Source organism: Rhopalosiphum padi, chromosome 2 (genome assembly GCF_020882245.1).
Source record: "Rhopalosiphum padi isolate XX-2018 chromosome 2, ASM2088224v1, whole genome shotgun sequence".
NCBI lineage: Eukaryota > Metazoa > Arthropoda > Insecta > Hemiptera > Aphididae > Rhopalosiphum > Rhopalosiphum padi.
The window spans coordinates 13917984-14062162 of NC_083598.1; the positions used below are offsets into that span (position 1 = coordinate 13917984).

Consider the following 144179-nt stretch of genomic DNA (forward strand, 5'->3'; position numbering starts at 1 on the left):
ACATAACAATAGGTATAGTATAAAAAAATAGTATAATTTATAAAATATATAGGTAACTTGTAAATTAATCATATACCCGTTTAGAGGATAGAAATCATCTTAATAATTAATTATAATTAAACACCATTATAAAAAAAAAATGGAACTAAACACACCGAGACCCATTGTTAATAACCAAATAAAATAGATTCGATGTGCATTCTCAATAGTCAATACAACTATCGAGAAGTACCTGTATTAAATTCGATTAAATTTGATTCATTCAGAAACGTATTCCGAATTTGATTATATTTATCATTGCTTTCGAATTAAAAAACACCGTCCCAAGTGTCCCACCCAACTTGTATACTTATTTTCACACCCGATTAACTCTCTGTGGATTTTACCTTTGATCAAATGTTTTGTTTATTTCAACATTTTTTTCACCTCCTTCCCATTCATTTTCTAACATTAGAATATTAAATCAATAGTTTGCGACCAAATTTCAAACAATATTGACTTCATACTTATAGTAGTATTTCAAAATTTTATAATTATATATTATACAGCAATAAACAACAAGTAGGTTTAATGGATTTTATCTAATTCAGTAATATAATATATTATAATGTGTTGCATAACATTTAGGTACATTTTATTATAGCAGCTGCTATAAACATTTTCTTTAGTCGACTGTATATTATTATAATGCTTTAAATGTTTTAATATTTTTTGTTTTTACAAAATATTTCGTTTATTTAAGAATATAATAAATAATATGACCAAAATACTCAAAACCGTATACCACACAGAGAACATAACATTACTCGTATTTGAATATTTCTTCATAAGCTGACAACGTTGTTGACTACATGGTATAGCATTTTATTATGTCTGTTGATAAGATTATCCAACAAAATGGTTACAAATCATAATTTGCTCTATTCGTTTCTTATCGTAAAATTGTATTTTAGAACATAAAATATAAAAATATGAGACTATTTGAGTATTTAACAGTGATAAACAATTCCAGACAAATTAGTTCAGAACTCTTGGTTGTAACCTGTAGTAAACTAGTAACCATAAAATGTTATTAATTTTACAAAAATTTAATATGTATTATGTATAATTTTATATATATTATATTATAATTATTAATCAGTGATGTATTCACCCTAGGACCTTCAAGCCACTAAGCTGACTCCGCATCCCCCAGGTACGTCCAAGTTAGGTAGCCTCAATATTTTTATCATACCATTAAAAAAATATTTTATATGAATAAACAAAGATTCAAAAAGTTAATTTAATGTATACAGTTGTATTGTTTTAAATTTTAAATATATTTATAAATGCATTACACGATATTATTATCATTATTATAATATTTTTTTATCAGCTCTAACATTAGATTCTTTCTAGCATCGCTATTTAATAATTTAATATCTGTGTTTAAAGGGACTCTGCAGCTTTTCTAGGACCACCAAATTTTACACTACGCCACTGTTATTCATATTTTTATTTTGTATATCTATGTTAGTTTTTTTATAACATTTTTCGTTCATCTTGATTCGTCAAACAGCTGTAAAATGGTCAAAAAAAGAAATAACGCTTTGCGGAACAGCTATGTAATGTTGATAAGTCAGAAATAAAATTACTACAACAAATCAAAAAACCAATAATATTTTTTATTTGCACACGTTACGCAGTTACGATAAATGTTTTTTTTTTTTTTTTTAATAATTGGCGTTTATTGATAATTTACAATCTGTACAATATATACAATAAGTAAATATGATAATTATAAAGTAATATAAAAATGACTTTGAAAAAAAATGTTTTTTAGTCATTTAACAGTTTTCGTTTGTCCGTGAGATGAGGACCCCGAGTAAGTTTTCTGTCGAGTGTGAGACCGAGATATTTGACTTGGGTGCAATGATAAATGTTAGCATTAGCCATTAAGAAACTAAATTTAACACTGATACATTTTATAAGGACAGGGATAACTATAATACTTTTTATACAAGAATAGAATAGAAACATTTATTTTAATCGTAATAATTAATATTTAATAATATAACTACCACACTATGTTTTATTGGTATAAAATAACATCAGTTTTATACTATAATAATATTTTTATTTTACAAGTAGTGTATAATAATATCTAATACTTATTATTTTATTTTTAAACTCGTTGCGTACTTGCGTTACTTTAGATGTTTTCAAATTTAAAAACCATTAGTTTGCAATTTTATTGTAAACATGTACACTGTACAGTGTACATTGTTCACTGATTAGTAAAGTTATTATTTAATAGTTAGGTATTAGTTTATTATTATAAAATTATTTTATTATGTAGAGTTTATTATTGAAGTCATAATATAATATGTACTGTACTTATATTTTAACTCTAATAAAATTATTTAAGTGTTTTTCAAAACGCTATAATAATATTAGTTAATTTAAATAAGTTTATAATGTTATAGATACCAATTTAATTCAAAGACTTTTTATTCTATAATTTTACTATTGATTATTTCTAATGAACATACAAACAAATATGTAATAAAGCCAATATCGATTATCAATTAAAAATAAATATATTGTTAATTTATAATTTATGTATTATTGTTCTAACTTATTTATAATATGTTGTAATGTTCTGTAATCATTATTGCATTTTATGCAAATTATATTTTTTATTATAGTTAGTATTCACTATTCATAATAATCTTCGTTTACTTACTCGATTTTTAATTTTTGTGTAGGTACAAGTCATGTTAATATTTAATATTATCACAATAATTGTTACAGATTTTAATATATGGATACTTATTTTACATGATTTCTGGTCTTCTGAAGTAGATAATAAAAAAAATTATAAATATTTTAATGTTCAGTTATAACTTATAAGTTATAATAAGTGTTATAACATACAACTGAATCAAATTATTTGTATCTATAAAGGCATTTATAATAATAATAAAATAAAGTATAGGTACAATACTTGACAATTATAAAGCATATTATATAGGTATACGGTATACTAATATATTTATAATCAATTTATCAATATTTCATGTTAATAAGATACGTATAAAAAACGCGTGAGTCGCTTTGAAACCCACTGTTTGTAGACTGTAAGTATTATAGTAGGTATAAAACAACAAATTGTTTTAATCTGATTATATTCTATTCCAATACACATAAAATACTAGCATTACCAGCAACTTTTCCTATGGTGACGTCATTGCGTCAATAGCCAATAGGATGACGTATATAATAGTATATCGTTAGGTAGTCAATAAATGTTTCCGTTAAAGCCAGTTTACTAACCTAATGACTGTGTAATATAAATATACATTCACTATATGCACAATGCACTAACATAACAGATGATTCAGACACAATTTAAAATGCATTACATTATTACTCATTAACGTATTGCATAATATATCTATATACCTATTGAAATTTCGGGTTTAGGATTTATTATCCTATTATAGTAATATAGTTGTAAAGGTAGGTAAACGCACGAAGCACGATGTGATTCGCATTCTACATAATATAGACAATCATTTGTGAACTGACCACGAATTCGAGAAACAATAGTTTAATGCACTTCGTGTTGAAACGAAACGATTCATTGTAAACACATAAATAAATATTTAGCCCACCCACAATATGCTGATAACTCACATTATAATTTATAATACACAATATAATATGTATCACTGTTATTTATATACTAAATATAAATTATGCAAATTTAATAATTCATTATGAATATACCTTTTCATTGACCATTCATGCATGTATCATAATAAATTCTTATAACAAATAGATACCTATAGGTTTAACTGTATAAGGTATAAACGACTGTAAATACATAATTAAAACAATGTTCATAAAATATAAATATATTTTTTTTTTAATGTACACTATTATCATATAATATGTATATCTTAAGATGGTATTTATATAACAAACAACAAATTTATATTCGGTAGTTTAAAAAACAGTAATAGGTATAACTAATTTATTTTTAAAAGTTTGCATGTTATGACTAAATTTAGATTAGAAGCTTACATATATTTTAATGGTGTATAATGTTGTTATTTATTTAAAAAAAGTTATTACCTTTTAACAAGTTGTTTAGTCGTATATAACTGGTAACGCCCTAATTTCCGTACATAACTTACTATGTTTTGTTATCTATATTATATATATTATGAATTTATGATAAACATAAATTGTACTATTCAAAATTAAGAAAAAATAGATTTATTTTATGCCAGTCGATAAGTTTTAAAATAACTTATGGGATATCTTATTTTCTTGGAAATATTTAAATACATTGGTTACTGTACCTAGGACATTTTCATGAAAAACTACTATTTTATTAACACTCGTTTAATTAAAATGTTTGTTAATTAATTATAAAATTGATTTGCTATTATAAATCTGAATGACATTAGTTTATAAATGTTATCATTTTTTATACAAAAATAAGTATTTACATCCCATAAAACATAATAGAAACATAGTCACTTGTTCCAAATAGATCTTGACATATTATACAAATAATTATTTATAAATATAATAATTGTTGACTGTTATAATAAACAAGACAGAGCCATTATGTAAAAAAAAATTAAGATTCTAAGTACAAGTCTAAAACAAAGAATATAATACTTATGCATAAAAAGTTTTGAAGTAAATACTTTGGGTTGATCAACAATTTTTAAAATATAAACTAATAAAAATATTTATGTACATTTTGCCAATAGTTATTTAAGATATTGAAAAAAAAACATCTGTGTTTAATATTTACCGAGAACCTAATATTGACATATCTTATATCTACAGACTATACTATAAAAGTATTGACATACATTATTATTATTTTTTGTTATTGATACATTTGTAATAACAAATATTATACCTATACTATACTATAGTATACTTACTAATCATAAACATTTAATATTATAACACTACCTAAAAAAAATGTATAAGCAAAAATTGTGTATTTTAAATAGTAAATTAAACGTTATATATGGTTAACTTAAATAATTTATTTACTAACTTAACAGTTTGAAGAATTTGTATTCAAATATCTTACATTAAAATTTTAATTATTCTAATAATATATTATTAATAATTCATGACAAAAAATAATATTATTTTATTATGGCGCTAATGAAAATCGTTCATAATTCTTTAACTTTATTTCAAATATTGTCGTATAAAGTTACAACGGTTGTCGTCACTCTTCAGATATATATTCACATTTACTACAAAAAAAAAAAAATAATAATAATAATAAACGGGACTTCCGTCAATTGAATGACTCAGAAAGTGACTGTGCGTTTATTCACAGATTTAGATGTTGTTTTTTACCTACTACCTAGAACAAAGTGTGCAAGTAACCTATTTTTTAAAAATTGGTAAAAATCAATTTTTATCATCGAATTGGATTATTAAAATTAAACGTAAATACTTTCTATTATTGTGTATAAACTACCTAATATATAAGTAAAATATATTAAGAACGGATGTAATTCTGAAACTGAAATTATCAAATCAAGTTATTGATACGCACGAATTGCATAAATAAAAAATATTCATACAATTAATATTATGATTCATTGATTCCCTTAATAAACATTAAACACTTGTATTATTTTGAACGTATTAAATATTTTTTTGTAAAATAATACAATTAAAAAAAAATACATTATAAAAATATATGCATACATATTATAACAACTTTATAAATTATTCGATAATATATTTTTATAAATTATAATGCATAAGTACATTTATTTTCTTTAGATACTAAAAGAAACGAAAATCATAGCATTAAACACTTGATAAAAATGTAATTTTTGTTTGATTACAATATAATACATAACATTACCTACACGGCTACACACTAAACATGTTAGTATATTTATAGTCAGGACTCAGGAATACAACTTTTTATGGAATTTCTATGTAAGAAGATAAATAATTCCTTTATTTTTTGAAAATACTGTAAATATTACGCATCATTTTTCAAATATGAAACGGTCGAACTGTACTTTGTACAGTCTATAAACAGTATAAAGTTTAATAGTAATATTATAAACGTCTGTGTATATTGTCAATGTATACTGTGACTGTCGATGTACTTATTACAATACAACATTTATAAATTTATAATTTTAAATTGATTTATTAAAACAAAATTCAATTCAAATTGCACTATAATACCTATAAACATACATCTATACATTATACAATATAATTCTGATAAGTTAAATCGAATGTCGCGTATTGTCGCACGCACGTATTTCGAGTTTTTTAATTGAGTAATCCGGAATACCATATTATTATAAAATAATATAATATTATGTAGATACAGTACTCATTATTCTACACGGGAAATTCGCGTCGGCTTACTAAAATAGTTGAGGGCATCAAAGAATTCTGTGCGTACATCGGCAAAAGTTTTATAATTAACGTTATGAAAGTTTGTGTTCGATGTTGAACGATCACGGAGTTTCGCACTGCCAGACCACACTGCACAGTGCACGGTGTTCTGGTTGTGCGATCGAACGGGGGTGTAATTTATTGTCATCGCCGAACCACGGGCGAGAAACATTTACCGGAATACTAACGGTTTTTGATAAGTCCACGGGATCCAACCGACAGCCGATCGAGATTCATTACGGTAGAAACACGTCACCGCTACACGGAAAGTATCAACACAAATTATTAATAATAGTATTTAATTATTGAATTATACAATGCCAATTCACAGATAAAACATACATATTATGTATGTTTAATCTATGACCAATTGTACACAATATGTTTTTAAATTATTTCAAATAATATGTATAGGCACATTTTTGTAATAGCCACAGCCAAATGTGGTTACACAACTAATATATATAGTATTATATACTACTACATCGTCTACATCATAAACGATAGATCATCCATGAGGACATGAGGTAGGTATATGGATGATATTATAAGTTCCGATATGTGATATGCCGTGTATGAGAGGATAGGGAGAAGAAGGCAGTTATTACAAGTAAAAATGTTTTGAAGGCAAAATAATAGAAACATTTTGAAATTTTCTAATTAACAATAATTTTTACTATTAGCTACTGATAAATATGCATAAGGTCTATATATTTTTTGCGTTGGAAATTTCATTGAGGCAATATTGGCTCCATGGCAATGGCAATAATATAATAAGTATACAGTTTTTATATCGTCAATCGTAATTTATGTAGTGGGTAAACGGAAAAAAATCAAATTAAAAATAATCCAAGAAAAATAGGTACGTTTATAGAGAAAAAATGAATTATTGAACTATTATTATTGAATTATACACAATATTACACAATAACTAAATGGTAGTGCAGTACTAAATTATATATTTGTATATTATACACATCGCAAACCATAATGATGATATTAATTTTATAAACTTAATTGTGGGTTTTTCTACTAATATCAGATATAGATCACAATAAATAAAAGTATTAGCATTGATTATAAATACTAGTATTTTTAATCATTGGTATTAGTCAGAAATTCAAAAAAAATTAAATGTTTAACATTATTTTGGTTTTATCCCTACAACTACATACCGATACCGCGACAGCGTGTAATTCTTGCAAAAGCCATAGCGCGCTTGGATAATATTATTGTACCTATTTATACTTTCGTTCCTAATATTATCGAATATGTATATGACATCTGTGTCTCATTATATATTGTAAATCGAATTAATGAAATTTCTAATTGACAAATTACATTTATTGGACAATGGTTATTAGTTATTATTTATTATTTATAGATTACCTAGAATATTATTTTAGTACACTTTTAGACGAGTTCATACCTAGAAAACAATAATTGCTGAGACAATGCTAAAGTAACCGTCATCCAAGACCGATTAACTAAAAAAAAAATGAAATGATGCCGATCCAGAACTGATGAAAAAAATAATTTTATAGAAGGGTAGGTAGTAAAGGGACGTCATTTTAACATCTGACTTCAGGCGGCATCATTGTAGATTGTATGAAAATTTAATATTTTTAGAATAATATCACAAAAACATAATTTTTAATTAATATGTAATAACAAAATACAGTATTGTCAAAACAAAAATTTTAAATTTAACTATAATACGTTGTGCAGGAGGAATACGTGGGTAATATTATTTATCGTTATACTTACCTTTTCTTTATTAAAACTAATACAAATAATATATATTCTCGTAGCGTTTATCTTATTATAGACACCGATAATATTAAAACTCCGAGATGGGTTTATTCGAACGATGGAGCCATGGAGATTGGAGATTTTTATTTTGTAGTGTGTTTTACAATACATTTATTATGACGTGTAATATTTTAATAATAGTCACTAAATTGTGAATAGTGTCTTAAGGACCGCGACTGTTTTAATATCTATACTAGAAATATTTTAGTTTCTCATCTAAATCAGTAATTATATAAAATATGTTCAACACGTTTTCAGAAAACTGAATAAACAATACATTTTATATATACAATCATACAAATGTCAGTCACGGGGGGGGCCCGGGGGGGTAAGAACTAAGAAGTATAAAAATACAGGTACTATACAATATACATATTATAGTTTATATAAGATAAAATAATTGACAGTTGACATTGTGTTATTATAACTACGTCCAAAATCAACAATTCAGAACGTTGTGAGATTGTAGTTCGGACTCGCGGGAACTCATTGAGCGACAAATATTTAGTCTGCGAACTTTGTAGACTTGTAGTGAATAACCACACCTTGATTATTTTTCAAAAGATAGACATTTTATTTATACAGAGTGTTTCTACAATGAATGTAACAATTTTAATTTTTACCATAGTCGGTGATTTGACTCAAAATAGAAATTTTTTAAATCAAGCAGGTATATACTTTTACTGTATTATTGTTGTATTTACTTTTCTAATATTGTTGCTATTTGTAATATCATAAATCATAATGGTGATTACTGATTAGTAACATTTGTTTTAAAAACACTCTGTACATTAAATTAAACAGACAGTCTTTAATTTGTTTTTAATATTTGACATTGTGGTATGTTATATACATAATAGTTGTCACTATATACATAAATATATACATGAGCTTCCTGCTTCGATATAACTAAAACTACAATAATTACTCAAAATCTTACTGAACCGAATATTTTAAAAGCAATCTATGCGTTCATTGGAACGACTTTAATTTCGCTTTACTTCATCTTTTTATGTCTAATATAGTAATATCGTTTTATGGATATTTTTCATAGATGCTGCATAGTACAGAGTAACATAAATGAGGAAAAACTCGTATAAAAAACTTAACTAAATATATTAAATAGATTTCAATATCTTTTTTACATTTAATTAAAATTTAATATTAGGTATGCATTTTGTTTAAACAAAACCTAGTTTCTAAAATAAATATCCTAAATATTATTTTTAATACAATTATTAAAAATATTCACTTGTAATTGTAAAGTATTTTATCATAATTAACTGGTAAGGTAAAATTCTCGTTTTAAAATTGAATGTGATGATGTAAAAACATCAGCTCAGTTCATATTTAGTTAACATAAACAAATAAAATTTTAATATTTTTTTTTCTTCGATTAAGTATTGGTTTAATATTTTTTTATATTGAATAATTCATACATAGTTATTATTTTGAGATATTTCTGGTATTGTCTGAAAAATGTAAATGAGATTTACAATTTAACGGGAATAAAATGTTTAAAATTTAATTTAGATGACAAATTGTTTATATGTCAAAGAAATGCAAATATTTTGAGTTTCTTAAATTATAAACAGTTTACAATTAAATTAATTAGCATATTTTATATTTGGTACTTGAGTGCAAATTGTATTATATTTACTGCGCATGATTACGTTTAATATGGTATATACACAATTGTTATAATTTGTATTTCATTATATGACTATAAACTATAAAATATCAATTTTATATACAGATACAAATACTGAAATACCTATAGAATAACTCACTAGTTATGGCTGAGTGACCTCGTTGAGTCATTCCCGGCTAATTGCATGTACCTACATGAGTGGTGTTCTCACGTGGATACCCCACATGCATAAATCTCATTAAAACATATTGAATTTGACATCAAATGACCAAGCTTAATGTAGTTAAATTTAAATCATTTAACCTCTTAAAATTTTAGTTTTGCGAACATCATATTATTATGTATACTGTATACACAATACGATATAATATTATATCGAAAAAATAATGGTGATTAAATTGTTTAATTAATTGAATAATAATTATTAAGCTTGATTATAAAATGTTAATCTTAGGTTTATTTACATTCATCACATCATTTTAATTTGTACGGTCAAATGTAACAATAGCTTATGATAAATAAAATTGTGTTGATTAACGACAAGAATTAGCATCGTTATTAAAATTAAAACAATTAGTTTTTATGAAATTTACTTGTGACCTTTGAAAACGTGCGCTCGAAACCAAATTAGTATTCTATGTGGATACTTACCAATAAGGCAATAAGTGTATAAATGTGTGTTATGTTCAAAATATAATTATTTTATTATTAAAGTAATGAACTAATAAACAATTATAAATTATGTGTATTATATAAATAAAAATGCTCGAGAGTTGAGGTAACAATTGTTATAACTAGGGCTCGGAACTTAATGCACTAAAAAAGTACTAAATATGCATGCACTTATGCACTTAAAAAAGTACAAATATGCTCTAAAAATATGCACTTATATTTAATTATTTTACACATTTTAATTTTCACAAATATTTTTTTTAAATTTATAAATAAAAAAAAAGCAAAGTTATATAAATAATATTTATTTTAATTTTTTTAATCATAATTGACCTTCACTTCACATAACTTACAGAATAAAATACTTCCGTCGGTTTTGAATATATCCGTACCATATTCCAAAACAAAACTATTCAAACGATTTGTCGCAGATTGTTTGGTTTTCGGCATAATGAATTAAAAATAATGTAAGTAGGTAATTAAAACAAGAACGACGCGTACAACTACAACAGATAAGACGGACGTATAAGCCGGAACTGACAAAAACATCTAAGCGGTTTAGCAGTAGATCTATTAATGCCATTAACAGTAATCAATGAGTTATTTTCCTAGAAAAGTATTTGTAGAAAATCGTCGTATTTCGATAGCTGTTGTTTCTATTTTTAAATTTGTATAATATTCTATTTTAGATGAAGATAGCTGTAGTTGTAATTTATAAATATATATACATTATATTTTTATATATTAATATTATATTATATTAATCAATAGGGGAAAAACATAGTTTTTAATATCAAATAGAAATTTGAAAAATACGATACAAGAATATCTAGTAAGGTCTCTCAATATGAATGTATTTATTTTTTTTATTTACAAATTTACAAATTTTCATATGGAATCTCCATAAATTATAAAATATGCTCTAAAAAATTGTAAAATTAAGAAATATGCTCTAAAATCTAAAAATCACCAAATATGCAAAAATATGCACTAAAAAATTTTGATATGTTTTTCGTGGTGTCTTGGAATGAATTTCTAGCTCACTTAGCAATAAATCTAACGGTTCAAAAAAATCATGCAAATGCAACAACTTCCGAGCCCTAGTTATAACTAATTAGTGATTTTATTTACAAGTTACAACCTATTCTAAAATAATTCGATGGAAAGTGCATAATGTTCAGCAGGGAAGAAAAAAAACGAACAGATAGGTACGATTTATTTCTTTTTCCCCTATTCAGCTGATATAATATAATAAAATATTATATGGTACCAGTGGCGTGGTGAATATGGTGAGATCATTTCGAGCCCTACAGGATAAAGTATTTCAAATAATATGAAAATATCCACCCTCTTGTAGACAGCCTATGCTTTGTATACACTATACAATATAATAATGTGTTAGCAGCTGCGTAATTCGAAGTGTCTGGGACACCGTGTTTTGGTCGAATTAAATAGTAAAAAAATAAAAATGGCATGAATATTTATCACGTCCGGTAACTGCGTATATGATAATATAGTGTTGCACAAATCCGTAAATAAACGACGAAAAAAAAAATTATACCCATTACAACGCACAAACACCAGCATAATATAATAATAAATACGGTGTCGGTACGTCACAGAGACGCGATAGTTGGCTTGTCGAGTCTTGTCATAGTCCCCGACGGCGGACGAACGAACGTATACCGGAAGATGACCGTCGTCCAGACTCGCGTCGTGACATTATTACTCACCACTCGCTGACGAGTAAAAACCCGCGTGAGGTGCAGCGGCAATTGTGGTGAATGACGAGTGTATGAAATTCTTGTAAATGATATAACGAGTAACGACGACAATATTATTATGTATCGGCACGGCCGTGCGAGCGATCGTCGTTCGACACCGGTCGCCGACCGTCGGTTTCTGTCGGTTTAACGGTTTTCGACGCGCACCGCCGCCGCATCACCGCGCACGGCACAAGGCACGTCGTCGTCCGTTCGCCCGCCCGTCAGTCGGCATTTCAGCTTCGTACGGTTGGTTCGTGTTGTTCGCGTTGCGTTTTCGCGTTTCCGTGCGCGTCTTCGCCTCGTTGTCTGCAAACCGAAAATAATCATAATCTGGCAAGTCTCGAGCCGGTGACTTTAGTTTCGGTTTGTTTTTATTTTTCAATTTTTTTTTTGCGGATTTTTGGTTCGCGTTTTCCGCCAAAGTGCGACTCTCGTGTCATGACAGCGTCGGCGGGATTTTCGTAGCCCGCGGACCGCGATCGTTTTCCGTTTTTCGTTAATTTGGTGTTCGCGGTTTTTGCCGTCGCCCGTCTCAACCGGCAATCGCAGACTTCGCTTGCCCAGCAATGCGGTGGAAGGCCCGCAGGTCGCAGTCGGCACCGGTCCTCATCGCCCTGCTTGTAGCCGCCCTGATAACTGCGGTTGTATCATTACCAGAGGGACCACAATCGCAGCAGCAACAGCAACAGCAACAGGAACAAGCATCAGGTAAGACCGCCGCCGCCGCACGACACATATCCCGAGGAGATTTTTTACTTTCTGCAACCTGCAACACTGTCTTACGCGCGCCGTGCGCGCAGCCGACTCGCGACGACGGCCACAACCGGTTTTCCGTGCGTGTGCGTCTACCTGCAGCTCTTTGTTCTGTCGGTACTCGGCGACCGGTGTAGAGAGGTGTTTCTTTTTTCGTTGCTCCCCCCTTCCCTCGCGACTCTTCACTCTTCATAGCCATCCACGCCATCGCTTGGTAATAATAATAATAATTATTATTATTATTATTCCCGCGCCCCCTCCACCCAAACATTTGCCGTCGCTGATGCAGCAGGTGTTCGCTCCCCCTCCCTCCTACCGCAACCCATGAAACCACCGGTGTGCTGCCGTAGCTCCGCGGTCGGATAGCTCCGACGACAATAGACTGACGCGCTGAACCGCTGTCGTTTTCTTATTTACAATGATATTGTGATTATTACTATTATTGTATTTCTTGATACACTTGCCCCAAGGGGGTGGGGTGGGGGCGATTGGGGCATAGATAATAATTCAAAAACGAGTGCTTGGGTTAGGTTGTGTAAGTTGGTGGGTGGAAAGAGAAAAGTAAATTTCAACGACCTATATTATTGTGTGCATTATAATACGTAGTTGCCTACTTATATTGTTTTGCGTTGTGTTGGTTGAATCCACGTTGTCCTCGTGTGGGACGCGATCGTACAAGACCCGACGCCGTTCGTCGTACTTAGGATTTTTTCTTTTACCCATAAAATAATAAAACCGTGTACAAGGCGGTGGTTTATCTTCGATGCCCCCCCCCCCTTTAATGATTTTTTTTATCAATACACTTCATTCGCGTATTGTGTACGACTTGCGACGCATACGATACGCTTACTGACCTAAAGTAAATAATTGCAATATTGTAATATACTATATAGGTACCCAGATAAAAATGTTGGAATGGTTTATCTAACCATCGTCTTCATTTGTCCAATACGTTCACTATGTCGTTCATCCATATTTTTTTTAAATTCTAAAATTCATCAAATTTGCCGATAAATTTGTTTTTATAGATGGACATTTTTTTAGAAAAATACCAAGGTGTTTTGTTATCATTTGAGTTTTTCTCCCATCAAGTTGGCTAAAGTATTATAAGATTCCTGATTTTCGAAATGTCGTATTATACAATATGTAGGTAGGTACTATGTACTTCGTCTAAACGTGTTCATAATAATAGTTAATAACATGTTTTTTTTTGTTTAAAAACCTAAATTTGAAAAATAATCCTTGGAATATTGCTAACGCATATTTTTTGAATAAGATAAATTATGATGTGAAAAAACGAGGAAAAAAGTAGTACCCTTTTAAGAACCCTCCTTCCTATGAATTTTTTTTCTGTGCATGCCCAATCGTGTATAATATAAATTATAGGTAGGAATATAATAGTAGCCCGTTTATTTTTCGACCGTCGCTGTGTAATATAAGCTGTATCGCGTAGTCTCTTCGACCGTAATACGACATATCGTGATTATTATTATGGAAAGGGCATGGCAATTCATCGTTTGTACTGTTCAAACGAACTCACTGTAAAGAATTTACCACGTGTATGGAAAAAACTATTCCTTGTTTTAAAACTGAGTATTTCTCTGTTATGTCAATGAGGTCGTCACACAGTTCTTAGAATTTGTGTGTTTAAGCTATGTTTGTCGTTTTGTAAGTCGGTCGATATTTTGAAAAAAAATAAAACCTTGGCAGTTTGTACGATAAAAAAATCTTATTTTTCATTTCCTCGTTATAATAGAATTTTGTGTATACTGTTAAATAACAAAACCTATTATACAACCAAGAAAAACTGTTAGTTTGCATATTGCTGAACCAAACTCATCATGTTTAATATTCTCAAAATAATGTCGATAATATCGTGTAAATTCAATGTTTCTGCCTAAATCGAAAATTTTAAGACTGATAATAAAAATGTTTCTATTTAAACGTAATTAATTTTTATAAAAGTTATTAATACATTTATCAAAATTATAACAATAATATAATATATATATTATTGAATTTCCGTTCGCTCATGACAATTTTGTTTAAGTATGATTTATTTGTCGGTTTTTAATATTCTTTGTATTGCTATCCAATATTTGTATGTCTTTCGGATTGTGAATTGAATATCTGTCGTGTTTCATATGAAATTTTTGATGTAAAAACTAAATGCGTCGTTTTTCGTCATTTGCATGGCTTAACTCATGTTTAAAATTTGGAGTCGTAGCTTAACTCAATTTAAATTTGGAATTACCGTTTTTATTATGTAAGAGTTTGTCCACCAAAACTACGGCTCGTCGGCGTTTTTCGCTGTATATGAAAACTCGGTGGATTACGTCCGTCGCGTTGTGTATTGTACAGCAACTTAAATGCAAAATAATAAAAATAAACACCGTGTATCACTTTAGTGACATTTATTAATAAATGTAATCTACTAACAATAAGTAGGCATATCTTGTGGAGTCATGTTTAATTATAAATATATATATCTACGTGTATTTTAATATAATATTATGTTATAGGTACCTAGTTAATAATAATATTATTATTAAATGTAAATTGGAGATATTGTTTATAATTATTGTCTAATAATTTATATTATTATTTAATAGTCCTTAAAAATGTACCACATTGTTTAAGATAATAACTTATCAGTAAACATGTAGGTATGTAAATGTGTAATCACGAAGTAAAAAGTATAAAATACATGGTATTAATAAAAACAATATAATACTTATTAAAGTTAAAAATATTAACTATTCCTGAATGAATTGCTATAAATGGTATGAGTTATGAGTGTTCATGACTACATAAGTCAGCAAACTGTTGTCGCCGTTGTTGTGTGTCAACAAGTGTCTTGGAGCGATAACGAATTCATATTGTGCATTGCATCATTGATAAAAAGAATTATATTGTTATTATCATGACTTCATGACTCATTTGTAATAGTAGGTAATCGTTAATAACTGAGTATTCTGGTTATACTATTCCTTTCACACTGTAAGATCAATTTTATATTTTGAATTAGTTTCAACAATAATATCATTTATATGTAAGATTAACACTTAGAGTAGAGTATTGGTTTTTAGGGAATCTATAATTTTATTTAATAAAGACTTGTTATTTTTATAGCTAAAATATCGATATAGGTTATAGGCAGTTTATTTTTTTCTGTATAAAGAAAATCTATAATGTGTTACTAAAATGATTTTTTGCATTCTTGCTGTACGGTGATGATCATATTTTGGCTTTTGGCGGTAGAGCAATAAAATATAAAATCAAATACTAAGGAAAATTATAGTGAAATCTTTCCATTAAGTATCATATTTTTTTTATAAAATATATAATTTGAAATGTTAGTTTAATTGTAATAATGGTGAGTATGAAGTACGTATTAACTAATTATATCTCGAATTATATTATATGGAGGCTAATTTCTCAATACTCAAGTTTAAAATAAAATCTTAAAACATTTACAGAACATTAAAGTCACAATAGTTTTTTAGTAAATGATTTAGTATAATATAGTAACAATATAAGGTATTCGAATGTATCTAATAATCTTTTAAATTAAACATTTGATTACTGTATTAGCATAAACTGATAAATTCCATTAAAAGATAATTTATTAGGTACCATTAACCTACCTTGGATAAGCGTTGAGCTCTCGGTAAGCTTTTCTCTTGGTATAACAGTAGTGGGCTCAGATGTAAGTATTTAGCTCGGCATTTAGTTTAAATATTCTAACTTACATTGGCATGGTAAAATGAAAATGAATGATAAATTGTACTTAATCAAGTACCCATGCATGTATTTTACATAGAAAAAAAAATCGTGAATATTTAAAGTAAATATTATAGTTATAATATTATATTAGCACATACTGATATGATACCTTAAATACGTTTGTGTGCAACTATTCTAAACTTATTCTATAGTTGATTTTATATAATACACAAGCTTATTATTGTCATCAGAGAATATTTCCCTCAAGCTAATGTGTGCGTTGTTTACTATTCTTTTTACTGTTTGAACAAATTTTTATTTGTTAATTTTCGCATTATTCTATTACTATTGAGGATATTCATCTGGATGCTATGTATGAATGATTCTTATGTTGTAAGTTTTTTTGTTTATCTTTAAAAGTTTGTTATATTTTATTTCTGCCGTACATTTCAGTAAATTTGTGTTTTATAAATAAAATAAATTAGTTATTTTTAATAATAGTTCTGCAAATAAAGTAAAATATTGTTCATATGGTAACGTTTTGTGGAAGTGGATAATTATTAATTGTGCAGGTATTTGTATACGAACAGTGTTTGTCGAACACATACTATTAAGGTATGTGTTCTGTATCTTGTTCAACGTCTTGTCCTGTGTAAATCAATTGAGTATTTTAAAATATCTAGAATATTTTATTTTATACTTTTATAGCATATTAAAATAACATAATAGTAATTGATAAATATGATTATTATTAATTGTTTTTTTTATTATTATTATTTATGTAATATTATGTTTTTACTATGCAATATATTATTTTTATTTTTCTCGTGCACACTATTAGCGTATAGCTTTGCATTGTTTTAAAACTGGATAAAAAACAAAATACAATTATTTTGCCAACTTATATCTGAATTCAAACGTGCGAGACGATTGGTACAAAAGTTTTTCATCTTGTTATTTCCTTTCTTGGTCTACAATAATGAATAGTGTAATTATCGTGTCTAATTAAACAAAACGAAAGTTATGAGAAATGTTTTCTAAACAAAATTCACACGTTTTCTTAAGCTGGACTATAATTTAAAATTAAAATAGTGTTACAATTTTGTTTTTTATTTGCTAAATTTGTTATGTTGATTATTTATGTAATTATAGAAGCGCCTTTAACTGTATTTTTAAATAAATGTATAACATTACTAGATTCCAATATTTATATTTACAAGGGGGATAAAAGGTTATATTTACACTTTTTGTTTTACTAACTGCGAAAAAAGAAAAGTTTATATTAAATCATGTGTATGTTACAAAGTAATTAGTAGTAATTAAATAGGTCCGTTATCTGTTTTACGCATGCATTTAGATAGGTTAAATGGCCTGTAAGATATTGATATATATATATATATATTAATGAATAATGATGAGTAATGACATATATAATAATTTTAATTATTTCGATGATTTTTGTAAGAAATTATAAAATGACCTATTTAATTTTGAAAAGTGGTGTCATTATAATTCGTTGGATATCAATGTTCACACAAATCTCGATACAAATGCTCACAAATTATATCTTTACTAAATGTAAAAATCCAGTAACTTTTAATTATTTTATTATGAACAAAAAAATAAAAATAAAGTCTCATATCAAAGACCTTAGCATAACTTTCCAGGACTAGCCAGTAACTTAACGTTCAATGATCGCATTATACTAATTTGCAACAAATGAGTACTTAAATATTTGGTTTCTTAAAACGTAACTGTCGAGAATTTAACAATACCTTAATTGTTTGAAAACGTTTTATTACTCTTTGATACGTTCTCTAGTTAAATATGGTTCTATATTATAGAATCTATAATATGGAGTCCTTATCAATCTGGCCATATTACACACATTGAAAAAATACAAAAACGTTTTCTTTGTATAATGGGTTACAAATTAGGGAAGTTGGACACTAAATCTAATACAATAGCTGAAGAACTAAACTTTCTATCTCTTTAAGAGGACGCCAGCGTAGTATTTTTTATCTATGTATAAACAATTTACAATTTTAAAATACTCATAACTCGCTTTAAAATAAAAATATAATAAAATGCTTATGAGATGCCTTAGATAATGTTCTTAACTTTACGTTTTGTAATAGGTAATTTCACTCTAATTTGAAAAATTAATATGGTTAGTCATTTTTGTGAACGTAAAATTTGCTATGTTGCGCGTGGGTTAGAAAAAGATAACAAATACTACGTTGGCATCCTCTTAAGTTAGATGATTTAATAATAATTAAAAAAAAATAATTTTCTAGTGTAAATTATAAAATAACTTAATTGAGTGTCTTGTGTTATTAGCCAGAATTCCACTTAATTCTTATTTCTGATTTGCTGACACATTTTATAAAAAAAACCTATTAAGCAAGTAGAAAAGTACTAATTTTGTATTTTTTTTATCATGCATGAAACAGTATAAGTTATTAATTATTATGTAATTAAATTATATTTAGCATCTATTGTTTTGTCTTGTTATTTCACATATTTCGATTGCTTGTAAATTATTATTTGTTTCTAATAATTACTGTACTATTTGCCCTTATGTAATTATTATTATTACTATATGGATAAAAACTATTTATTATGATACTTACTGCTTAACTAAATAACCTATCTATTATACTAACCCATTTCATGTTGGATTTGCGTTATTGTAATTATGTTTAATGTAGGTACCTATGCATATTAAATATTTTATAATTATTAACAATCGAATCTGAGTCGAAAATCGACCAAAACTCGTCTCCTTGATGAATGATATAATTCAGAAATGCTTCATAATATTTAAGTAAGCATTCCGTAATCCGGAATTTCCGGTATGCATATTTTATTTAGGTACACAGCTAAAACATAGTTGAGTATGAGCATGGCGGTGAGACCAATTTACCGGTAACCACTGTGGCCACGCTGTATCGTACCAGTGTCGGCGGCGGAGGGAAAGGAAACCGTTATATGGTCTCTTTATTTATTATTATTTTTGCATTGTGTCACGTACATTACGCACATGCAGGATTGCCCAAACTAAGTTGTTTAAATAATGAATAATATGTATACGCGACTTGATAAATATAAAATTATTGTTTTAAACCTTATTTCTTGTATCGAATTATCCGTAACAATTTATATTACAATATTGCTTAATTTGAAAAACTATATTAAATTTGTAAATACTTAAATATTGACATTTTCAATATATCTATAAGGTATATTTATTTCTAATTTTACCATGTTAGACAGTGGCATACATTCGATTTTCAATTTAAGAGGCTATAATAGGGATTAATTTCATAGTTCGATGCCGTTACAAAATTACACTCGTACACAAACATACCCACTGGCCACATCACAAAGACAATTTATCATAATGATAAATACTATTTATTAATATATTCACAAAAATAGTTTTTATGTCAATTAACTTCTATTCATCTTCTGTTCATCTCCTTTGGATGAAAATTTATATTTTCTCGATTCTTTCATAATTAACAAGTACTTTATTTTAAATATAAGTTGACATTTTGATTATTATATGTATATTTTTCATTTTAATCATTTCAAGACAGAGTTTTTTTTTTTTTTTCTTAATGGGGTTAAGTATAGTTAGTTAAAAAGTGGAAGAAACTTAAAAAATATTTCTAGTTTACTTGGGCTAACAGTGTTACTTTTTGTGTGATTTTTGTTTTAACATAATATTTAATAAAAAAAAAAAATTGATATAGGTAGTATTAAGATATGAAAATTAATGTAGGTACCTATTCATAAAATGGAAACTTATGAGTATGGTTAATTTTTAATTTTCTAATTTTATTGTTCTATATAAAATATTTATTAAAAAAAATATTTGATTGTAATTTATATTTTAATTTTCGTTTTTAAACATAAAATTCACTTATACTATTATTTTATTAATGTTTACTTATTTAATATGTTTTGGAATCTATTCGTAATTTTTTTTCATATAATAATATTATTCAATAACCGTTAATTAGGTAGGTATTAATGGTTAATGATTTTTAATGATTGGTTTATTTATTAAATGTTTATATTATAATTATACCTATTATTATAACTTTATAAATACTTAACTTTTTTAAATTTAAGATTGAAAATAACTTTTAATTTACAACAAATGTATTTGTTTTTGTAGGTATTAGGTATAATTAAATCAATTGTAGACCTTTGAGATGTCTGTTTTCCTAACTATCGTACGGACGCGTACTTGTGTCTAAAACTAAAATAATGTGTACTAATTTCCATCTATCGTCTTTTATTCTAATTTCGAATTGTTCTCGAGAGTGATAAATCAGTTATCCCTAAGTTAATATATTAATTATGTATAATTGTGTTTCTTAACGAATTTTAGTCATGATACTAAAAATCGATCTAAAAATAATATTTAAGTTATAATTAAACGAGAAAGTTTAAAGCAAAACATGCAATACAAAATAATATAGTTAAAATTTCGGTTGAAATCAATTATATTGTCGGTTATATTTTTATTAAAAATGCACCGATCGTCATAGATTATGTAATGAAAAATACACTATGATAATAAATGACTACAAATAATAATATACATTTTTTTCATGTTTTCTTAATCTCATATCGTATTTTATAATTGACCTCTCGTTAATTTCTGAATTTTTTTTATTTATCGACTTAAGTTACAATAAATCTTTTATATTAGATGAATAGGTACCTAATAGTTAATAAGTAATAACAATAATCTGTTATATTTATCATGAAATGTTATATTTTCAGTATTTTTTTTTAATCTATTTAACGTTTAAGTTCATATAATTACGCATATCTATTATAGGTTTTCTACTGGTTATAAAATCTTATGCTTGATTATTAATACCTGATTCATACATGGTGGTTTCCTCAATATAAATTATACACAGTGCTAGAATTAGTAAACAATTCTTTTATTTATTAGGATTTACTTAATTTGCAGAGTACACTAAAACATTTTGAAAAGAAGAAGAGAAGATGAGTCTATCCTCTTGTTCTCTTCAATTAAAGAATTGCTGAAATGAGACCTATCTTGTATTATAATATTAAGATATAATTTATAATTGTTTACCATTTATTTGAAGACACATGTATAAATTATATAATAATACTGTCTATGCTAACATTGCATATAAGTTTGTAATGACTCATTACATACTCATATGCATAGTTTTTAATAAGTGTAATGATCATATACACATTTCGACCGATACATTCAACGTTTTTATTTATTGCCTATTAATAAGACGAGTTATCTGTTTTCAACGAATTATTCATGTACCTACCTATAGTATTCATTTTATTAATATTTAATGTCTATCTGGTTAGGTACTGAAATCTATACAGTATACGTATATTTATATTATATTATTTTCGAGATTATTTTGTTTTCTTTTTTTTTAAGAGTGAACATGTAAATGGATACACATTTTTATTAATACAATTTTTTACGGTGTAATTTTAATATTTTATTTTATATGATAAAAATAATAAATTGAAACATAAGAAAAATTTTGTTGAATATATTTTATAATTAATTTGGAAATTTACTCTATTAATGGGTATTATTGGTCATTATTAGTAGTACATTAATGCCCATCATCAAGAATTTATTTTAATACCATAAAGTATAAAGTAAATATGGATAACTACCGGGCATTTTATATATGTGTGTGTATTATAAATAATTGAAATCTGACGATTTTGTTTTAAAAAATGTTTCATGGGAAATTAGCCCGTAGTCATAAATTCTGTTTTTCTTTTGTACCTGCTTCTTTGCTGCTACTATCGTCGTCGTTGTCATCATTATTATAATAATATTATAAATTAATGTCGACCCTCTAGTCATTTTAAAACAAGTCGTTTTGTGTACTTAGTATGCGAAGATAATAGGCATATGGGGCGTTTGTGGGAATAGGTAAGAGCGGAAAATAACGAACGTATTGAATTTTGTCTAGTAGTGCATAATAGTCGTATCTTCCTGCAGATTACCGTTGATCTTCAACAAGACATTAAGACGAAAAGTATGTGTTCGAAGACAGCTATCCAATGAGTCATCCTTATTTCCTATAATGTGTGGGCCTGAGTGTAATATCAAGAGAAATGTGCGGATGATGTGCAATAAAATTAATAATATTAGGTCCATGAGTATCGCAATCATGTCGATATTTAACCGGAAATCATTGTTCGCTGAAAAACAAAATAAATATATTTAACATACATTTTATATCGGCAATAGTGCTATTGTATAGCTATTACTGTTTGTCATTAGATACCGTGTATAATTCCGGACACGCGAATTTCGGTCAAGTACGTGTTTTTTCATGACGATCAGAGTTCATACGCACTGCTAATATATGAGTTGGTGTGATGTGATAGAAATATATCAAATGTATATATATATATATATAAAAAAAAACAACTCGACAAAATAGCACAATGTTGGTTATAGCATTTTTTATTTACTTAGTTTAAAAATGTATTAAATGTAAGTGATTATAAATATCCATTAAAACATAAAAACATAATAAACTAAAATACAATTAAAAAAAAAAAAATTACATCATTTAGTAAAATAAAAGTTATGATAAAGTAATAGGTACCTATAATACTTAAATTATATTTTATGTGTAGATAAAAAATTAAAGTATTTGTTGGCTATACTTTAATTTTAACTCGTGACATGTTACTAATTTTAATCAATTAAGACTACTAAAATCTGTTGATTAGAATTATTTACTATATATATAATATTATTGATGTAAATACGTATACATAGTTTATGAAAGCTATTTAAAAATGTTTTAATTTATACTTAAGCATAATTTATTATATAATAAAATATCGTTTTTATAGGTCATTATATAATAATAAAAAAACAATTTATATATGATATTCCTCAGAAATAGTAGTAACCTCATGAGACTAGAAATCACACCAAATCCAGGTCAGTTTAAACTTGAAAGCTCGTGTAAATCAAGGTATAAATAAGCATTTATTTTCCAGTGTTTTCATTCCAACTATGAACTTTTCAATACAACAAAATATAGACATTCTTATTTTTACTTTGAACAAGTTATTATTATAGTACCTATTTTATTTTTATTTTAGTTGAATTTCAGTTTGTTTAATTTATGTTATACTTTTAAATATTTGTTAGTTATAATTTTTCAATTTCTATACATTTTTTTTAATTTTTGAACTAGGTATGTATATAGTTTAAAAAAAATAGTTACCTTTATAATTTACAAATATCCCTTCTACAATTCTACATGTTATTTATTATTATATTTTAAATAACGTTTTATTTACCTGCTAACTAGTATCAAATATTATAATCAAATTTTTTTAGGTATCTAAATATTATAAATAAATTAATGGTATTTGAATTACGTATTTTTTACTTATTCAAATTTCAATATTTTAATATAATGCATATTATTGGTTTTAAATAATATTATAGACAATTAATTTTCTATTTTGAATTAGAAAATGTTTTTTTTCAAAACCTTGCTTTTTTATTTAAAAAAATATGATAAGTGTTAAGTTTTCTACAGAATTTAGTATCTATATTGAAAGGGACGCTACTCTCGCATGTGTTGTTAGTTTTAATATTAGAGCGAATATTTACCTGTTATCGAAATTTAAGGTTAGAAAATTATCAGTGTCGTAGCGATGATTTTTTTTATATTTTAATTTTTAAGTAAGATATGAGTATGTAAAATATGTATTACAAATTGAAAATGTTCATATCGAGTTAAAAAATTAAAATATCGAAAAAAAATCAAGGCCATGACATTGATAATGTTTTAATTTTAATTATTTTCGTAAGAAGTAAAGTCTCTCTAGTATAAAAGCTAACAATACATAATGTGTTATACTGAACACAAATTGGCCATGTTGTATGTATGTAAATCAGAGACAATACATGCGGGTGTGGCGTCCTCTTTATAACCACGAACTTGTCCAAATAAACGCTATTCCTGATCAAGAAAAATGTTTGTGAGTGCTTTAATAAATAAATAAATAAATAATATATAATCTTTTATAATTTATAAGCTATACCTAATTTAAAATGTAAAAGTGTCCAAAAGTATAAAACGATTTAATAATATACTTATAATCATACTTAAGATTTGAGTTCCCTATACTATTATTTAAAAGTTATAACACTTAGTTATGATGTATAAAATTATTGTTGCTTTAATTTTTACTTATATTGAACAGACAAAATTGAAGATGAATCTTTGTAATGTGGATACACAATCGGATTAGATGTACACGAATGATATTTTGATCAATCTTAGCTGAGGTTCCATATTCATTGTACCGTTGATTATAAATATAATATAATTTATCAATGATTGTATGTAATAATATTAGGTTATTCTTGGGTTACTATTTGCTTGGCACAAAATACACGAATTGGGGGTATTCTCGTGCCCGGAAATAATGATTGACTCATCACACATCAAGTAGACTTTGATAATTTAACTACTAAGTACCTTTTTACTTGACCTCAAAGTGACCGTTTTCTATCTCAGATAGGCACGGCGTGTACATTTAATTAGTCATGTACCTAGTCAATTATATGGATTTATATGCATATTAAAAGTATTTACTAATATTAAATTACAAGATACATTAAAAAAAACATTGAAAAAACTTAATTGAGTAAATACTGTATTTAATAAGTAATATTTTTGAAATATGTAAGTAATAATAAGTATTTTTTGTAATTTAAGTCAATTTTAGTTTTACATTTGTAAATTTTTCTTAAGAATACAGAATTAACAACAAACTACCTTTTTGTATTACATTAAATATTGTAAATTATTATTATACGTCTAAGATACATAGATATTATAATAGGTACCTAGATTTATGATTCGAAGTACTTATGTTTAAAAAAAATTTATGATATTTAATTAAGTATTATTCATATTTCTAACTCGTAGAAACGAATATTTTTTGTATTTTTAGTTTATTAGTTAAATTTTAGTTTGATTAGTTAAAATAAGAATAAATTCTTGTCAAAACATTTATGTTAAGAATCATTGGGCGTTGGTTAAATACGATAGAGGGTCAAATGGGATAATACTTAAAGCTAAGTGATTGTATATCCCGTGATTATGGAATTATAAACGGGCACAAACGCGAGCGCAATGTTTAAACTTTTAAAACATTTCAGTTGTGCGGGAACTTAACAAAAGCCACCACGTTAAAACGTTACGAACTTTCAAATAAATATTTTACGATGGTTGTGACGGTTTTCTGTTATATTATATTTTACGGTCTAATTTGAAGTCACAGTTGATGTAAACGTAGTATGTCATAAACATGAATTCAAATACCGTAACAAGGTTTATCGCCACCGAAAGCAATTCTAAATTTGGTTACCAACAACAGATTTGAATAATCGAGTACTAATTACTTGACATTAAAAATAAATGATGAATGTATCGTGTTATTATAATATGCCTTTGACGATAAAAATAATGGTAAAAAAAAAATTTGAATTTTAAAATAAATAATTAAGTATTAAGTATATTGATTTATGATATAATAATAATCTTTAATATTATATAAAAAAAAAATTATGCTCATACCTAATACGTTATAATTTTAATCAGAAATATTATGATAATCTAAATATTATGTTAATAATTCCTTAAAAATTTTTATTTTAATAATAATATATTTTATAGTATTCAATATTATTAGATTCTAAACCTCGATTCTCGTGTATTTATTGATTATATAGCATAAGTAGAATATAGATTAAAGGTCCAACTGTTTTAGGTAAATTTTTCTATTTGTGTCAAGTCTGAATAATAAAAACACTGATAATATGAGTGACGCAACTGTAGGTATGTTAAACATGATGTGGAATAAGTCACGATTTTCAATAGGTAATGCAAAATGTTATGGCGCAACACAGTGCAACCACAAGTCATTGCATAAATAGGTATCTTAGAATTTTTGTACAAAAATTAGAACGACAATTATATATATCACTAATTACAAATTTAAACACTTTTTGTAATAAATCTATTTTTATTAATACAAATATTTAAAATCAATGCATATAGGTATCTAATTTGTACACTGACGGTATTTTAGTGATTTTATTGTTTATTAATTGTACATTAGAAATCGACAACAGAATTATCGTGGGCGTAGGTCGTGTGCGAATATGAACGGTGTTTATGCTTTAATAATTTATTTATCTAGGTACTGGTTTTATTATTAAGGAAAAAATAGTCTTATAAAGTCCTATATTTCCCCATTTTATAATATTATTTGACCTTATTCAGTATAATATATTATAGTCTGTATTAACAGAAGGCCATTCAAAAATCATAAATAGGATTTTTCCTAACTTTCCTTGTTTCATATTTTTTTGTAATTTACAATGATCTTACAAATCTAAATTATAAACTGATTTATTGATTGTACGCAATTGAATTGTTTTTAAACAGTACTTTGAGGAAGTAAAATTGCATTGGATGTTAACACATAAATTAATAAATAGATTAGAAATTAAACGTAAGTATGTATCACCTTAGTTATGTTAATTTAGGGAAATAATTTTTGATTTTTGAAATAGGTACTTAATAAAAAATGACTCTTTGCTTAACTGCAAAAAGCAATTTAATTTACGGTACATATTTTGTTGTGTATACAAATCTTGAAAATGATTAGATAATTTGTGTTCTGTTCAAAACTGTTTTTCAGATGCATTAATTTAGGTACTTATTATGTTTAAAAAAAAAAAAAAAAATACAGCCTTGGAGTTTAACGTTGATGCAAATAGGCTTGATGTATCGTGTTCGTATATCTACTTTCTTTTAAGACCGTATCTCAATAAGTGCTGAAAATGTATTTTTTTGTTTAAATTCATATAGCAATATTTATTTTTACAGGACTAGCTTTTGATTAACGTACATTGTTATTTTAGATTTATAATTTTAAATTTACATAAAGATTAATATAATCATAGCAATGAGTATTCCTAAAATCTTATTTATCTATATCAGTAAACCTTTAAAATATAATATAACATATAATAACTAACATAATTAGATATACAAAGATAAAATAAAACAATATAATTATTATCACTTAATAATAGATTTAACTTATTAATAATATTTAATTTTTATTATCGATTTTAAGATAAATATTAGTCATTTGTTTTAATTGTATATTAGTCTCAATAGTTAAGCAGTATGAATAATTTATCTAGAGCTCATGTAGCTTAATGGTTTGTATTAAGTTTGATCAAAACTTTTCAGACCACTGTGTATATATTATATAGGAATATTTTAATCTTGAGTCGTGTCAGTTGATCTAAATGCGTTTATTTTTACTTTTACCAACAGTTTGATTGTATATCATATATTCATACTAAGTTAAATTAACTCTAACCTATTTCTGCCCCTCCTAACTTTTTAAAAGAACCGGAAATTAATAACTTTTTTACCATACACTTCTCCCATAAATACAATAGTCTGTAAAGGGTATTAACGGATTGTCTTTATCATATAAGTTACAAATATTGGGGCTGAGGAAGGGATCTGGAAGTGATATTCTCTTTCTATATAGTATAATAGTAGGTATATTCTAAACTACCCAGCAACTGTATTTCTTTGCCAAAGCACACTCAATAAATATCATAGGAAGGATATATAAGTTCATTGGGATTGTCTCCCTTTTGTCTTTAATCTTTAAATAATATGAAATCTTATGATTTTCTATACATTATTTTAATCGTTTATCCCAGAAAATTATATTATCTATTTAATAGGATTATAAGAAACCTTTGACTATGTATAAAAGTTTATTTTACCATTAAATATTTTGAGAAAAAACAAAATATAATGATTTATTAAATATAGTTATAAAGCAGGTAGAAAGATAATTGTAAATTAAATTTTCCTAAAAAAAATTAGATGATGTTGAATAAAAGACTAATGCACTTTTATCTAGTGCTTATTAAATTTATTTAGTAGGTATATATTACTTGTAAATAGTTATAAAATAACAATCTTTAAACAGAATAATTGTTTTATTATATATTTCGAATAGCATATATACCTACTTAATGCATTACGTCCATAACTTAATGAATTTATTATTTCTCTAAAATCCCTGAATTTATTTTATAATTATTAAATGGTTGTAATAAATAAGTGACTACCTATAGTGTACTAAATTTTCACGTCACAGTGACCTTTTTTTTCGATGAACAAAATTGTTTTGAATTAATTATAATTGTATATACATTTAATAAGAAATATGTGATTGATGGGCTAACAAATATTTTTAATTCTTGGACGAATAGTTGACACATACCCGCATTTTTTATATCACAATTCAATGCAATCGGTAATTTATGGAAAAACCGCGGCACACTGGTGTGCCATGGCACCCATTTTGAAAACCACTGGTCTAACCTATTTGGGCGTTACGTTCTTCGATTAGCGGGGTCTTATGTCATTCATTAACCCACTGCAACAGATGAGATTTGTTTACCCTTTTGCTCCCTATGTATAGTAAAAGTACCACCCCTCTCCGTATACTTATAAACTCACTCACTCCATTCATACATTTATAAGGACACTTGTATAGAAAAATGTCTACTGTGAGGATATTGAGTGAATGCATTTAATTTAGGTATTATATTTTTTTATTTAAATATTAACTTCATCAGTTGTTTTTGGACTATGCCGTAGACGATTATTTTGAATCGTAAAAAGAAACAAAAACATTAAAAAGTGTTCAAGGATCGTTAGAAATTTGAAATAGTAACTAAATATAAGAAGTCACGTTAATATGTTTTAAAAAAATAGTGCCGTCTACATTTAACCGTTTTGTGACGTAGCGCGTTCAGTCCTCGCCATTAACTACGAAAGACCTCAAATGTATTAATGCATGTCAAATAACATCAAACATCGGCACGATTAAATTATTCTTTTTATTCCAATTAAGTACATATTATAACGATTAAAAATAATAACTTGTATAGATGATTGTTTTATTTTATTTTTATTTTAAAAATGTATATAGCATAAAACAAACTATAAACTATTAAGTAATAAACTTACATAAATAATGTATTATTTGAAAATACCTGAGAATTCTTCAATATTATTAATGGTTTAAGAATATTTAGAATTCTCAATGTGTATACTTACCAGTATTTCATTTTAGTTTGGATTCATTGATGGGCCAAAAGAATCACTTGTGACATTGGGGTTTTTAATATAATATGGTTTTTAGATATCTGACAATAAAATAAAGTCTGGAATTTCAAAAACGCAACAGAGCACCATGCGGCGGTAAAGAAACGTTATAGGGTAGGGTGACCGCGAGCTATTATCACGTACTACAATCATTGTTAGGAAATCGCGTATGGTTGTTTATTTCGTTTAAAACACAACAGGTGTCCATGTTAGGTATAGTATATTATTATATAATAAGAGGTGTTTTTTCCCCCAGGAGATACTATTTAAACGACTCAGCGTTTAATATGATGTATGTAATAAATCTTGATTTCGAGTATAAAATGATTTAAACATTTTAAACTGTTTAGTATTACGAGATTTTATTTATTTATAAAACTAATTTTTTTCTTCCAAAAATGTTTTAATATAGTATTTTTAAACATGTATTAAATAACATTAGGCTTTATTTACTGTATGTATTTATATTAATCATGTTAAGAATTTATACGTCAGTTAAGTATTTAAAATAAGTTTAGATTTAACTAATAAGTAATAACAGTAATTGACGTAAAAATAAATAAATATTTTTTGTTGTCATAGACATTTACCCATAGTTTTTTGGTTGATTCTGGATACATATGAGGTCGATGTATGAGTAATCGCCATAATTTATATTTTTCGTTTCAAAATCTGTCAAGGTCTTATTTTTTACACCGTGACCGATAACTACTGTATATGCTCGAGAAGACCACGTCGTTAAATGACGTCATCAATCGTTTGAGAATAATCGGAATATTTTAAATAAATGCACACATTATATGAAATTATTTTAAATTTCTATCAAATATAAGACAGTTATCATGTCCATTATAAAAACGTAATGCAGTCATTTTTTTCAACTTTTGAAAGTAGTGTATTGTGACAAATTTGGTTGTGGTGTGGTTTTATTATGTGTTAGTTGGTATTTAATTTGAAACGTTTTTCATCAGTTTTTACTTTCAAACTCTTTTTGAAACTGAAATAAAAAGTTTAGGGTTATGTAGTATTTATCATAAATAAGGTCAATCTGTAATTATTTTCTTTATTTTTACTAGATCTTTAATTCGTCTTATTAGTTAACACTGACAAATATAAATTAATCTATCTGAAAACTATTTAAATGATCCATAAAAAAAAAATTAAATTTTCTGTGTAGAGCTTCTTAATACTTTATTAAATCAACTTCTAGTTTAAAAAGTTTTGATTTTTATTTCGTGAGTTTTGAATTAAAATTAATTCAACAGCTTTCAATTGACTGTAGTAATTAGTTTATAAAAATGTTGTCTAATATTACTCAGTTGTCGCCCAACACGAAACTAATTAAAAAAAAAAAAAAAAATTATTTCATTTTCAGTTATAATTTGATTAGCCTTGTGAGTATGGTGGAGTGAAGTTTAAAATATCTATTCAACAAACTTAATATTTTTCCCAGAGCTTTTTCATTGGTTTGTTTTTTGTATTTATGGTAGTATAGAACTAACAATTATTTTTGAATCTAAAAACAGTATCTAAGTTTATAAATTACAATACTATATAATATATCAGATATTTTATTGTTTACGTCAAGTATTTTCTTGTATGGTGGATGATATACCTAAATCGTCATTATGTACCTGTGACATGATGTTCATCTTGTAGGCAGTTTTTGGCTACCAATTATTGCAATATAGGGTTAGATTGGGGGTCATTTAATCTATATTTACTTAGACATTTTCGATTTTCTCGGACTGACTGACGGCAATAATACACCCCAGCATGTCCGAATCCTATGCATAAGTAATGAACCATAACTCCGGTCTCCGGTCAGGGTTAAATGGGTTGTTGTATTAAATAATAACTTTAATAAAAAGTAGGTATGATGTATTACATTTTCATATTTATTTTTAAAAGTTATTTACAAGCATGCAACTGAGATTGAATTATATTAGTATATATATTAAGTATATATTAAGTAAATATAAGACTTCCTGTTAGATTAGGTTCGGTTCGGATTTTTTCGAACTTCTAAAATACTATTTACGAGCTATTTGTAAACCTGAAGTATTAGTTTCGTCATTTTTATAATGATAAATAATGAATTTGGGTTTTTACTTTATTGAAAAACTAATTTTTAATATTTTGTTGTAATCTCGTTCAATTAAATTTTTTCCATTTTACAACTACAGTAGGTACTCTTTTATCTAAGAGTAGTACTCGTAGTAGTACCTATTGTACAAACATTTTTTTTATTATAATGGTATAATTGTATTTTCTTAAAATATGGATTAAAGTCAGTTTAAAAGGCACTGATTTATAATTAATTGACCCACGCCACTTTGAATTTAGAATAGAACATGAGCTATTTATGTGTTACACCTGGGATCAGTTGGATTCCAGTATTAATTACCCTCATGCCTGCAGAACAGTGAAACTCCCTTAAACTCCTATTCCACTCTTTCTCGCTTCCAACTGATATTTTAATAAATTAGGTGACCTGTGGGCTGTGATAAATCACTTTGGAGGTTAATAATTTTAAATTGGACCCTATAGCGCACGAGTTAGGAAGCGAAGAGAATGATTGTGTTAGTATAGTTTAGTTGATTGTCTTGATGAAATGATTCGTTATAGCTAATTTAATTCAAGCTGTTCCTTGATGGTATTTCCAAAAAGATAAAAATGGTTCTTGGTTGCTTCTCTATACTAGTCTATACTATGTGACGTTCAAATAATTCTTTTTTTCTTATTGGTTACTTGTCAACAGTAAATATAATAATTTAATACAAATATTTGACTCTTTTATGTTATTGCAAGTATAAAATAGTACTGATCTATTAGTTACCACTTATTTATTAGAATATAATTACACGGATAATTACATTATCTAGTTAATTGTTTTCTCGTTGTGTCAAATAGGTGTACTATCAATATTATAACTACCTAGAATAAAATGAATAAATGTTTAGTATAATATATCAATACACTATGTCATAAACTCATAAATAATTATTAATTTTTATTATGATCATAAAATTAAAAACAAGATTCAAGATAAATCATTTACTGTATTGTGGCTCTTTTAATTTTGATATTTAGTTTTATTTTCATTTTTTAAATTAAACACAAATAAAGTATAAATTAATTAATAGATATGAAATAGTCTCAAGGAAGGTTTTAAAAGACAATAATTTATATACAAATGTTTAGCTAATAATAATAATAATAAAAAATGTTTAGGTATTTTTATTAGTTAAAATAATAAAAATATAAATACATAAAGTTTGTCATTGCGGGTATTTAAATATTTCTCATTAGGAAGAGTCTTATACTTATGGCTTTTATTCACGAAATGTCATGGTCATCATTTTAATTTGAACTTTAGAAATTATTAGTATTTTAATTTATAATCAAGAAAATAAATAATTGCGTTTAAATAAATATTTTTGTATATAGTAATGTGCAATTGTAGTAGTATTACTCATTGATTTTTTTTTTATGAAATATTTAAAAACAATTTTTAAACCATAATTTTATTATTATTATTTATCAAGAATAAAACACATTTTTATCATATTTCTAAAATAGTTTCGATACTTGTTGAGTTGTAACCCACGATTATTATACAACCTAAGTAATTAATTTATAAATGTTTAAAATGTTTAAATAATGTTAAAATAACTCAAGATAATTTTAACAATTTTTAACTTTATTTAAATCTTAGTTAATTAATTAAATTTAAAACAAAAATCGTTATGTTTAAAAAGTAAACGATGGAGTAAACAAAAATGCTATGCATAATTAATTTGATAAAAAATAATAATAATAATAATAATAATAATAATAATAATAATAATATGCATTTTTGAGCTTTATTTTATTAAAATATAATTTGTTTATTAAAACTATGTAGATACATATTCCATTTAATGGTTTACGAATATTTAAATATTATTTATTTAAAAGCTTTTTGAAGTTGTATTTTGTAGGTTAAATAGGTAGAATTTTGATTTAAGAGACCTTAACACAACAATTTGAGGTAGTATAATAAACAATTGATACACATTAGACATATAACTAAACGTAACTAGGTATTGATGTTAGACAACATAAATTTGCCTTAAAATGAATATGTTATTGTTCTACTTATTTATATCTTAATATGACCTACGCAAATGACATGCTCTATCACCTTGTATAATTTAGAATTATTGAAGTTAATTCAAAAGATATTAGAAAGCATACCGATGATTATAAAAAAGTGCGATAGAACGTTGACGATAAAACAATGTGTCACTTAAAGGTTAGAAAGTACGGATATTAGTAATCGAAGTGTATATTTGATGTTAAAAATTTTTTTCAGTTTATGTTTTGTTAAACTTGATGCATTTATATCATATTGTATTAGTCTTTCTGTCTTGATGTATATTTTTTTTATGAATCTCAGTTTTTGTTTAAATCATCTATCTTGATCATTATTTTTTATATCTTATTACCAATGAAACTATTATTAGTCCAATCGTATATAGCTAACGAAAAAGGCGTGATAGTTTTGTCCACTGTACTATCAATACTAATGAAGTTTTAACGATTCCAGTCTAACCCTTGTGAAATAATAAAATATAACAGGGTCTTATATATATATAAATAATAATATAAATAAATAAATCATGTATATATATATATATTTATATATATTAATTAAGAGTACGTGAGATAAAAATAAAGAAGAGAGAATAATGATTTAATATGATAATCAATCTTTTCAGCTTTCAAAAGAAATTAAAAATATATGCTAATTTTACAGAATTTCTTTATAAATAATTGTGTTCATTTTTAATTTATTTTAAATCTGTGTCGTAGTATTGATTTAGTTCGAATGAAATGAGTATGTATATTATACAGTGCCATGAAAAATTCATTATTATGCGTATAAACCTTGTAAAATATATAAGCACTATATAAAAATTTTTACTCAAATATTAGCTATTATTGTTTTTGAACACCTTATTTACCATATGCATACTTGATGCTTATACTGAAAACAAAACTGCTGATATCTTAAGTATATATGCACAATGTGGGTACATATATCAGTTAATGCAACAAAATTCTGTTAAAACTGTAAATATTTGATAATAATTTCTACGAACAATATACTTTTATGTATAATAGTTATGCCAGTTGTGACGTTAAAGTGGTAGATCAACCAGCAACGTGCTGTCTTTATTCACGACATATTATTTTGTCTATATATTTTACTAATACAGTTTGCTTCTTAGTGGCTGGTGCAATAGAAGTATATAAAAACTATTCAAGTCCTCCTTATCAGTCATCATACTGATATACATTTACATGTCATACACTCAATACAAATTAAACATGTTACAGGCTTTGAAACTAACCTAAATAACGACTGGGTAATTTTGCTAGGACGATTTATTGGTACGATGCTGCTGATTTATGTATGAGGTTGTGAACGTCAATGTTTTCACTACACAATGGCTTAGCTCCATCCCTCCCCCATCTTTTACCATAACTATATACACGACCCCTATGCAATTTGTCTGGAACATGTGTTCTCTTTTTGTCTCACCCAATTTAGCATGCAGTCTTTGAATCCTTAATGGGAGTAATTTTTATTTTATCAAAGCTGGTCTAATCTTATATTTCCGTTTAGTTATGTTTAAACATTTATACGGATATTTATGACTTTATGAGTAACTGCGGTGATTATACATGTCAGATAAACGACTATATTACTATATCATATTGGCTATTATTGACTCGTAGTCCAGTCGTGGAATTAATACAGCCATCGAAGCCTAAGAAATAACGATGCGCGGATGCACTATTTTATTTCCATTCTAGTATCCTTGTATATTTGTTACAGTTTATCCGAGTTTCAAGGTACCTACTACAATTAGATTTTTAATACAAAAATAATTATTTTTTAAGCCATTCATGTGTGACATGAATAATTTATACTTCAACAACTAGCTATTATTACCTTAGATTTGAACTTTTATCATTTCATAAATTTTACATAAAAACACATTTTGAATGAGTAGTATAATAAAAAATTATATCTTGGTACCTAATTGCTATGATATTGAAACAACAAATCGTAAATATTAAAATATTATCGGTTAAAAATCTTATGAGTGGGAAATATTTATAAATAATTTGGATTATTATTATTTTATAGCTTTTTGCAACATTTGTACGACTATAAAATTATATTTAAGAAAAATATGATATATGCAATTTGAGGAAAAATCTATTGAAATCTAAGTGCAGTCTAGTTCAAGGAACAAAACATATTGTAGTATCATTAATGATAATACGTGATATTTGCTTATATAAAAATGTTCACCAAATATTACTTAATAATAATGTATTTCTGAAGGTCATGCTCTTAGAGTTGTAATAATAATTTATAACTATGATTAATTAGTCAACATTTTTTTATTATCTTATAAATTAAAAATAATGATTACAAATATTTAAAATTAATAAATATTTTAATTTATTTTGTTTCAGGTGAGTGAAAATATTCAATATATAATGCATTGATTAAATCGTAAGTGGTCATGAATTTAACAATATAATTTATCACAGAACAAAAATGAATCTTATTTAGAGAAATAATTAAAACTATTAAAAAATAATTAATATATTCAAATTTATTGAAACAATATAATTTTAATCTTAGTAAAATCTATAATATAATATAAGTACTTACTTAATTTCATAAAATTAATCAATTCTTTGTATTGGTAGCTATAAAGTTTTTCGATGAACGCGTGTTTAATTCTCGTCGTTAGTCTTATCATATAGGGACTATTCAATTATTATAACCACAATTCAATTATATATATTATTTTTATCTAGAAGTTAACTCTAAATTAATACAATATAAAATATTTATTATACATTTATAACATAGATACATACTTTATAGATAGGTATTTTAAATATCTACCCAAATAATAAATGATGTATCATTATATTATTATCGAAGATGATAGGAAAAAAAGTACAAATTAGTATATTTTAAATAAAACTTATATAATCACTCTGTATGATTTTTTATGATATAAACTTATAAAATTACTTTGTATAATATGTTAGTTTAGTGCAAAAAACCAATAATAAAATGATAAAATATATAAAGTTCTCCTGACATATATTTTATTTAATTTTTTTTTTTTTTTGAATGTTTGTTTTTTATATTTATTAGCTATTATTATTTCTTAATTATTATTTATTATTATTATTATTAGTCACTAGGTTTTTTAGAAAACATTTGCGGTTTTATTGTGACTATCTATATAAGTTTAATTTAAAATATTCCAATTTGTACTTTTTTCCCGAGACTTTTTCTGGGACTTTTTCTGTTCCCCATTATCTAAATGCATAATTACAAACTTAAGGAAAAACAATAATATAATAACTAAATTTATAAAATATAGTTTATTTAATTTCAATTCGTGTAAGTTCATACATTTATATATATTATAAACATGTCTTAAGGATTTTTAAATTATATTATTATTATTATAATTATATTATTTGATAAAATAATAATATGTATTAAAATAAATAATATGTAATTTACATATCGTTAATGAAAACTTTGTTATGTATATTGTATACCTAACCAGGTTTTAATAGTCTAAACAAGGAGTATTTCCTGTTTATCTGCGTAGTACATAATTTCTGGTCTGTTGCTAATTTTACTTCTCCTTTTCCTCCGGTTTTCTGGTCCAATAGAGACAAAATATATATAGATGAAACTTAATACCCAAAGAGTAGAACCGGAATATTTGTTTAGGTTTCTATCGATCACATTACATTAGGGGTGATTGGATTTTTATTTACATCTCAAAATAGAAAAAAAAGTTCATTTCGCTGCAATAAAACTGTATTCTTATATTATCATTAAAATATTCTTAATAATATGCTCAATGTCTACTAAACTTAAAACAACTGAGAGTACAATAAACATAAATTTATAGAAATAAAATGTCCTTTAAAATAGGTAATAGGTTCACTATCCTTTATAAACTATTTAAACAATCATAATTTGTTTTTATAATATTTACGTGAAACACAATGACACATATAGGTGTATTGACTAACATTGAATTAATTGAATATCTAATATTTTATACAGTATAACAAACTAAAACTATTTAGTCATATATTATATATATTTACAACTAAATATTATAGGGTCAATTAATTAGTAATATTCACAAACACATATTAAAATATTATTTTACTCGCGTAAGCTTCTTTACATTAAATTTGGTTATTGACATTTTCCTATTGAATTATTTAATTATGTTTTCTCCTTTTAAGCGATGGTGTTTGTTTTGCTTAAAATGTTGTAAGTACATCATGTCGAAAAACATATTACAGTTGAATATACATAATGAATCATAACATAAAGATATTACTTATTATTATAAAGCTGAAAGAAAGAAACCTTTTTCGTTTGAAGAGTTACTCATTCTCTTTGTCGTAATTGAAGCCATATAATTTCGATAAACCACTTTTTAAGTTTTAATTGATAATCAATGAAGTTTTACTGAATAGTGCCGAATTCAAATTGTAATAAATATTGAACTATTTTTACTTTTCAGATAGGTATCTAATTTTAAAAAAACTATTAAGTAAAATGTATCAATTCATTTTGATTTTTATGATTATGTATTGATTGTTGCTGTATTAGATTTTTATAATCTATACAGTATACTTATACTATCTATAGTTCTTGAAAAACACGTGTTATGAAAATTTTTAATGAACACGGCCTTAGAGTAAGTTTAAATAACTGTAAGTTAAGTACCGTATCTGTTTGGTTTATTCAAACACCTCTGATTCTTGGGCATAAACTATAATGTTTTATTCGTCAAATATCCATTCAATGACTCTTGCATATAGTTATGAGTTTATGACGATGTGTCAAGCCGAGTAGAACTTTCAGTTGTAATGTAATAAGTATTAAATTATATAATATGGTACGCGTGTCTTGGGATGGTTTTATAATAAATTCTTATTTATCATTTTAGATGTTTGTTTAGGGAAACGTATTTGATGTGTTGCATCTAAAAAAAAAAACATATATTATATGCTGAGCGAAAGTTTCGTTTAGCTATTGTATAAACTATAAATCACAGTTCTCGTGTGAAAGGTCGTCGCGTGACAATGCCATCAGTGGATTGTTCTCTAACCGGTTGACAACGAGGGCAAGGTTTGATATAAACGTAACGGATGCACCGCATACTTTAATCATATGGATATTGAAATGTTCGTGTATTTTTTCTATACACATAAAACCATTGGCACGTATACACGTATTCAGGAAACACATTTAATCCTTAGCTTATGATGTTAAGTCACATTTAAGGTTAAGGGGCAATTGAAATATGGATGAAGACTTTTTCTCGAAGTATCTACGTGACCACCTACGGTTTGATTTTTAAAATAACATATTTCATTTGAAGTCACGTTCTGAAAAACTGTTTTAATACCTGCGTAAGATTATTTATAACCTTTTTCAAAAAAAGTAAATAGATATGTAAATTTTAATGATATTTATCGTTTTATCAGGTGTGTGTGATAAACATAATCAAATATAATTTGTCATATATTTTAACACTAAATGTTAACTTCTATTATTTGTAACATAAGTATTATTACAACATTTAAGTAACCATAATATTATATACATTATATGATAATGATATTTTTGTTATTGTACAACATTATTCTATTAAAACTGAAAAATCCAGTTTAGATGTTATAAAAAAAATAGACTCAATTTTATGTAAAAGTAGGCATTTGGCCATGATTAAATAATATACAATATTAATAATAATATAACTTAAGCCTATTCTTTAAACCTCATAAAAACATTTAATTATACCTTTTTTTTTTTAGTGTATTTAAAATTATTTATTTTATTCTTAAATTTCCTTTTAAATTTTAAACTTAAATTTACATTTTAATTAATATTTTCGTCATGACATTCGTTTTTAATCATCTTCTTTTCAAACGTTTACTGATTACGAGAGCTTGATATCGATTTTGAATACGACTAGCTAGGTCTTTTGTATTTAAAATTAAAAATATTATCGAAAGGATATACTATACTATTTAAAAAGAGCTTCAACAATTTTATGTCTTATATAAATAGATAGCTAGAATTGAAAAAAAAGAAATGAATAGATGATAATAAATTCATTTTTGTTTTAATCTACCTGATCGTATAACTTGAAATACGTTTACATTAAAATTATTTCATATTTATCATAGAAATATTAATATAAGCTTACTTGAAATTAAAATTAATAGAATTTCTATGTTATATGGTAATTAAATAAATTATTTTATAAACAATGTACCTATATGTGTATCTGTACTATAGGACAAAAACATTTAATTATATCATACATACTTACCTAATATTATTTATTATAATTCTAAAAACATAATTCTGCCTTATCATGAAAAAAATGTTGCTAACATAAATTAAAATAATTACGTATTTATTGGTGTAATAAAATACATTTATTTCAATCTTTAATACATTTCGATAGTATAGGAATGTAATTGATAAGTGATAACAATATATTAATTAATGTACGTTTTCTGTTTTTGTTTGTCATAAGCATTTAGGAACTCATAGAATGATCATTATTACACTTCAGGGTGTATACAAGACTAATATTAATAATATTATATAATTTTTGTCTTAGTCACTATTACTCTGATAATAGATACCCATACCATTTAATTTTTATGAATATGACTCAAGTATGTAATGCATTATGCAACATGTATTTTAATGTTAGGCAATAATAATGTAATGCACTTTATCCCTGCGCTCAAAAATATTAACTTGTGTAATTTAATGTAGCTTTATAAGTATTATTTAAGCGAGTTTGATTTTTCAACAAGATTGTTAAGCTTAGATATTGTAACAAATAGCTAAGGAATCAAAACTTTTCCATTATCACAAACTATTGAGTGATAAGTTATATTTGTTATAACTACAATCAGACAAGTTCACTGTTATGTTGACTATTATTTTTGTCATAATTTCAAGTCAATATAGATATATATTTTATTTTAACTAAAGAAACATTTCATTAAAACCAGAGTAAATTTTTTTATCCAGCGGCTACAAAATTTAAAATTTCTTTAATGTTTTTATCCATTAAATAATGTTTTATAGTTATTACATCATTTATCAAAATAAAATAATTGTATAATTATTTTACATTAAAAATTGTACTTAAAACTAGTATTATAATAAAATTATTATTTCTGTTCTATTGTTAAAATTATTATATATCTATTATTTTATTAATTTCCGGTTTTCATATTCATTTTTTTAGATTCATAAATATACATTTTTTTTATATATATTTATTATAATATACCATATATTTACTATTTATATATATATATTTCTGTTCGGAACAAAAATTAGTATACATTATGTATTGAATTTAAATACATTTGTTACCCTTTCACGTAGCTAGAAATATTTATATGCTAATTAAATTTTATTGAATCAAAGAATTAAGAAAATATAGGCATGAAGTATTAACATATCTTATAACTATTCAATTTAAAGTTTTAGGCTGAATTATTATTTTTTCTATGCGTTGACTTTAGATCTTAGTTTAAAACTTATTTTGTTTTTGTTCTAGGTATATATTTTTTTAGATTATAACTGCACATGTTTTTGACCATCTTTTGTTTTTTACTGTAATTCAATCGGTCTATACTGGTTGTAAATCTCATTGGAGTTCTTCCTTAAAGTTTTGCTACCGTTCCCGCTGGGATATGTTTGCAGGCGGTGAAAGATATTTGCAGATAGTTTTGCCGACGATCAATGCGTTTAACTAGGTTTGGTGGTGTAGTTTTGTGTTCCGTTGTTTAGACCTAGGGAATTAATAAATCACTGCCAAGGAGAATATACGGGGTATTTTCTAAGTCAGCATAGCTTGAAATGAACCCCTTTCCTCTTCAGCATTGTTGACAGAATTGATAACGTATAATTAATTCAGCAATTGCCATGGGATTTGATAAAGATTTCTGCTAGAAAGATAATAAGTTGAAATTAAGAAAATGCATTTTTTCATGCTCAATAAGTTGTTTTGTAGTTAAAATAGTGTTTAATGATTTGGTGATTGTTTTTCAAATAGTAATGCGATTTTAACGTAGGTTTATATAAACATAAAAATGTAAATACATTTTATAAATTATATTTTGACACTTAAATTTTATAAGGAAAAATATGGAAAATATCGTTTTCCTACTATTTAATTCATTAATTTATATATCGTGGTAGATAAACATGTCAATACTCACTTTATCTACAAACTCACTTTAAATCAACTTCAACCGTGATATATGTATCATTAAATATATAACATTTGTAATATTATAATGACGTATACCGTATTATGCGAAATGAGACACTTATATTTTATTTTTTATTAGAATGATAAAAGACAAATGTCTGTTCAGTTTCTGTTTCTATGTTTTGAATATGTATATGGTCTTCAAATTTAATACATATGCAGTGTACTATAATATGATGTATTATATTATACTTATTTTTTAAAGGTAATACTTACAATATATAGCTAGCCTTTAAAAGAATTGACGGGGTGAATTTCTTTTGCAAAAATAAATTTATAATATACTTGAATTTCAAAATAAAAATATTGCCAACTGGCTTCGAAAAATAAAAATATATTATAAAAGGGTAAAGAATGTATAGGACAGTGGATAAAGATACAGCAACCCGAACACGATTATACACTCAAAAACGAATTGTCATAACGATATTTCATAGCGGCAGACCTTGGTGTTATTTATTTTTTGGACCCTACGGTTACTGCTACAGAGAGGGAGTGAATAGGAGATAAATTGCCACTTCCCCTTTCTCTGTCACTGGCGATATTAATTTGACATTAAAACCATCCGATTAAGCGGTCATCAGTCATCCTATTTTACTCCGCCAGTCGACAGAGTCAATAACATCGTTGCATTTAACTACTGGTTACGTGCGATTAATTATTATATTTCTGTCACAACATTGTCCAGATAATTGTCCGGGCCGATCAAGGGCTAAAGTGAACTGTTATAACATACTTTAGTTCTGGTATAATCTGTCGATTGCAACGGCGAGTTTACACTGCATTATATAATGATCATGTTAATATTGATGTATTTTTATAAATGCTACATGATTTCCATGTAAATTAATTTTTCGAGTTTTTAAAATTGAATTTGTCTTATTTAATATTTATTTAATAAATATTCCAAATAGCAAAAATGCTAATAAAGCATTGTATATTGTACTATAGTAACTATGTAGTATAGTTAATGCATCATTTTAAATTTAGCTATTAAATTTTATTATTGTGGAATAATAATTGTATATTTGTATTTATCAGAATTCATGTCAACAACGACATTATTTAATATTAGTTTTACCATAACTCAAGTCAAATTCTCCGTTAGAAAAAAATCTACTGACAAGTTTGTCCGTGCTCCCCATGAATTTAATTCCATTACGTTACTTCGGTTTTCATTCTGAGAGGTCATAATCTCTGGACACGACGGACTGACGGATCGCAATTAATCACCTGGCATCAAGATACCGCCTTTTTTATATTTGTCTAAACCCCAACCCTTTGAGCTATCAATCATTCTGGTGTGTGTTCGACCCGTCCACACGAAATGTCCTGCTGACATCTGTGAGAAACATATACGGATCGATGCACGACGTCGATTAGTGTGCGATTCAAAAGCACGTGACCCAATACATAGGGTGTTTTGTCAGGCGAGGGTTGAAAACAACGGAAGATTATACACATATCTTAGTAATTTGATTGGCACATTCAATGTTCTTGTCCGTAGGGGATTTCAGGATAACATTTAAATACTATATGTAGTGCGTGTTTATGATAGACGCGTGCTACGATGTTTGGTTTTGACGTATGAAGCTTAATGATTTTATTCATTTAATTTGATATTGTTTTTGAGAGATTTATAGTTTTAAATTTTTATGCTTGATAAAAAAGAACGTTGACATGCAATCTTCTGTATACGTATTCATATTATTTAGTATACAGATTAAAAATAATAGGAAAATAAGCATAGAGTTAATTAATAAATTTTAAATTTAAGTACATATATCTAATATTTTTTGTTGTTCGTGTTAAATAAACATAATAATAACCTTGATGGAAGTTTCATATTTTAAACTATTTTATTAGTAATGTATTTAGATAACGAGTGTGTAATGTATATTTGAAGAAGGTTTTCTCATGAATTTTAGTTTATCAATAATGTATAGTACGTTAATACTTGTACGATGTTGTACTGTGTCATTTAATGTCGATAAATACAAAGTTCAATTAAAACAAAAACAAATTAAAGAAAACTACTAACGCATTATTTTATACAACATGAAATTAAGTTAATGGACTTTGCGTGTTTGAGACCATAATATATATATTTTTTGATCTCTAAGAATGACTGAATCACTGAATCAAATGTGATCCAGTATGCACACATATAATATGAAGGAAATGTGTGTTGCTTTATATTGTTGTGATATACCATATACCTACACGTGATAGTGTGATACATAAGATGTATTGCATGCTGCATATAAATGCGGTTTTCATTCGCTTTCGTTGGTCTAACCGTTAGAATTTAATGTTTGAGTGGAAACTTATATTGTAATGGTCATATTACACGTTCCTGAATAACTTAATATTTGTTAGTCTACATTTTTATTTATTGGATGCTAAACATTTTACAGCTATTTTTCTACATTGTTTTACCAAAATGTAATCCCAGTATAAAATTTATTATTTCTTAGATTTTTTCAGTTCTTGCGAATAGTTTTCAAATTGTTCATAGTAAAGATATTATACGTTAATATGATTATTGCCTTTATAAATATTATGTATTATTGTATTACTATAATGATGTACCTCAGACGTGAAAATATTTTACAGGAACTGTTTAAATGTCTCAAATAAAAATGATCTGTTGATATTAACCAACACTTATATATTTGTTGTATTGGCTGCAAGCATAGCTGACGATTTCAGTATCATGATTTTAGAATTTCAATTTCAATCGTTTAGTTAATCTTTTTCAAACTTGTCTTGTCATATCTGTGATAATAATGTGAATAATAGAAATGGGGAAAGAAACATAGTGCGTCATTGCTCATCGTTCTCGGGTGTCAAGGAACGTATCAACGAGTACGTTGTACGAACGAGTACCTCTATGCTGCTTGCGTGCGTACGAAATGTCATCAGCGATCGCGATGACTGTTGGCGACAATACTTCTCCGGGGCGTAACCGGTTGCCGCCGCGAAGTCCGTTGAACTCTACGTCGTACGGAGTACTCAGCTGCTGTTGGACGACGGTGATAATAACGTGTGGAAGTGCTTTGTCGACGTGGAGGAGTCAGCGGCGGTGGCAGTGTCCGTCGACCGCGTGAGGCGGCGGTTCAAGGGCGTCCTCTGCGATATTGTTCGAAACGGTAGCCAGAAAAAAAATTGGAAACAACAGATGGACGGTGTCGATATTATTGTTTCCCAATAATACATCGTGTGGCATGCAGTTACTGACCGCCGAGGGTTGGTGATGGAAGCGGGCTCCCTATTATTGTTTTAAAACTTTTTATTTATTATTTTTAAACATTATCAGACACTTCTAGTCTTTAGTAGACTTATATGATTGTAATGATCATTAGTGCTTGAATTTTATGCTATAAAAGTCGAAAAAAAACTTATTAATACAGAAATCAATAAAACAAGTATAGGTAATAGTAATACAATTAATTATTTACGGTTTACAGAGTAAAAAAAAAAAAAGTATATATTTTTGTAAACTTTTTGTGTTTTTGATAATAAATTATAAATAACGTTAAAATTAAAAACGTAAAACTGAAATAAAAACTGTAGTTTTTAGCAGTATTTATCGCTTAAAATATTATCTAAAGTATCCGTTTTCCATTTATATACGAAATCAAGTATTTTTTGTTTATGATCCCCAACATGAAATTTCATCTAAACTATTATTTATATCATAATCCAAAAAAAGCAACACGTTAAGGTTTTTCTAAGTTTATAAGATCAATTTCGTCAACTCATTGAATCTTTAGCGAATTTTGTAATGCATTGTTATCAGTTAATTAAGCGATTTAAAGATGTCAATACGGAAAATGCTGTTACATATTAACAATCAAACACATGTCTTTAAATCATTTCTATAATTATTTAAAAATCTTATGATATTATTAAATTTATTAAGTGCCACAATAAATTATGTATATTATTTATTTTAGTACGATGTTGAAGGAACTCAATAGTTTCGACATATAGTAATTAAAAGTTAATGTACATTTTTATTATTATATATTCTTTTGGGTAAAGTGTTTAACGAAATAAAATGCAAAATTTCTAACGGTATTGAGGATTGAATTAATTAGTGAGCCACGTAACCGCACTCATTGCCACTGTCTTATTTATATTCCAAACCGTCAGTAAACATGAACACTTAGGCTCATAATGATTTAATAAACAGGGCGAGATATATCATCGTGTGATAATCATATAATAATGTTGTAATTTCGATGACCAGGATCCACTTGCACACAGCGTTGGAACTTGGAAAGCTATCGTAGACGTTTGGGAACATTCCAACGAGCTTGAAAGCCAAAAATTTAGTTTTAGCCGACAATGTTACTGATTAATACGATTCATTGAGAATGTTTGAACAAAAATTTTAATCAGAATAATAGTCTTAATACGCAGCATAATTAGAATACAATTTAATGCACTGATTTTATATGTGAAGTCGAATTTATCGACACAGTATTTTAATATTTTGGTTGTGTTAAAAGAGACAATGACGAATAAAATATCAGACTCAGAAAGAATAAATCAAGGAACGTACAAGGGTTGTTCATAAATATATGGTTTCAAAATAGCACACAGTGTAAAAAGTATAAGTCATTCATTTTTAAATATGGATGTTTAATGATAATAATAAAAAAGTATCTGACAATAAAATAACAATATTAACAACTCGTTAAAATTGAATTTCCATCGTTAGTAATACAAATATGATAATATATTCAGAATAAAAACAAAAGTCGTGATGTAAAGGCGCTTATATATAATAAAATGTTTAAATTTTGACAAGTTTATAGACTGACTAAGAAAAATTATACCTAATAATATTAAACAGTATAATGATATTATAATACGAGCTTTCGCTGTAAGAATGAACTGTTTCGTAATTTGCTATCCTTTATTATTTTGTGTAATAACAACTATTAAAAGTTCAAGTTAACATTTATTATACTTTGCCCAATAGAATTGTACAGTGGTATTTCAAATTAAGAAATATACATGAGCGAAAGATGAATTCCAACCACGCATATGCCTTTTGAATTTGAACACTTCTTATCATTTTTTGTATGTTTGATAATTTACAATAATTTGTATATAATTATTAAATTGATAATTTTCTCGTATAAAAAAAAATTAAAACTGTTGAAACCATTTCAGTTGTTCATGATTATACATCATATTATTTTGTTTATCGATTTATAGCCAGTACAATAATACACTTTTAAGATTACTATTATTTATGCTCTATGTATACCAATAATACAATATCTACTTGTGCTCATAACATATTTAAATTGTTTTATTTAGTGTTATTATTGCAAATCATGAACGAATTATTAAGACCAATTTGTAATAATTATCTAGTTTAGGCTAGGAAACGGAAATCCGTAATCAAATTAAATTGTATCATTATTACAATATTACATTAATTGAGTTAAATTTTAGCAGCTTTTTGAGAAAATGCTAAAATTATTGCAATAATAATAATGCGGGTGAACTGCAAACAGATAAAATAATACTCTTGAAAAGCTAGATTATATACCTACAGTAAATTGCTCTTAATTTGTGAGCACACAATGCGGGAGTTTCCTTCCGGGTTTTCCACCTCCGGATGATTTACCGAAACTGTTTAGGAGCCACTCAGTAGGGTCCAATTAAACCATACTAATTAGTTATTTTCTAGTCAGGTCAAAAACAAAGAGCATATTTTCCATACATATGGGTTATTCTATAATTTTATCTTTTTTTTTAATCTTAAAACTTTTTATATGTATAAAAAATGTTAATTACTAGCCTTTAAAAAGCTTGAATATAATATTTTACAAATAATTGGTATGAAGTAAAATTAATTGTATTTAATACAAATGTCTTGTTTGTTTTTAAGTATATTAAAAAGAAAGAATTCAAATGATATTGACGTGAGGGTATTGTAGCGAGACATTTTCATTTCTATTGAGGCATAAATGTCAATAAATTATATTATTTTTTTATTCTCTGATATAATTTCATATTTTTTAAACCAATTGTGATTTTAGTATTATTTTTAATTGTATGTGTGAATATGTCATGACATATAAAATATAAATTTGCATAATACGTAACATAAAAAAAAATAAAACTATATGAATTATATATCCGTCAAAATTTTGTCACATTATCGCATTTATCACTTAATTAGTATTGTAATTTAAATAAAATGTAATTTATCAAATATGATTAGGTACAATTTGTTTTAACAAGAATACAAGATGTACAAACACTACAACAATATGGTTATAAATAATTATTATCGAATTAAACTTTATCCTCCTGATTTAGAATTAACTTTTAGTAAAATTCTATTTAGAGTTTTATTTAACCGATAAAAAAAACTACTGGTATATATGAAATCCAAATTTCATTTAAGAATTTTATAAAAAATACTTATTAAAACATTTATAATTTTTACGGGCATCGACTTTCAAGTCAAATTAATCATAACTATATATAATTGACACGAGAGTAGGAAAGGTTTATGAAAACAAGCTCTAAAGGTTATGTTTATTGAAGTGTATTTCAACTGCAGCCGAGTGAACGACGATGATATGGAAGAAAAACACCCGTTAGTACGATAAAAGTTTATTTTTATTTCGTCTCGCAAATAAACTCCGGATGGTTAGACTTTGAATTGAGAAAAACAATGAAAAAATAAATCTCAACTCGTAGGTAGATATATTAAATTTAAATCTAGTATTATAGGTAAAAACTATTTTCTCTACATTATTTACCTTTGTTGTTTATGATTATCAAAATTATTGTGTAAAAAATACACACAAATCAAGCAAATTATCATTCCTGAATTTCCCTCCTCATCAAATGCCTCTTTTGGTGACAAAAACGATTTTAATTAGGTCTATGATACATCGATACACCTTATTGTATAAAATACATTAAGAAAAAACTCATTAGGTACGTATGGTAGATCTCGTAATCATTTTATCCTTACTATCTTGTCTTATTCGATCTAAAAGACTTCAATTGCGTCTCACGATAATCTGTTTAAAAAAAATAAATTTTATTTATTATTGTTAACACTATAGTATAAATAAACCCGAAAGTTACAAAATGGATGTTGAGTTTGTGAACAAATCTCTTTTATTAGATTTTTTTTTATTTATTTAATTGTAAGCATATTGTATTATTCAAAAAGTTTTCATTGCCTAGTTTCAATAATATTGCATGTATTAATTTTATTATTTTTAATATATAATTTATAATCAATATTTATGATTTTATCAAGTATGTAAATTATGTTGATTTGTGTGAATAGTTGACAAAAAATCTTCATACACTTTAAAAAAGTGAATTCGAACGAATACATTAGGAAAATAAAAAGTTGCCTCTCTATTTGTGAATATAAAAATAAGATGTGCCAACTATAACTGTTCGGCTGAGCAGTTACCACACGAAAATTCGTGACCGAAAACTAAACGATATTATTGAACCGACTATGTATAAAGATGTATTGTTAATTTTGACACAAAGGTAACCTTCTTTTTACGTTTTAAAAGTTATTAATTTTTTTTTTTATCAAAATTAGTTAAGCCTGTTGTAATATTTTATAATGCTTGTGTTATTAGGAACGACTACGGCTTGTACATATTTTCAATAAAATATTTTTGTCATTGAAATGGAATTTTTTTTTAATATATCTAATTTAAATCATGTGATGGCATATTAACTACATATTTTTCACTCTAATATGATTATTTTATTTTTTATTTTTAAATGCGTCAGGACTTCTATATTTTATTGCACTAAAATAATTTTATGATTTCATATTTATCCAGGTCATTGTGTTTGAGAAAAAGAAATTATCAACAAATTGTTTTCTCGAATTACATATTAATTATATATAATTTACAATAATAGAAAAACACCAAATATTTGAAGATAAATCATTAAATGATAACTTATAATTTACAAACTTAATGATAGTCTCCAGTATTTTGTACTTATACAGTTAAACCTACTATTAATATTATGATGTTTAATTAAACCATGTTACCTTTATCTCTCTCTGTGATTCGTCATTTACAAAACATTACAAATTGATAGGTATTGGCAATAATAGAGTCATTTTTAAATATCTTTGAAAGTTTAAAAGTTTACATTAATAAGCATTTTGAATGATATTATATCAATAAATCATATAAAACAATTATTACTGCTGTTTCCTTGTCGTTTTATTTAACTATAGTTATACCTACTGGTCCATAGTACATTATTATGTTTATGATGGAAAAACCAAGTACTTACAAACTATACTTACCTAATAATAATGATAATTTATTTAAGTTATTATACATATGATGTTAAGTAAAAAAATAAACCGTATTTATATAATATCAATAAAATTAAGTAATTTTAGTAAAAACATTAATTTATAAATAAATGTTTTAGTTTCACTAATGGGTCTAAATGTAATTTAAATCACTGTACATTTTTGTCGGCACAGTGTAAACATTTTATGTTACATAAAGTCGTGTAATTGTTTCTCTCTTTTATTTATATTCGTATTGCATAGTTTTGATCTAAATTCCACACATACGCTCTGTAAATTGCACTATTGTTTCATGGATCTTGTCTCGGAATTTCGAAGGCTATATACATTATACGTTCAATAATGTCACAAGGTTGGTTGGTTCGGTATGAGATTTTTTTCCTTTCCTCCTTACTGTGTTTTTGTGTTACTTCTTACAAAAAGATCAACGTAGAATTTATGTGCTGAAAGAGGTTTTCACAAACCACCCCATACCCCAAAACCATATTTAACCCTTATTATTATTGTATAGATGTTTATTGTAATTTAGAATTTTCGTTTTGCAAGAATTCAGAAACCATCTGTCTATCAAACTATTATGTTTACAAAACTCGCAGAGGCTTTTGAATTAGCAATTTAATGTTTGTGTAGTATAAATTTGGTTAATCCTATATGGAACTTGTAAATTTAATGCCCGTCATTACTGTTGTGGAGGATCAGTATCTTAGTATGGCTAATTTGTATGGACGTCGATTGCATAAGCATTAGAGTTCCGTGCTTGGGAGCATATAAAATGTAAACATTTATAACGATAAAAAATAAAGTTAAAAAAAAAATTATTATGTCTTATTTAGACTAGAAATTATGTAGGTACTTACACATTATTTTTTTCCAAAACGTTTTTATATTTTGATACTCAATAATACAGTATTATATTGAATTTTTAAGCACATATATTTTTGTGTTTTTTGATAACTATATTAGACACCTTTTGGTTTATATTATACTCTTTGTTCTTTTTTAAATTAAATAAAATAATTATTAATTTTCTGAGTTTGTTACTCAAACAAACACGCATTTAAAAAACTGATTCACAATCTATAATTCATTATATAATATACCAATAGATCAAATGTTTTGTATAAATAATGTCATAGTTTTTAAACAGAGTAAGTGATTAAGTTATTAAATCAGATAGGTTAAAACAAATTGTATTGATTTTGTGTTTTAAATTATTATTAACTGCAAAATATATATATAAATGTTTTTTTTTTGTAATGACATTTAAAAATAATATAGGTATGCAGAAAAAAGTCTATTCCAAAAATATTAGTAGAAAACTAGTGAAACAAATATTTTTTAAAAATGTTAAGAATATTATAAATTCACCAATTCTAACTAAACTTTGTATTAATAAAAACAATACAATAAAGAATAATTTATTTTATTCCGAAAATATTGTCAAGAGTACTTTATATATATTTGAGTTTGAAATTATTTATTTTATTATAATATATATATGTATAATGAAAATATGTGATTAGTTGAATGTAGGTACAATCAATTTTGTTTTATAAACTTCATTTACTAATTTGCAATTTATTTATGTATTATATATATTTAGTATTTACTGTATTAAAATCATTATTCAATAATAACAATTAAAATGAGCAAATATTTGACTATAGTCCAAGTATTTTAACTAAATGACTTTACCGAGATCGTTTACAGTACTTTTTAATGTCTACATTTTGTTCACTGTAAATTTGTCGTTTCTCATTAATTTACTGTGTATAGTATACACCTCTATTCTACTATTATCTTTCAAGTTTAATAGAATTTTGTATAATATATAAACCTCCACATAAACTTAATCTACCACTATATTATATAAAGCAATTTATACTACTTCATAAATATATAAATGGACGTGAATACTTGTTTTGGTCGTTAAACGTTAAGGAAATAATTATTGATAGTTAGTATATAATATCACCTAATTAAAAAAATATCAAAAAATATACCATCAACAATGTTTTTGGTTATCACATATTGTTTAATAAATTCCTATGCATAGTTATAAATGTTATAATATATACTAATTTATAACCGCTAATAATACTTATGTGTAATATTATAGTGTACAGCGTGATTAACCAACCATGCTTGTACACTTTCACCCTTTAATAAAACGTTTATTCTAAACTTTGATTTTTATAATTTATATCTAGGTACTTACATTTTTTATAAATATAATTTTTACTCAAATATGAATTAAACTTTTACTGTTAAGCCGATGCCCGATAATTTAGATGAAAATGTTAATGTATCTAAATCGAAATTGAAATTATAATTAGTAGTTTCTAAGTTATTCAAATATACATGATGTACTTAGAATAAAAGTGCTTATAATATCTAATAGCCTCATATATATAAAACATATAGAATTTGTAGATGTATAAAACTTAATTTCATAGTTATTACTTAGAAAATGTTCACAAATTATAAGATATTTGTAGATTAATAAATAACTAGTTTTCAAATAAAATCATTGACTCTATAAGTTCTAACCAATCATACCGTTAAAACACAAAGTTAAACTAAAAAATTATTCGTTTAAATTTGGATTTAAATAAATATTTTCAAAAGGTCATCTAAACCATTAAAAGTAACAATGAGTGATTTTATTAAAAAAAAAAAAAAAAAAAAAACGAAATTTGTATCGCCACTGGACACTTTTTAATTGATATAAAAAAATTAAATATTTGAAAATGTGGTTTTAAAGAATACTAAAAAATCAGAATTTTAGAGTATTTGCATTATTAAGAGAAACAATTTGAGGAGTATGCTCTGTGAATCACTTTATGTATGCTATGCAGCATGCTTAATAAACATATTTTAACAAATTGCTTTTAATATAAATCAATTCTTAGTTACAAAAAAAAAAAATATATATTTTATAGTAGTTGGCATTTTCTGTTCGCCATTCTCTTTATTTAAAATGTTTTTATTATATGGTTGGCCTATTCAAAAATTCATACTGTGGTCGTGGGAACATTTTACGCCTAATACTGTGTTTGACCGTCATATGTGTGTACACGGAGACAAAGAAATACTAAATACGGTTTTTTCATTTTTTTTCATGTTTTTATTTGTAATTTTACGGTCTGCGGGATACACTTACATTATGTTCATTTCATTAAAAGAGTTTATCGCCTTCCTCTGTAGTTATATACTGTAGAAAGACCTATAGTATGTTGTTTACGCAGACAGACCATGATGTAAAAAGAAATATATAGCATACCAGATTTTGTTTTTTTTTTTTGTCAATCTGCGTACCTAGTACCTTAAGTCGTACTTGAAGACGTATTATAAATAAAAAAAATTGTTTTATTGTAACTAAAACTTAAATTAAATTTTAAAAGATTTAGAAAATCGGTGAACATACACTAATACTATAACTAGATTTATGCCATCGGTAAAGACCCGGTTGGTGGATAAATATTTTGTGTTTACCGGGTAAGTATTCAAGAATTTTTACCTACTCAAAATTTAGTTGGAGATTTTTTTACAAGGTTGTCATTTTTATCGATTTATCTTGTTTTATGATGTTTGTAATAGTTTTATCATGATTATAGCTATGATGTAGTCATGTTTCTATTTATTTGCATTTTGTTAGCTATACAAATTTATTTTCTGATACTGTCTATTATTTATGTTATCAATTTTTAAAAGTTTTTGCAATTTTTAATTTACTTGCCACTTACTTTAAGTTTCCTATACAATTTAGTATACCTAAGGCATGGGTCGTAATAAAGTACATTGTATGAAAATATTATCTTAATGTTAACAATCATGAAGACGGAAAAAGTGTATTTTGCGATTATTCCAATAAATGTTATAAGTTTGCAAATGTTAATAAAATGAAAGATAACATAAAAAAAATATTCAGATAGGTACAGTATTTATTATTCTTCGTTACTTAGATTAAAAAATGAAATTATATCGTTAAATCTGTCTTGTGTATCTACATTAAAATTGTTTATTGTTCTTTGTTACCTGTTTGGACTGAAAATGAAATCTTTTATTTATCCACAGTATGATGAATATAAGTATTTTAATGAGTATACAATGTGGTTTATATCACCCACCTGTTGCTTGACGACTAACTATTTTATATTTAAGTTCTAATAATTTATACTAGATTGACGATTGTTAAATATTAATTGTTATCCTTGTTAATATGTAATAGATAGGTACTTTATTTGTTCTAATAATGATTATGATTTTAAAATATAAACTATTTAAAATTGTGTATACATTATTTATATTAACTATATTTTATAATTTGTATAGATGCTATAGATAGGTAATATAAATCTTATTTTATAGTTCTGCAAAATCAAAATTCAAAAATAACAAATTTACCCAACATACTGTATAAATAAATACTCAGTAAATATTCATTATTTACCGAAAATTGTATTAATCGGGTATTAGTGATATCACTAAATATATAATAACTATTAGTAGTTGTTAAATGGAAAGTGAACTATAGTGATTATTTTAATCACATTTTATCTTCATTAAAATTGTTTACGATAAGAACATTTCGTTCATGTAGATACAAAAACAGTGTCCTGAAAGTTTTAATAGTAAATAAATTAAGTAAAATAATAAATAGTTCAGTATTTTTGACCACCAACACTGTTTTTGTTGACAAATCATCGTTATTTTTATGTGATTATGCCTTATATCTTTAAGTACTCGTAATTACGAGTCGTAATATAAATTTAAATACATTTTCTTATGTAAAAATTATATATTATTAATTATATTGGTGAAAAAGTTGTGTATTTGTATTGTGTGATTTTGAACCTTAAATGCGGTCGAATCACAACAGTGGTCGGCGAGCCCGCACAACTTCGATTCGTGTGTGAATTTGTTGAATTTCGAACGTGCGCGTATTCGTGCTGTGCACATGACGGCGCCCGCAGCTTATCGGACTCAATCTCATCGCAGTAAATGATATACCTTTCGTTTCCGTCACACACATTGCATTTTGTGTTGTGTGTGTAGTTTATCCTAAGGAAGATTGAATGATGAACACACACACACACACATACCGCCTTTACCCTCTCGGGTCAAATTTATACGGGCAACCATCCCCTAAATATAGATTGCCCTAATTAATACCCCTCATCAACTACTCATATGTTAATATATTATTATGTTGGTTAAATGATTGTGTATTTTATCTGTTACAGGTATGATTTGCGTGCATTACGTATTCGTTTATTCAGTGTAGACCTGCTTAAACGGAAGTGCCAATCGTCGTTATTCAATGGGGTGTACTCGTGGCCACCACATTAACCGTAACGTTATAATGTATCATATATAATATGGTTGTTGTAATACTGTATTCATATAGTTGAGTTATGTGACTTACAGCATTATTTTATAATATTTTGTTGAGATCTAAACTTCAATTATAATATTTTTCATGTCCTCATAAAATACATTTTTACACTCCAATTGCTTTTTCTATCCTTTAAGATATATATGTCGGATGTTATATTATATTAACAACTATATACTGTAACTAATATACTAATTGATCTAGTGAAATGATAATAACTCTGAAAACAAATTTGAATTTTTTGTTAAGTCTACTTGACGTCAACTTTCTCACATTTTTGATTTTATCTCCTTAAACCCAAAAAAATTATATTAAAATAATACAAATTTGTTTTCAGATTTCTTGTAGCTTCATTAGATCAATCGGTAGAATTACAATAACAAAGAGGTCTGTATCGAATCCCCCTAATAATACTTAATATATATTATATACTTATATAAATATTAAAGTGAGAAACTACAACGACTTCTACCTTTATATATATATATTATTTAATATATATATATATAATATATTATGCGTATATTGCATATATTTAGTTATATTAATATTATGTTTATTATTATATTTTATATTAATCACATAAGAAACCTATTACGTTTTATACCGATAAAGTATATACACATTTTGTAACAGTTAAATTGTTAAGAACCTTTGACTTCAAAAATAGTTACTGATAAGTGATAATAGTAATCGTTTAAATTATCTATGATGTGATTTTGTGAGTGAAGCAAGGGCAATTGATCACCACATCACACAAAACGATTTGATGGGGGGGGGGGTTAATGTGCTGCGTAAAAATAGTTGAGATATTTTTAATACGACGAACGTATCAGTATCATAACTTTTTTATTTTTCTAAATAACTACGAATAAAAAAACATCCAATCTTTAAATCATTTATTTTTAGTTTTTAATTTATAAGTATATTATAGGGCTGCGAATCTGTTGAATTAAAATTGCTGTCCAACTAGAAGTTTTCAGATACTTCAAAATTTAATATAATAGTATTTTATTACATCCATTAATCGCATGTTTTGTTAAGGTTACTACAACATTGTAGTTTCAATAAATTTATTTCGTAGAAAATATTGTAGATATTTATTTTGTTAATTTTAATGCCTCAGTAGTTGGCTTGTGGGTTTAGTTTCTTAATTATTACATATTTTTCAATATTTTATTTTTATTTTTATTATTATATACTATTAAACATAAACTAATTTGTACAAGTTTATATGTTTGGTGAATAATATCACTACATTTATACTATCTTTATCGGGACCAAAAGAGTCGTAAATGTGTTCTGGTATGTCAATCTTTTTTTCCTGGCTTCTTGTGTGTCTTTACATTCCGTGAATATATGTTTTGATAGAAAATATGATTGATGTTGGGGTACCTGCATGTTGATACGCCATTTATCATTGGAGGATATTATATAGGAGGTATAAGGAACAGAAATTTTTTTTTTTTATAATTGCGTAAATGCTATTGCTGTTTTTGATTTAACCACGGATAAGTGCTAGGTAATAAAAATTAAAATCCATTTTAGATTAAATTTAAGTCAAAAAAAACACAGTAAAATAGTATAAAAAATTGTTTTTGGTTGTATATTACATATTGCATATATTATATGTCCATTGATAAATTGATAAGGGCTACGTATATTATAATATATTTCTATTTGATTTTTAAATTTAGATAACATATTTTTAATATATATAAATATACTTATGGCTTTTCCAGTTAATAGACATTTTTTAGTACAAAGAAAAATAAAAAACTATTCAAATGTGTTTTGCAGTCTTTAGTATACCTATACTCTATCTTGTGATTTCTTTTTTTGTGCTTTGAAGAAATCTAATTTTGTTCCTTTTATGCTTAACAAATTTACTAATGCATTAATACAAGTAGGTTGCGTTATGATTTTACACATGGACCCTAGTTTTGTTCGTTTGCATGTAGCCTATTTCACTTAGATATAATTGCAAGATTTTTTTTTTATATATAACTTGCAATATTTTTTTGAAATGGTGAATTTCAATAGAATACAATACGTGTAATTTTATGTGAAAAATAAACACAAAATTGATTATTAGTTTATTATGATGTTTGTTTAGAAATGGAACAAATTAAAAAAATAAATTATACTACATCTCCTCCTCTTTCTGCAACGTCTAGGGATCAAAGAAACATTAATTTTCTCCTTTTTCTGGGTTGGTTAATTTCACGGGTGGTCAATTATTTCATTTAAAAAAAAAAAAAAAAATACGAAATACATAGAGGAAACTGTAGAAATAATACAAGTACATGAAAAAAAAATCGGCATAATCATCATCAATAATTATCTAGGGACTTAGAAACAATTGTCAGAATTTATACTGTGCAAAATTGGCTTATAGTTTTTATATTCTTAAAAAATGTACGATATAATATTACGATTATCACAATAATATATTGTTTTAACACAATATTTATATTTTCTTAGATTATAAAAGTACCTATCACATTTTAAAAAGACATTTCTTATTATTGGAATCTATTATCGATATTAACACTAAATTAATAAAGATAATTATTATTTATTTGTACCGCACATTACTGACTTAAATTTTATTATTCACAGTATATTATATCTTATTCGGGTGTAGTGCATACAAGTATAAAATATATATAGATTTTCCGTATCCTATTTGTTTGTTTTTTGTGTCGCCGTTAACTAAGTATATTATTAGTGGGTTATTACTGTTGCGAGGTCATATAATATATATTTTAGTTAACAGAGTTAGCGAATTTGTTAACTTAAATGTTTGGTTATATTTGACGTTATAATATTTCTCCTTACATAATATCTCTGGCTGTCTATCGCATGTGCATAAGATAATACGTAAACCGCCCTTCGGCTGTACGCAGCAAACAGTTAATTGTTTGAAAATGTCTAATAGCTATATACGCCACTAAGAGGTAAATTAATATTTTAGTATTAAATATATTGGTACAGAAATACATAATCGGCAAAAAATCAATCAATTTTACAGATTTCGAAAATTCCTTCCATTCTATATATATTATCTAGTGACTAGACTAGCAGTTTGATTCTACGTAAGTATATACATAATAATACGGTATATAATTCACCTATACTGGATCGTAGGTGAAAAACCCCTTTGTACATGATTTCTATGCGAGTATTCTGGAAACATAATCCAGGCAGTCCATAAAACTCCCTGGTTGGATTAGATTAGGTTAGGGGAAGCAGGCTGAAATACAAGTTTCATATTTCAGTTCCCACTCCCGCAGAGCCGATGTGAGAAAATGTAAATAATCATGCCCCACCAAGTTCTCTGTAATAAAGTTCATATTATACATTTATATTCTTTATGCCTTATAACTGTGCTGCTGAATATTCTCGTCAACAATTCAACCGTGTATTTGGAATTTTATTTTAATATTATGTGTATTATTTTATTTTTAAATTGACCAACGAAAAATAATACTTTTGTCCAGTGTTCATATTCTCGTGGTCCAAACGAATAGTAATAATAGTATAAACTATTAAATTGTTTTAAATCACATTTGATGAGAGTTAAATCGTAGCTCAAAATAAACATTTTTTTTTTTCTGTAAACATGATGTGTAGGTACTCTTTAATCTATTACCAATCTATTACCAACACTGATCGCTATTATTATCGTGTTCTGCTGCGGACCAATATCGAATCAAACAGACGTGTTAATTGTCCGATTATTTTAATATTATAATGGCAATTGAGTATATTATTATTTAACCTAACCAAATTTTTTTATATTTGTTTAGCAAAATGTTGTTGATTTAACTCGATAATTTTAATTATAGTATAATATTATATTTTTGAATTTCGATTAAAATTGAGTTTTTTTTTATATTGTGTGGAAATTGCCAAGTTTGTATATAATATATTATAATATACAGATGTGCATGTATATTTGTACGTATATAGGCGTAGTTAATATGTGTAGGTATATTTAATGTCGTGTATAAATAATCCCACCTACCTATGTATTTGTGTACACGACGATCGGCTTCAATGTGTGTTTAGTGATGTCATCCACATACTCTGTGTATACATTATGCTAATGCTCGGCCAAATGTCATCACGGAGTCCATTGTATAGAGTGCGGGGTTCGAAAATTCACCAGAACACGACTTCAATATACATGTATGTTATTCAATCAGTGTTTCTTTACTCCATCTCGAGTCAATAAATATTTCATTGTTGTATCCAAAAATGTATTTTAAAGTTATATAACTGCATCCGTTAGGTATTAAAATCGTGATGATTATACCTAATACAATTAAAGAATTCGGTTTATAGGAAAATAAAATAAAAATATAATCTCTAAAAGACAAGATCATATTATTTATGTGTACATAGACCTGCAATAGTGATAAATGTATTAGTAGAAATATTATATTTTTTTTTGTTTAATTCTATATTGTCTGGCGGAGCTACTATATATTATAATATATTATATAGCTATACCAAAAAATATTTAGTCTTCCTCTGTGATATTTAAAAAGAAAATAATAGGTACGTCTCGTAGTTATAGATAATTTATAGTCATTTTTAAATACATTTACTGAAAACTATATGTACGTATTCCATTTTCTATACCGTGACCACTTGACTACTTGGTATACTTAAGGTATTTTTAAGATACTATAAATACTCAAATAAATATTCTTTTACACAATGTGTATACCTTCAGTAGAACGTTTCGGAGTAGTTTTAAACTGTTTTTTACTTGAAATTCATTAATGGACGCAAAAACTTTCGAGTACCGTAGAAAGGCTTTTTACTTTCAATATTTTAGTACTTAACCACTCAGGATACCAGTATACTTATATAATATACACAACCATGTACAAGGGTGTAATATATAATATCATCTTTAAATAAATAAATATATATTACCTTTATATTTGAAAGCATAGTATATAATATACCTATATTTAGATTGAGTACTAATTATCTCAACACTGCAAAGATTTCCACACAGTGTTAATTAAATTAAGCATATGTGATTTAATAAAATACAATTTAAGTTTGGATTGTTTGTACTTATGTACTTATTATTGTACCAATCTGGATAATGAATTATAAAAATACTCTAAAACTCGACTAATAATTGTATTTAAAATATATAAATGATTTATTCGTTGTACGTTTATTGTATCATTAAACGTTAAATAATTTATGGTACATTCTCGAGATATTCAGAATAATATTTTGAAGTTTTAATTTAAAAATGAAAACAATTATGTGATATTTATTTTGTACATTATATTTACAAACCAATGTTTAATACATGTATATATTTAAATAGAATTCTTATCTGTATTAAAATAAGTAATTATTATTATTATTATTTTTTTTTTTTTATGTACTAAAACAACTATAGACGCAACTATAGCACATGTCTATATTTTATTGCTCTGTTTAAATCATTCTTATTCTCATTAAACAATGCCACAAATTCATTATGCTCGTTAAAAGAAATACATCCTCACTACACAAAGAGATTGCTTGTTGACTTGTTTCTTGTATTAAGTACTTTTTTGACTTACTCATTTGCCAGTGTATTTGTATACTGATATAATTCTCGTATTCATCTACGTTGAAAAGTATGAACCCTTTAAATGCGACATTTTTATTTTCAAAGCGCCTCAAAATTTAAATTTAAATTATATTTAGTAATATTTAAAATTACTTGTTTAGGTACTTTTATGTATAATTAATAATATAAAAACAAAAATTCTTTATTTTTATTTTCAAACATGTTGTGTAAATGAAAATATTTTCTATTACATAATATAATACACACCAAAATATGGACCTTGATAAAATGATAAGTAGATAAATTTCTTCATTTCGGCATCAAAGATACCAACGAATTGATTAAATGTTAACGAATATTGTGTAACAGTCCACTGTTATAATCATGCACTGTAACCAGTGGTGTACCTAAGAGGGATTAGAGGGTGCGGGTTAGTTTAGGTTAGATCAGACCTATATCACCTGGGCCCATTTCGCTTGGGTGGCCGTAAGTAATACGATGTTTTTCTTTTAACAATACATCATAAACGATTAAACTATTATTTATTTTTAATAATTCAAAATTATACAATTTTGGAAGGCGAATGCACTTTCCTCTTCAGACCGCCGCCTTACGTAAAGTTAGGTTAGGTTGTCGCGGACGTAATACAAAAGCTGTCTCCACGGCGTCGTCGGTTTCAAACTAAATAAAAAAAAGTTGGTTTATGTTAGCTATATAATACATGGATGAGTAGGGGAGCGTTAAACATTTCGTTTGGGCCCAAATTTTAAAGTTACCTACTATATAATAGCTATATCCATATTATACATTATATCTATCATATAAGGATTCGTTTTACATACTTCATTCTTGCTATATTATTTATACAAAAAAGAAAAAAATGATTTTAATAAGTCCCAATCTGTATTTTATTATTACTTATGTGCGATGTATATACACATAGTATAAGAAGATGTTTATAACAACATAAAGATGCAGCGGGTAAACATAAGTCTATGTATCATGTTTCGTAATTCATCATAACTTTTAGGCGAATGTATGAGAACATTCGGGAATTTAAATATTTATGTTATTTAACTTTGGGTAATTGATTGTTGTACCAACAGTGAATGCAGGTGTTTTTGCATGCATTCAATTGGCTATCGTGAGCTTGACATGTTATTGAAATCTTGTATGCACATTCAAATAAATTCCTATCTTCATTACCACAGAAATATTATATATATACTTGTGAGTAGATTTATTATATGATACATACTCGTTGCTCGCGCAACGTGCGTGTGCGCGCGTATATGTTATATTATTTTTGGTTAATATGACATAAATTTAGTTGATGGTAAAAAAGAAAAAAAGAAAAAATCGCGTGATTTTTTTTTAACTTGATACGAATATTGTAGTAATTCACAGTGAATGCACCAGGAGGTACGTTGCACATTGTAGTACGCATTATGAACGTTGAGAACGAGTTAATTCAGATTTTTCATCGGGAAAACAAAAAGACCTTCGGCGAGGACGACACGCGCGTGTATCGTTGTTGCGTTTGACACGCACATCATCAATCCGTCCTGCTTGAAATTGTTATTCGGATGACTGTTTGTGCTGGAAATATAAATCGAAATATTTCGCATATCATATTATTTTATATACAATTAAACCACTCGTTTATTCCACTCTGCTTAATTATACTACACAGTGTTCATTCGACACGGCTAGATGTGATCTTTTTTATGTATTATTATTCCGTGCGATCGTTCGTCGACCATGTATTATAGGTACGCATTGTAGTAGGATAACATAATAATATATTTATCATCGTACCTACAGACGACCTACTAACAAATAATGTAACATAATGTACAAAATGTTTATTATAATTAAGTTGTATGAACTTAATAGTGTATTTCGACTTGGCGTCTCTCCGCGTATAATATAATATAATATGCGAGTACACATCATTATCGCCTTCGATTCTATCTCGCCATTTGTTTACAACGATTCTCGAGACCCGCCCGGGATTCGGTCCAACACGTATCAATCGAATACCTGATGTAACCTGCAGCTATTTAAAATTGTATTGGTGTGTTTGTATCTACTGTTAAATTGTTGTGTATATATATATTATTATAACATCATCAAATATTGTATATTAACGAGAACACATACACAAATGCCTATACACGGCAAATACTAGACAAGTAAAATACCTATTCTATACAAGGCTGAAAAAATGATGGTCTCTAATATGATATTAGTTTTTTGTATACTTAGTTTAATGATGGCATTATTATTTTTTTTACTTAAAATTGACGTAATTGTTTACAAAATTATAACGAAAGTTTAGGCGTGATGATAGTAAAAATGTACCTAATTACTTTTAATATAAATTCAGGTGTAAAATCTTTTGCAATATAAAGTAAAATTATTCAGTTATTATAAAAAAAAAAACGATTTTGATCGCAAAAATGATTAATTTTAACTAGGTATAACTTATGAGTACGAACATAGTCAGGCCGTGCCGTGGGGGGAGGCCTAGGGGGCATACGCCACGGGCGTATGATTTAAAGGGGCGCCAAAAAAATTGAAATGCATAATGAAAATTAAAGTAGGGGGGCGAATATTTTTAATTTTACCCTGGGCGCCAAATCTTAACGGCACGGCTCTGAATATAGTATATCTGCAGCAGACTGAAAGAAATTCTTATTTAAGCTTTGTATATATTCGCAATATCGTTATTAGGTACATTAAGACTTATCATACTAGAGTGCATATAATTCGTACTTTGAGTGCGATAAATTCTTAACTCAAAAAGAAATATTTTATCGTAGAACAATTTAAAATTATTATATAAAATAAAAAATCAATCGAATGTGTGTGTTTGAATACAACAAAGTCACAAGAAAAGCGCGTAAGAAATATTCTATTTAATCAATTTGTAATTTTTGTACAAATGCTAAAAAAACTCAAAATTGTATTTACTTATACTAAAACTTTATTGAGTCCTGAGTTAATGACGTAAATAATAATGAATATGCTTATTCATTATTACTATTATTTTTATTCTCAAGACTTATAATAGGTATATTGAGTATTTATTCTTTTCTTGGAATTGATAGTAATAATAACACAGAATAACCTTAAGGCTCACTTTTCTAGTAATACATGAGTTCTTATGGGGAATGGATTTGCTATACCTGCAGGAGTTGAACATCTTGGTGGATGTTTGAATTCTGGCTACACTAATAAACTAAAAATCTTTCACCGGTTTTCGAGTTCTGATTAAGTGAGTCAATTATTCCGTGGTAATAATATAATGTTTTGCTAATCGGTTTAAAGTTCGTGTGATAGCTTGTCGAATGTAGAAAATAGTGTAATATAATATGAACGGTTTCTTGGTATTGTTTAAAAGTATTGTTATATTTGTTAAATAAAATACTATTCTATACGGACAGTTTTATTAATGATTAATCACCTGATGATATTTTCTCATAAATTCAACCTAGCTATAAATATACATTTTTTGACAATAATGCATCCATATTTGTAGCAAAATCGTAATATTACCTTCAAAACAAAATCGAATTTCTTCGGTTGTTGTAACATCCCTTAGTGTTTTCTTATATCCGTATAAACCACTGTTTAATGGCGGTCAGCCAACTTTTATTCCCTTTGCCATGTTTCTTCGATTACTACAGCTGTATAATATATATATATATATATATTACTACAGCTGTATAATATATATATATATATATATTTAAAGACCATTATTAGATTGTAATGAAATGTCTTAGTTGGTTATTTCAGCCTAAAAATATTTACTCGTGGATTTCATCACATCTATGTTGAACAATATTCAAATTGTTTACGAGCTAAATGTTAATTTAATATTTCATTAATTGTTTTAATAATTTTACCTAGAACGTTGCATACACTCACATTAGATAATAATAAATAACAACTGAAAAAGACATAATTTAATTTTAGCGTTTAAATCTCGTTTGAAAAGGCATGCTCTAAGATAAATTTGATTTGTCAAGAAATTGTGTTTTTCATATTATACATAATAATTGTCTAAGTGTTTACTATATTATACAAAAATGACTGTTGTTCGTTGTGTATTCGTATTATTATTTTTTGACTTGAATATTCACATGATGTAAGATAATTATATAACCCAACAAAAACATTCAAAAATTGTTTAATTTTTTGCCAGTTTAACCATTGATAGGTTGAGTGATATACTTATAATATTCTCTCTCGCGCGCGCGCACACACACACACTAGCCTGGTGCTTATTTAATATTTGTAAATAACGATATAATATATTATTATGATATCTGCTCTAAACGGAGTGGGTCGTGACAAAATATGTTTGGCCACACGATGATAATAGAATTTTCATACACGTTGTTTGTACAGTTTTCTTCCCACCACCTGCAACCCCTACGAGAATACGCTTTTTTCCCGTCCTCGTGCTTTTATTGCGGATGAGTCGGTCACGTTTGTCGTTCAGGAAAAAAAAAAGAATTGTGCGCCGTGAATATCGATGAGTTCCGAGGGAATTCCGGAGCGTTTCAATTTGGCGTATCGGACGTTTTTATCGAAACCGGCAGGCTTTTGGGTACACACATCATATATATTTTAATACACATACATGGTCGTGTACAGTGTTCCGAAATGACCTTGTTAGGTTCTGCATTGGTATGAGTGATTATTATTATATTACCTATACCTACCTATACGCACGTTCGTAGGATCGACAGAAAATCCGCTGCCTGCTGTCGGTAATTTTTTACGGTCTTATCGCATTTTTACTTTGTACTTCTGTTTTGCTTGGGTTTTATTTTTCTATTGGTTAGAATATTTTTTTAAACCACCTAGTTGTTTGAAATAATTAATTCGGTTTCATACTAAAAAAAAAAATCCACGCTATAATACACACACCCCACCTTCCTGCGCGTTTTTTGTTCAATCTCTATTGATTTTATTTATAAATCAATCATTCATTACAGAGCTAATATTTATTATACATTGTGTTCTTGCATTAAGATTTAAAATTCGAATAAGTTATCTTATAGTGAAACGTAAATTAGAGAAATGATAACGTAAATAATGACAACTCAACAAGAAATTTACATTGGAAAATGTTGGAAGAAAAAGATTACGCAAAACCTATTTTACTAGCGAAACTTTAAATAATAATACAATATACAATATACTTATATATATATAATTGACTTGTGAATTATTAAAACCACCGCACTCTTGCTTTAAGTCATTATAAATATATATATTTCACGAAAATATTAGCAAAATTATAAAGTCGTAGGATTTAATATTTTGTGATTAAACTCCGTTTGTTTCAAGGTTCAAATGAAAAATTAACCACATCATAATATAAACCAGTGGTTTATGGACCGTATTAGTTTCCCGTGAATGGTCGCGTACGCTGAAAAGAACAAAACGACACTGTTCCGTGTCGACTGTTTTTTCGGTTTTCGTTTATGCATCATTTATTACACCTTTATAATAATATATTGTACCGCGTGTATAATATTATTTAGTGCGTGTGTTTTGTGTAATCGGGTCTGAACTCTGCCATAGAGTTGCAATATAAATAGTATTTACTATTTGTCCACGCCTATTTCCCAGATATCTGTTTACAGCCGCTCGTGTTCTAGCCCGATGTGTCACATGCGTTAGACAATTATATTATTACATAATTAAATTAGTATCGTTGTCACAGTAATACAATCTAGCGGACTAACGTTTATGCGTTCATAAAAAACGACATAGCCCCACAAACATAAATACGAGTATCATTATTCAATATTATCGGCCACTCTTATTAACCATACGTTTATCGTGGTAAGTAATATTAGTAATATATATATATAATACTTTATAAATTGTATTAACGATAAACGTAGAACGTCAGATGTGTCTTTGTCTTTTGTAAATTAAAAAAAAATATATGCATTGGTAACAGAATAGACTATGATAAATATAAAATAGAAATAAAATCAACATTATAAATTCTATTTCTGCAACATACATAATATTATTAACCAATGTTGAAGTAGTAATAATTGTCAAAACTTGGTAAGAAGTATGGTGTGCGTTTTCATGCACATGACAATGCAATGACCAGGCGTGGAATACAGAAAGAATAATATTCTGAATGGTTTTCGGCTTTTGTCATGGAGTATAATATATATAATGTGATCGGTAGGTAGTAGGTACCTATTATAAAATATTATACAAGACCATCTGCCTTATATTTCCTCCAACGTTTGGGCTATATAGAAGAATTTGCTCTTCACAATAGAAATACCTTAGACATTTTTTTTTATAATTTTGAATGTCCCCTCTTCTAATCAAAAAGACAAAAACTATAGACTGCAAATTTCAAAAATAAAAATATAAAAATATTAAAGTGGATATTTAATTCTATTCAAAACTAAAAATATATATTTTTCTATGAATTTTTAACCTAATGGTCGTTTTGTATTACCTTTCATACACTATAATATAGTTGCATGCTCCGATGAATTTTTTTTTTTTTTTTTTGTTTGTTATTTTCCGTAAATGCGTTTAACTACGTTAATTAGATTTTGAGAGGTCAAATTGGTAGATAATGTATACTAAGTAAAATTTTGGCATCAATATTATGACATACAGACCAACAATGTAAGAATTAGCCCTAAATAGTATTATATATATTATATTGATTTCCTACAAACCATAATTAATTCAATCGGTGTAATAGTATTATTATTTAAAAGATTTAATTTATGATTCAATTAAACAATTTAAAATAATTACATTGAATAGGCTTATTATATTATTATTTTTTTAAAAGGACTTCCTTTTAAATACGTTTTTTAAATACCTATATAGTTCATCGTTGTTGATTTATATATAATATATGTGTATATTTTCATTTTTAAAAATGTATTATTTAATTAATAATACGATTTAAAACAAAAAAAAAAACATCCACGAATAATTTTTAGTAGAAAACCTATTTTTTGTTTGAACTAAGGGTCATATTTTATATTTAAAAAATTTTTTTTTTCATAATAACTACATTTAATATTTTATTTTTGAATGTTTCTTTGAACCTTACTTGGTCATTATTTGTTATATACTTAGTATATTGCTTAGTATTTATGGTTAAAGGTTCTATAATAGTTAACTATTTTATTATGAAATTTAAAAATTAGTTTTATTACAATATGTAAATATATATTTAGAATCCACTGTTGGAGTAAATATGTATAATACATAAAAACATACTTCGTTTTACTATTTTTGATATATGTTGTTATTATAGTCTAATATCATCGTGCGTTCTCGTTTTGTCTCGGAAACGTATGTACAACTACAAATGTTATCCATCAATTTAAATATCAGAAATAAATCTACGACCTTCCGTCAGATAAACCAAAATATGATGATTCTCTAGAGAAAATGAAAGCATATCGCGTGATAAACAAGATGAGCTTGGAATTTTGTTGAAATAATTTCATTCCTCGTTATCTTAGTGAATAATTTAAAAAAATACCGAAGTTGGACATTGTCTATACAATCTGTGTTTCTGCTTTCATAATTAAAACCATCGTTCTGTGATAAGTTTAAAACTCGATTCAAGCTGTGATGGAAAACTGTCTTCAAGCTGTAGGTACTTGCATATATATGCATATTACATATTATATATTATGTCATTGAATATAATACGCAACATAGTGATTTATTTATATTATTATTATTATTATATTCTACAAAATTTTAGGAATTATTAACTAAATAGGTTATTAATTAGCCATATTAATTAAGAAGCTCATTTTCAGACATGCATTTATTATTAGCGCTTATATACGTATGTATATATAAACATATTAATTTCTTTAGTTGCAGATCACATTTTCATAAATAAATAGTATTTTGTTTATCTGTTAATCAATTAGTTGGAAATTCTTATTTGGATTACATTTACATACCAATATAAATTTAAATACTACAAAAACTTTTAATTTGATTTTTCTCATTTGTTACTTTCCTCGTAAAATTGTTGTTTATTGACATTTAATCCAAAATGCCAACAATAAACAGTCCATAAATAACGTTATTAAATTATTAAAATAGTATCAGTAACAGCATGTATTGGGTAAAAATATTAAAATGTGTTGCTTGCGCATATTAATTGGTATCAAGGCATAATGTTTTTAATATTATTATATTATTTTTTGTAGATGGCGTGTATAGTTTTGTAGTTCATTGTAAACGACAATCCTGTATCGTAATTTGAATAATGTTCGAAACATGTTTAATAATCACATAAACAATTATTTTGCAATCGTTTGACTAATAAGAACTATGTAATGACTTATATAATGTAGAATCATAAAAGTAAAATTTTTTTTTTTGAATTTATACTTTAAACTGAAAACAATACTATAATATCTATATGCGTCTATTTTTATAACAATGATATATGTATACTTTACTAATCATATAGTATAACGAGGCGTATGTCGTCTTAGTAACGTTGTTTCGGATGAATATCCACTAAAATATACATTTTTATATTGCTGGTATAATGTATTCATTTTATATCATATTGGTTTAGGTAAGATACGATGTTTACTCCTTTATCGTATCTCCTTGTTATTTTTCTATTACGTTGGAAGGAGAGCAGGATTTTTTCGACTTGTGTACACACAAACTAACGACTTTATAGTAGGTAAATATACAATAAGTTTATTCCGGATAACATGGTGAACGTAACATAATGTAACATGTGTCATGTGTGCGCGTGATTCAATAATTTTAAACGATTTTAACATTATACAATGCGTATAATGTAATTTAAACAGTCATAATATTATTTTGAGACACCAAAATGTTGCTATTATTAATAAGAAAAGCTACATAGGAATACTATACCCGTTGAGTTTAAACCTATAAAAATCCTAGCAGTAAGAAATAATGGAAATATATTATTATATTATTTATTAACAGTGTAACTACTTTGTTTAAGAACACCGCTAACTTATCAACTATGAATTCATTAGCCGATAAACTAGATTTTGTTTAAAGTCTTATAAAGTTATAAGGTATAACTTATAAGTTATAACCATTTCAATAGTTTTGAATTAAAATTTTCAGCGTAATATGTGCTTTGTACGTTTATACACTTAATGTGTTGTACTCACGTTGGCGCCGTGATGATTAATTTGAATATTAATTATTGACCGATCTCGTGTTTGAGTTGACATTTTGTTAATTGGTGTATTAATATATATTCTTGTACAACTTGTATCCCGAACAACATTCATTTATAATAATATAATATTGTGTAAAATTGAATTATTTTTATTACATATTTTACATTTAAAATCTAAATTATCTTTATTTTCTCATTAAGTTGTACATTTATATGTTACTTTTATATGTATTATATACTGTTTTTTTTTTTTTTTTGTTATTTATTCATTATAAAATATCAATTAAATTGGCAAGTGTGGTACCGTAAAATATTAAAACTACAAACACCTATTCTTTTCTATATTTGTGTAGAAGTTTAGGATTTATAACTTAAATGTTTTTTCGTAAGTTTATATTTATTACAACTCAAATATACACATTACGTAAGCAATCAACTACACATTATTGAAACAAAATCATAACAAACAAATAAGCCGCCAATGTACAGAATCCGATAGACAATAATTAATTTGTCATCGTTTTAATAACTTAGATCGATGTTATATGTGAAATATGGAATAGGTAAAAATTACTTATTGAGTAAATACGAGAAATGAAATATGGTAAGACTTATTGGCTTGTAGAAATTGCTTTGTATATATAGTATGTATATCGTGTGTGTGTTATTTGTATAATATGTATTATTTAGTAGAAATCACAACTAGGACAAACTTAAATATTTTAAATTACCTCGATGAACGACTGCCTGGTACACTAAAGAAACGCATGACAAATGTTAAAAGTTTGACAACCACGATTTTACATAAATACAAATAATAAATGTGTGGTATAGGTATATATGCAATTAACGGTTTTCTTATTTTCAATAATACGCACGTTTTATAGACACAACTGATGAATAATCTAAACAATTATTATAGTAGTTGTATATTGCGTACAATCATTTTAACAATTTGAACAGTTGTCAATCGCCATCAAAAAAATACTACCTATATGTATTATCCATTATATTTACTATCTAAACGTTTGTACATGTGTTGTTTATTTGGATAACAATACACATCAACGGTGTACAACGCGATATGTGTAATATGAATGGTCAGCGTCATTGCACTGGTGAACGCGGTCCTAAAACGAAAATAATTATCAAGGAATGTCAGCGTTTACGGTTTACGCCATTTTTGCGGTAAGCTTATGAAATCAATTTTTAGTGATAAACTGATAAGTATTATAACTATATTATTATATACGTTATTACATTTATTATTAAAACAGATTTGAAAATAAAATGGATAAATTATTAACATGACGAATACACCGGATATTTTCGGAAAATAGTTTTTATTTTTGTACTTACATTGTCTAAAATAGTAATCTTACAAAAGAATTTTTTTTAAATACCATGTTTTTTATTAAGCAATAAATCATGATATATCGTAGTATTTAATTTTTTAGACAGATTTAACTAAAATACCTATAGTTATTTATGAATTATTGGTGCATCAATAACATTAACTCTTATCAGACTCGTTACATTTTAGAAATATGTTTAATTACCTAATTATTGGACTATAATATATTCGGTTTAGTTTAAATCGCGTTTGCTGTCAGATTAATGTTTTTACTAGGTGCCTATATGTATTAGGCATCATATTAACTTTTCAATACATTAAAATCTGAAGTTTATAAATAACTTAATGGAATCGGAATATTTTTATTTTATTTTTGTTCCCGATTAAAGCTTTCGAACTTATCTGCTTTTTCGAAAAAAAGTTTTACTAATAAAAACCCTGAATATTTTAGATAATTGACACACCATAACCCATTCTAATAAAATCTAATCCAATAATTTTTTTATTCATGCTGTGTTTTTAATTGAATACAATTTTGCATGACCCGTATACGTTATTAAATTATAATTTTCTTTTGGATAACATGTAGTTATGTATAATTAAGAGAGAGAAAGAGAGAGAGAGAGAGAGAGAGAGAGAGAGAGAGAGACAGAGACAGAGACAGACTATAAAGTGCTTATATATATTAACGAATTTGAAGGAAATTTAAAAATTATTTATATATTTTTTGTTATGTAAATATTAAATAGTAGGTACCTAACGAATAAACCAGAACATGTATTAATAAAGCTCAAGAAAACGTTAAAAAAAATATTTAGAAAAATAAAATCAATATAGCCAAATTTTGCTGCCCTGAATCTATAATATATTATACGCCTAAGGAGAGAAAGTGAGCCATGTCCTTCAGGATTATCATATTGATAATCCTACAGTAACTTCTTTGTAAACATTTCATAAAATATCAATATTGATGATAAACAAATGTATTATGTTACGCATTCATTAATATTCTCATCATTACGAATAATTCTTTGTCCTTTTTTTGTCTTTCTAATAAAAGTTTTCATTGCTTCATTTTATTACACCATTATGTTTTGTCGGTGAATAAATCAACTTAAAATGTTTTATTTTATTTTTTGTCTTTGATTATTGGAATATATTATGTGTCACACTGTATGTAATTCTCCGCCTTTTCTTTTTTTTATGGCTCTTTTATAGTCGTATAATAAACTTTTTGAGACTTAAATTGCACGACTCTCTTACCACATGAATTATTTTTACAAGTTTATAATTACATATAAATATGTAATATTATTGTTTGCAATTAATGCAATACCTAAAAGTATAAAAAATACCTATAAGTATATTTTTATGGATATTATTATTCAACAGATTAGCTTTTATAGAATTTTTTTCACAATTTTCCACGACAATAATAATACGTACCATACTAATATTATTTTTATTTAACACTTTTATTTGTAGTGGTGTAAGTAGAAAAGATATTCCAATTATTCTTTTTATTATATTTTTTTTCTACGCGAAAAAAAATATTATTAAATTAATTATAGCAATCAAAGACATTTCTCTGGATGAAGTATATTATACACTTTAGTGAATTATCGGGGTATCGTCATATTGACCATATAATATAAAGTCGTTAAAAAGAGTTCTTATACACTGTATCAGCTGCATCGTTAAATAATTAAAATACCGTTTGTTCGTCGTCTCCGTATATTATGATAAGTTTGGATAGACCTATCGATGTGAGTTTTAAGACAATAATAAAAAAATTTCCCTTTCTTCGTTGGTTCGATCGTCGTTGTTGTAGGTGGTGATAGCTGTGACTGTGACGGTGACGGCGATCGAGCAACCGGATGAGGTCGGTCCTGCGGGGATGTTCGAGAAATCCGTTAAAGAAATGATGGATCGCAACGAGGACATGACGAGGGACGTTGCGGAGATGTTAGTGGCAGCCGAGTCACTGGGTAATGTAAAAGCGGCGGAAAATGTAGATTCTGACACTGTGGTGGCGATGACTGAGAAACTTAACCGAGCACTGACAGCCATGGACGAAGTGCAAAAAACCGCGGCTGACGTTTACGACCGGAGTTACGATGACTTCCTGGACCTGTATCCGGCGTGGCGCATGTACCTGCTTTGCGACGACCCTAAGCACAAGAAAGCTCTGTTACGGAGCTACAAATCGTTATTGGCCCGGTACAATAAGGGCCGGAAAGCGCTCATCCGAGATCTGGGTGTGCTCGTGGCACTCGAGAAGGCACTGCTACCGTCCAACGCATACGCCGACCCCGACAATCGGATCTCGCCGTCAGACAACACAGCAGCGGTACTTGAAAATTTTTGATCGAGTTTTCAGTTTCCGGTTTTGTTTTTTTCTGCTTTTTAATTTATATATACGATTAATTTTTCAAACACCATAATCGATGTACGACGTATGTACGCCAATTTACGTGACGTTGTTATGATATTATACGCATTTTTAACGTCGTGCGTAATCTGATATTGTAACATTATATTATTAAATATATATATATAAATATTGTGCGTAATATAATACTCGTTGACGGTACTTACCTATTAATATATTATATTTGTATATATTTTGTGGTACCTATATATGTATATATTATATACATTATACACACATGTGTATCTGAAATATTGTCTTTATCATTTGTTCAATTCACCTATTGTTATTTCCATCACATTCCCTTCTTCCCGCAGTATCGACAGACCCTAGTGCGGAAATACTTAAGTATTTTTTTTCGTCATTTTGCCGAACTCGTTGCATTTTTCATCAGACTTTCAGCGAAACGCCGATAATTATTATATACTACCTTTACCATATATACCAAGTAGGTACTATATTTTTTCTTTTTTTAATGACTTTAAACTTTTATAAACTTTTCTTTTGGACCGCGGCGTGGCAGCAGAAAGAAAATGGTTTAAGCGATTCAATTCACCGGGCGGAGACGTTGAGAAGATTTACGACAGATGCCGTAGCTGCGAGTACAAATAAAAAAAAAATAAATAAAAAAACACGGCAATATTTCGTTATCATTGGTTACAAAATATTGTATACGTATAGGTACCCTCTGTAAGTTACGGTATAATACGATATGTAAGTCTCCGACGACGTACACATATTAAATATTAAGCCCGCCGATGTATGATGTTTTATAGATTCCTTTAGCTAGGATTGCAGTGTATTGATTTTACTATATGATGGTTTTTTTTTTATCCGAACACTTTTTTTCTGATGGAAGAATTACTGTACAGAGAAGTTTCACTCCGCGCATTTAACCATCGGAAATCGTGTTTGGGTGGTACTTTGAAGAGGTAATTTTTCGATTTTCCCAATAGTTTTCCCAAGCGCAATGAAGACATTTCGATGACCCCCCTTAATCGTTTTTCGATTGCCATGAGCTTTTTCAGAATTAAATATTACACTACACCCAGTATATATAGGAGACGAAATATATTATACGAAATGTCTGATTTGGCGTAGGTACTCTGTATCTTGCTCTGTTTTTTTCCTTTCGCACTTTCGTGAACATAAATATACCTTGCTCGATACGAAAAAAAATATTTATATATATATATTAATGTTTAATCCGATTCCGAGTATAATGCACAGGGAAGTATGCTAGTCGTTCGCATATAATACATACAGAAATCTTTATAACAACGTGACGTGCCCGAGCGTTTTTCCGCCAATTTACCTAATTGTTACGCACATTAAACAAACGCGCGCCCGTCCTGGATTCGCCGTACCGTAAATAATATAGGACACGTAATAATACGCGACCCGTGTGAATGTCATAGGAACGTCTGTGACGAGAATCCTCGAGTAACCATGTACCTGACTACTACGGTTTACAGGTCGATCCGGTTAACGCCCCGCGTTTTGATTTTGTTGTTTTTTCTTTTTTTTTTTTTTTACACCGTTTGCACGAGTGCAGCCATTACTTGAACCCGGGCCCTAATATTTACATAATATTATATATATTTATGTGTACGCGTAATATATTATTAAAAATGGTGTCTAATAAATGTCTAACCCGACCTCCTACTAGTATATGAAATCGTTAACGTTTTGGTGAATATTTCTCGTAATTCGACGCGTGATGTGCACCCATCAAGATATTGAAATCGAGAATTGATAATCGATTGACGGCAAGTTTTCTAATCGAGATTCGACGCCAATAGTTTCTAAATTACTGATTTTTGTACTAAGGATATCATAGGGCTTTAATAATTTTAGGGTTATAATGATTTGAAAATTATTTATATGAATAGTTACTAAATATTCATACAATTTGGATAATTTATAAAAAGATAGTAGTATTTTTTATGAGTACTTGACTGAATATTGTATTTTTTTTATATTTTGTGTAAAATCATTAAGTAAGAACTGTTATCCTAAAAAGGTTATGCTATAATTTATAATTTATTACTTAACTTCTACTCATTTGAATTTTATTTAAATGTACCAACGTTTTCAAAAAAATTTTCTGATTTAAAATTAATATTAAAAAAGAGTGATTATATTTTCTAAAAATGTTTTTATAAACCTAACCAGATAGAACACTCCTTATGTGGTACATCAATTTAAGTATTTAAAAAAAAATGATCTTTTGATATATTAAAAATTTCAAAAAATAAAATGTTGAATAAATTTGTCTTAAAATAAAAAAAAAAGTAGGGGCGATCTCTTAAAATTCTCGATGAATCACTCTGTATATACGCTTACATCTGATAACTCGTCTGTTTGGTTCTCCGTGATATACGATACATCAGTAAAACAGATAATGGTACGCACACTATCTATACACGACATCGTTGATGTATTTACATTTCTGAATGTAATATGAACAGAAAATGACTGCTTTTTTTTTTTTTAATATAATTACAATCACTGTTATAACAAGGTGTTTCTTCTATATTCTGTAATCATGACTGATTTTTTTTTTTTTGCTTTAGTAATTTTGTTTGTCTAACAGTTGTATTGTGGTTTTGTTATCTGCCTGTTGTGTATTCGATATTATAAAGGCAAAAAAAAATACTAGCTTGTGTGCGCAAATATTTTATTGAAATAATAATAATACAATGACATGGTTCGCATGCCTATGTATTCTATTTTTCGTTTATGTTCAAATCGTTTGTCAAACTTTTAAACACTACTTGTAAATATTGGTATTTCAGTATTCTCTCACTCGTACCGTCAATATAACACCTTTTGTATTTTTCTTTGGATGTATTAATAACTTTAATACTGTGTGTGTGAGTGTGTGTACACAGATGTTTTATAGTTGTGTGGGTGTAGTGGCTTTTAACGGATAGAATTCCGTCAAAATGACTAAAAGTAATTGCATCGATATTTAAGTATAATATTATATGGATATAAAATATAATTTTTTTTCGTGTGCCTCTCGACTCTCGAATTTAAAGTAGACTAATATTGTGCTACCCACTCAAAAAATTCAATCTTGTCATAATTTAATGTCATTGGATGATATTTAATAAACTATACCGTTGTCAATGGTCTATGTTTGTGGTACTAACACTTAAAAATCGATAAACGTGTACATAAAATAATAATATACTACGCCATGTGATAGTAGATTGGAGGAAGGTGATTTTCGGCTTTATACGTTTCGCAGTTGGCGAATATCAAACCACTTGATTCACACACTTCCTATTACTATACATAACTAGGTCTTACAAGAAAAGTTTTGCTGTGAAATTGGCCGAGTCGGAATGAGCGGTCTCGATGATTTAAATATAATATATACCTATACTATATACGTACACATTTTCCACGCCGATAGTCTGAGGGAAATGCCAGTTTTCCGCCAAAGTCCATCATACGCTCCTGTAATCGTTATTATACGTTGTCGTGTAGAATAATATTACAATATATAATATACCGTCTTGACAATTATTATGATTCTGCACCGGACACGGACGGAATATCAATAAGTGTGATATGCATTATTTTGCAGTGAATTTTATCTCCATACCTATATTATAATATATAATATATAATATTAATACCTGTACACGCCTATGCATTTAGACGGTCGTGATTAGCGATCACACCTTAATAGATGACGCGAATAAAATGTATTCACTTAGTAGTTGTAATATTATGTATATTGTATAGTATATTAAACGCACCATATTACGACGAAAGTATTTCATCATCTCACGCATTTATTATGAATATTATATAATATTATTATATTATATTATATTATTTTTATGTATTATACATGTTTAATACTCGTAGTGGTATATCCAGATACTGATTTAGCTACATGCCTATGATCCATGCATTTCAAATTGAAAATGGCAATTCGATGATTATATTTTGATGGCGGTGCGTGGGTAAATTATATTATATTTTGAAGAAAAAAAAAACTGTCTCATTTCTGTGTCGACTGGCTAAACAATTTTCATTCTTAATAACTAATTTAAGATGTAAATTATACAAAATAATTTATCCATTTGTCGGAATAGTACACCAACATATACTAATTTAAAATATTGCACATACAAATACACGGTAGAATGTGATAATGATAATTGAAAATTGACCAAAATCGATGTACCTATTTCATTTTTCTCTCACTTTGTCTATAGTAGTACCTATATATAATATTTGTTTTAATAATAATATTATATTTAGTGTAGATGAAAATCAAAAATTGTTTTTACTGAATATATACTTAAGAACGTGCGTCAGTTGTACCATCGAACGTACGTAAATAATTTACGGAATACAAATCTCAGTCGACGTGATATTTAACAAAACTATTTTTTTTTCTAAATATAAGAATGCTCGAAATTTGAAAGCGCAGCGAGTTAATGATTTTAATGAAACGTTCCCGTCACTTTAACCTTCAGGAGGAGACGTCTCATTTCCAGTTGTTTATCGTCCCTGTTTCCACAGTACATAAGTATAATTGTATTTGTGAATTCGTGATTATATTATGTAGGTATGTATGTATAATATTATAGAACGCATTTGCATTTAGTTTTTATAATTCTTTAGGCACCTACAATTGTACAGCTATCATTTATAAACTTATAACTAATATTATATATAGGCGATGGATAAATAAAATTACATAGAACTTTACCCGCATTTAATATATCATATAGTATTTGTACATATATAGTATACGATAAATTTACATGAGTTTTATATGCATAACAAAAAAAAAATATTGCGGAATATGAAAGATTCGATTACTACACCTCACCCGCGTTGGTGCTCGGAATACGCTGTAATAGTTTAACCATTTGGCCCAAAACAAAAAGCAATTATTATTAGCGGTGGACTTACCGTCATCCCCCACCCTCGCCCACATGCCTCACCACAATATTACACACCCCCTCGAGGACAGTAGGTCGTGCCGAACAGTCGGTCGGCAACTGCACTGCAATATAATATAATGCTGTGGGCGAAAAAGCACAGTAAAGTTATGTACACGTTATTATTACGGTACCGTGTACGGCGTGCGTCGTGTATAACTAATAAAAAAATAATAAATTCGACAACGATTAATTATTATATCGTAGAAAGAGTAGTATATATAGTTACGGAACGAAATATTTTGTTGACAAGATGCTTGTTGACAACTCGTGCTTGCTTTGCAAAATGTGATGTCCGAAGGCCGAGGGGTATTTTTTTTAATTATTTCGTTTTTGACCCACCTTTACTATGCCAGTAAGTAGTGTTTATAGTGTAATAATTAATAACGCAGGCAGTGTAATAATGTCTAACCGCCTGTAAAAATATTTTTTCCTTGCTTATTGTTTTTTAAATCCGATTTTTTGGGAAAATATTTTTACTCTACCGTGGATGATTGTATGAATGGAAATTTACATTTATTCATTTCGAAAAATGGAAAATAGAAAAAAGTTATCGACTATGATAAACGTTGTGAGATACTCACCTATGTACATATAATAAGTATGTAGTCTTCGCGAATTTAAATAATATATTTTTATTGTGTTGTGCTTTATATAATATAGCGTATTTATAGTATCACGACGAGAATTGAAAAACGGACCTGCATGTAATACTGGATTTGACAATTTCATTTGGGTTAAAGCAGTAAGAAGCCCTTTATGTATTATATTTTGTTCAAAGTAATTTCGACTCTACTGTTTTGTTTGATTACAAAGAGCTATAAACTGAAAAAGACTAGTATAAGCGTCTTAACGATTTTATAAAATGGTTAAACATAGATAATGTAACATTATAATGACCACTGTTTAGAATTTAATTAATTTTAATTAAATTGAGAACTCTTGATGTCTGGTTTTCAATGTCAAAACAAGTATAGTTCTACTGTGAGAAAAAACGTAATGATTACACAGATCAGGTGTAATAACGATACTAACACGTAGACGTGTCACTGCAAAGCTTATAATTTCTGTAGGTATAAAATTATTCTGCACGTATATCAGGAATTAGTGACGAAAAACGTAATACAAATAAATGTGGAACACTGCATGTATGCGTCCACAAGGACATTACAGGTGATAAGCTTGGGAGAATGATTGTATTAATAATAATTATTGTTAATTGCACGCATACTTATATTTTGTATATTGATGACTATATTATCGTTTGGATTATTGAAAATATAATTTTGATATACCTAGTTATTATAATTATGTAAATGTAACATTGGACTACTAATCATTATGTTGCGGCGGTATACGCCCAATTTCCGACTTCAATATTAGCACTCAAAACCGCTGCGCCGAAATCGAATTTAGCTACACATAAAAATTTGGTTTCGGCGACAACGATATTCGGCCTCTGCCAGCAAGGGAAAATCGTCCGTATTTTTGTATGTCTGTATGTATAAGGGCGTTACATTTATTTTCCATGATCCTTTACGGAATGACGTTCGCTATAAATGTACAACGGACACATGTGCTGCTCGTCCTGTAAAAAAGAGAACATTGTACCCGCATGTGTTGTCTTCGCCTTACTACGGCATAGTTGACATTATAGACCACATAGTAATAGATGCAGTATTTAAAGTAGGGATACTACTACCTACCTATTAACATTTATGCCAGAATAATCCATTTTACAATTGAAAATATTATAATACCCATAACTTCAAAATTAATATATATATATAAAAAAAAAAGCTTTCACGGGAAGACAATAATATTATTACATTTCGGTTATATTATAATAGGTTAATAGTCCACTCAATCTAACTAGGTATTAAAAAAAAAAACATTGAAAAATGGATTATTCCACTTAAAAGTCAGGTATGATGTTATGCATTAGTAAGACAAAAATATTATCATTTATCACTTACAGACATCCTGTCCTTTTAAATTGTTTAGGCAATCAGGTACACTATAATTATATGCTGCGGTGCCATTTTTATCGCTCCTCGCATCAGATGTTTATACTATTTATCTTGTCGTTAGGGGTTGAGGGATGTGTAGGTTTTTACTACTTAGGTGGATATGAAACCTCTTGGTGAATATAAAATTGTAAGATTAAAAATAACCAAATAAAATTATTCTTGATATAATATATAACAACAGTTATATAATATTATCCAGTAAAGCTGATACATATACATACGCATTCTGTATTTCTGTTGTAGGCCATCAGCGAGTGATCAAATTTATGTATGTAAGCATTGTAAGCAATGGTGACGGGACGTGGACGATTGCACGTTCCTGACCGTTTTCTGCCGCCCGTATAATTTCGTTTAATTCGATGTATTATAATATTGTAAGCCTACATCAAGCCGCCGCGGTGGAGGCCTCGCCGTATTTAATACTCGGAAAAGGGACACACGACCCCAACGTTATTTTATACATATATAGCATGCTTTATTTATAATATCTAACTGTTATATTGTATACATAGAGCCTATAACGGTATTACAGCAATTTAGTGGCAAAAACATACTTTTTGCGCTGACGATTATTAATCATCTATACGCCTATATACAGCGTGTCCGTGTGTTATAATAGATAGTATATCCGTAATATAATATCACGATAATTATCGATTATACATAGCAATTAAATCGGTAAAAATGTATTTTATAAGCGTGTAGACACTTTGTCTACGTAAGTGAGGTCAGATTGTTCAAGTTTTTTTTTTATATATATATATATATATATATATATATTCCTTCTAAAATTCCCTTGTGTTACTATAATATATTATTTTATAATACCACCATCGGTTTATAAATGTGTTGCACTGCCGTATGATATATTACAGCTAATATGTCTCGCTGCGTTTCACCTACGTCGGTTGAACATAATATTATATCGTTGCTTGTACCTACTTACATATTATACTCATGTGTGTTTCGATTTTGTGTTTGTCTATAGGTATAGTTCCGGCCAATAACCTGTGGAGCGCAAGACTAAGACACCAAAGACATCTGTTGGATAAGACACCACTCGCAGAACCATACATATCCAATGAATATAGCACGAATCCGGTGAGTGTGCGAATCTGTTGCTTTGCTTTTAACTTCAACATCAAATAAATATATAGAGAATATGTTAGAAACAAGCCGCGAGAATAAGTTTTGGGAAAAGTTAAATTATAATATAACCCGCGACACTCAGAACCGCGCAATTTCTTGCTATGGCAGGTGTATAATATGTGGGTAGAATTAATAAATTATTGTACAATTTCGCACATCGACTCGTAGGTATATGACATTTTAATCATAAATTTACATTTCAATTCGTTCGCCGAACGTGCATTTAAATGTTTTATACACTGCGTTATTCGTTTATTGCGCCGATTGTTGATTAATTTTTGGAACTTGATATAATTCTCAGTGGATTGGTATATGTTACTATCATTACATCTTCGCATTTGTTTTGTGCTCGTTCCAGAAATTTAAACGTTATAATTTTCAACTATAAAAAAGAGATGAAAAATTATATTTTGATTTGTATTCGATGCTAACAACAATAGAGACTTATATTAATTTATGTAGTAAATGTGTGCTCATCGCTTATGCTAAATTGAAATTAAACTTGTTTAAAATTTGGCAACATATGAACTTAAATAAAACAGTATCGACTGTTTGTTTACTTCTTCCAAAACCACAAACATATCTCTTGCTTACAAAATTAACAAAGCATAATAATATTTTGGTTTATCGCGTGTTTGGATTATTGCCAAGCCGCGACCGTATTGTAGATAGGAAAAATTAACATTTCTATACGACAATTTCGAACTTGATGCACAATGTAAATTATTCAAATTTGAAAGTGGTTATTTTTCATTACCACAACGTTATTATTTTTCGTTCAAATAAATTTATATATTGCAGTTTGGAAAATCGTTAAAAATTAGTTAAAATTTCAGAAGTGTGTATCTTTACAAATTAGTAATATTCGAATGATGCATTAACACAAATAATTATCGAACTAAATATTTTGTTCACGTACCGTTAAAATAATTCTACCACCCTCCATTCTATATTAAATTATTATTATTATTATTCCCATGTAAAATACTACGTATCAATTAATTTTACGTTATGACTTGTCGTGCAATGATGTATATTATTATGTTTTTAATAGTGTTTAATTTCGTTCAAAAACAAAAGACCGATCTTGATTTCATTCCGAAACAAAAGACCTTGTTGAATTTTATTTTTATCAAAAATGTTATGCAAACATATTTCTATTGTAATCCAATAATGTATATACTATACGTCTATACCCTAAGTCTCAAAGAACGATAACACGAATGATACTTAAAAACAATTTAGTATACTAGGAAGTATTAAAATTCACTTATAAAAATCGTTACAAATACTCAACTACACATTATTGTTGCCGCGTATATGCTGCAGTTATGAGTATAGGCTGCTGTTGTACTAAATTATGATTTGAAAATTATCGTTTTGCAAGTTCACAACCGATTTTATACACGCTGGTCACCGTTGAAAAAAATATTAGAAGTTTGAAAGCAGGCGTTTTAACAAAATATAATAACAATGAGAGTGGTGGGACTGTATCAGATATTTGGTTATACGTTCGAAAAAATCGTAATATTTCGTATAAATTTGTTTCGATTTTGACGATATTATCTCTGTGTATAACGATCTGATGCAGTATATTATGTGTATTATTATAGCTTCAGCGTACGATAATAAAACTATGTGTACCGTGGCTTTTTTAAATTGAAAAACATTGCCAAGGCGGCGCAGCCTACTCGTCTGCCATCGATTCAACACATTTCCATTGGTAAAAATATATATTTTATTATTATTATTATTATTATTATTATTATTATTATCTGAGAATGCATTTCGAGTAGTGTAATACAGTATCGCGTATATACATATATAGGACGCAAGTATCCGTTGTGCGCATATATCATTTTTTTTTTACTCGACAGACGGGCGTATATTATATATATTTATTATACGAACGTGCGTGTGTATTTTCTGTTTGGGTTTGTTTTGTATATAATATGATACAACGACGGAGATAGTATACTTATGTATAATACTGTATATACGGAAGGCAGCAGCGTGCCGTACCTATGAGTTGAGCAGAAGTTTTTTCCCTCATTCGATTTACTGGGAAGCGCGTATGGTGCACACCGGTAGTGTCGCGATACGGATATCGTTTTACGTTCATAATAGGATTTGCGGTGGACACATAGATATAGATGGATATGGCGATGATAATAAATAGTGATAGGGAGATAGAGAGAGTGAAAGGCTAAACTTTTCACGCGTATGCTGTCTGATGTATAGTGGCGCGTTCGTGGAATTAAAATTAAAAAAGTGTATTTATATATAAATAAATATAAGTTGATAATCCATGTTCTGCAAATTATGGCAGAATAGTACCCATCTATTGCATACATAGCACGCATATACACTATACAGTCATATAGGTATATACGTATTTTATTTTTTCGCGTGACTGACTAAACCGTTTTCTATATATATATATATATATATATTTTACACACATAGTTTTCCCCTGTACAGTATAATAATACGTAGGTATGTATTTAATATATATAATAATACATAATATTATTATGCGGTGTGTTCATTTTATAATTTTTTTTTGCTCCAAGTGCATTCGGTTAGCCCAAAATGACCGTATTAATTATACGAAAATTACCCGAGGATTGCGTGTCACTTTTGATGTTATATATATATGCCCGTCGTGGTTGTACGTTGTATACACTATACACCATTTATGTGTGTACTTACCAAATCAAAATAATAACACGTAACAATCTCATCGCCACCATACATATAATGCATACCTTCGTTATATCTGTTTGGTAACGGATTTAATTAAAATAATAATAAATGGAAACATGCGTGTAATATTGTGCGCGTGCGCTCGCGAGAGTGATGGAAAATAATAGCCGATAGGTAATAATAAAACAATTTTAATGGTACTATATTATAGATTTAACAATGTTTTGGTTCGCGTATTTTCTTGCCAATTGTTGTTTTAATATATGTTGTTGTTTTTGTGTCGTCTGGCGCCCGATCGAATTAAGCACAACGATTGTCGTCGATATCATTACGACGACTGTTGGCGTAGAAAGAATCTAAATGGAATATCATTAATGCTCGTGTTGGTCATTTCACTCGTTTCATCGACATACCTAGTAGTTTAAATACCTTACACGAATCACGATTTTCGGAAAACGTCTGAACTGCTGTGTTGTACACTCGTACCTATGTATAACACGCTTGGTGTTATAAAATTTAGTTTGATGCAGACGTTTATAACGTTTCAAGTGGCTAAATAATATTATATATTTTGAATAACGATTTTACGATTTATTTTTATTTTGAATTACAAAATGATCAAACCAATTTATAGTAAATGTATAGTAAAAAGATCGTTTAGCACGTTGTAATCTAAGGTTATACAATTTTTCGTGACGTTATCATTAAGGTAGTGATTTCCGAATAGCTTTTATCAATCTTCCGAAAAATGCAACATCCCTGCAACCCAACGACGCTTCACTTGAAGTATATATTATATAATCTTGTTGCCTTAATGTCTTGTATTGGTGTCCAATACAAAAGAGTCCAAAAGATAACGGTACCAAAAAATCATTCATTTTATGACATCTACATACCTTATGAAAGGCACAATCGTTTTCGTGACGTCTTTCCTCGCAAATAACAGCGTGGCATTTCTTAAGAATAGTTTAGTCAAAAATTATAACATTTTAATAGATTTGATGGATAAACGGAATATAAAAATTAAATAGGACGAGCTGTAGGTGGATTAGAATTGCTTTCGGCATAGAACGTCTCCGAATAATATTTAATTTATCCTGGGCACTTATATATAGGGTTTACGATAATATTTGTGGTGTCATCGAAGGGCGTTCGTCTCTTCAACTTTAAAGATTTTGTATTTTAATGTTTACGTTGAAGACATTGTCAATACAATAATATTATATTATAATGTATTGATAAAGACGCGTTTTCTTATAATAAGTCTACTTGTTATTTCATGTGTTATTGTTTATGATGTATTGTTTGTACAAAATTTACTAAGAAAGATTTGGAATCGATCGGATGCTGAACAGTTCACCCACCGTTTCGGTGTGTGTATATATATATATAAATATATTTACGAGCGGGCAGAGGTTCGTTCCAGTTCGTTACGTTCTTTTCCGGCGCGCACGTTCGACTCGAGGGTTCAAGGATTACTCGTTTAATCAGCTGCTTTATAGACTGTCAAAATGTCTATCTCCGCTGGAGTTTTGTTGTTGTCGAAGTATATCCGTCGCGTAAATATTGTTGATGGAATTTTTTATCATTATTTATTGTGCAACGTATGTGGGTGGGGGTATACGATTTTTGTCGTTCACAATCGATATATAGAGAAAATAAAAATACGAGTATATAACATTGTATTTTATACATTTGATGTTATTCGTGAAATAAAAATTCCACCTAATAACATTATGCTGTCCGATTTTCCAGATACGATCTAACAGAACCAAACCAGGTTTGGCTATGACATTTGATCGTGAACTCAGACGCAGTAATTATTGATTTTTTTTTTGTTGTTGTTGTCTGTCTACTGGATAAAGTTTGCTAACTCAATAGTCTTATTATAAAATATAATACGTACGTGCCGTAATATTAATAGCTATTAAACCACGTAAATATGATTTTTTTAAATGTAGGTAAATAAAACAAATCCGGAGTCACAAAAAAGGTTAAATTGAATAAGTATACAATTTTTTTTTTATAATATAAAATATGTAGAGAATATATTATACAATAATAATTTACCTTTGGGTGTAATTAAATACATGGAGTTATACATCATAATAACGGTTTAAAATTTTAATTGAAAGCGGTTATTGTGTGTATAATTTTTCGTCTATTGTATTAATTCTTAAAGACCGGTCAACCATTAAAATTCCATTTAGGTCTTAAAATCCCTTTTAAGCCCAAGTCGTACATTTAAAATGCACTTGGTATATATTATAATAGTGTATTAAAAAAAAAAAAAAAAAAAAAACACTCATTAAAAATCGTTTAAAATCTGTAGACAGTCGGTCGCTTTAATATTCTTTCCGCCGACTTTCCCGACAGATGACTAATTGCTTTAGAAGACTTTTTCGCTTCTTATTCACACCTCAGGACACTACTATTATTTATTCGTTATTATTACTTTTAATCTCGCTGTACGGCGTGACTCTTACAGTGGTAGTAGTGAATATTTAATTACAATTCGACGAAAATCACTGCGTTCGAGGATTTTTATCGATCCGTCCGCATTCGCCGAAAAATAAATATGTATAATATTACAAGATTTAAACTTCCGTCTATCGATGTTTGAAGGTCCGCAACAGATATTCCATAATAATAATCGATCTATAAAGGCGTTGGCGGATTACTGGGTCATTACTGAGCACATCCTATTCGCTATCCTATCCCGAACGCCGCTACCATCCGCGGTTATTTTATATACATTAATTTTTCACCCACCTGCATTATGGTCTACATTATATCAATCATGCATTGTTTATTACGAGTATATTATATAATGTATTAGTGTTATACGCGTGAACTTGAGTCATTATGAACGTACATGTATTGAGTCGACTATCTGTATCTGTGCATCGGATCGTCTGCCGAGGTCGTCCTACACCCAATGTATTCCATAATATTCAAAAGCTCGTCCATGTAATTGATATCAGCAAATTTTCGATAAAAGCATGTGCCGAGGGTATGGTGTGTGTGTGTGTGTGTATGTGTGCAAACATATAATTACGTGTTTAAACTCGTATCTATGTATTTTTGTATAACGGTTTAATCCGATGCTGCAGTGTCCAGGAAATCTGTATGTTGATATAATATAATAATGCATATTCCCCCTCTTTAATTTTTCGTCACACGATCATATTAATAATTATTTTTTTGTGTTACAGTTCCAGGACAACAGAGGATCGGGCCCAAAACTTGGTTTGACGGTACAGGACAACCACAAGCCGGTATTTACAGACTGTTTAAATTACCAGCCTACCGTCAAGGAAGAACAACCAACCAACACTTATGTATTTACCGTAAGTATATTATAATACGGTTTCTTTACGTTTATTTATTTGTTTATAAAATAAAATAAAATAGTTGAGCAGATATTATTTGTTATATGGCTTGTTCACGTGAGTGTAGTGCTGAGAAATGATGAAAATATTAAAAAAAAAAAAACATATTGATAAGATTGAAAAGGGTAGATAGCGAACATCATCATATCAAATATTAACCAACTATAAAAAAGCTTATTCGAAATTTCTATTTATATCATATATCACTGCTGGGCACTGATTTAGCCCTTTCCTTAATAGTATTGATACTGTAAAAAAATATCGTTGTGTCAATAATAAAGTATTACTATAATATCCGTAGACTTATCGTCTGCACTGGTTAATTAACTACTTATGTACACATTATACCCATCAGATCTACCTAACTAACCTATACATTATTATATTGGATCCGCCTTCTTACTATACAGTATACTTACGTCCTACGTCTGTGATTTCGAAAACTACACGCAAAGTACAAAACCGTACTGAATAAAATATTTACCCGAGCAATTTGTGAACGTATAATATAATACGATCGTGTCGTATGTAACCCGGCATTAACGTCGTGGTTACGTAATAAATGTGTAGGTATGCTATATTTTGCGAGTAAATTATTACATAACTCTACTTAAAATATAACAATAATTAAACCTTTTGAAAGTAACCCTATTGTTTATAGACTTTAAAGACTATTATATTGCAATTAATTAACGATTAACTTTCCAAGATATTTTTGTAACTTGTTTATCATTGATATAAATTTTTTGTAAAAATAAATATCGAATGTCTGTTACATAATAACAATTTAATTGATGGGTTCATTTTTTTTTTAGTCCAATACACATATTATTAATTAATATAGTGTTATATTAAAATATTATCTTATACCTAATACAGTTATTGCTCTCATTGAAATATAACCATTTATCTCTGTATCTGAAAATATTAATAGAGACTGCGATAAAAAAAAAAATGGGTACAACGCTCAACAACAAAACTAATTTTCTTCTTCTATTACATCTCATTATATCTACACACTCTGATCATTACTGCCTTCTCAAGTGAACTTATCTTCAATTCTTCGATATTTTATTTTATTTTTTTTTTTGTGTTTACGTCGTGTAATATTGTTACACACATCAAAATAACTAACTATAGTACTATACAATCGTAGTGTAGCTAAATTGCCTATCCAAGACGCCGCGCTTTCATAATATTGTATTATTGAAAAACATAAGAATACAATGATAAAAATACAGCTACGACATACCAGAAATAAATGATTTACGGCATCGATTGATGTACCTGAATTTATAACACCCTGTTAGTGTAATCGTATTAAAATACTTATTACCCCGTGTCTGGTCTAATGTTTTAAAATAAAAAAAATCATTTATATATTTATTCTATGTAAAAACTTAATTATTTATACAGCTAATACAATATCTATCTATAACTCGAATACCATCTACCTACTTAACCAACACGTCTCAACAATAATTCATTATAGGTATTCAAATTTTAATACTATTAATGAAAAATAAATATTTTTCGGAACAAACTATGCAATATTAACAAAGTCCAATAACGTATTTGTTTTTGTATATTCAATATTCATGTTATTACTCTCCTTAAATTATATACGCGCACTCTTTAAAATAATAATAATCAACACTTTTGAGATGTCAATTAATTTTATATCCGCCAGGCGTCCTTTCACACGAAAATTTGAAAAGATCACTAATTTAACGACAAAACAATTTAAATTAATTTTTATAAATGACTGGCGGGTAAATAGTTGAACTACTGCTGCAGCCTTAAAATTTTACATTGTTATAATAACAATAAGACATACATAAGGAAAACATTTCATCGTTAACAATGTTGTAGTTACTACATTTATCGAGGTATATATTATAACTATGATATTAATATATGTTATACGAATCAAAAAATTATTCTAAAAATGTACACCGTTTCATCTTTTCGTTTATCGATGTATAATTAAAACGAATCGCAATTAGGACCATATATATTTATACATGTATGTGTATACATAGGTGCACATAAGAATATTAAATGATAGGATTAAAAATTGATTTGCTATGTCAATAATAGAGAACAATCCTACTTTAATAATTAAACAGACATGCTGCGCGTCTACCATTTATACATTAAACAAACTGTTATAAAATATTTCGCAACGTCGGTTGTGGTTTATATGTAGGTACTACTACCATACATACAACCGCCATTCGACCTACACCACTGCTATTATATATTATCACTACTACAACGGCAAATGTATTTAAAAGGTTCAAAACTGCTCGTGGGTCGACATCGTGGGTAAACATATTATAATCATTGTTGTTAAATTGAATTACTATACATATAATATTATACCATACCTCGATTGTTATACGTTTGCATCAAGTCGTCGTCAGCTCTATACGGCGAAAACTCGGTGACTGTCAATACTCAATTCGATTATGTATTATTGTACCTATTGTAAAACCGTATGAAATTAAAAAAATATTGTATATATATAAATAAATATATATTATCGTCACTAGTGATAATTACTGTACCTACTGGTATTTACTGCAAGTCTCGCACTGAGAATGTTCTCAATTTGATTATAATTTCGTTTCAGTTTTAATTATAGAGAAAAGTGAATTTTTTTCTTTGGTATAAGTTATTTTGTAATTCACTACCCTGGCTTATGGCAATAAGGAGACGTTAAATTAAGTAATTAATTTTCTATTATTATAATATTGTATTATTATCGAAAAAAATAAATTAAGTTAAAAGGTTAGAATTAACTATATAATTAACGTATACGCCCATTTAAAACGTGCAAACAATTCTGTATTATATTATGCACGTATATTAAGTTTTTCCTTATCGAATGTATATAATATATATATATAATAATTACAATATATTATATCCAATTCGATTTCAATTAGGTAATATGTAACCCTATTGTTAGATACGCCCCTTTCTAATAAATTTTACTTATACAATGATTATTCGTGCGAATTATAATGATAATAATCTCCAAAATACTGTAAAAACAGTTCACTATAATAATGATGATATCGACGATAATAATAATAATAATAATGTACGTTTCACGCTCCGATAAATCTCACACGTGTGTCTTATCATTGTCAGGTCAAAGCGTTCGACAAGGACCCACCGGACAATGGAGGTACAATCACATACACATTTGTCAGCGCTCCCGGCGAACGTCCAAAGTTTTCCATCGACGCACAAACCGGAGATATAACCACTCGACACGTAAGTATAACATTGCTATTATTATGTGTTTAGAAACAGACGATTAGTGGCGTATTATCAATATTTGTACGAATGGATGGAGGGGAAAAGAAATGGTTTAAATTTTGATTTTTAGAATTCCGTTTTTATTGTTGTAGTTAATTTAACTAATTTGTTAAGGGATATTTGTAAATTATCAAACAATAATATATTGATTTTAAATTTAAAATTGGGTATGTAATACCTTGTGAAATACACACACACACACACACACACACACACACACACACAGGGGTATGTATAATTATTTAAAATGATTTTGGTTGTCTTAACAAAAAAAAAAAAAATTAGGAATGCAGAAAATTGCTGCGATTGTCTGTAACAAGATTGATTGGTTATGTTATCATCGATCAGTCTTCTAATCTAAATACCTCTTTACTATTTGTTGTTCACAGATGTTCGACCGGGACGAACCGACCCGCGAAAAAGAAGTGTACCTGTCGGTGAGGGCCACCGATAACGGAAAACCGCATCTGGACGACGTGTGCACTATCAAAGTGACCATCGAGGACGAGAACGACAACTCACCAGTTTTTGACAAAGTGGTGAGTTTATTATTCTTTCGAAATGATATGATATCGTGTGGGGTTGTATACATTTACGGTATCGTTGCGGGAGTGGTGCGATAATCGGTACGATAAACTTAACAATAAGCCTCCGACCGTTCTCGTACGCCCATCATTGCAATCGTAAACCGTATGCGCATCTGCATTAATACCGCCTTGCTGCAGTCTACTAACTGCATCTTTTATTGCATATACTAACGAATCATCAACACGATATAATAACATTGTTATTACTACTATTTTATTTTTATTTATTACCTGTATTGTATACATACATCGAATCCAGGTCTATCGAGGATTCAACTACAAGGTACAGCGTGTGTTTCTGCATGCACTTCGCCGAATATGATATAATTCGTCGTTTTTTATAAATTTTATTTTTTTATTTGCATGGATTCCGCTCAGACGGACTTGTGTTATAATATTTATGTGTTTGATATTTATAATATATATTATGTATTGAAATTATTTTATGAACACATTTCCCATCGTTTCAATCGTTCAAAATCAGCTGGTTTTTTTTTTTTTTTTTTAAACTTTTCTAGTCATCGTTTTACTCAACATTTTTAAAAAAGTGTTTGAAATGCATGCCGCATGTTGTTTTATTTTTATAATATTTTTTACTATCAATTCGTTGCTTCTAAAACGGTTTTAACAGTTATAATATGTGTAGTTGTTTATTATTTTTATTTTATTTTTAAGAACTATGTTGAATCTGTACCCCAAGACTTACTGGCCAAAAGCGAAGTGATGAGAATATCGGCCACCGATATCGATGATGGTAAAAATAGTGCCATACAATACGATCTATCACCTAGAATACCGCACGACTCGAATTATTTTCGTATCGATCAAAACACAGGCGTCATTTATTTGGATCGCGCAATCGACGTACGTATAATATCGTAATTGAATCGATTATATTCTGTATACATTGATTTTTCTACTTAAAACAGATTTATAAATTATTATTATTATTATTTTAGCGAGATCCCGGCTACAAGTTCAAAATGCGAGCTACTGCCACCGATCAAGGCGTGGTTCCCAAATCGGCTACGATGGATCTAGAGATTTTGGTAGTCGAATCGCACAAAAAAGCACCCACGTTCATATCCGTTCAGCCCGACGAAGTTATCCGTCTGCCGGAAAACCTAACTAATTTCAGTTTTGACATTGCCACCATCATCGCGGCGTAAGTTGTGTCTCCCAAACATGATATAATCTATAACTTTATAAACCAACTCCAAAATAACAATCCCCACATTTGTGAAACGTTGTTATAATAATGTGTATTGTCGGGTTTGGCCCGGTCTCTTTAAACGTATATTATTTAGATCGAACACGGATGAAAAATCTCCGGTTTTTGAGTTGGTGCCTGGCCGCACAGAACAATCAAACAAATTGAACACTTTCCGATTGGAATCTGAAGGAAACACCGCTCATATCAGATTGTCGAGACACATGGACTACGAATCGATCTCCGAGTACATTCTTAACATTCGAATACAGGTAAAAAGTTTGTGTTGTTTACATAATAGTTTAATCCGTCGAGATATATAAATAAGATGACTGTCAACACTGCTCGTGAGTGTGTAGTATTTTTTTAATAATAATATGCAACACAATATCTGAATGTATATGTGAATTATACCACAGCCCTAAGTCTGTCTCAGTCTTACAAACGTACAACATAGCAAATTTGTATTCAACAGAATCCTGTATCGTGTATTTTAAATTTAAGGGTGAAATTGACCTATTATCATAAATTTTAAATTTTTTTTCAAATAAGAACGAGTTATGAGCATCTAAAAATTATGTTATTTACACAGTTATAACTCGCTATTAAAAAAAATGTATTAAAAGCTTGTAGAGATTCCAACATAATATACATTCTGTTTACTTTAAATTTAATAATTATAGACCAATTCACTAATATTAAAGCTATCAACAAAAAATGGATTCTTCTGAACATTAATTTGATGAATGTACGTTAGTAAAACGGAGACAAAATACATTATGCGGGTGTACAGGTCGGAGTTTCGTCTTTGTGCTGAACCTCGACAATTTTAATAACTGACTATTGTTAATTAAAATGTATTATTCTACTTTAAAATATTATCGACTTAAATTAAATTGTCTCGTAAACCGGCTATAATCTAGATTCTAGATTAAATAACAACCCGAAAATTAAAATTATTATTATGTTATTTTAATAACATAAAATGCATAGGTAGAATCTCTAAATTGTAAAATCGAATTTTTTTTAAGACTTGCCCGTTAAAGGCCTCTCGAAAAGTGGACGTTACACAATACTGCGCAAAGCTGCAAGTATTGTAGGTACATATATTACATGTTTTCTACAATTTGTATAAGATAAATTTCCTTATTAGTTTTGAGAATTGACATACTTATATCCCCCCACAAATGGTTTTTAATCTCTCTTTCTCTCTCTCTCTCTCTGTATATTGTATGTATGTATGTATGTATGTATGTATGTATGTATGTATGTATGTATGTATATATTATACGTATGCATATCTGCGGTAGACTGCGATAAACGCTCAATAATTCAATATTATCGTATTGCGCGTAAATAAATAATACGTTTTTTATGTCATCAGAACAAGCATAACCTGGCAGCGGAACACCAGTTGAATATCCAAGTACTAGATGTCAACGACAACATACCGGTGTTTACCGAAGTCGTATCTGGTTCCGTGCTGGAAAACGAACCGGCTGGCACAGCCGTAATGCAGGTCCGGGCGATCGACGCTGACTCGAGCATTGCCAACAACCGCGTCACGTATGAGTTGGCCGATAACCGCGAGTACTTCACCATCGACCCGTACACCGGCAACATCACAACGTTAGTAATGTTTGACCGCGAGAAACAGGACGTGTACAACGTCAAGGTAATCGCTACGGATAACGCGCCGTCGGCGCTGTACTCGACCGGTGAACACAACAAGGGTGAGTACAAGGGTGCTGAGGAAGACTACTCTAAAATAAACGCTAAATTAGTGTATAATAAACTGTCGGTGACGAGGTTGATTGCTTATGTCGGTGAATGGGAGGAAGAGGCACTCGCCTAGATTCATCTTAAAACTTCGATTTTGTTTGACAATAATATTGGTGACTATCTACCATGGGGCAAAAACACCGAATATTTTAAACTAAAATTATCGTAGAAATTATCGTGCGTATATTATGACTAAATTTATCGGAAAAAAATTCTAATTAAAGTTTTTGAAGCGTCTTTTTTTTATTACTATGATATGACCTACATAATACGCTATTTATGCACGCCGAATGTTGTATTTTAAATTATTTGAATACCAAATCAAATAATGGGAGGAGTTGATGAAATAGGATTGCGAATGCATGATAATAATAATATATTCGTAGAAAAACAATGAAGATATAATCCCTCCCCAAAACAAATTTCTAATTATGTCCACTGGCTTAATTTAACTGTTATAAACATAGACTCGTAATATTAGAACGATAATTATTAGTAACCCTCTGTGCAGACGTTCGACCAAATAAACAGCTTTTACCGTCACGCCCACGCCGTTACTAAAGCTCCACAACTATTTACTACGGTCTTGTATATTTATTATTTATATATATAAATGTTGTTGTACAGGCGAACAAGTGTTCCGGATCGAGATCGCCGACAAAAACGACCATCCTCCTCATTTCACCCAGGCCGTCTACGAGGCGGAAGAGATACCGGAAGACGCCAACTTAAACGCTCTGGTCACGGAAGTGAAGGCCCTGGACGACGACACCGCGTCCCCAGTCACGTACAGCATTGTGGAAGGCAACATCTACAACGCGTTCCTAATCGAAAACACGACCGGAAAAATCAAAGTCAACAGTCAGCTGGATTACGAAAACATCACCGACGTAAGTGCCTCCTACTTAACACACGTACCGACAAGCGTTGTTTGCCAAAGTCTGTATAATTATATGTGTATATGTTTGAAATCCCGCAGTATGTGTTGAGAGTGAGAGCGTTCGACGGAGCGTTCGAGGACTATTGTACCGTCCAGATAAAAATATCCAACGTCAACGACAACCCGCCAGTGTTCCAACCGTACGAAGGAAATATAACAATCACGGAAGAAGAACTCGTGCCGGGCTGTATCACAAAGGTAAGCGATTACAAAATACTATTTTGTGTGCGTGTACGAACGCGTGCGTTTTATTTGAATAGAATTTGTTCACGATGATTGTAATGTCTGTTTCGTGCTGTAGTTGGAAGCGTACGATCCAGATATTCAGGACCGATCAATGGATCAGCGTATCGTATACTCTGTGGTGAAAGATGATCAACGTAAGTTAATGACCATCAACAAAAATGGATGTCTATCGCTCATAAAACCCCTTGATCGCGATCCACCAAACGGTTATGCTACATGGCAAGTGATCATACAAGCGAGCGACGAAGGTGGTGGCCCAAAGAGCTTGCAACAAACCACAGAAGTCATCATTGCACTCAGAGATATTAACGACAATGCACCATATTTAGATATGGTAAGTTATTGAACAATATTAATAACTGAACTGAGTTTATTCATTTTCTTTATTCAAGATGACTGTGTATGCTTAAAACAAATACAATTTTTTTATTCCATTTATTTTAATTGTTTTTATAGTACACTTTTTATACTGATTAATCAATTTATCTGGCAATGAAGTAAAATTGATCCTGATAGCCTATTAGTGGAATCCTTAATTGAATTTCTTCTTAAAAAATAGCAAACTATAATTAAAAAAATATATTTATTTATAACATTTATTTAAAAAAAAAAATCTGTGAAAAGTGGTTTAATTATGAAAAGTAATCATTTTTTCGTAATTCATTTATTTGTTTTTTTTTCAGCACCAACCTGTAGTTTGGCGTGAGAATCAATTATCTGGGACAATAACACGACTGTCTGCTAAAGATAATGATGGGCCTGAAAACGGTGCACCATTTGAATATTTTATCTCATCTGATGCCTCCTACGAAATTAAAACAAAATTTGGAATTTCCGGTTTGTCAAATTATAGGCTAAAAAATTAACTTTTTTTTTTTGTAATTGTACTAATATGCTTTTTATATGATTCTCAGGAGTTGAACTTCAGGCATTAACCACATTTGATCGTGAAGAGAAAAAGTTTTATAATATACCTATCACAATAACTGATAGTGGAATACCTAGTTTAACTGGAACAAGTACACTCCAAGTAGTAATTGGTGATGAGAACGACAATGCCATGAAACCTGGCAGAAGCTCCATATTTGTATACACATATAAAGGCGAATCTCCAGACATGGAAATTGGACGTGTTTATGTTGATGACTTAGACGATTGGGACTTGCCTGACAAAAAGTTCAAGTGGCTACATGGGCCACATGAACGCTTTGACCTTAAATCAGAAACTGGAATGATCACTATGCTTCAAAACACCAAAGAACAGACTTTTGTCTTGGAGTTTGAAATCACTGAACAGGGAGCAAAGATTCCCAAACATACCGTGAATTCAACTGTTGTTGTTACTGTTAAAGAAATACCTGAAGAAGCTGTAGATAAGTCAGGATCGGTTAGATTAGCCGGAATTACAGCTGAAGAATTTATTACCCCTGGTCCGGTACGTATTATCTTAGTGAAACCATGAAAGCAATTTATAATTACAATACTTTTTATGTTAATTTAGGATAACATAAGTAAGGCAACTATATTAAAAAAACGGTTGGCTTCGATTTTAAACGCCACTGTTGAAAATGTTGATGTATTCACTATTCTGCATTCTCCTCACAATTTCAACGCCACCCAATTGGATGTACGTTTTTCCGCTCATGGTTCCCCATATTATCAGCCTGAAAGGATCAATGCTGCTATTGATAAACATCAAGCAGAGGTGAGGTTCAAAAATTATTTTACGTATTACATAACAAATTAAATAATTGTTTTTATAATATATTTTATAGCTTGAAAAAGAGTTAGGTGTCATTTTTCTTATGGTCAATATTGATGAATGTCTTGTCGAAAAGTTTTATTGTGAATCATCTTGTACAAATTTCTTGAACAAAAGCAACGAACCAGCCGCTGTATACACAAATACAACTTCTTTTGTTGGAATACGAGCTGTGATAGATCCATTTTGCCAGTGCGAACAGAGGGCAACTACTAAAATCACATGTCATAATGGCGGTAGTCCTACATCAGACGGGTAAGTTATTTACATACAATTTTCATTTTATTTAAATAGTTTAGTTAATGATACTGTTTTTATACTTTTAGTACTGGATGTCAGTGTCCTTCTGGTTTTGAAGGACCTCGATGCGAAATTCTCAGCATTGGTTTTTACGGTGAAGGTTATGCCTTGTATCCGCCCTTACAATCGTGTATGGAGTCTCACATGTCATTGGAAGTGCGCACCACTGTCGACAATGGTCTATTATTTTATGCTGGGCCCAGTAGTGTTAAACCTTCTCCACTGTCCGTACAAGGTATTTGGGACAAATTAAATTAACTTCAAATGTCTTTTATTAAACATAATTATATTCTACAGATTTCATGTCACTGGAGCTTAAAGATGGTTATCCTGTACTTTTGGTAGACTATGGCTCAGGAACACTAAAAATAGGACAAAAGCAAATTAAAATTTCTGACGGAGAACCACATCGCATTGAGATCATTTGGACAAAAACTGTACTTATAATTATTTATAATTATTTATTTTTATCACCATATCTAAATTTTTAATTATAAATCTGTTTCAGAGCATTGAAATGAAAGTAGACAGTTGCAATCTTCCATCTTGCTTAAGTCTTAGTCCTCCAATAGGACTCAACGAGTATTTGAACGTAAATGGACCTTTACAACTCGGTGGATCATTTGTCGACCTAAGAGCAATAGCAGCTACACGTAATTGGACCCATAAACCATTTACCAATGGATTCAATGGTTGTATACGTAATTTAACTTTCAACGGTCATCTATACAACTTGGGTGCTCCTAGTATGTCTCGCAATGTTGATTTTTCATGTACACACGGTACAGCAGTTGCTGTGTCATTTGGTATTGATGCTAGCTTCTTGATAGCCATTTTTGTGTGCCTAGCTGTTTTATTGAGTAAGTTAATACTCAGAAAAATTAATATTTAACATTACTAAAATAAAACTTTGTACTTGTTTAGTATTGCTACTAGCAGTAGTGGTGCATAGAAGAAAGTCTGATGATTTGTACAAAGACACTGATGATATTAGAGAAAACATAATCAACTATGAAGATGAAGGTGGCGGCGAGGGAGATATGACCGGTTATGATTTGAACGTTCTGCGGCTTATGTATGATGGCTCAGAACCTGTACAAGGATTTGATGATGCTGGAAATCTATTACAAAAACGTGGTACGCCTTTGTAATTTTCATGTTTAATAGTAATACATTGAAATTGGAACATTATATTTGAGCAGAAATTATTCGTGTAGGCCCAAATTAATAATTTCATTTTATTTTCATGTTGAATTATATTTAAATTACTATATATGTTTAATATGTTAAACATTTGGATATATATACTAAAAACACATCGTAAAACCAATATTTTCACCTTTGTTCAGAATTTAAATAATATACTAAAAATTAACTCAAAGTTACACATCTGTTAGTTTTACACTAAACTACCAAAATATACCAATATACAATAATTCATTTTATTATTTAAACTATATAAATTTAACTGCTGAAGTTTTCATTTGCATTATGCTAAAATGTTTCTAAATATTTAATAATTAGAGTAATTAATTCATCACTAGTAAATGATTCAAATGAGCACAAAATGAGCCATTTTTTAATTCTAATATATTTTTGCATATTACAATGTTGAATATAGTTTCCAGTATAATATTTTTTACTTTATATTATATTATTTATAATATTCAATATTTTGTTATAATTATTTTATTTTTCAGCTCCAGATGAAGTTCCTGATATTTGTGGCTTCCTCGGTGACAAACTGAATTCAGTAGATAATGATCCAGATTTAGGTCCATATGATGATGTCCGTAATTATATGTATGAAGGTGAAGGCAATTCAGTTGGATCACTTTCGTCATTAGCTTCAGGTTTGTTTAAGTCTTAATAATTCAACAGAAATATAATTATATAATATAGAAAATGACATTTTTTTTTTTTTTTTTTTATAAATATTTTAACTTTAATTTACATATTATAATGTATATATAGGTACGGATGATGGGGACTTAAACTTTGATTACCTTTCTAACTTTGGACCACGATTCCGCAAACTGGCTGATATGTATGGAGAAGATCCAAGTGATGAAGAAAGTGAAACGTACCGTAATACTCATCCTGAGTCGTGGTGCTAACACTCATTTGAAATTCGCTCTAAATAATCAGTTACCGGTGCATATGTTATCTGTAAGGTTATATAGCGAGTACATACCTAGACTTAAGTACCGACTACATAAAACATTAAAAACGAATCATTTGTACAGAGAGTTGACTGTACTCTAATGACAATTATCTAATAACAATATTTATTAAAAATATTTTTATTTTCATTTACTATTAATTGTTTTGTGTATTATTGACAGTAACGAAGTCAAATTTTTGTATATGAATTCAAAAATTGATTCGTGATCTCAACAACAGACTGCTTTAGTCTAATAATATTATTTTCAATTTTTTTTTTTTTGTAACAAAAACACAAATCTTTGTAGGCGTCAACATAAAACTATGTATAATATTTGTTTCGCTTACGCAATGTTTATAATTTAAGTTAAATCGCTTCCCAATAATTACTTGCATATTTTTCTATAGAATTTCATGAAATTCTCAGTTTTCTAATTATCCGGGGAAAGGGTTTTTTCCCTTGAACATGGTTTCAATAAATTTGATCCAAAATTGTTGTTACTCAATGTGTTATTGGCGATTGATGTTTATTTTTTTAGATACTTAAATGTTTTTAATAATATTTGTATACTGCCATTGGATCATTTTGAACTAACAACTTTTTAAACGCGTTGTACTTATTTGTAAATATATGAAAAATCAATCAGGGTTAATTATTATGCACAGATTGGCATACAGAATTCAATTGACTAAGAAATAACCGTAAAATATTATGTTTAAAAATCAAAATATTTTTAACTCCATTCCATATTATTTTAATCATAGTTTATATTTTACTACTATACTTTTTGCTTGAACACTGTAATACTTAAAATAATATTATTATTACAACATTCAACTAAAGTTCATAATAACTTAGGAGAAACCCACATGTTAATTATAATATTATATACAATATTCAATTTTTTTTTTATTATTATTGTAGATTATTACTTCGTTAAATCAAAGATTTTGTTGATTTTTTTTTTTTATGTGTTTGTATCCTCAACAAATAACTATATTATTATTTTATATTTATATACTATAAGAATGTAGTTTCTTTTATCCTCATCTTAGAAGCTATGTAGTAAGTTCATTAAAATTATTTTTTTCCTCTAAAAATATTTGTTAGTTTGTATGAATTATTATTTTGTATTGTTGCCATTTGTGATATGTACTTTATTATTTTGAAAAACTTGTAAAGGATAGACAAACATTTTATTTATATTATATTTAAAGAAAAGAAAAAACATTCCATTTGAAAATAATGTTGTTGATGCGCATATCTGTGCTTACAAACGACTGAAAACTTAAGATAATATTAGTTTTAAACTAAGAATTTTTTTATTAATTTTATCATATTATGTCTTATATAAGCTATACATATTGTATTTGTTAAGTTGTATTAATTAAGGTGTACATTTAGGGTAAACAATTTAAATCCTTATAATTTAATCACCCTTTTTTTGTACCTACCGTCATGTATTATTTATTATACACCTATACATTTATAAATGAAATTGATCAAGAACTATGCATTTTATTGCCTATGTATTATTTCTTTAATAAATGTATTTTTCCTAAGTTTACCTAATTCCTATTTCATATATTTTCTATTTAAATTATAAAGTGTAATTAATTCACTAAAGCTACAATGTATTGTGCTAGTTGGGTTTCATAAGCAAATACATTTTGTATCTAAAGCTGATAATAATAGTAGGAATGTCTAATAAAAAGTGTCACTTCTACCTTCAGTTAGCTATTATGTTCCAACATTTGTTTTTAAATGGAAAACTGTAGGAAAAATAAGAGATGTGAGGAGGGTTGAACATCCTAACTCCCTTTAAGTATACAAAGGAAAAGACATTATTTCTCCTCAAACAATTTTTGTTTTCTGTTATAAATTGTAATTCTAAAACAAATAACCATAAATGCTTTACGTATTCTTTAGTACAGTTTTTGGCAAAATCAGAACGGCCACGCGAGACATTAAACTTTTTTTATGGCTTTGGCATGTTAATTGTGGCTATGGTCAACGGTAATGGGATTTTAGGTTGAGTGGGCTTTGTGTGTTATGTGCGTTCATTGCAAATAAGTATGAATTAAAAAAAGACTAATTTATTGATAAGGCACTGACAGACATTAGGAAGATAATGTCCTTGAAAGAATAATATTTTTTGTATATGTTATACCTACCAACTTACCTTGTACATATGTTATAAAATCTACCTGTATAATAGGTAGATCATTATAGTATATAATTAATTAAAAGTTCTCTTTATAACAAATATATCATGAAGAATTACCATTGCTCACCCTTGAGCTGTGAAAATATCTGGAAACCCATGACCTACAGGTATTTTTAATTGACACTTGTGCATGTAACTAATTCAAAGTGTCTTAATAAGTCTGTTAAGTGTATGGTACTTTTTTCTTTTTTAAAATTGATGATTTGTATACAAATAAAAAATAATTATTAACTAATTTCAAAACTGAAATAGGTAAATTATTTGTTTATTTACAACTATACATGTTTTTAAATCAAAATATTATATACAACATATACAATGACTTACCACCTCCTTTAATTCATTTTTTTCTACGTCTAAAAAACAAAAATAATATCTTATGAGATGATAAAATTGTAATTACATGTTATTTACTCAAATTTTAATATAAAACCAATTTAAACGTATTTTATTTTTTAATACATTATTCTGTTTTAGTCGATTTAAATATACTTAAAACTAGGACTGTGAATTTGTAGAAAAATAAATTTATTTTGGTGATTGTGAAACGTAGCTTTGAAAGTACATAATTTGAATGTAACAATAGATCCATTCATGAAATTTTTATTTTGCATTTTTTTTAGTTCATTTTCCAGTATTTTTTAATTAAATTACGTCAATTAACATCTTTAGAAACCTTTTAAAAACAAATTTTAAAATTTTTTTAATGAATGTTTCAGATGAATAGCATTATTAAAGAATCAATCAAATTAAAATCCATTTTAAGTGCATATTTTTTTGACATTTTAAATGTATTTTTTTAGGTTTTTTTAGTGTATTCAATTCACAGCCCTATTTATAACTTATAATTATACATTTTTCAAATTTTACTTATTAAAGATGAATATTACTCTGTGTAAACAAAATTTTATACCAATAACTATTTTAGTTTATGCCATTATTTCTACTGCACTATGTGAGTTACTATTAATTTTTTTTTATCATTATTTATAAACACCAAATTTTGGTGTCAATGGTTTTTTTTATTTAATAGAGAATAACCACAGATTAAGCTTATTTTTACAATAAATAGTAGGTACTAAGTTAAAATTTGTTGATATTTGTTTTTTTTTTTTAACTTAGTACCTACTATTTATTGTAACAATAAGCTTTTTAATAAAATTTTTAATAATAAATTTATGTTTTATACTAAACTCCATCTATGTTAATAAATATAATTTTTCTGTGTAAATTTCATTAGCTAAATTTGAACCTAATATTGATGTTCTCTGTGTACAAAAACAAGTTCAACACTCATATTAAAAAAAGATATGTTTATACTTTATATTTTTTTCTCATTTTAATTATTTATAGCAATCAATAAATAATAATTAAATAAAGTTATCAGTTTACCCATATTAATATGTATTATGTACCCTACAATAAAATATTATATTCAATTAACTTTAAAGAAAAATTTTAAGTTCTTGGCTCACCAATAAATTGTTATGATGCCTTGGTATAAAAATAAAGTTGGCATATTAATAACTAATATTGATATAATATACCTAACACTATTCTGTATCGTAAAGAAAAGTAACCTCAACTCACTAATTAGTAATTACTTATAAGTTATAAGTAATTAATCTTATTTAAATAAGCATTTGTGTGTGTATGTCCAGTTCGCTGACATGATTCACTGATAACCGGTTTGTTAAGACCAAAAAATATGCATTTCTTAACGTTTTTAAAAATTGCCCAATTCGCCAAGACGGTAAGACTAATAATGATATGATAATAATACGTACTTTTTAGCGTAACGATAAAAATATGATACTATCATAATTTAAGAACTTATTTTATTTATCCTAAAGTAATTACTAATTAATAATTTGGAAGAATAGCACGTAGCTTTGAATTGTGTAATTAACTATTAAAAACGTTAAAAATGTTAAAAACTAGCAACAAAACTTTGAAATAGATAATTTTTTTTTCAAAATAGGAGAAATCCAAAATTTAAATTTAAAATTTACAAGCTCACAAAATGACTAATAATTATTGTTAAATTAAAGCAGATTATGTAAAATAACATAGTTTTTATATCTTATATAAGTTAACATATTTTTAAATTATATTTTAGGTAAGAAATAAAGTTATTCTTATTGTGTAGATTAACATAATAATTTAAAAAAAAAAAAGAAATTTACTTTGATTAATAATTATGTAATTGTAATTGTAATATTTTTATTATTTAAAACGAACTAACTTATATATACGCCGATATAATATATCGAAATATAGATTACAATATACGAGTATGTGTGTATATTCAGAAATGAACAGTATTTATTATTTAAGTTACGTATTTTAATCTAATTTGTTAATTATTGTGTCTAGTATCTTGGGCGACCCCCTTTTCAGCCAAAATGTACCCTCCCCTTTTCGGACAACAGTTATAGTTCATTTTTCGGCCACTGTCATTTTTCAGCCAGTACAGTTTTCCTTAAAATTTACAATTATAACAGCTGAGCATATGATTTAACATATTAATACTTTTTTTTAAATTACAAATTAATTTTTGTTTGACAAATTTTACTATTTTTATAGTCTTCACTCTTAAATATAAATTTAATTTTACTATTCATATACTTAACACTTTCACGTCCGCGTAAATTTCGGCTCCGTGAAGTTGGCCGCCCAATGTGAAAATTTTTTTTCCAAATTTTGTCAATAATTTGTAAGTTATTTGTAAGTATTTGTAAGCACAAATTGGAAATTTGTAAGTTCAGCCGTTTTCAATTATCCACAAAAGTTTAAATCAAGGCTAACTTTCGCAAAACTTAGCCGTTTCATTATTTCAAAGTTTTTGATTATGCCAAAAGGTCAAGCGCGATTTGTAAGTATTTGTAAGCACAAATTTTAAATTTGTAAGTTGCCCCTACCCTAATTATCACCAAAAAGAAGTTGGCCGTGCTTTGTCGAGCTTTTTGAACTTTTAATGTCAAAAGTTTACTAATATTAACGAGGATTTTCGCATAACTACTTTTTTGTCAAAATATTTTGAAAACTATGGTATGCATATAATTATATAGAAAGCATAAGTATTTAGTAAAATTTTCAAGTATCTAATTATTCATTTTTGAAATAGGTAGTTTTTGACGCCGATTTACCTGGCCGCTCAGAATAAAGTACCCGTTCCGATGTATATCTGGAAGCTTTACTATAACTTAGACACAAAAGACAACATTGTATTTATTGGCCTCAACAATCCATACGAGAAGATAAAAAGTTCGACTTACTTTTGTACCAACCAATGTCCAGGCAAATTTAAGGGCATCGTTAGCGAGGAAAGTTCAAATTCAAGAAGTACTGGATTTAATAATCAAAATCTTGTCTTCTGACCACGTCAGAATTATTACTTAATATATTAAAATGACACACTGTAGGCAATTCGACACTAACCAACACAAGCGAATTCAGAAATACCCTTATTACAGCCATCTTCCAAAACAGTAGGTATTATTATTTAGAGTATTATTTTTAAATATAAAAAATACTATAGATTTATAAACCAAAATTCTATTAATATTGATAAAAATCTCATAAACAGCGGTGTACCCCTCCCAAGAGAAAACTTTGTCTATAAGGAATAAAAAAAACTTCATTGGATATAACCTAACCTGTCGGGATTCATGGGGCATTTAATTTTTTTACTATGCTATTACATTTGCTCTATTTGTAATTATTATTTGTTATGAAAAATTTAAAAGTTGTTAGTCGTAATTGAGATTTTACAATTTTAAGTGTAAAATTTAATTAGTGCATACAATTGTCGAAAGTAAATTTGTTTATGGTTTTTGAGTGAATGGTGGTTAAAAATGTCCAATTTTACAAATAATTACAATAAATTGTGTAAACAGAAGTAGTAAATAAAATTTTAAATAATCCATAAAAATACTTCCAAATTGTGTAGAATATTTTGACATGTTCGACTACTTACAAATGAAAATTGGTCAATTTTTGAAAAAATTAACTCCGGTTTCAACTTTTATAGACAATTTATATATTGCCAAACTTGCAAATATTCAATGTATGCTTACAAATATTAATAAATATACTAATTAACGATAAAACTTGAGTCAGAAATGTTGAATTTGGATGGCTAACTTCATGGATCTTTATATTGTAACAATACGGTCTTATAATATAATTTCTTATAAATTTCTAATGTCTATTATTATAGGCCAAAAACGAATGTAAAATTACCTAAGGGAATTTTTATTTTTTATATTTTTACTGCGATAAGTACTTATAAATAAGAAAAAAACACAGTATAAAATATAAAAAGTACTACTCAACTGAATAATATGAAATCACTTTTAGACATTAAAGTGGTGATTATTCACGATTATGTATTCGCCTTAGGTACTATATTCTGTGAAAAAAAATTACTTTTGAAGTAAATTGTATTATAACAAAAATGCGAATTGAAATCGTGATGAAATTACAAAACCGACAAACGTATAATTTGATTAAAATATGAATGTACTTACATACATTTATAATTATAACTCATATAAAAATTATATATTATTAATAACGACGCGTCGAAAATTATTGAAATTAAATATACAAATGCTTTTTAAATGCCCTATAAACTGATAATGATTGTAATGTTTTCTCTTTGATGTTTTTAGAAACGATTTTGACGAACGATTGACACCGTGTTAGATCATATTACTATTTCGCATCAATACATGCGAGGTATACCTATATAATATTCAAACGTTGATAATATAATTGTTCTTCGAATATTTTTAATTTTATTATTATTTTGCTTATGAGCTTAATATGATATTTGGTAGTGTACTAGTTTTGTAGTTGACAGTCTACATTTCATTGGTTACTGGTAAAAGTTAAAAGGTTATGCCACCTTTCAAGGTGGCATCTAAAAGATTATAATATATGTATTCCAAATAATTTTGTATTGGTGGTGACTGATGATTGAAGACAGTTATTGCTTAGTCAACGGTGTGGGTAAAAGGGCTAAGGAAGCCTAAATCACTCCTCCGTTTTGCTATTTAGTAATTTACGACAAAAGTATTAAACAAATACCTATTTATGGGTGTTACATAAACGTAAACAATCATATTTTAATATTTTCATAATAAATTAAACACTAAAGTTACATTATCATATCTCAAGTTTAGCCTCCCTTGCCTGTGCTTAAAACTCAATCAATAATTGTTTATACCCCTCTCCAATTAAATATTTATAGGGACGTAAATATTAATTTCATCGCACATGAAAAATATTAGGTATAGCCTTTACTATAACTAACCTATAGGTTCTATAATTATATGTTATACTTAATTTCCCATATGCCTTGGTAATACTGTAAAAAAAAAAAAAAAGGAGTCGCATCGTATTGAGGTAAGATATTGAATCATTTTCCAGGGGAAAAAGTGTTAGATAATAATAATAATAATTAAAAAAAAAGGACAAATGTAAACTGGGCCCGCGATTACCTTTTTTGTTGTTAACTCGGCCCGAAAATTTTAGGTAATAAAATAGGTAGATTGTAAACTCGGCTCGGAAATTTCAAGTAATAAAAAAGGTCGGTTGTAATCTCGGCCCGATAATATTTACCAATAAAATATAATAAGTTCGACATAATTTAATCTGAAAATAATAAATAACAACTAATGCCTGTGAATCATTTCATGCGCATTTTAATTCAAGTTTCAATTCCACTCACCCCAATATATATTGCGTCATTGCGAAATTAAAAGAAATAAAAACAGAAACGTACATTAAAATCAACAGCCTAGATGCACCATTTAAATTTCAGAATACAAAAACTAAAAAAAAAAAAGAGAACTCTTAGAAAGAAATCTTACAAAATATAAAAATAAGGAAATATCAGTAAGTGAATACCTTAAACACATGGCTTTTTACTCACAAAAATAGATTTATAAATTATATTTTTACACTTTTTACACTTACAAATTTACATAAATACATTTTACAGTTATAATATAACGATTTTCATACTATGAATAATAATACGAAAATGAAAATAATGTTTGGAGGATAATGAAAATCACCTCCTCGTGGTGTCCTTTGGGTAATGCTAAATTGTTCTTAAAAATATTATAAGAAAATTATATAAAAACATTTTTATCGGGGCCGAGTTTACACCTAAATAATTTTTACCTGTAAAAACACGAACCGAGTTTACAATGGACCTTTTAAACATTTTTTTTCCTCGGGCCGAGTTTACAATCGCCCAAAAAAAAAAAAAAAATACAATCTGATGATGTATAACTACTTGATAGTTGACAGGTAGATTGGGTAGGTAATCGAAATGATTATCTTTTTCTATGCATACTATTACACACCTGAATCGACCTGATTGAATTGATGACAGTTGTACGTATAATCTATATGGTTATGTGTAGGTCCTAATATCGAATTGGCTATAGGTAGTAAGAAATAATAATTTGAATAACGACTAAAGTATTTACATTATTTTATCTCATGACAGATTACAATTTTTTTAATTTGCGGTACTGCTCGTGTATAAGTTTTTTAAACTTATTTAGGCAGCAATTATTCATTGTATCGGAAAACTGATAAATTTGCAACTGTGGAATATGATAACTATGTCTTTTTATTATTTTATCTATTTCAAAGAAGCCACACAAGCATTCACACCAAAATTAATTGCTAACGTCACGAAGCAATATAACATTATTATGGCGTGCTGACTGCTGGGATGCTTGACGATACATTTTGTAAAACATCCGTTATACTCTATATTTCTATAAGTATGAGTAAATAATAACCATTTAATTAAATTCTTATTGTCAATAATTAATGTACTTTTAATATGCAATAGTCCTACTAATGATATATTATATATGTCGAATCTAGGACGTCTTCCCTTCCCCGGACAAAATAAAAAAAAACATTAAACAGTAATATACAGTGTAAATTAATAAATGCACTGTTTACACAAGATTTTGTTTTAAATTAATATTTAAATATAATTCAATAATATGTGATAATAACACTATTGCCAATACAAAATTAAATAATACAATTATAAGCCATTACATTATATAGGCGTACAATGTAGACGTACTACGTTACAAATGTCTCTTAACGGGGAATCGTAAGTTCCTATATACACGAGAGTAGCAGGTAAAAAATATTATATATTAATTCCTATATATCTGATGTGTAAGTTCCTACACAGCGGAAGTATGTATATAAAAAAAATATACTATATTTATGACACTGTCTTAAAAAAATTAAAATATCATAATGCATTTTATTTTCATACATTTTAATACAATATGTTAATAAGTTCATTTTAAGTAAATACATACATAAAAATAAGAACTACAGATAGTCACACAAAAACAAAAATATGCCGAAAAAGAAAATTAGATACATAAATTAAAAAATTGTAGAGTACTTAACAAACAAAATTAACCAATACCATTATGTCAAAAATGTAAGTATCCGAAGTAAACCACATAAAATATTATTTTTATTTTTATTTTTTAATTATTTTAAAATATTTGACAATATATAATCAGGTTGATAACTTATAAAAAATAGTATTTTTATAATTATTGAATAATTATACAATGTATATAATAATATATTATGTATAGTGTTACATACGTACCTTTTTTTACCATGTATGAACTTACATAATATGTATAGGTACCTATTTTTTACCGTGTAAGTACAACTAACATATGTATTTTTTTACCTGTTAGGTCTCGTGTAGGAACTTAGAATACTTAGTTCACCCATAGCTCTTGACCATTTGACTTATCCTCACGCATGATGTATTATACTTTTTGGTAATTGTTGATATACGTTTAATTTGTAATTTTAATTTGGCACTTTTGTGTTGGCGTTTGTACAATAAATGCACTATATAATGGTATAACATACATATTACAATTATTTATATTGTTAAATATTTTTCTTTTTTTTCATTGGTATCGAAATAATTCGAGTTTTTATGATGTCTGTTGTGCACCCGTCGAAAGTCTGCCCTGACCAAACGTCTTAGACCATAACTGATGACCATTATAATATAGTAATCATACAATTTCAAATAGGAAATACTAAGTATGGCAATAACTAATAAGCAATAGAAATATTTAAATATTTAATAATTCGCCGTTTTTTACGATTTTTTCCGATGCAGTGACGTACGTCGACGTACACTTTTTTTAAATTCAACTACGTATATTTAAATTTTAAATACGAATCCGCACACTGGATAACGGTTGGTCAAAAATTGAAGATGTCCGTACGGCGCGTCGACGTACGATATACAAATTATATCAGTGTAATGTGTCTACGTATATTCGAATCGAATCATTTAACGTGTTTCTAAAATATCTTTATCTTCATAATAATGTGTGATAAACATAGTATTCCTAATGATATAATAAATAGGTACCTATACTTTAACAGTGAAGTACTGAAATGTGTTATTAACTTTTAGTATATTGTTGTCCCATAGTTCCTGTGAATATTATCACACATATTGTATGTAAAATATGGAAGAAAAACTTATAGTTGTCGAAGAGAAAAGACCAGTACTTTATGACAAAAGTTTAGGAACGTGTAAGAATTCAAATTACAAATAAGAAGAAGAAAAATATGGAAAGGAGCAACTATAGTTACTTAGCTTATTATAATAAGCTTTCAACCCAGTTATAGATAAATTGGTTATATCAAAATAATTATAATTTGTAGCTAACTTTTATCAGACGGATAACCAATAAACGTATTTAGTGTGAGTCTCGTTCACGATGTGTTATTGAACGTATACTTGTCTTATAGGACATACGTCATCGCAACGAACGCCGACGTATTCAGTGTGGGAAGGCTTAACCCTTAATAATTTGTATGCTCTGTAATTAATAAAATAAAATGTGAACTTTAAATGTATTAAATTCTTAAATATATTCATATTCCATTTTTGAAAATTAACGACTCCTGAGATATAATCTCCTCACTCCTGTATCTATAATATATTAATATGAAATGTTTTATGATTACGCCGGTATTCATGTTCGGCCTTACGAAACTTTTTTTTTGCTCTTACAATATATATTCTTTCAATTATTATTAAATTACCTCTAGATGTGCAAAGTTTATTTTGAAATGTTAATAGCTTTACTAATAACTCTTTTCCTATTGCTCAGAATGTGCATTATTATTTTATACATAATAATAAATATTATAACTTTTTACTTTTATGTCATTATATATATAATATAATAATTATCGTTTTATAAAAAAAAAATATCATCGTTATTACCAATAATTAAACTTAGTAAAATTATCGTCGATTATTTTCTTATATTTATACTTAAATTAAATAATAATATAAAAAAAATTAATTATATAATAGTTCGGTTTTATGAAATCGTTGACAAGGCATACAGTGTAAGACTTTTTTGTTTTTTTTCTGCGTGTTTTGTATCAATGATTGTTTTCACTACATTAAACGATGAAACCTTTCAAGAGCAAAAGCTATAAATGCACCTATACAAATTATAATCAAGTGCTGTCCGAAGTCATTGTCAATTTGTTGAGAGATTGTAAACGAATGAAATTTAATAAAATGTGTCCACACAGATAAGATTTTTTTAAGTATTCTTTTTTTTGTTTACTAACAAACATTAAGCACTAAAAAATCTTTTGAGAAAATTATATTTAATTCATATATTCTGGAAAATATTTTTATCTTTATTTTTTTAACTATTTGTTTTGACAGCTTAAACATTTAAACACTAACCACATCAGTATAAATTTAGTCAAAATTCCAACTTAAAACGCTTAAAAAAAAAATATTGTGTATAACTTTTCGATATTTTTTTATTAAAATATGAACAATTTATTTGGAACCTAGTATTAATTTTTTAAATATTTTTATCGGTTCAACAATATTTTATCGTCATCTATAAAAAAATAATAAAAATTTCAAAATTTAATTAAGATTTTTGAAAATCATATTATTTTATATAATGTTTATAATTACAAGTTTACGTGGTTATTTGGTTTTGAATTATAACCAAATAAATTAACCTTTTTAATCGAAAATTGGTTTAGTGCAATAATTCTCCTTTTTCTTTAAAATTATATTTATGTTGAAAATAATTGTATTTTAAATACTAAAAAAATATCACAATATCACTATTTAATAATTGAATTTCTGTTTTTAAAGGGGCTGCACTCCAAATTATAAGCTACCAAGTTTTTTCTTCCCCCTGCATATCAGCCATCCTCAACATTACATATCGAGTAAACTCTTTTGAAATTATGACTCTGCAATATCTGCAGAACCATCAACAAACTACAAAAACATACATTAAAATGACGTAAAATACAGGTTCAGATTCAAGCGTGAGGTTGGGTAACAAGGAATGATATTAGGATGATATGACGTGTGTTCGAGATTCGAATGTTTGTTTTAACAAATTATGTTTACATTATCGAAATGTATTTTTATTTTATTTTATTATGCTTTTAATTTAATATTAATAGTTGATTTTGTGTTTTTGCATGACATTTTATATTTTTAACTTGATATAATATTTAATATAGATTATATAGATTTCATTTATTACATAATACACTTTCAGTCAATTATTACATGATTAGAATTTATTTCCACTTATAGAGATTATTATTATTATTTCTATACGCAAGTAAATATTTGTTATCGATTTAATTTGTTGCATAATATCTTACCTACAAACTTGATACAGTTTAATGATAAACTAATGTCTACTGTAAATATTATATACGCAAGGCACTAAAATCTACATGGAGACTTGAATGAAATCGTATACGTCCGATATGCATTATATATATTTACATTAGTTGCATTTTGATTTAAACTTTATCGCTTTCAAAGATTATTATTACGAATTTGATGTTTTGAATGTTTTGATTAGAATAGTTACTATCACAAGTTCTAAATTTAGTTTATAACAACGATGACATATGGGATTTAAAATCCTTTATGTCTTTGAAGTTCAAGCGAAATATATCAATTCACTTGTATTCATGGACTAAAATAAACTCAAAGTGCATCGTGGTTATAAATAATAATATATGGGTTAACATAATATTAAATATTAATATGACGAAATTATGTATATCTTAGCAATATCGATTACTTAATATTTTAGGTATATTTTGTTGTAATCTTCTGAAGAATAACAATAACAATACGATGAAACATTTGTTATCTTTTTAATTGTTGTAATAACAAACAAGTACTTTTATAAATAGTGTGTATCTTTAGACTAAATAAAACAGTCGATCAAAATTTATGAAAATAATATTTTTATGTTGATTCGTAATCGTAGTTATGCCATTAAGTATACTTCAATTGGTTAGGTAACTTAACATTATTTATTATTCAAAATATTTAAGGCTTTTTAAGTGTTTTATTTATTAAGGGGCCGCAAGAAAAGTTCTTGCAAAACTTAAATGGTGTAATAGTTCTATTGAATAACAATATTTATTATTTACAAAATTTTAAGAACATACTAAAAATAAAACCCAAATAATACTACAATATGAGTTACACATAATAGGCATAAAGACATATGGTCTTGGATGTAAAACGACGTAGGTAAGTACTTCACAAAAGCGTCATTGATTTTAGTTTCTTAATTCTGTGTTTTTTTTCAGTAGCGGATGTCCAAAATTATTATTGTTTATTATGATAACATCGCGGTTTTGAGATCGGTTCGGCCGTCTAATAGTAGAATATTCTAAGCTTTTAGAGTTGTTCGCTATGCCACGGCGGTTTGTCCGGCATTTTTAACTTTTAAATACTGTATAAGTATAATGTTGTATTAAATTAAATTGTACTATTTTGGCGTATGGTTGACGAATAATATACCAAGTTGTCTTGAGAGTGGCTGGATATTGGTGCTTTAATACTTAATAGTGCTAATTAATAATTAGTATTTTATATATAATTATGCTATTAGTTACGTCAATTAAATAACATCGGTGACTATTATTAACGATTGCTCTACTTGTTTATTAGTTTGTGTGCCCTCCATCCTATATTTTTGTTATTCTCCCTCGAATATATAATTAAATATACACATTCAATCAACAAACGTCTCTCTATATTAGGTGTATTGCATGGGCGTAATACTTTTGGATGAAGTAGGAACAATTTACTAAAAAACTGATAATATGTTTGGGCGGATTTATGAAAACATGTTTATTTACAAAACTGTAACTGATAATTTAAATCTTGTCTCTTGAGTAATCTAATAAATACTTAATCGTCGATCTGTAGATGTATTAATTATTGGAAATTACTGCATCAAATGCTATATGGCCTGGAATTTTTCCAGATTATAACCAACAATTTTATAAACAACATACAAATCATCAAAATGTTATCATACGTTGATAGAAATTCAAGCAAAGACCAATTAAAAAATAAACAGTATTGAAAGAAAAATACTAAGCAAATTAAGAAAAAAGTCAGAAGAAAAATTGAAAACTGTAAAATATGTTGGGAAACTTATCTAACCCTATAGACTAGTTTACTATAAATTTTGACACTTGCCAAATGCGAATAAAAGCTAAGCTTGCCTATATGGTATAACTAACCTGATAAGTAATAGCCCAAATTAAAAATATCGACTTCAAACCAAATTAGAAAAATAATATGGAATTCGTCTTTTTTTAAATTATTTTTACTTAACTGTAAAATTCTAAATTTAATTTGATTAGCTTGTAGCTAAAAATGAAGCCACTGTTTCTATATAAAACAAAGTAATATCTTCAATCAACTGTATTTTGTTCGATTTATGAAATTGAGAGGCCAACAAATAAATTCTGTTTTGTAGATAGCTTTAGTAGGTCTGTTACCAATAATTTCTAATACGAGTTTAGTAGTTATATTTATTGCGTTGGATAAAAATGCATGGCAATTTTACTTTCTGCCGCAGCAACATGATACAGATAATAACGAGTCTGTAGAGCATGACGTATTACTTAATAGAACTTTATCATGATGTGGTACGAATAAACATTTATTATTGAACCTGAAAACATTTTTTAGTAACGCATAGGTTACCTTACATTTAATTTTATATCCTTAAATCCTGGTTGCTTTTCCAAATTTAGTTTTCACAAACAACCGTAGATACAATCCTTGTTATTACCAATTTTCAACTGCAGTTACTTCTTCGTGTAATTCTATTGTATTACAACATGGAGAATTTGATAAAGCCCACTCATATTCCGTCACTATACCTTCATATATTTGTGGCAGTGGTTCTCAATCTTTTTAGAACCAAGAACCAAATTTTTCACTGAAAATCTATCGCGACCCACATAAGTCACTATATTACACTATTACAGGATCAATACGTAGTCTTAAAAATCAAAATTTGTTTATGACTTTATACTATAAAGTTTATATCCTTATAGGTGAATGAATATAATTTAAAAAATATATTTTATAATAATGAGACGTATTTTCCATGTGTGGTCTTATTTCCTGCTAAGGCTGATAACAGAACCTTAAAATGTGTATAATCTATATACATGTAGTATAAAATAACATGAGTATTATATATTAGAAACTACATAGGTATCATAAAAAAAAAAAATTAACCAAATTTTGAGAGACGCTAGGCCATCTTTGACCATTAGTTTATGTATATTATTATGATTGTTTCCTATAATATGTATTTCATGGAATTATTTTGTATGTATTAATTAATGCATTTTATATTATATATTTAAAAATTATTAATTATTATAAACAGAAGACATTTAGTAAATAAATGTTTCATACACATTGTTATCAAATTTTTGTATAACATAATATTATAATTTAGGTACATGCGTGCATTTATATACGGGTTGATCGTAAAACTATCATTATTATTTCTGAAAACATTAACGTTTTGTATATTGAGTCTTTTACATGATTTTAAGTCAGTACAAAACAATATTTTTGGGAAAAAGTTTTTAACTTTACTTTTTTGAATGACAATATTCGTACTTATACATTTTTCATTTCATACTCCAGAATATTGTTCGAAGTTTTCAAAAAATCAAATTTAAGACAAAATATTGTTTCTTAGTTATAAACTTATAACTGCATTAAATATTTTTGGTTTAGATTAATGGACTAGTGGACCAACATTTAGCGGGGTACTCTATCAGTCTACCACTCCATTTCCATTTTAATCATCACAACTTTAAATACTTACTATCCACATCTTACTGCTTATTTAAAATTCGATTTTTATACACCGAAAAATGTATACTTCGAATAATATTATGTTGCTTTGGAAAAAGAAATTAAAAAAACATGTTGCAATTTAAAAAAAGTTAAAGATATTTTAAAAATTACAACAAAAAAAAAATATTTGTTTTAGATAATGTTTTAACAGCTTAAAATTATAATTGCATATATTATGTAAAAACATTTTTAAAAAACATAAATAATTTTTTTTTAATTTATTGTGTATCTTACGTTAAATGAATCACCCGGTTTAGTTGGTTGTAGGTACAGTAAAAATTCTCAAGGCGATCGGAAAAACGACGCACTACACCTGTTATATTATGTCGAGCTTATAGTACTTACGATAAAATATATCGACCGTTATGATATTTTTAAGAATGTACGACGAACGTTTTTCTCAAACGTTTATGTCTGTACAATGTGTTATTACTTTTATTTATCATGCGTATGTACACAGATAATAGGATGTATGATATCTGTATAAAAACTAATGCGCTGCACTTGCACATCACGAAACGTTATACATTTTATGTATATATTATTAAATATTTAATAGTTTTACAAATAATCGTGAGGCCGTTTGGATAAAACAGATTCTAAACGTACTTATGTGCATCTATACAATTTTTTAAACATTATTTACGTATAACTATGATTATTATTTTTATAGAGTCATCTAAGTATTATATGTTTAATATAAAATATAAAATAGTTATTTTTTCTGACCTACAGAATTCGTCCAGCTCGTATTGTGAACTAATCAACTAAATTAAATAATTCTTAGGATATACCTACGTCGTACTGTATGCACGTAATTGCTATTTCTATGAGCTCCGTTACACTATATAGTACCTCCCTTCAAACAAATTAATTTTATAGGTTTAGGGTAGTGTATAGGTACGTTTTTATTTTGTGATAACAAATGCAATTATAAATGTTGCCCGTTGGTAATATTGTACGTTCGAGTCGACATTATATTGCCATTTCGCATCGAATGTGGCACACCATATTATACGCCCCGTCATCGGCGTCATCATTAGCGATATACACGACCTTACCGGAAAAAAAATAGTTTAGCAGATTTTGAATGGTCTACACATTTTTGATCTGTGATTACAAACGATTTCAAATTAAATTACTATTTTTGCTAAATTATTATAGTTTATGAATCTCATTTTTTTTTTTTAGTTATTTCAACAGATCTATTGATGTACAAATACCTAATATATATTATAATAATAGGAACCGTTAATTTTACTTATTAGGAATACATATTTTATAATCGTTGATTATTTTCTGACTAGTTTTTCACAACTTTTGTCTCAAACCCAAAATATTGTCAATATTGTTTTATTCGAAACGATAAAAATCAAAAATAAAGAAACTTATGAATTGACGAAGATAAATCGAATTATATAGATAGATGATGTGATTAAAGATGACTGGGTACAATCGTAATACGCGACGATTGTATAAAAGCCAATATTTTACTATCATTATGACAAATAAAAATTTTTAAAAAAAATACTCTGATTGAAAAATGCTGAATATTAATCTTCTTATCAACAATCTGATATCATGTTTATGACAACGGAAAGTAAAAACAAAGGCACAATTTTTTTCCCGTTACTCAATATCGTTTTAATTCTTTGTTTAGTATTTTTATATAAAATATATGAATAGAAAATGGTACTCTTTGAATTAGTCTTGTTCTCAACAACTTCTCTCAGAGCTCTGTCTAGTAAATATGTTTTTAATGTTTGATTATTTAGTGTGGAAAACTATTAAACAGTTAATCGTTACAATCGTAACATTAAATTACTTACAAAATTTCTATCTAAATAGTATTTGTTAACCAATTTATATTAAAATAATTTTCAAGTCAATTAATATTATACATTAATATTGATTTGTAAATCAAGTGATAGATTTGATATACTTAATTATAAGTATCTATTACTTACCTAATGCATAAATATTTATTGTAATTTATATGAATTTTATTAATTTATAAAAAAGATTAAATTATCACAATACACTCGTATGTATAACTAAAAATTGTTGTTATTTTTATGATTTTATTACTTATATTTTTTTTGGTGTTCATTTGTTACTTTATTTGTCGTGAAAAATGTTTAAATCATTAAATAATGAAATTTTAGTTACATATTTCGTTCTTATACTGACTACTGAATTGTAACAGTTTTTTAAAAAGAAATTGTTTAACAATTTTTTAAAGATAACTTTGCTGATTAAAAATGTTATAAAACAATAGAGGTTGAATCCTGTTTAAAACAAACAATTTCACGAAAATTGTTACGATCATACCCAGTTTCGTCTACTTAAATATACTATAAAATAACACATAACATATTATAAGTACTATAACACTACGATCGACAATCGTATATAAAAAACATTGTTGTATACTGTTAATATTAAATAATTTAATTTGGTAAAGTTATTTGAATAACAACAAAATTGTAATAAATTAACCGTGCAGCGTTGGAATTCTTCATAAAAAAAAATTTTAAATGAATTGCAAAAAAAAAACAATTTAATTACATACATGTGTGATTATTATTATTATTATTTGTAATCAAATGAAGCTGTGTATCAGACGAAACAAGTGAAATTCACACATATTCACGCACACCACGAACGGTGTTGTAGGGTGCGCTCCGAGTGCGTAAGTCGTCGTTGGGTTTCTTCGGGGGCGTAGGCGTCCAGGGGTAGGTATATAAGCCGGAGACTTTGCGGGTGTCGGCCATCACTTTTGACTCTCGACATTCCGCGGTCACACCACGTCATTTACGTACGCTGCAACCACCCGTGCACAACTGAATACGAGTATAATATTATTATATTATACAAACACACCGAAACGTCCAACAACCGCACCAAACATTAAACGTCGCACACGTCTGGACGGCTAAATATCGATTTTCAATCATCCGCTAATAAATCGTTCGTGTCAAAGTCCAAAGGCCTTTGCCGAAAACCTCAGCACCACCAGCCGTATATAATATTATACATACAATATATATCGTTGCACGGCCGTTTGCGAATCGCTCGACGGTCACTGCAAATAATATAACGATTATAATATTATTATACATCGTCGCCACGACTTCCATCACCACCATGCGCACCTTTTTGTTGTTGGCCGTATTCATGTTGTGCGCGTGCATCGCCGTCGGTCAAGTGAACTTCACGCCGACGTGGGGCCAGGGCAAGAGGAACGCGCCTGCATCGGACGAGTGCAAGTCCATGGACACGCTCATCTACATATACAAACTGGTGCAGGTAAACGATGTTTTTGATTCGATTTTTTTTTAATTTTTATATTTTCTCCGCACTCTATGCGGTGTATTATTATGTGTCACAACGTGTGCTAGACAAATACGGTCGGTGCGACACCCACGATACACGCACATAATATAATATGTATACCTACGTATATGTCCATAACTTACGTGCGTCGTATAATAGTTTATATACCTAGTGTATACAGGACTTCGTCCTTATTTTCATTGCAGATAATAATTTTGAGTAGGCTGTACACAATTATATTATCCGCGTGTACTGTACTGCAGGTTTATCTGTATACTATTATATGATATCGTCCCGTCTGTGACCTAACCGAATGTTCGTATAATATATCACATTCACAGTGCATTCAATTATTATATAAATTGTGTACATTCTAGTCGCAAGGATCGTACTTTTTTCCAACCAATAAGAACATATATATTGTATTTTTTTCTTTATATATCTACGATGATGTGTACGTTAATTTATTTCGTTATTGGTTTTGTTAGTCAAACGTTTTTTTTTTCAATTACCCCTTTTGCTCATTTTCCATCTGTGTACCACTTTTATAACGTACATTGTCATTATATTGATGTTATTATTCACGTACAGTCTCAACAATTATAATAAACATCAAGACATATATAATTCAAAAATAAAATGTTCCCGATACTTTTCATGCCCTGACATTCGCTATTATTGTTTCAGCTTGATATTATTTAACAAAACATAAAATATGTAAAACTATACAATATTAAAATGTTATTATGTTATGTATAGTAATAAAACTTTTATTCAATATTTCTCAATGTATTGTACTAGTGCAGGTAGGTAACGCGTCAATTCGAGATGTGGTGACCAATTACAATCATAAATTTAATGAAATATTATTAAATACTAAACACGTAGTCACTGAAGAAAGGTTTGTCACATGACATGACAAATGTCCATAAACAATTTATTTTAAAATAAAAATGCTGTCTTTTGAAATTACCATAAAAAAATAACCACAGCTCTCATCTACAGACCGTTGATCAGGAAGGGTCATGTTTATGTTTACCTCAGTAGTTTGTCACCGGAAATTTAATATTAATTAAATATTATGTATATTAATTGTGTACAATCCGTTTGAAAAAATATTTTGCTAAAAAATAATAATAATGATTTAGTTTAATTAATAATATATCTGAATATAATCTGACGCATGACTGACTAATTTCTAAGGATATTATAACCGTTCAGCGTGGCATAACTGGAATTTTTTTTAATGTTAATATCATGGTTGGCTCCACGAAAACAAACAATCATAGACAAGATAACGTCTTGAACATTAACATAATTTTTAATCCGTTAATTTAGACTTTTTCAGTAAACACAAATATTTTTATAATTGAATCGTTAATTATTATTATATTCAACGTATTATAATATCACTGTAAGAAAAAATGATTACGGAATTAAGTGAAACAAAGTATTATTATGGAAATTGTGTACAAAAATTAGTATAAATCTGAGAATTAAAAGAACATTTCTCGTCTATAAAGTTAGGTTCGAGTCAAATATTAATTCTAAAAGTACATCATAGACTTGTATCCAAATTCTAAATACAATTTTACTAAGAATCTATTGGGTTTTAACCGACTATTGACTGTTTATTTTAATTTTCGCAGAACGAAGCGCAGCGGATCGCAATGTGTGAACGAATGTCCATCACGTCTTGAACAGCTACGGTTGCAAGAGATGACCACCGCCAATATACCATACGCCAGCCATAGATCATTAACAACGGGACTTATACTATGATTCTCCGTCAGCTGAAATGTTAAATTTTTACTTTTAGTCACACTATTAAGATGGTAATAATAATAATATAAAATTCTACCATTTGCAATTATTATATCCATCAAACATATTATTATCCATCAACCACTGTTTTGTTTATTTTCGATATGTTTTAGACAATATTTTAGTTTTATTGTTAAAGATCTATTCAAAATGCATTGCTTTCTGTATTAAAAAAACCACCAAACTCACTACACGTCGTTCGTTTTTATAATTTGTGTTTTCATTCATTAGTCTGGAAATGTTGGACTGAATAAGTTGACAAATGTGTTATTATTGGTACCTGACGTAATAACAGTATTATCAATTATTATAGGTATAACCTTAATAATTATATGAATTTATGATCACAATATATACGAAATATATTATATCGTATGCCAAGGTATGTTATGTTTATTGTAAGAATAATTAGAATTTTTATGTTCTGAAAATTCAGTAAAAATAAAAATCTCGAAAAGTGCATTATAATATAATTATGCATAGATAATTGTTTTATAACAATATTAATATATATATATTTATATAAATAGTGTAATTGGCTGAATAACCTCAATTGAAAAAAAAAATAAAATGCCACAAGTTAAAGGCGATAAAAATAAATAAATTGAACCTAAAACATAATTTCCGCTAATTTTTTATTATGCAAAAAAAAAAACAATAAAAATTCAAATAAATCAAAATACACTATAGCCCACAATTATAAAAATATAACAAACATTGTACGAGTTTAATATACACGCATTTCACTACGTCAGTACATTACAAATTATTATTAATATTGTGTTTGATGTAAAAAGTATTGTCATTGAAACGATTCTTGATCACAAAGAATAAACTACATAATTTATATATATATATATAACTACAGTGCAATTTATTCTATTACAATTTGCATCAGTCGTAGTCGTTTCAATGATATTTCGAATTCAATGGACTTCACGATTCGTTTAATACGTTAATAGCGTCTACTTAGGTAACAATATATGAATGATAATGTTTTACGGTGCAAATTGATTTGTCCGTGGTTGATTCTAATTTTAATATATAGTATGATGGTAACAATTATTATTAGTCAATGAATTTAAACGTTTCCGGAACATATAACTAAAACCTTTAATTTTAAAAATAATAACAATATCTAGGCAACAAGTAAAAAACATACCTACTTGTAAGGTGGTTCATTTCAATCAATAGTATATATAGTTTTTATACACTGTGTTAAAATATTGAGACCCTTGCTGATCTGATGTAAATTCTATAAAAGCTTAATTCGTTGACATCTTTTTGTGAAACTCAATCAAAGCGATTTTAAGAATATGATGTTTTAACTTTGGTATGATTAAAAAAAACTGACCATGTTTAAAAAACGTTTATCCTACCCACAAATTCATATTTCGAAAATCGTCTAATTCTTGAAAAGATGTTATCAATCTTAAGTTTGTATTATAGAATTAAAATAAGACCAGCAAAATCATACAATTTTGTCACAGCGAAACTTTTTTGTTGTTGAAAAAGTGACAAAATTGTCACCCTGAGAGTGTCTATTATTTAATAAGCAATGAAATTCTGATAATCCCCATAGTTATAGGCATGTTCTGTGGTAGTAAAAATATAAGTTAACACTGTGTTAACAGGCTGTATGGAAAATAAAAAAAATCAATAAATTTTAACAATAAAAAGTTAGTACACACGAAAAAAGAAATCATATCTCACAGAATATAGCCAAATTTTGCTAATTTATTTTCTATTACTTTTTGTTTTGGCAAAAGTAAAACTTTATTTATATCACATTGAACTCTAAGTATTATTGCTTATTATAGCAGCATTATCGGGATTGTTTTTCTTTAGGGGGAGGCTGATAATTTGTAATACAAGATTATATAGGAGTGACTTAACTAGGATTTCATGATAGATAACAGATTTCACAGTTAAACAACATTCATGGTTAAGACTAGTGCAGTATAATATCTTCACAGAATAATGAAAGCGTTTTTAAATTTGACTTACATTTTTGGGTGGACTGCAGTCACTAGGTCGCTGGCTGTGTACTGCGTAGGTACATCTAATATTTAGACACTGTAATACTATATTATCATAATCTTCATCGCTGTGTAGCCCTCTAGTGTTGTAATACTACCGTACCTTATTTATTGTGTATTTATAAATGGTGGGTAGCTGATATGATGTTGTATAGTTGTCTATACCTTAAAGTACACCGACCCGAGTATAATTATAATTTATATAATTATATTCTACCTGCGTTTACCACAAAGGATAACTTCTCACCGTATATCCAGTGTCGGACGTATTGTTGTATTTGTCAATGTTGACTACACTAGATTTGACGTGTTGTACGCCCTGTGGAAATTCGAACAACACGAACAGCCACATTTTCCAGACGCAGGTATTAGACGCGTTCTATAACAGTGTATATATACATGTAAACACAAATTTACGCAATTGGTTGTTCGTGACACGATAACAATAAATATCCTGAGAGTCAGAGTGATTCAGCGAGAGAGAGTGAGAGAGAAAGAGGTATTTATTTTCTTCGTGTTGTGATTTAATATATTGTTACAAAATACAAATATCGTGTCGAGTTAAAATAATATATTGAAAACAATGAAAACCCATCACTCATCGGCTATAAGCCAACATGATGCATGACGTATGTATAATATTGCCGAAAACGAACGGCAAAAAATCAGAAGTAAAAATGCTGCGCAGTGATGAGTAGGACCATTTCAATTCATTTATCAATCAGTTGTACGAATCAATTAATGACTTTAGACTATAAACACGTTCACGGCCGAGGGGTAAATTTGGTAGGTCTTTAGATAAACCAAAGTAAAATATTAAAAATATCGTAACAATAAAAAAATAAGAATAATAACTCAATCTTTTGGTCAAAATTTAAACCAGATAATATATAAATCAAACGTATAAATAAACCACAACAAAATAAAATTTGTTAAAATAAACCGGAGTAGACTAATCCCACCTAAACATAATATTGACCGTGTCACACATATGTCTGAACGCGGCCGTGAACGTGGTTAGGGTATCTCGATTGCACAGTACATCTATTATGTGGATTTCGTCAGATAACTGACATCAGTGATATCAGTATATTATTGTATATTATGTACATCAGTATATTTTATATTATTTTATGGACAGTTTCATTAATATTGTATAGCTATGTGGCTTATATGCCTATATAGAATATTTATTATGCAAATGCAACGCACAGTTATAATAATTATTTTAACGGTTATATTTATATAGGTACCTACACTTATATATGACTCTTGAGATATCGGGATACCGGCGATACCGCAGATACAAACGGTGTACCTATAATAGATTTATTGGTAATAAAGACGTTTTCTCGTTTATAAAGTATTAAAATATATTTATTTTTAATTTATTAATTAAAAGGACGTAGAACCGGCATATTGTGTTGTTTCCGTCTTACACACGTGCGATATATATATTATATATAACAGGGGCGGCCAAACTTTTTTTGGCCGCGATCTACTAAAAATATACTTCACCTTTGAGGATCGACTTCCATTTATCGATAATGTTGTTAACTACCACCATGATTAATTTTCGTGTGCGTAGCCTAAAAATAAATTCTAACAAGATCGATTTTAAAATCGTTTGCGATCGACCGTTTGGCCGCCCCTGATATATAAAATCATTATTATTTTTTGTTTAGACTTTATTTCCACCACCCTCATGGAGTGGGGCATTTGCACATTTCTGCCCTTGGCTACTTAATGTTTCACACAGATCTAAACTACAGATCTTTATTCTAAATTACTTACAAGTTATAAAGCTTAATTTAATTTAGTTGTGATGACCAACATGTACTTAAAACATTGAATAAAAGCAAATAGGTAATGTAAAATTTAAAAAGACCAAATATAGTTACATATTCGAGTACAGAGTAATACGACTATACGAGTATTTATATTTCATAACTACATATTTATAAATATTTAAGAAACCCACATTATACTTAAATAAAATAAATATACACGAAATTCAATATCTGCCGTGATCGTCTAGTGGTTAGGACCTTGCGTTGTGGCCGCAATAACCCAGGTTCGAATCCTGGTCACGGCACAGAAATTTTTGCTGTTTATTTCGTCGATTCTCGCGTATTGTACTTATTTTTATTTTTTATGTTTGATATTATTCTTTATTAATATAACTACTTCTTTTAGTTTTTTTTCTCAATGGGTTAGGTATTTTTTTTAAATATATTAGTTATTATTGTAGTTGGCAAACATTTTACATAATATAAATTTTGCTTACTGGCCAATATATTTAAAATAAAAACTTGATTTTTCAGAAGACAATGATTTTCAATAAATTGTTTTCAATTTTTGTACATAATTTCAAGTCCTTACAATATAGTATTTTTTATTGTTATAATGTTTTAAGTTTTTACTCTTGAATAAAAACATATATTTTGATTTTCATAATCCGAAGCAAAAAAAAATAAAAAAAATATTATTTAGAATATTTCTATCCGTGTAAATAAATGTTTAAACAAATACGTAACTTATTAGTAATACATACTATTATAACTGATATATATTTAAATTTTTTAGATGTGTGAAATAGTAGACTAAAATATCGCGTTGTACCATAACCTACTTCAGTACCACTTCACTCATCTTTAAATACTTGTAACTCTTAGACCACTTGACAAAATTAGATTTGTATACATCTTAGTACTCTAAAAAATATTCTACTTTAAAACAAAGAGTTAAAAAGCATGTTGTCATCAAAAGAAATAAACTAGTAAAAATAATATTTTTAGAAAAATATCGTTTCTCTATTACTTAAAATTATATCAAATAAATATTTTCGAAAACGTTAATAATTTTTAAAATTATAAGTGTTATGTTAAAGTATAGTGTTTCACTCAGTTGTTTTTTTAAAATATTATTAAGATTATCAAACATTTTAATTTGTTCTTCCTATTATGTTATTAATCAATAATAGTTAAAAACTTATGTTATTATATTCGTGACTTATCAAAATATTGTACTGATTATAATTACCTATTATACACACTGACACTGAGAGTACAAATTATATCGACGTGCGTACTATCATATAAGTACAGGTTACATTATAACCGTATAGGTATATCATTATTATTATTTTTATATTATATTATATAAAAGAACAGGATTTTAATATGTACCACGTTGCAGACGGTTTTTTTAAGTTATTTTTAAGTTATTTTTATTGTATTTCAATGTTCCGACGAGGTATTTTAATAATTCTGTTATTTTTTTTCCACGGGCGTTGCCGAGTTATTCAGTTACTTTTACAATATAAAAGGTGTAGGTAAAATGCGAAGTCTCGAACATTTTAAATTCTTTATTTTCTATATTGGAGTATAATATCCTAAATAGGCCTGAGAAAAAAAGTCCAGAAAACAAAATTGAAAAAAAGTCTCAGTCATAAACAACAAAAGTACCGAAATACTTATTATTTTTTTATGGGTTATATACACTTATACAACTTATACTATTTGTGTATTATTATATTTTATTATCAGGTATAACTCGTTTGGTTGGTGAATATAAAATGATCATACATGACTTATATTTTGTCATATGTATAACATTATCTGTATCAAAACCGTAGTCTCTTTAACTCTTTAAGTTCTATATTTAGTACACTATACAATTACTCAATTATTCTATAAATTTGGGTTAGGAGATTCGAGTAGCAGAAAAAGCTTTGTGAAAGTCGTACTATAAAAAAATTATATAAAAACGTTTTACAAAATGTATATATATATATATATATATATATATATATATGTTTAAAAATACAATCGAACCAGGGAACAGCTTCAGAGACTTGGTTGGGGTAGCAAAGTCATAATTCTTTTAAGAATATAATATATTATTGTAATTTCTTTATACTTCATAATATAAGTAGATAATAGGTATACATACCCTTAAGTTTTAACTACACACTTATACGTGTCTATAATAGTTGATGCTATAAGTAAAATATTTTTTTTTTGTAATCTTGTTTTTATAAAGATGTACCATTTTTTAAAATACTGGTTTGTGGTCTAGCCGTCTAGGGTCACCATGGAATCACTCCCAAAGTGGTCAAAATTGATCATTATATGTAATATATATTTTTGTGATATTTATTTAACTAAATAATAATAAACAAAGTCTATTATTTTTTAGGACATTTTTTCACTATAGATTTATAATTATTATTAAATTATATTTGAAGACATTCTCAGACAGAATATTCAAATAATATTATATTTTTTTATTAATAATATTAATCAATTGCCATAATGCCATATCATCATTCATCAGATGAACATGAGAAATGTTCGTAAGCAAAGTACAAATACTATTAAACTTGCATACGATAAAATTAATTATTATCTGTTTAGAAGAAACGTGAGATCAAATATTACATTACAATAATTACCTAATCTAACCTTTCGTTTTCAGTAATCTTTAATCTTCAGAATAAATACGGGCACACAAATTATTACAGTTGAAAATAAATTTTCATATTATTATTATATTACTATCTATGTATATAATAGGGTTTACAATTTCGTGGTTAATTTGGTACTCGTATGGAGATAGGATGTAAATGATTATCATATTATAAACCTTCCTCCGCAATATAATATATCATAATATTATAGTTAATTGTATCACCGAGATAAAGTGCATTTTTTTCTATTAATATTTAATGGTTTTGAAAAAAAATTAAAAACGTCGTAATTTAAACAACTGGCTGATTGTCATTCATTACGTTCAAATAAAATATGTAAACGTTTAATTGCACATAATGTCCGAAGCATAACCATATACTCAGTAATTAATAGATATACGTTTCCTACGTAACGATACTAAGTGAAGGTAAAAGTAAATTTGAAAACGTACAGTAAAAATCGTCAATAGTGAAAATAATGAAAATAGTGAGAAAAAAAAACCTAATGAAAAAAATGGAAAATGCTTATTTTTTCAACACCTAATATAAATAACTATAGATTTGAACACATTTTTATTAATTGCAATAACTGATAAAATAGTTAAGATTATTGATTCTATAAATATCGAGCCGTGTACAGTGTAATTGTGTTTTAAAATTAGAAAAATAATATTCTTCGTTATTTTAAGACTTGTGCGATACTAGACAAGTATTTTAGATTCTGAACGGAGTGATGAATGTATTGATTTTACAATGATGTGTTTTTTTATAATTTTTTTTTTCAATAAATCTTTAAAATTTAAAACAAGGTTTATTATAAGTTGAACTTATCGTAGTAAAAAAATCATAAATCTTTAGTCACAATTTTTGTTTATAAGCATTTGAAGTTCAAATATTTATAAAATCGCGAAAATTTGCAAGGAATTTTGAAGTTGAAAATTCATAAAATTTTTGTGATTTATACTTAAGGTCAAAAAACTCAATACAAGATTATTCATAAGTTTTCCTTCAAGTAGCTGTAAAAAAAAATTCCAGCGTCAATATAGAAACAATTTTATGAGCGTATGAAATTTAATTTTTTACAAAATCGCGTAAAATAACGATATATTACAATTTAAATATAGGTATTGTCGTATTGATATAATAATATATCCTACTAATTTTCATTGACTGACAAATCATTTCTGTTTAGAATCATTTTTCGTATACAATGATACCAGTCGTTGCATTCAAATTTAATAAATCCATTATAGTGACCTACTCTCCATCTCTACTATACAGCAGAGCGATACCCACTTTTTTTAAATTACTTTAAAACTAAATTTATGATTTAATAAAAAAAATATTAGCGAATTTGAATAAAATATTGCATTTATATGTATTATTTAAAGATTTTTATTATGATTATCTGATTCACTGCATTTAAAATATTGTATATATTATATAAATGATCAGCGTCTATGTATTAACAGATTACTATCTTTACTGTAGAATTTTTGTAATTAATTACAAGCTTTTTATGGAATTTTCGTCTTAAATTACACTAAAGCGAGTAAATAATATAATATATAACATATATGTTTTTTTATTTTTATTTTCCAATGTTTTCAAATAGTGTAAATTAATTTGGTTTATTTTATTGGAAAATACATAATTTACTAAACAACTTATATTATATTTATTTTTATTATTGAGTATTAACCTCATATGAGTTACACGATGAGTTAGTATCTAAATAATAATTACCAAGTACCAACGCCGTACTATTTCCGCTTCCGGTCTCTTACTCACAATATTAATCACTTTTGAGTTTATGTTGTGTACAGAATTTACTTATGTGGTTTGGGATGTAGCTTCGTATGTACTTACTATTTAAACTATCAATGTACAAGCTGGTAAATACCGCGAAATGTACATTCATTTAATAGTTTCCGGAATATTATCCATAATAACGAATTCATTTACTAGAAATTTATTAGATTAATTATTTTGTATCGGTCTAAGATATATATTTATTTATTTACTTATTTTACATAAATATACATATTAAATTTAAAAAAATGTTTATAAATTTGTTAATGAATAATTTCTTATCAACTTAAATTAAAAAAACTAATCTGGTTAAGCGTAATTTTATCTTAACCTATTTGATTATTTTATTGATTGAACTTTCAATTTTGTAAAATTGCCACTAAAATATTGAGATTTTTATTAGTATCACTTTTTACTTGTATTATTATACATCAGTGTTTAATTCAAATTAAATATTCATGCATACATGTTACATAATATCGTATATAGATTATAGATACAAAATAATAGTTATAGATAAGTCACGCACGTTAAAAATACACAATGATTATAATTATATTAGAATTAAAACATCAAAACACGTCAACCGTGTAAGTTACTATTCAAGACTATTTTTGGTTTAAGATTATGAAAGAATAAAATAATTAAAACTCTCTCATCTTATCTTTAAAGAGCGTGTTGTTAATAATTATTTTGAGATATTTTATCTGAGAGATTACGAGACTGGTCAAACTTATGGATTATAATAATGTAATCGCGTAACGATCTACCCTAAGGATAAGACTTTCCCGGGTTGTCTTCAGTTCAATACCCGAACTCTGCAAAGTTTAATATATATTTTATAATATGTCAAGTCTATTGGGTCAACATGCTGATTTACTAAATATGGAAATTCTAACAAGTACCTAGGTTTTGTTTGTATGTACGTTAAGACGTATTTTTAATATTTTTCAAATAAATAAAATTAACATATTATATCACAGTTACTGTTGGTGTGATTGTAGATGATACATTTTTTGAGTCTGTTAAATTTACATATTTAGGGGGAAATGGCTTCGATTGATTTTATATAACATAATATTATATGATTTAGGTAGAAGTGAAGTCAACCCAGGACTTCAGTTATGCAATTTTAGGAAAGTTTAAAATCAGCTAGGTAAGTATTACATTGTGATGACAAGAAAATAGATTTATTGCTGATAACGGTAAAATATTATGAGTGCGATTATTCGGTATTTTTTGTATTGATATACGATGAATGATAATTATATTATTATACGTGTGCATGCAACAAATAATATAAGTAATTGTAATGCACGTCTTGTTCGGAGATATTACTCATACACGCTTTGTAATATTAAACATCACTTAGGCACATTCACTTAACACGCACAGAGAGACATATATACAAATATACAAAGCGCATACATTTTTTTAATAATAATTACTGTAGTGTCACATTACCTATATATAAAGCATATTATAAACTCCTCAATAACATATCACATCATTCCTGTGTAGGTAACTATATGATTCATTATAATCATATATAAAAAAACTCCGACAATAGACTTAACTGTTAGGGAAATAGTAGTGCCGTAATTAAGAATTTTCCTTGGGGGGGGGGGGGGGTTTAGTAAATAACTTTATATCATTTCAAAAAAAAATCATCAAAATAAAATAAATATACATAAAAGCAATAAAAAGCGTTTATTAAAATAAAATTGGGTCGATATAAATGTTGTTATTATTAGTCATATAATATTTAATTTAACTAATAACTTATTTTAATATTTTGAATAAAACCCAAAATGGTTAGGGCCACGTTAATATTATCATAGATTAAATACACTATATTTAATCTATGATATTATATACTAGCAGTATTAATTAAATTATGACATTATAATGATAATAATTAATAATATATTTTTTTATTGGAAAAATGTGTTTATATAATAAATTAGATTGAATTAAGTTTATTATTATATTAAAAAATAAAATAAAAAGATCACCTAAAAGGGCGGTACACTGTGAACCAAAATAGTAAATACTCGAGATCATCGTTAAATTATTATAATAATATTGTTTGTAATGACTAATAAGCAATTTAATAGATCAATAAATAATAATATTTGGGACGTTTTTGGCCAGCTTGTCGGTCGGCTCCGTCGGTACGACGACAACGTTTTACCGCGTCGTATTGCATGGTATGTGGTGCACCCGATGCGAATAGCGTCCGGACGAGCTTGGCCCCTCTCAGCTAAAGACAGGACGACGGCGAAGAGAGAACGTATATTATGGGATACGAGAAAGTGCACGGACGGTACATCACCCGCACACATCCTCCGATCGTCCGCGGCGCGACGAGTTCGCGGTCGTCGTGAGCTCTGTCGCCGCCGCACTCGACTCTCCGCCGGTTGTGCGGGGGCGCCCGCGGATTCTTAGGTCACGCGTGTGGACCGACGCGACCGCGGATGTCGACGACGGCTGCAGCGGTAGTGACTTGGTTCACGGCGTGAGCTTATATTATATAGAGTCGAGAATACGGACGTTAACGGCGTCGGACCCGCGGAAACTCGACGTTTTCGGCGTTCGGCGACGTGCGATTCAAACGGTGGCCACCGGACTCGGACGCGGCCGACGAGATGCCTGCAAGAACAATTAATGCACGCGGGAGAGTAATATCAGCACATCGGTACGTCGTGTCGCGTTCCGCTGACCCTCTTAATCGTCCTGCGGCAATTCCACCGACAGAGTCTCATCGCGCACCATTCACCGCCGCCGGTGCCATATCGTCACTTAAGATGCAACACCTCATATCTCATTTTTCTCAACTTTTCAGAAGAGCAATAAAACTGGTTTAAATGGAACTAATATGACTTTCTATGATATTTGAATTTTTTTTATAATCACGGAGTTGTTATATATTATATAGCACCGACCGTATTCGATCGTTACGTTTTACGGTCGCCGCCGTGGCTGTCGTCACAACTGTCATCTGCACCGTCGACGCGCACGACATCGCGCACCAGCATCGTCGCCGCAAGCCGTTGCTCCCGCGGCCGAGGCAGTCGAGCTTCGTCTTCCGTTACTATCATGTGCCCGCGACGCTCGTTTGGCCACAGGACCGTGGTAGCGAGAACGTTGCAATGGTCACCAATGGCCTACTCGTATAACTCGAGATACCTTCCAGTATACCGACACGCCATCTCGTACCCCCACCCCCGCCCCTCATTTATTGTATCGGCCTGTCCGAAGGTTTGGTTATGTTTCTTAGCACATTTTATTTTGGCCTACAACAAATGTTTAATAAATCTCAATATTTAACCTAAGGCCATTAAAAACCACCTGTGAAACTCGTATGTAAGTTTACGCGACGAAGGACGTATTTTTCAACTCCGAAATTTTACACGCATTGTCAGATGCGTTGCAGAAACAGTTTACGAACAAAAAAAACGCGAAATTATCAATATTTTTTTTTTTTATTGGCCTTGGTCACTTTTTGATGATTTTGCCATAAAAATCTAGTTTTACGTCTATTTGACTGTGTAGATCGTACAAGAAGTTTCAGCAAATGTGTTAGCGTGCATGACTAACTAATATGAATTTAAAAGTAATGTTAAGTTAGCAGTTCAATGATTTATTGTATATTTAATATTTATATGATGAATTATGATAAGATTGTAATTGGACTTAACAGTCCGTATGAAATAATATATAAAATAAAATATAATAGACAAGCAATTTGCTTCATCTTCAAAAATAAATTATTTAATATTAAAAATCTAACATACAACTTCAGAAAAACAAATCTTGAAATACCTTTCGTTGTTACTAAAAAAGCTTCAATGTCATTCTTACAAGTTGGATTACGGTCTTTAAATGAGATTCCTAAAGAATTATTAATTATTTCAAATTATTCATATTTTAAATATAAATTAAAAAATTGGTTTTACAATAATCTTTAAATATCTAGCATTAAATTTTCTTTTTTACTATTGTATTAATTATTATTATTATTATTATTTGTTTTTTATAAGGTCTCTTACTATTTTTCATTATTATCACGGATACAAAAAAAAAAAATGTATTCTTACTCTACGACACGAGGTTTCACCTCAGTGTAGAGTAATGCCTAGTTAATATCTGTCTTTGTTATATCATGTATTTGTCTTGTAACTAGAAATAAATAAATAAATAAAATAAAAAAAATATAAATTAAATTACGGTATAACATTAAATTATAAAAGTTTTTCATTAAGTTCACAGTTTGATGCATTAAACATTTAATATTAATTCCAATGTATTGGACCTACCTATTTTTTGTTTGAACATTTTTAATTTATGATTTAGTTTACAATTTAAGTTATTTTCCAATAGCAATGTATTTTATAGGTATCTGCTTCAGTGGGGAAAACATAAATCTTACCTAAATTTTATTAAGAACACTATTATTAAAAATATTATAGTTTGATTACTATTAAATTATAAATATTGCAAAATATCATAAAATCTATCCCCCTCATCGCCCCTTAAATACACCTCTGATGGGAAACAACCAGGACTGCTACTGTGATTTTAGATTTGAGGAGTATGAAATATGGTCTGTAAGCGTTATGAGTAATATGGTATGATAGAAAGAGATTATAATATTATGTTGTTCTGAACCGATAGAAAAAAAAATGGATAGAAACGATGATAGCCGATTGGTAAGGCCATAAAGGGAGTCAACTCGTTAGCTTGCAGCTCTAGTATAGTACAAATATATAATATATGCAGTAGCATATTTGGATTTTAATCATTCCTTTGGCGCCTGGATGACGGTGTGCGATTTTATGCTTGTTATCGAGAAACATATCATTTTAATAATAAACTATCAATAGGTTATTCATACAAATATTTAACACGAAATGTAAATGTGGTTCTACATTTAACACAGCCGCCATTCTATGTAGGAAGAAATGTGTGGTGGTCAAATACACAAGTTTAGAACTTATCCTAAATCAACATAATTTATCTATATTAGTGCTAGTAAGGATACAATTGAACAGTCCTAGTTTAAAATAACTGTTTGCGAGCTAAAATTGTAAAGCCACTCCGAGTCTCCGCTTCGGTAAGACACTATCAAAATATAACATAATTCCATGACCCGTCTAAACCCACCACGGAAGTATACAAATTATAAATCTCACACAGGTTTAGTATATTCTGTATGAAGCGATTTACACTTAACGCCTACACATATTATTATTATATCACACATGTAAAGCCGTACAGGTATATATATAGGTGCACGACGCATATATATGTATATATATATATATACATTAATGTCGTAATAAGGTGGAAACCAAAATATACAAGCATAGGATGTAAATAACAATAAATAAGCCGGGTGGGTTGAAAATGAAATTAGATAGTTAATCACCACGAAATAGCTGACGTCTTGAATAGATTCTAAGAATTTAGACTAAAGCTCCCGGTCACAAAATGTGCCGGAGCATAAATTACCAATTTCAAGAGCCAGTGCAGTTTTATGGTCCAGTTTAGACGGTATTTGTAGGTATATACATTATACATTTTAAGTAGAGGCGTAGTGCTTAATAAAATTCGCCTAATTTATATTTCCTATTCAATCTTTAGCGTCTCGTAGAATTACGTAATATATAAAGTAATGTATAACTTGGTAATCGGTATACTGGTAAATAAATAAAAGAGTATATACGCAGTGTTTTTAAATTAAATTTAAAAAAACACAAAATTTAATAACTTTTGAAATATTATTGTCATAAATTGTAAATTAATTAATAACTATACAGTTAAAAATTACATTTACCCTTACCATATTGTGACAAAACGTGTAATCGCCCGAAATCGTAAAAATACGACGGTACAATATTATAAGATCCGTATAATTAAATTTTGTTTTAGTCTCTGTAAAACCTAAAATAAATTAAATTCGAACCTTATATTTCTAGTTCGAGAATTAATGTTTTAACTTATATGTAGTTTTCAAAGATATGATTCATTTTTCAATTAATAAACAAGATTATGATGTAGACGTATTAATGTCATACTGAAACACTCATAATATATTACAACGCTATTTACTATAGAATATTAAAATTCTCTATGGGTATTGGGTAGGTATAAGTTTTTTTTTATAAAATTTAAATTTAATTTCAGTCATCAATTTGGACGTTTGGTTTCCAAGAATGATATACAATTAACAAATTAACTTAGTTAATAGTGCGAAACTCGCGTCCATTCAATTTGTTAAACGTAATTATTTAAAAATAATAAAATACTTCCTGATGGCTGATAGTTTCGTGTTATATTATAATTTCCTTTATTTCCTATTCCTACCCGTAGATAATAATAACAGGTGGTACAGTTCATTAAGCTATATTTTATAGAGTTTTTGTATACATATATTTTTTTTAATATTGTTATTCAGTCCAATAAGTCACGTAATCAGAATATTCATTCAATTCATTGTTCGAGTGGTCCTATGTACTATGTACCGGCTATTAAGTATTCTGCTGTGGTTTATTCAACAACAACAATAACAAAAAAGGTTAATTATAAAAATTTCTCATGATTCAATAATTTTAAAAAAATAAAATATTTTAATGAAACGATTTTGCCATTTTGATTTTGTATATTATGGCACTATAAATTTTATTATAAATTTATAATAATAAAAGCCGATAAAAGTTATAGCTCATGCAAAACCTATATTTTCTATAATAGAGGAAAAACTATCAGTCTGAAAGCAATTTTTATCGTATGCATAAAAATATGATTTTAGGGCCCATATGTTATGACTCTTATCTGCAGCAGGCAGGACATAATATTGTTAGAAAACAATAATCTTATATTATAAAATGATAATATAATTATACTGCGATATTCTAATATTGTCGTATATGGTGTATTGTACAATATGATATTATTAGTTTATAATGTTTATATTTTGAATAGTATGAATGTACGATAATAGTACGACATAGTTAATAATATTTAATAATATGGCAATGATCGTCATTATGGCGTGATCTAGCGGTAGTGCGCATAACATCAGACGTTTAGGTTATCAATTTGTCCAAAAGAAGGGATGAGTGTAATCTGTTTCGCAGAGTATTGTCGGTGCAAAATTATTTTTTAATTTATCATCGTCATATTATTATTTATCAATATTATATTTACAATGGACCTATTTATCACTTCTTGTTTCGTGCGTACATTACTGCGTTATATTATTATTATGTACATTGCAGTCAAGAGGAACAACGTTTGGACAACATTATGATGATAGTCAGATAGTATAATATTACCTAATTAATAATAATTACTAATATTAGATTTCTCTTACAATCTAATTCGTGTGGAAGTTAAAAATATCGATATGCAAAAATGATTTCAAGTGATGTAAGACGTAGTTTTAGTAAACATAAAAATTAAAAACATATTATGATCTATCGGAAAATATTTTATAATTAAAAATTAAAAATACCATAATATAATCGTTTCATGTAATACATACATTTAAACAGCATTAATATAATTATAACAATATTTTGTTGACATTAAAATGTTAAAAATTCTTTTGAATCTTAAATGTCTATTTTATCATATTTTTTTTCACGTATTTTAAAATAATATATTTTTATCTTAAAAGTTTTTTAAATTTTTATTTATTTTAAATTTAAAGCGTTTATTTGACTATAGTTTTTTGCATAGCTATATAATCATTTTTTTCTGCAGATAAATTCTATAGTTCTAGTTATATATTATAATATAATATCGTATCAACTTCACACGTGGAGATGCACACGGGTCTTACTGTGCGGTATGAGTGAAATTCGATTGTGATTGTGACAGTCGACGGCCAAAGGGGAATAATAATATTATGTCGTATAGTGTATGTAATTCTAGTCTTTGTGTTATTCCGCAGCATCAGACAATACGGCGACCGCAGACATCCCAACACCGTAAATGACGATTTTCAATATCACCGTCGTGAGTGTCGTCGATGGCACAGTGTAGACTTTTTTTTTTTTGTTGCACTGAGCACAATATTGAATCTGTGTTGACATTCTAATTATTTTTGCGTCGAAACTCTTCAACAGTGTCTGCTTGCTGCAATCCGCAGTTACCTACACGTAGGCCAGTCTACAGTCTGTCTGTAGGTAGATATACATGTTGGCTGTTTTATATATTTTTGTACCGATGAACCGGATGAACTACTTACCGTACTTTTTCGACAAAAATTGAATTATGTCATGCGGATCACGTGAATCGAATCAAACGGTTATAAATGTTAATGTTTAGACATAGGTACAAAGTGGTATTTTTATATATTCGAATACTAAAAACATATACTTGTATACATAATATTAGATACACGATTTCGTATGAACAAAATTATGTATAGAACTCGATTCTATTAAAAATTACAGTGAACTATAATAGCAAATACAATATGTTCCTTGTTATTGTGTTATTTCAAAGAATAACGTTTTAAAACCGATTTTATGGCATTTAAATATTATACAATCCGATGATAAATATTAAAATAATCTAAAATTACTTTGATCGATCTAAATTGGAAAGTTTGTTTTGTTATTTGTTATCCAACAGGTAGTTATTATACAGTTTTTTGTAAATTACTTCCCTATATAAGTATGCTTGGTTTGGATCCTTTTCACAGTATCAGTCGTTTTGATCTTCAGTCGGTTTCGAGTCAGCATCCAGTAATAAACTATCTACGACGCTCAATATAATACGAGAATAATAATGGACGTAAACGCCAAGGTAAATCTTATACTTACTTTTTTACACCTATATCGTAATTATTTTCACTACTTGTCGTTTCGTTATATTAAATCGTTTTAAAAATATAAAAATAAATAGATTCTGCTTACCACTGTCTATGTTGTTCTCATGGCGCTCAAATCATTTGGACAATATGGAAACAGATACATCCAAAGAGGTGTTGCTCATGAATTTGACGGATTCGATCAAGGAAAATATTTGGGTCACGCCCTCCCGTATTCCCAAATAAATGGTCAGGGTTACAATTTAGGGTGGAACGGATACCAAGGAGGAAACAGTTTCAACCCGTATCAAAAGCTAGGATACGGATATCAAAACCAAGGATACAGTGGAGGCATAGGATTCGCAGATGGTGGTCAATTATTTGGTCTCCAGCAACCAGTAAATTTCATTGGTAATCATCAAAGATTTAGGTTATAAATAAAAAATATTTTGTATTTATAAAAAATGCAATTTTAATTAGGTATTTAAGATTTTATAAAAATGTACACTATTATTTAGGATTGATCATAATAATAAAATAAATTATACTATTTTAATTGTTTACTATAAACATAATAATATATCTAATATATTAACACATTACAAAATTATTTTTTTTATAATTTAATTTTGATTTCGTATTTCGATAATTATATTTATAATTATACGTTAAATGCAAAGAATCAATAATAATTAAATGTATTTTTATAATTTATTCTATATATATCTCATGTACAATACTTATTTTATATTACATAGGTAACTATATATACATTATACATAATTTAAATAATAATTAGGATAGTAAGACCTCACTAATCCGACATCTGTCAGTCCGACAACCTCAGTAATCTGACACATTATTCTCTTCCTCTTTCTCCTACACAAAAATGTCACTTATAATTTTGACTTTATTAATATAACATACCTAATATATATATTTTATTTTTACTTTTATTATTTCTTTGATAAAATAATGGGCTCATTAAACAGGTTTGTGTATGATATGGTTGTGGTTATCCACAATATAATATATTTGATAATTTATAAAATATAACTAAATGCACTTTAATTCTCTAGTCACTCGTCAGTTCTTAATTTGTTGTTAAATAAACAGATTTATTTACAAATAAATTAAAAATATAAACAAACATTTTTACACTAATAATAGGTGTGTTAATTTTTTTTTTAAATCTTCAATAATCCGACAACTCCTGATCCTATGTAAGTTGGGGGATTTATTGATTCCGCCAAACTACCTGCTCAGGAAAAGGGTTTATATTGATCCCTCCAGCTAATGTTAATAACATGTTTATATCGGTTATTAATTGTATAATCTAATTGATATGTGTATGTGAGTATAATGAATATATTGTAAAACATTTGTGTAAGTTCTGGATTAGTTGAAATGTCTCCATTGATGACTTTTGAAGATCTTTCCAATTCGTCTTCCGATTTCAGTTCATTAGAAAATGATTTTTTGATAAACTTAATGCAGTTTTTTCGTGATGGTTGATATTGTATAGGTATACAGAAACTTTCAAAATGTTCTTTAATGTTTAATATATGTACATAATTTAACATTTTTGCAGTACATTTTTTATGTATACACTGCCATTTAAAAACGTCTAAATACTTCACTTACATTTTTTTATAATATTTAAAACTATTATACAAAATTAGACCTTTTTTTTTGTTCAGTTGAAATTATAGAAGATTTCATTTTAATTAAAAAGTAACAAATTTTAATTAAGATAGTAATACGAGTGTGTGAATGTACGACACTTTATACACATAGAGCAATTTCGTTAACTAGATTGATATTGATTAGTAACTAGATGAGAAGTGAAAAGGGAAGTTCACATTTTAACAAGCCGGCTGAGCTAATATAAATATATTATTATAGTCTTATAGATGTTAAGATATTGTATATCAAAGATAAGATTTCAGTTAAAGTCATATGCGTAGCATAATATATTGTAGTAATATATATGTACGGAGTGAAATACAGTTTATTGACTCGTGCGCTACATATAATATTTTTATTTTTTATTTTTTTATTAGTGAAAATAGAGTAAAATTTAAATTTTTTTTGAAAATTTCAAAGTAACCAATTTGTTAATCAAGTTTTTAGAAAAATGTTGGTTGTAAAAACATTTATTCAACGAAATAGCTAAAATAGTGCTTTAATGTTAATTATTAATTAATAGCTGGTATAATCAATATGTAGATATTATAAACAGTAAAGTCGGCGGAGTCAATATATAACATCGGCGGAATCGATATACGTCCGTGTCGGACTAGCAAGGTCTTACGTTATTCTTAACTTTTTAAATATTTAAATATTCCTTTCAAAGGCTCGATTCTTCGTCCCTTGGTTCTCTTGTACTATAGCTTACACAGGGAGCTTTACTAACTCTTTTCGAAAAACGGACTTCTTTTTTTCCATTTGAATTGTCCTCTTTTTGACTTAAATCGCATACCTTAATTATAAAGCCGTCTTCACTCGGAAATCTAACGCTTATCATGCCCGACTGTTCGAGAAATAATACAGGTGCATCATCTGCCAAACGTTCGTTCTTTTTAGAACGTCTCAGTCTTTCAATTGAGATTTGACGGTCGTCTGAGACGGAATTTCGAAACCCATGTAAGTATAATTCCCTACATTTTTTTCTGAACACTTTATGATAGTATATAAGCACCAACGGGACAAATACGTCAAACAGAATTGGCAATTTTGATAAGTAACCATCTAAGATATCTTCTGGTGCTTCGTTTTCAGCCCAAGGATTGACATCCGGATTGTTATAAAGATAAACATAAGACGAAATAAGACTTGGTGTTACAAGAATTGTATAAGATGCAAAAATTAATTTGGATGGTACAAGGTTGATTTGGCTTTTTGTTTGGATGGGTGTCACTATAACATCTGCCGATTCAGTGGTTGTTGAAGGACGGGATACAAATACAAAATAAAACGAAATCGACCAAGGTATCATAAAACTGAAAACAATCAATAAAGATGGGTAAAACCATCCAGTTGTATTTGCAATGAAACCGCAACGGCCCCTGAAAAAAAAATTAAAACATTTGCGTTTATATTACTTTTATTTACAATAGTTTTTACCATAGTTTTAAATATTAGTATAGCCAGTATAGGTAAAGTACATATTTAATTATTTCATATCTTTTAAAATTGTTGAATTCAGTGTAAACATTTCACAAAATCGATGGTTAATCTACTTTTATAAAAACATTTTATTTTTAATTCTTTTATTATATGCCACAAATATCTAAAAATATTTGGGAAATAATATGTCATCACAGAATATTTTAATTCGTAATACGTTTACAAACTGGGAATTTAAATACGTGAGACGTGACGATAGAGAAGATTTTTTCGCAGAGTGTATGTAATTTTCATTTGTGGTAATATATATAATATATATATGTAGGTAGTTATGCGAATCACGAAGTACGGAAATCTGGGTAATTAAAACTCCATCGTATAGAAGTAATAATGCACTTTTTTAATGTAACCGGAATCATTACCCTTTTATGATATATACATCAATCGAATCGTATTATGCAGTATAATATGCTTTTTCCGTACAAAAATAAATAGGCTAGTAAATAATGTTCAAGCCTTCGTGGCCTCGTGGGTTGTAAAATTCAAAGCATTCGAAAATAAATTTTAAAACGCTTTCCATAAGACGCAATTTTTATGTTAATTGACAATGTGCTTCTTAGCATATAATAGTATAAAATAGACAACTATACTGTTTATATTGTTTATAACATACAATTATATCCATATGATTCGA

The 144179-nt window shown here is 27.8% G+C and overlaps 4 protein-coding genes, 1 long non-coding RNA gene and 1 other non-coding gene across 7 annotated transcripts in view; 4 read left to right on the plus strand and 2 right to left on the minus strand.

Moving 5' to 3' along the window:
* The first annotated feature begins 12564 nt into the window (after positions 1 to 12564).
* Positions 12565 to 103022, plus strand: LOC132923472 (DE-cadherin). 2 transcript variants are annotated; one of them, XM_060987493.1, is made up of 23 exons: positions 12565 to 13065; positions 82927 to 83039; positions 89009 to 89143; positions 92345 to 92470; positions 92905 to 93054; positions 93362 to 93385; positions 93778 to 93966; positions 94062 to 94267; positions 94410 to 94584; positions 95697 to 96045; positions 96722 to 96984; positions 97074 to 97232; positions 97336 to 97614; positions 97964 to 98117; positions 98195 to 98715; positions 98782 to 98985; positions 99056 to 99297; positions 99369 to 99577; positions 99640 to 99779; positions 99851 to 100202; positions 100267 to 100479; positions 101043 to 101195; positions 101317 to 103022. In XM_060987493.1, exons 1-23 carry the CDS (start codon positions 12924 to 12926, stop codon positions 101457 to 101459), a joined length of 4641 nt encoding a protein of 1546 aa, XP_060843476.1. In that variant the 5' UTR covers positions 12565 to 12923; the 3' UTR covers positions 101460 to 103022. The 2 variants fall into 2 exon arrangements, with proteins under 2 accessions (XP_060843476.1, XP_060843477.1); XM_060987494.1 differs by lacking the exon at positions 93362 to 93385.
* On the minus strand, positions 62123 to 72023 carry LOC132922104 (uncharacterized). Its single transcript, XR_009660985.1, has 2 exons — positions 71882 to 72023; positions 62123 to 62602 (listed from the first exon to the last, which is right to left on the minus strand). It is a non-coding gene; the product is annotated as an uncharacterized LOC132922104 (long non-coding RNA).
* On the plus strand, positions 72184 to 75187 carry LOC132922103 (uncharacterized). Its single transcript, XM_060985437.1, has 2 exons — positions 72184 to 72338; positions 74336 to 75187. Exons 1-2 carry the CDS (start codon positions 72306 to 72308, stop codon positions 74870 to 74872), a joined length of 570 nt encoding a protein of 189 aa, XP_060841420.1. The 5' UTR covers positions 72184 to 72305; the 3' UTR covers positions 74873 to 75187.
* A 24250-nt stretch (positions 103023 to 127272) lies between the features above and the next one.
* Positions 127273 to 127344, plus strand: Trnah-gug (transfer RNA histidin (anticodon GUG)). Its single transcript has one exon. It is a non-coding gene; the product is annotated as a tRNA-His (tRNA).
* Positions 127345 to 140257: 12913 nt separating this feature from the next.
* On the plus strand, positions 140258 to 140799 carry LOC132922909 (uncharacterized). The gene is made up of 2 exons (XM_060986653.1): positions 140258 to 140352; positions 140452 to 140799. Exons 1-2 carry the CDS (start codon positions 140335 to 140337, stop codon positions 140791 to 140793), a joined length of 360 nt encoding a protein of 119 aa, XP_060842636.1. The 5' UTR covers positions 140258 to 140334; the 3' UTR covers positions 140794 to 140799.
* Positions 140800 to 141422: 623 nt separating this feature from the next.
* LOC132922908 (uncharacterized) overlaps positions 141423 to 144179 on the minus strand; it is a 12091-nt gene continuing 9334 nt past the window's right edge. Inside the window, exon 3 of the mRNA XM_060986652.1 lies at positions 141423 to 143424. Coding sequence (XP_060842635.1) covers positions 142707 to 143424 — 718 coding nt within the window. The 3' untranslated portion in view covers positions 141423 to 142706. The remainder of the gene's footprint in view (positions 143425 to 144179) is intronic.

Coding starts and splice junctions, on each gene's coding strand:
- LOC132923472 (XM_060987493.1), top strand. CDS start 12,924: ATGCGGTGGAAGGCCCGCAGGTCGCAGTCGGCACCGGTCCTCATCGCC. Junction 92,471..92,904: donor GAGATATAACCACTCGACAC/GTAAGTATAACA, acceptor TGTTGTTCACAG/ATGTTCGACCGGGACGAACC. Junction 98,986..99,055: donor TTGATAAACATCAAGCAGAG/GTGAGGTTCAAA, acceptor TATATTTTATAG/CTTGAAAAAGAGTTAGGTGT.
- LOC132922103 (XM_060985437.1), top strand. CDS start 72,306: ATGTCAGCGTTTACGGTTTACGCCATTTTTGCG. Junction 72,339..74,335: donor CGGTTTACGCCATTTTTGCG/GTAAGCTTATGA, acceptor TCGTTGTTGTAG/GTGGTGATAGCTGTGACTGT.